Source organism: Zosterops lateralis (genome assembly GCF_965231275.1).
Source record: "Zosterops lateralis genome assembly, chromosome: 2".
NCBI classification, from domain to species: Eukaryota; Metazoa; Chordata; class Aves; order Passeriformes; family Zosteropidae; genus Zosterops; species Zosterops lateralis.
In genome coordinates, this window is record NC_139763.1 from 63276243 (window position 1) to 63387046 (window position 110804).

The 110804-nt window shown below is 39.5% G+C and overlaps 3 protein-coding genes and 1 long non-coding RNA gene across 5 annotated transcripts; 2 read left to right on the top strand and 2 right to left on the bottom strand.

Moving 5' to 3' along the window:
* Positions 1 to 4191: 4191 nt before the first annotated feature.
* On the top strand, positions 4192 to 31013 carry ITM2B (integral membrane protein 2B). 2 transcript variants are annotated; one of them, XM_083884844.1, is made up of 6 exons: positions 4192 to 4420; positions 21303 to 21431; positions 23469 to 23672; positions 25634 to 25744; positions 28837 to 28987; positions 30300 to 31013. In XM_083884844.1, exons 1-6 carry the CDS (start codon positions 4322 to 4324, stop codon positions 30386 to 30388), a joined length of 783 nt encoding a protein of 260 aa, XP_083740970.1. In that variant the 5' UTR covers positions 4192 to 4321; the 3' UTR covers positions 30389 to 31013. The 2 variants fall into 2 exon arrangements, with proteins under 2 accessions (XP_083740970.1, XP_083740969.1); XM_083884843.1 differs by having other exon boundaries at positions 4195 to 4420; positions 23466 to 23672.
* Positions 31014 to 33179: 2166 nt separating this feature from the next.
* On the bottom strand, positions 33180 to 38523 carry LOC310906540. Its single transcript, XR_014589421.1, has 3 exons — positions 37956 to 38523; positions 36551 to 36936; positions 33180 to 33458 (listed from the first exon to the last, which is right to left on the bottom strand). It is a non-coding gene; the product is annotated as an uncharacterized lncRNA (long non-coding RNA).
* Positions 38524 to 38644: 121 nt separating this feature from the next.
* On the top strand, positions 38645 to 108919 carry RB1 (RB transcriptional corepressor 1; the record flags this gene model as incomplete). The annotated part of the gene is made up of 27 exons (XM_083855877.1): positions 38645 to 38730; positions 38877 to 38994; positions 48662 to 48774; positions 50708 to 50842; positions 51753 to 51791; positions 52587 to 52654; positions 54151 to 54261; positions 56488 to 56636; positions 57367 to 57444; positions 60880 to 60989; positions 61938 to 62015; positions 63313 to 63400; positions 63854 to 63970; positions 64604 to 64660; positions 64749 to 64780; positions 64859 to 64935; positions 65160 to 65362; positions 100696 to 100817; positions 101210 to 101355; positions 102033 to 102178; positions 102731 to 102835; positions 103865 to 103978; positions 104063 to 104229; positions 105150 to 105180; positions 105491 to 105636; positions 105901 to 105950; positions 106936 to 108919. 27 exons carry the CDS (start codon positions 38645 to 38647, stop codon positions 107007 to 107009), a joined length of 2760 nt encoding a protein of 919 aa, XP_083712003.1. The 3' UTR covers positions 107010 to 108919.
* Positions 78798 to 81720, bottom strand: LPAR6 (lysophosphatidic acid receptor 6). Its single transcript, XM_083855878.1, has one exon. The coding sequence runs from the start codon at positions 81077 to 81079 to the stop codon at positions 80057 to 80059; it is 1023 nt and encodes a 340-aa protein (XP_083712004.1). The 5' UTR covers positions 81080 to 81720; the 3' UTR covers positions 78798 to 80056.
* Positions 108920 to 110804: the final 1885 nt, after the last annotated feature.

Below are 110804 nucleotides of genomic sequence, written 5' to 3' on the forward strand. Positions count from 1 at the left end.
ACACACAGGGACATTTCTGCATATTGCATATGGCAATTTCACACCAGACAAACTGCAGACACAGTCAGGCAAGCTGCTGCATCTTGGTGGACCCCAGGGCTCCACGTGGGTGAAGAAGCTGGCCATGCAAAGCAGCTTGCTGGATTAAGGCATAATTCATTGCTGTGGTACAGCTTACTCACTCTAAAGGGCTTTATTCACAGCAGGGATGATTGAGGTGCCGGGAGGCACAAGCCAAGTTGAAATAGATTTGTCAGACTTATTTCATGCTTTGTTGTGGTGACTGCATTTTAGATAGATTGTAAAATTATGTTATTTCTAAGATTCAGATTACAGTATTGCCTAGAGATTAATAAAAATTGGAGATTTGGTTGTAATGTCAGGTCCAAAATTCTGTGAAAACACCAACAGCCTGCAATCCCGATCATCTGCAATCTAAAGAATGGCAAAGATTTATGCACCATTTGGTTTGCCAACTTCAGCAGGCTCTGGCATATTTAGAAGAATATAGAGGCTGAGAAACAGACTTGCTCATGTGGCTTTTGGTATGTTCTCTTTCTCATCCTATTCCGTTTAAAATAGTAAGTTCCATCTTTTCCTTTCTGTTTTAGCCTTCAGGAATTTAGGTTGTTCTTTTTGTTTTGAGTTGTTAAAGAAAAGGTAGACTTGTGGGTGGTAGCAGATTTACCTCGTGACAAAGCTAAAAAAATGCTGTCATGGCCATATTCCCCCATCTAACAAAAAAAATCTGGAAAAGAATTCCCATATCAACACATTAGGAAATGCAAAAAAAAACCCACCCAACTCATTTTGCTGATAAAAACGGCATTCCCATTTTGTCTCTGGAATTATACAAATAAAACTGCTAGTCTTACCTGTGTTCTAATGTATTTAGGATTAAGTACAGGTCCTTGTGAATTAATTCAGGGATTGCACAAAAGGGACACTGTGACAGCATGTTTGTTGTGGGCCATTTGGGTAAGTATCTGGTAGATGAGATTTCTCTCAGATGAAGCTGAGGGGGCTGTGTAGAGAAGATGGGGAGGTGGAAGGGAGAATAAGGCAGACAGGAAGAGACAGCCACGGTGTGAAAAGCCTTGAAACAGTGCAAATGGATTTGAACTTCTGGCTAAGAAAGGAAACTGAATAAATGTCTGTCATAGGACCAATTTCTGCTTGTCTCCTCCCTCCCCCAAGAAATGATAATGATATGCATATTTAGACAGAGATAGATAGATAAATGGATATGTATATAGAGAGACATAAAATTGGGAAGAGTGGTTGAGGGAAAAGTAAGACACACCATATCACAATGTCATGCAGTTAACAAGAAACAAAGAGTAGCAGAAACAATTAAAAAATACTATAACACAATACAGTACTTTCACTTTCAGTTGCATTTAAATCTTTATAAAAGAAACTTTAAATTAAACAACTACATTCTCTTCACCTCGAAACAGCGTCCTTTGTTGGCAGGCAATATCAATATTTAGCACCCCATCCTCAGTTTTACATGTTTGAATCTATAGATGTCTAGTATAGGTATTAGAAATTAATAACCCTGGTGTAAGAGATAGCAAGTAGACTGATTTTGAATTGTAGATGGGTAAGCAGAGGTACCACTTGAAGCATTGTGACATTTGATGAGGGACATCAGAAATAGAAAGCAGCTTCCAGTCCTGATAGATGTAATAGCCATTTTCCACTCAGAGTAAACAAGGAATTGATGAGTTCCTCCTTTTTAGTATCAGCTGAAACAATGGAAAACATGTGCCCAAGGACACAGATCTAAACAGTGCAGGTCATCTGTTCCTGGGATGGGTCCTGATATCCAACACATGAATGAGGCAGGGGACTGAAGGAAGTGAAGATTTGTATGTGAAAGAAAAGGGACAGAAACATGAGAGAGAATGAGAAAGTCATCTGGATACAAACCTACTTGTCTGAGAAAAAACAATACTGTAGTTTTGAGAGATGTGATGGGCTGATTTACTACTTGGATCTATGCAGAAGTAGGGAGACCTTCCTTCCCACTTCCCCTTTCCTCCTCGTTCTTAGTCTCACAGGCCCACTGTTTGTGCTGGTCCTTATATCTCTCTGAACTGATGTAACTCACCAACCTAGCAGGAAACTAATGCAGAAAAATGTAGATATGCATGGGTCATACATCTAGCACAGGCACTGGGTGGAACTGCTGGCCAAAGGAGGGATGTATGAAGAGTGATATGAGGTGGATGATGAAGGACAAGTGAAGGAAGAGATGAAGCAAGATTTCTGTTTGGAGGAATGGAACCATGCTGCAGCTCAGCTGCCTACAAAACCACAGCCTGAAAGCACATAGAAGCAAAGCACAGTCAGGAAGTAAGTCGGGAGGTTCTCCTCATGCTTTATCCTCACTTTGGTCTCCAACAGAAATAATCCTAATATCCTAAATTCTTACTAATAAAAAGGTCAGAATTGGCAACACATAAGGGTGCTGCTCTAATCCACCTGCAGTCAGCTGCCATGGATTGTAAACATGATTCAAGAGGCAGACAGAGTATATTTGATCTGGAAAGATAAGAGTGTATGCTGCCTGGGGAAAGAGTTAGATGTACTTTGACACAGATAATAAGATGCCATGCCTTAGCCTTGACTGTCTTTTGCATAGCCATCTCCCTGTGAGGAATATCTGAAGATGTCATTAAGAAGAACAAAGCAAAGCAAAACTCTGAACTACAGTCTTTGCATACTAAATATTGTCCTGAATTCACAGTGCGCCTGCACAGATTCCCTTTGAAATGGGAGCAGAGGTGTCACCTGGTGCTTTTCTCAATCTGGGAGTGAGACAATAAAGTCCCACTTGTACAAAAAAAAAATTAAAAATCCATAGTAGTAGCCTGGGAAACTGTACCTTATGAAACTGTAGTTTTATCATTTTTATGAAGAATGCTCAAATAATTTTAATGAAAGTTCCTACTAAAGTAAAACCCCCAGGGTCATACCAAATATGGTCAGAAATTGCCTAGGGAAATCTCTGTATTTTGTCTTCCTTAGAGTCCATGATGTTTTCTACTTCAGTGAAATATCTGCAAATAATTCAGTCAGCTTCTGTTGAATTTCAAGGCAGTTAGATCGAATTCTTGGAAGATCTGGGCAATTTACAGACTTGGGTGCAAGCTGTGCCATCAGCTGTTTTATCTTGAGAGCATATCAAATCACTATGATTTGCTTTGTGAATTATATATCTTCGTTAGAAAAAGATCCTTAAATTATCTGTAGATCTTTAAATACTTCAGGATGAAACAGGTTAAGTTAGCTTTTCTCTTAGTCGTTTTGGGTCAACAATTTTAAAGGACCCTGATGATGAGGTACAAAGAATAAGAACAATTCACTCCCGGTGCCATCTAATGGTGTAGGGAGAAAGACCAGATTTTGACAGTCAGCAGCAGTGAATTGAAGGACTGCGTTTTGCTTGCCTGGTGGCTCACAGAGCGACAGCAGCACTACCTTGCCAAGCTCTCACCAGGAAATCAACTCTACCCAGATGAGTCACCAAAATTAACTTCTTGGAGCAGACTACAACCATATCCCCAGTGTAAATTCGAATATACGCATCACCCAGGTTTACTGGAGAGCGCCCTAGTCGGATGGTGTGCTGAGTTCACTGAGTTCTCACCCCACCGCACTGGAGAGAAAGGGGGAAGGTCACACCTCCCCGTATCCTTCCACAAGGGTTTAACAACAGGTGGATTTCACCTCCACGCTGCCTATATAGCATTTTGGGGACTCTCATCACGAACACAAGGCCCAAACTTTTTTTTTTTTTTTTTTTTCGCAAACCACCCCAAATTAAAATGGCAACGGGGGCGATGCGGGAACTGCACAGGGCGAACCGAGCCGCCGGTGCCAGCCGTGCCCTGGGGAGCGCCTCATCCCGGGGCTCCTCCGTGCACAGGAGCCCAGCCCGGGGCTGGGGAGGGCCCCCGGGGGTCTCTGCCCCCAGGTCAGCGCGATACCGCCCGGGCCTGGCCAGGCGCCGACTGAGCAGCAGCTCCTCGGCTACCGAGCCCAGAGCCGGGGCCCCCCCGCCCGGGGGAGCCGGGCCAGGCAGCGGGCGGAGGGCGAGGCCCGGCCGCCACCACCTCCCTCCTTCTGCCCGCCCTGTCAGGCACCGCCTCCTCCTCCTCCTCTCCTCCTCCTCAGCCGCCTGACAAGGGGCGGGGGGCGGCAGCAGCGGCGAGGCAGCAGCGGGGGGTGCCAAGGTAGAGGACAGCCGGCGAAGCTCCGCCGGCCCGGGCTGTTTCTCCTTCTCCCGTGTGCGGCGCGCTGAGGACCGACCATGGTGAAGGTGTCGTTCAACTCCGCGTTGGCGCAGAAGGAGGCGGCGAAGAAGGAGGAGGAGAACAGCCAGGTGCTGATCCTGCCGCCGGACGCCAAGGTGAGAGCGGCGGGGAGAGCGACGCTGTGGGGCTGGCCGGGGGCTCCGGGCACTCCGCTCTGCTCTGCTCCTCTCCGCTCCGCTCCGCTCCGCCCGGCGGGGCTGCCCTGAGGGGAGCGGCGGGCCCGGCCGTGCTCTGTGCCCCGTGCCCCGGCGATGGCCCGCGGGCGGGCGGGCCGGGGGAGGCCGCGCCGCGGAGCGCCCGCCGCCCCAGCGCCTCACGCTTCTAAAATGGCTGACAGGGAACCAGCCCCTCGGCCCCGCTTCTCCCGGCGCCGGGGATCTCTGCGGTGGTTCCGTTTTTCTCTTCGTTCGGGTTTTGTTGGGGTTTTGTTCATGGAGGGCTTTTTTGTTTTGTTTTGTTTCGTTAGCCGCCGCAGCGCGGTGGACCGCGGCCACCTCGGCTTTCGGGGCCGGCTGCGCTCCCGCAGCCCCCGGCTGTGCTGGGAGCCGGTTTGTGTGGAGAGGGCGGGTCGTGCCCGCTGTTCCCCGCTGCCATCCCGCCCCTGGGGCCCGGCTGTGCTGGGAGCCGGTTTGTGTGGAGAGGGCGGGTCGTGCCCGCTGTTCCCCGCTGCCATCCCGCCCCTGGGGCCCGGCTGTGCTGGGAGCCGGTTTGTGTGGAGAGGGCGGATCGTGCCCGCTGTTCCCCCGCTGCCATCCCGCCCCTGGGCCCGGCTGTGCTGGGGGCCGGTTTGTGTGGAGAGGGCGGGTCGTGCCCGCTGTTCCTCCGCTGCCATCCCGCCCCTGGGGCCCGGCCGGCGGTGCCGAGCTCCCGGATGCTGCAGGGCCAGGGAGCGCTTGGAGGGTGAACTTGGGGGTTCGGCCGCGCTCGTGTTCCCAGAGCCTGCTGGTGGTTGTGTGGAACGGAGAACTTCGCCTCGCAACTTGGGCTGGTTTAAATAAAGGAACAAAGAGCTGCCTTCCCCCCCGCCCCAAAACAGCACCCAAACTCCGGGCGCTGCTGTCGCCTCCCCTCTGCAAACAGCAACACCAGCGGCTTTTAAAGTTTTTCGAGTGCAAAACTGCCTGGAATATAAAGGAGTTTGGTTGTAATTTCTATGCTCCCGTAATCAAAACCAGTTTTTAATTCGGAGTATGGTCTAATTTGCTCTAAGCTCTTTCAGAAGGGGATGAAAACTTGAAATTCGGCCAGCTGCACATAAACAGTGTCTTGCTGTTTTCATTCGCTTTCACAGTCTCTTGTGGATCGGGCCTCTGAATTACCACAGCGGCCTTTCAAAAGTGATAGTGTTTATTAATTTCCTAAATCTTTGTCATGAATTTCTGCCTCGGAGGACAGTATCTGTTCGGTTTGTAGCGTGAAATTGTGCCCTGGTGCAGGTTTTGCTGTGATTTTGATGGGGCCAGGTTCTTCACCTGCAAAATCCACTGTCATTTCACAGCCGAGGGGAACCAGAAAGGTGCTTCTGGTGACATCTCCCTGATACAGCAAGTGATTAAATTTCACTCTTCTACTGATCGTGCTGCGCTTTCAGATAAAACTCTGACCAGAGTATTTAAGTCTCTAGAACTGTGTGCCACAACAGATGAGACAGTATTGTTACTCGGATTGCCCGCAATTATGGGAAATCCATTAAGTGCTCTGTGTTCCTAGAGGAGTGCTATTCTCTAGGAAGTAGTGGCTTTCCGGAGCCCAGATTAAGCTGTAGCATTCCTTCCTGACCCCAGGTTTGGTGGTCAGGTTGACACCAAGCACATAAGCAAGACACACGGTACATGTTCCAGAAAATGGATTTTTCTTATTACCTTAGAATCCAGAGCTGCCCTGGATGATGTTTGTTTCCAGATAGGCTACGAAATTGGACTTGTTTTTCTTCTGCTAAACAAACAAAATACATCTGGCTAATTGTACGCTGGGGAACAAATCCTCCTGACTCTGTCCAGATACTGACGGAAGCATGTCATTTGACTATGATTTCCTTAATGTGGAGCTGTAAATTCTAGCAGCTGAGGATGACATACAAAATCTGCCTTAACTTTGCTTTCCTTGCCTAGAAATGAGACTTGTAAACACTTATTAACCGGGTCAAAAGGCGGTCTAATCTCACAGTAGCTACTTAAAAGTTCTTGCACTGCTGTCAGGGGATGAACACGCCTAAACGAAGCTTGAAACACTCCTAAAATAGCTTGCTAGGAGGGAATGCTCAGTACAGATGAAAATTCCAAAACCAAATGAGTGTTCTTGAGGGAAGAGTCTTTGACATTCTCCTTGACACATTTCTGTCTTTCGTCTGCAGAACTGCAGACCTGCACCTAACAGTGTGCAAAATTCTCTTGAGTAAGCTTCTTTTGAGCTTTTGTGTTTTAGAGCATCAGTAAAAGCAGATCTGGTGCGGTAGCGTTGTCTGTAGTTTTTGTAGAACAGGCTATGCCATCCATGCAGGATTAACAGTTGTGAAACAAACAATGCCATGTAGCTCTAGGGGTATTGTGATTCTTTAAGTCTGGGAGCTTATTCTCAGATCTTGGGCTGGGGGGTGGGGGTTGGGTGAAAAGGAACTGAAGGTTCTTGTAAAACTTGATACCTTTAAGGCAAGTGCAGGATCCACTCTTTGAACTTTGCCTTCTCGAATACAACTGCATTAGAAACCGATCTTCCCCTGCCCGTCCACAACTTCAATTGCGTATGCAGCTCTTTGGAAGAAAGGGGACAAAATAAACCACATCTGACAAATGCATTATTCATATCACATCGTTGCTGGAAAACCCTTAGCTTCAAGTGAGATTTGAAGGCAGTGTGGGAATGTATATTGGAAGAAAGAATTCTGGTAGACTGAAAAAGGTCACATCTCCAAAACAGCATATATGAGACATTTCCCTTCTACATTGTTTCTGTAGGAAAATAAATAGATCTGGATCACAAGTGTAAACATGAAAAATATTACAACATTTTATGAAGTTTTCTTTTGTGAGCAAAGTCCTGGGAGGCATTCTTGACTGAAGTAAAGGGAAAACCCTAAGAAGAGGATCAACAGAATTGCACTATCATAATTTTATTACCAAGAACTTAAAAATATTTGAGCTAGACATATTAGTAAACCATTTGAGATAAATGAATAAAGCCAAATGCTCTGAAATGTCGAGAAAATAAAAATTCATGGAATGAGCTTTTGGGCTAATTCTCTTTGACAGTCTCGTTCTGCTGCTTTTCGCAGCACAGTGCCTTGAAGACTGCCACTCTGCCATTGCAGGATTACTCTCAAATACATAATCTTCCAAGGACTTAGCAAAGAGTATTTGCAGCTAAAATATGCTGATGATAGAAATACTCTGATCTTGCCAAAGTTTGCCCAGTAACCTCGGATGCACATGCTAATCAGAAATTAATCAGGGAAGGTAAGACAGGAAGAGGCAAGAAGAGTAGGGGATGTGTCATGGAAACAATGTCTTGAAAAAAAAAGGTTTTGCAGAAGGCAGTGGTCTTATGCTTTGGAGTATGTTACTTTAAAAGGAGTTGAAAAATCTAGAGTGCTAATCCTGTCTCTGCATAAATCACTGCTTGGTATTATGGCATGTAGTGAAAGTGTCTCCATAATTACTGTAGGCAGCCATTACAGCTCTGTTTCTGTTGTCGGGATGGTACTTCTGTGCCATAATTCTTGGCCAAAATACAGAGTACTCTTAGTGAAGGGTCTTAGGCCACATTTCATTTTCCATTTTGCTCATTGTCTTTACAATAGGGTATTTTATGAGCCAGTTCCCCAACAAACAAACAATGTGCGGTATTTTAACATTTCTCCCTACAATAGATCTTTGGAGAGCCAAAAATGGTTCTGAGCATAGCTGAAGTCTTCAGACATTTTATAAAGGATATTCAGTAGATTAAGCCCTCCCAAAAATCTTAGTGCCCTCATTGACTGGGGCTGTTGATCCTTTCTGCCAGGTTCGGTGGAAACCTTTTAAAACTATTTTTTCTTTTTGGGGTGCTCAACACAGCGCATCTTTACCACATCCAGTTTTGTGCATGGAAGCTGTGGATTCACACAGATGCATTGTGGCTGACCGTTGGATAACTGCATGTACAGAGAGTTCAATGTGAAAGTGTAAATGTTTAGAATTTTAAAATTTGTATTTATTCCTTGTAAGAACATTATTACTCTGACCTTTAAAATTAACCTTTATTTCACTTTAGTTTAAACTTGCCTAAAGCATACTAAAATAGACATTTTTAACACAGAGTGAAGGGATCCACCTAGGCAATACTGTTGAGCAACAACTAGTGAGCACTATTTTGCTGTGTAGAAAATCCCTCAGATTTTGTATAATTGGTGTTAAATGTTTCTGAAATAAAGGCATTAATTTTACATGTATCTATATATATAAAGTTACTATATCCACTAACAAATGGTCATTTGCTTATTATTTTGCTGTCGGGAAAGCAGGTTTTCCCACTTTATGGAATGTCTCTGTACCTGGGTGGTTTAGGATTGTTTTGTTTGTTTTTCATGTCGTTTTTTTTTTTCTTTCAGGAGTTTCCATATTCCCTTTATAGGTTTTCTCCAGCCAAGTTTCTATAGGCCTTACACCAGATGCCACTGGGGAAAGAGCAGTCTTTGTATTTTCCTCTGTTTTCTGTGATGCAACTAGGTCATTAAACCAACCAGCTTCTGCTATCTCTCAAAGCATTGTGGTGACTAAGACATGATTATTTAAAAGAGGACCAGAAGTAAAAAATCCCAACAAAGTGGGATTCTCTCCCCCTTCTCCCAGATGTTGCTAAAATTTTAATGAAAATCCACCAAACCATAGATAAAACCCTCCACTTTAAAGCACAACAGTACTCAGGGTTCATTCTGTTACTTTATTTGATTTTATGGGTACCCAAAAATATAAATTGGAGTAAATTGAGTTTTATTGAACAACATTTGTGTTGTTAATGAGGGACTTCTCCTAAGAAAAGAAGCCTTGTAGCTGTTATCTTCCCCTGCCTGCTTTTGCATTATGAATTTGTGCTACTGGTTAAGTAGTGCAGCTTCCTGAAAATAAGGTAACTGTAGTCTCAAGACTTCTGGCTCCTAAAGCTATTCCTTAAAACCTGCCAGCAACCGAGAGAATACTAAAAAACCAAGATCTCTGAAAGTTGGTGACGTTCCTCTGACAATCTCTTGCTATTTTTAAGGGATTTGAAATTACAAAGTTCAAAATGGGGTCTGGAAGAGCTTGTGACATCCCCCAGCAAGGGACACGAACCTGTGGGACAGAGGAGTTCTGTCAGTGCTCCATATCTCACTTCCCTTTCTGTCTCTCTCAGCTTCCTGACCTGAATAACAAATACAAAGGTTTGGTTGGAAATACATCCATTTCCCAGAAGAATGATATTTAATATTTCAGACAGGATGTATTCTGCCAGACCTTTGTGATAACTGCTTCGTCAGTTGTTTGCATCATTCACGTTTTTGGCTGACTGAGCAAGAGCTGATGGCTGTACCATACAGCTTGTGTGAACTCAGTGCAAGGATAACTAAAGAGACAGTGTGAATAATTTCTGCAGTTCTAAAAAGTTTCTCTTCAGTTTCCCAAACTTTCACTTGGCTGAGACCCCTTGCCCTAAAAATGTATTTGGTGAACTTTTTTTTCACCTTAATATCGTCATATGGAAAAGTCTGTAATTAGATGATGCTTTATTTAGTCTAGTATCTAGAAAAACTATCCTGCACTGTAATGTATCTTTTTAGTAAATGCCAGAAGTACTTCTCTTATGTTCACTCCTGTCTTTCTGAGCTGAAATACTCTTTTTGATTAGCTTCAAGAAACTAGTTTAGATATTAACATTGCATAGTAGTATGAAGAACACCACTTAAAGAGGGGCTGTCGAAATGAAAGTTCTGTTCAATGCGAAAGATCAAGTTAAATTAGTTAATTTCTGAAGATGTGGATCAAAATGAAATGCTTAGCTTTCCTGTGAAAATCATTTGAGAGAAAATTTTCTTGGAATCAGCAGTATTTTCAAGGGAAATGGTTTCGACTCATTCCATTATAATGAATATTTAATCCAACATGTGAACATCTATTTCAAAAAAAATTTAATTTCAAAATATAATGTGTATATACGTTTTTCTTCTGTTAAGTATTTTAATGAAATCTTTGCAGTTGCAAATAGAACCTAACAGTTGTATTTTTATGGACTATTTTCTATTTTCAAATCTATTTTCTTTGTTACTTGTGTAGTTTTTTTTCTCTTTTTTTTTTTTTCCCCATCAGCATTTCAGTAAATAATAATCTTTGGGAGGGTATGTAAGAATGGTAAGCATACTTACCTACAGTAATATTTTCAGTGAACTGTTCTGCAGCTGTGATTTTGGAGTATTTGTCAGCTTTGTGTATTTTCTATCCAGTAGCCAGTAGCTACAGGCATCAGATAGCTCTCCATAAAAAAAAAAAAAAATAGTCCTCTCTGTGACTCTCAGGAAATACCTTCAAAAGCAAATACTGCATTTTTAAGTCCTAGTAATTTTAAATGTTCTTTATTCTGTACTTTCAAAATCATTATGACATTTATAAAATGTAACTACAGCTGGAATAGCAAATTATGTATTTTATTACTTATTGTACATTCCTTTTTTTCCCCCTGTTTTTTTCTCCCCATCTTCCCCTTATTCTATGATTGACAAAGGTTAGCATTATCTGCTTTTAGTCTCCTGATCTGTATGAATAATACAACATTCATTTTCTTACTATTTATGTACTGCTTTTTATCCTCAGTGGAAATTACTTTGAATCTACAGATGAAAAGCATGCTAATTTATAAAATTCAGATATCTGTCCTAATTTTACAGATGTGGTAAACCAAAGAAATGAGATAATTAATAAGATTGAGCTCTGCAATGAAGTCAGAAATGGTTTTGTGGCAGGCATCATGTCACCTAGGTAGGTTTGGGCCACAACAGACATACAGAAAAGCACTAGGTCCTTCCTGAGTGATCCTGAGTGTCATCTGCAAACAAGGGTCCTTTGTGCAACAGCTGTACAAAATTCATCATGACAAAATGCCAAAGTCATATTTGCCCAACAGTTATTATAGAGATCCTGGAAAAAAATAAATTGGTATCTTGTTTGTCCTTTCCATGTCGTGTCAGTGTGTGTGCACACAAGTATTTTTCTAAATTTTTCTAAAGTTTATATATCATTAAGTATGCAATACATATAATTTATATATATATATATACACACATGCATAAAAATAAAACCCACAGGCATTTTAAGAGTAGAGTTCCTTGAATGCAAGTCCTTGGTTAGTTTGTGGTTGTCTTTGTCCTAGGGTTCAGCAAACTCCTGCTTTGATGGCAGCTTTCTGCTCTTTTGTGGGTAGAATGAGATGGTGGAATGACTGTGAAAGAAGAGCACACTGGGGAGATCATAACTGGGAGGGGTCGGTGATCTTGGGTGGATCTCACATAGTTGCTGAATCACTAAGGCCTGTTTGTTTATTTATTTATTTATTTATTTATTTATTTAAAAAGATAAAGCCTACACAGAAATAGAAACCCCTTGCATTTATACATTTGAAAATGCAGCAGCCTTTGCAGGGTGTGAGGCCAAACACGGCTCTCTGAGGCTGCTGCATGGTGCAGTGAGTTTTCTTGCCTAAGGTTTGCAGTTTTAGGAAGCTCTTGGTGAGGTGTTTGAACACGGGCCAGGTCTGTGATCCTGCAGGGTGTGATGCCACCAGGTGCTGGGCACTGGAGTATGTGCTCCACTTCAGACTTTGAATAGTCTATTTGCACTAAAACCCTTTAGTTTGTTACAACAGTTTTGTCTGTAAAGAGGGCATAATTAAACATCAGCCTTCCGGGGTCAGCTCTCCTGTGCTGATATTCATAACTGCTACAATTAAATGCTATTCTGTATTTGCATATAGAATGGTTTCCACTCAGAGAACAGTGCTCGCTCTACAGGTACTATGCATTCTGTTTCACTAGTACATGTATTAGCAGAGTGTATGTGTTTGAGGACAGGGCTGCCATTCACAAGAGCCTCAACAGGCTACAGTAATGGGCTGACCAAAATCTTAGGAGTTTCAGAAATAGCAAATGCCAAGTCTTACACAAGGAGCAGACTCATCCCAGCCATCAGGACACACAGGGCACCACTTGGCTGGGAAGCTGCTCTGCTTGAAAAAGACTTCTGGTGGACAGTCAGCTGGACACTGGTCACTGGCATCACTGAAGGCTGAGAGCAGTCTGATCCGAAAAAAGACAGCAATAAACTGGTGTGAGTCCAGCAGGGGCCACCACAACAGTCAGAGGCTGGAGGTTATGCCCCGTGAGGAGTGGCCAAGGGACTGGGCTTGTTCAACCCAGAGATGAAACTGCTGCAGGGAGGACTTCACAGCAGCCTCCCAGAGCCTGCTGTCATAAATTTAAAAAGGAGAGCTTCTAACTGATAGAAGCAAAATATTTTTCAGTCTTGAGGAGAACTGAATGCTGCTGAGGAAATTACCCAGAGAAGCTTTGAAGTGTCAGTCTTAGCGGTTTTCGAACCTTGACTGGGCAAGAGCCCTGAGCAACCTAGACGGGCTTCAGAGTCTACCCTCCTTTGAAGCAGGAGTACAGACCTCACAAGTGGGTTTTGTGATGCTGGATTCTACTTTTGAGAGAAACTGAGACACAGCCTTTGTAACTTGCTTGAGATGACATACCATCTGTGGCTGAACTGGGAATAGAGTTATTAAATTCCAAGGCTCAGTGGTGCATATGTGCATGCTAATGAGATCTCTTGGGTGAAAGAGCCAATGCCACTTGGGAAAATAGCCTTGAGAGAAATCTAGGTTAAATTCACACAGCGTTCCATCATACTGATGTCTGAGAATCAGGCAGTCGTAGGAAAGGAAAAAATTCAGATACAAGAAGTGAGCAGGGTAAGGGAGAAAAAATGACTGGAACAAGCAAGGTCAAAGAGATAATTTAGTATTGATCCATTTTAAGTGGAATAGAGACCTTCTAAGTTCCTGTTTTCAAACACTGATCTAATTCAGGATAAAGATGAAAGAAATACTTCATTAAAGTTATAGATTGATTTAGTGTAGTTTTTGTAAGTATGATAGAATGTAAGTCAGTTGTAAGTCAAACAATGCAGGTGGGTAAAGGGCTTATTTTGGCAATGTTTAAAAATGAAGCCTTTTTCAAAATTGGACAGTTTAATGAAATGCCATGTTTGGTATGCTGTATCTATAATGGGTGTGGTGATTTTGTCTTCTGAAAGCAAAATGCATTCTGAAGAATGTCCCATATGACTTCTTAGGTTTGAGGGGTTTTGTTTAAAAAATTAATCCCTCTTCCAGATATCTGTGCAAGCTTTTCATCTGCATGTTTTGGTCTATGACTTGCAAACTTGCACCAGAAAACTTCTCTTTTCTTTAACTATGTGAGAAAACTAAGTGTGGAATGCAGAATAAGTTTCCATCATTCCAGTATATGAAAATGTATAGATAAATTCAGCAACATTAATATATTTTCTAAATAAACATGATTTCCACCCCGAGCATCCAGACATTTAAAGGCAAGACATTTTCCAAATGTTGCAGGTTTTGTTGAAGTTTTCATGGCAGAGAGTGGAGAGAAGGTAGAATAATCCTAAAACTCCAAAGGAAGTAAAGAATATGTGGAGCTTTACTACTTGCCTAGCATAGACACAGCACTCCTCAAAGTTTGATTTTTTTTTTTTCCCTTTAATGAAGCAAGTGGTTAGAGTTGTTTGTTAATCCTCACTCTGTATAGTATTAGTGTGTAGATGTGTATCACAGAGTGGCTGGCATTGGAGGTCATCTGGGCCAACTCCCCTGCTCTAGCAGCACCACCTGCAGCTGCTGCTTGGGACCACCTCCAGTCAGCTTCAGAGTATCTCCAAGGATGGAAGACTCCACAACATCCCTGGGCAGGCTGTGCCAGTGTTTGGGGTCATGCAGTAAGAGAAGTGTTTCCTCGTGTTCAGTAGGAGCATAAGATGGTGTGAAGGTCCTGTGGTGCCAATATCTGTACAGAAAAAGACCCAGGAGGGCAGTCCTTCCCTGAATGTTTGCAGTGCAAATGCAGGCCAAGAGGCACAGGAGTGCCATGCTGATTGATGTGGCAGGCCAAAGTCCAGAGTAGTTCTGTGGTCATAGCCCAGCTCCTCTTCACCAGAGCATGGTGATGAATGGTTTATCTTGGGGCAATGGTGAAGGGAGGAAATGGAAATAAGGTGTGTCCAGTTACTCTGTGTGTGGCAGATACCAGAGAACTCTGCTTTGGGTGGGGAAAGATACAGGGGGCATAGACATAGGATAAGTGGCCAGAGAAGGAAGTTGGTAGATCTTGAAACTAGACAGAGATGAGGAGCAATCTAGGGAAGTCTGAAGTTTGAAGAAGACAGTCAACAGTGGTTAGTTGTACACTTGCTGTAGGCAGCCTGGGATGAGGATACAGCCAAAAGTGCAGGTGAATCACCTGAAACAAAAGTCTTTGCCTGGTCTAAAAAAACAACTTCTAGGCCATTTAAGTACCCTGTCACTTTCTAAGACCAAAGCTAACAATGACTCATCTTAGTGCTACTCCAAAATTTAACCAAAACAGCAATTTGAATAGTTACAGGCTTTTTTCTTCTTTATCCATCCTCTTTAATGTTTGACTGCCAGCAGGTTTTGCAGTCTCTTATCTCAGAAATGAAGGCAGTGTTTAGGTAAATTAGGATTAGTCATGTTGGTTAGTAGTTGCTGGATTACTCTACAGGACATGCATCTTTTGTTGTCCGTCTGTCACTTAGCTGTGGATGAACTGCTGATTCCTGTCCTTAACATTCACTTTACAGTTGTAATTTTCCTTTACTTCCTGCAGAAAATTTGAACTCTTCATATTCCAACATGTTTCTGAGTTTTATTTCCTGCTCCCCTACTCCTACCTGTTTTCCAATTTTTGTTCTGTCTTCACCTCTATTTTGCCGAATACATGCAGCTGCAGATACTGTTCTACCTACCATCATTCTCCTTTTAAGATGATCTTGAGCTGGCTGCTTATACTGATGGTTTTATTCTGTTATAGTTACAGTGTTTGAACAATGAAATGAGTCATTTGACAGACACTTACGTTTTAATAAAACTCCCCCATTATTTCGGCAAAGAAAACATTAACCAATTAAAACAACTTTGGACTTTGAACTTGTGAAGCTCTTGGAATTCAGTTTTGTCTTCCTTCTGATTAGTGCTGTCTAAAAGATTTTGTATTTACAATACTATTTCAAAGACCATATACAGATACGAGAAATATAAGAAGAGGTTAATAGTACCAACTGCCTAACAGATAATTCTTATTGATTAATCTCCTTTGTTATTCAGGCTACATGACTGCAGCAAACAGCAGCACAACTGAGGTCATGTTTTCATGTTGTTCTTTAGGCAGAGAGCCTTTGGTCAGATGGACAAGTCCCTGTCCGTCATGACAGAAGAACTGGCAGTGCTGGCACTGAAGGGTTGCAATGTTCAGATATCAACTGCATAGAAACAGCCATAGCTTGTTTTCTGGACAAGTGAGAAATCTCTGAAGCATCTATTGTATATAGAGTGGTTTTTTCCAACTAGCAAGTTAAAAGATTATTGTACTTAAAATTCAAATTTAATTTTATTAGTAGGCATAAAATTGCTGTTCTAGAGGCAGATCAGTATGATCACCTTCCAGATTCGCAGCATCTGCCAAGTGAGGAGTCTTGCAAAAGCCTGCCTTAATTTCCCATCTGCAACAAGTAATAAATAGAATACCAGGCTTGGAGCAGTCTTCAGGCAGGAATACCATTGGAGGAATGCAGAGCTCTTTCTAAATTAAGTTCATTTTAAATTGACTTTCTTTTGTGAGGATTTTCTACAGATGTCAGATTTACAAGTCAGAGCAGGCAAGCCTGACCAACAGGATTCAGTTTATACAGCCATTGGTCAGTATTTTATTTAAAGACTTTTTAGCCTCTCTCGTTAAAAAACACTTCTAGGGAGTCATTAAGTTCTCTTCTTCCCATTCCACTAATTAAAGCTGCAGTTGGTCAATATTTGCCTTGAGGAAACTCAGTCTGGCCCACTGTGTTCTGTCCATCCGTGTGAGCTAAGTGGCACACAGAGGACCTTGGAGGAAAAACTGTTCTAAACAGCTTCCAGCCAGTTCTACCCACATTAACTGTAAGCTTTTATATATGTGTTTGTGTATATGTGTATTCAATGTTATTCTCACATGCATAATTATGGACATTTTGTGTATTATGCTGCAGACATTTTTAGTAATGTTTGTAATACTCAGTAATGGTCTACATCTGGTTTCTCTGTGGATCAAAGACTGTTCATTCCAAAAGACATTTCCCCCTCCCAAAATTATTTTCATTGCTATTGTAGCTATTTTTAAATTTGGGACATTATCTTTTGTATAGCTGGCCAGCAGTCATACAGTATTCCAGACTTGTCACAGCAAGTCCTTTGTCATACCTGGTTTAGATAGATGAGTCCTTAATTTCTGCAAAGGAACAAGGTCTGATAATCTTCTCACTCATTTAAATGTGAGCTAGACATATGCCTTGTGAGTTTATATAGACTGCTTTACTTTATAATGTTAAAGCAATTATATTCCACTATGTACAAAAAGCCACAAGGGGAAAAATCTAAGTAATTATCAACTCTAATTATACACATTTGTGGCTCAGTATTGGAGCTTCTTAGAATACATTTGTGATATTACCCCAAACGTGAATTTGGCCATTCTAAAATTCAGATTTTTTTATTTTTTTTTTTTTTTTTTCAAAAAAAAGATAGCATTAAAATTGAGCTGAAAAGAGCAAAAGAATATATGGCCACTAGCCATTAATAACTGCTAGTGTTTGCAGGTTTATGGGGTTATTGACTTTTTTTTTTTTGTACTTTACTGCAGAACAGTTAAAGCTAATTGTCATAAAGATGTTATTGTGAAGATCTCTGTGTAGTTGAGAGGTGTTCTGGTAAACAGTTTGTGGTGTCACGTGTCTGTCTCAGAAGTGTTCCATGGTTTTAGCAAGAAGGCGGAGAGCAGCTTTACATTCACTGTTGTGGTCACCAATGAGGGGACCTATTCTGAAAACTGCAGTCATCTTGTCACTTCTTTGTGAAAAGACTCTAGATTTGAAAGTTGCTAGTCTCAAATAATAGAGAATTTAATGCTTGTTTTCTATCTGAAAGGAAAACTGTTACTGCAGAGCTTGAAGCTGTTCAGGTTAGGAAGTTCTGAACCATTTAATTTCAACACTGTAGGATTTCGTGTACAAGTGGCAGAGAGATGCTTCTGTTTCATGTCTTATCCGTGGGAAATAGGCTAATCAAATGTTTTCCAATTAGAACAATCAGCTCATCAAGGGAAACAAGCCAGTTTTGGGCCTGTGTCCAGTTCCTCCTAAGGCATTTTGCATCAGAGATGAATTTTGTGGTATCATCTTAGGGCCGAGGATTCGCAAGGGAGTTGGAAGTACATGGGGCAGGGATGAAGCAGAAGAGAGGAAAGAAATGGACCTGGACAGTAATGATTATTTATTACGGAAGTAGAGAGGCATATTTTTAGAGGTCCATCTTCACCTCAAGTACATGATGCTTTCTTTTGTGCGATACCTCTGGCAGTGGAAAGCTGGCCTAGAGAAAAATTAGTCATTGAGGCTGCAGTCTCATATCGTGCTCTGGCTTCAGAAGTCAGCACTGCTGCTGGGGAACAAAGTGCAGTTGTAACCATGAGGGGAGAAGTGCTAATTCAGCACAGTCCCTCTTAGTGGGGATCTGCTTTCACTTAATGGGGTTTTTTTCAGAACATGAGTCACCTGGAAGGACGGTGAGCATCCATTGCTCTTTCTTCTCTTGCAGTGCAGAGGGTCAGATTTATATAGCAAGGGACAAATTATTCTTTTGGGTCAATACAGCCCAAACCAAGCTGTCATGGCAACAATACAAAAGCTTAGAGACCTTAGCCATGGGTCAGCTACATATATAATTTGGCTTCAGTAAGTTGTTTAAAATATTTTAATTTAAGCTGGTTTTAAACTGGTTGATAATATACTTGGTTCTCAGGCTAGGAAGTTAATTCTTTGTTCTCTTTCAATAGCATAAAATCTTTTCAGCGTTGTCAGTTTCATGTTCTGCCTGTGCTAAGGTGCTGTGCTTTCATTCATTCTCCTAAGCAGGAGCCTCAACTGGGCTTGAGCCCTTGCTCTCAGTTTGGTGGGCTGTTTCTGGTAGGCTGGGGAGAAATCAATGATAGGCAACTACAAATACAAAACAGCTTGTGCCACCACAAGGGACACCTTCAGAGATAATAATGATAGCCTTTAGCTGGTGGTAAAAGATAAAAAAGTTGTATTAAACCTGTTGTTTACATCTGTCATCTCATATATCAAAGTAAAATTATTTAAGGTGGAATAGTGATGAACTTGTCCTTCAGGTTCCTCCTAGCATGGTAAAAGTTAGTACCTTTTTTGTGATTATTTTTGTGGCTTGTGGAAAGTTGATCTGACATTAACCCCCATTTCCAGGTAGGTGTTCATACTCTGTGTGCCTTCCTCACCATTTCCCAGATGCATGTTTACTTAGTCTTTCTGGACATGCAAAATAATGAAAAAAATGAAAGAGGCAGTTACTCCACTTGAGTAGTGGATAATTTTGGTTGAAGTTAAAAAGATGTGGGGGATGAATGCAGCACTAGGAAAGAATTAAGATACCCTTTATATTCTTCACTAGGGAATATTTTGATATTGTATCCCAAAGGCAGTTTGCTATCCCCTTTTCTGGCATTAACTTGAAACCATTTAAGTGACAACTATTATAAAAAATTTCAATCAGGTGTCCTGTATGCTTTGAAATATCTAGGGAAACAGTGATACAGGGCAACATAAAAATAAAAATCCTTGGTTTACCTGGTTTAGATTTATAATTGAGATGATTTATAGAAGAATCCACAGTGACTCTCAACCTGACCTGAGAGTTAATTAGATTAGCATTGGTATTATGTCCTATTCTCAGTCTTTGCAAAGAGCCAGGTTAAAAATCAGGCAGCTAGTAATCCTGTCATTTACACAGAATTCCTTAAGTAATTGGTGTTCCAAAAGCGTTTAAAAGTTGTTTCTTGTCTTTACATTGTGTCTTTTCAGTCCACAGCAAATGTTATTTTGCTGATTTCACTTTGCCTTGTAATGTATCTCAGAAATGTTGGTTTGAAGGGGCCTCTGGAAGTCATCTGCTGCGGGCTCCCTTTAGAAACAGGATGGTTGCCAAAGCAAGATGAGCCATGGCTTTCTCTAGTTGAGTCTTGAAAACCTCCAAAGATGGAGATTTCACCATCTGATTTACTGTGGTATTTAGCAAGGTAAAGTAAAATAAAATGTGTGAAATATCTTCCGTTTGACTCTAAATATTTCTGAATCAGATTTTGGCAGCTGTTGCCTGGCAAAGAAGCTGCATTGCCACTTTTGTATGAAAGGTAATTGCAGCGTACTGTAAAGGTGGGTTTCACATCACTTGATTTTAGCTGCATATGAATTAGGCACCTACTTTGTTAACCAAGGAATTTCCTTCTGTAATCAGTGAGAAGAAGTAAGTCCCTCCAAAATGGTCCTTATCCTTCTCTGGTATGGCTGAGTCATTCCCAGGAAGTGCCACTTTCTCCCACCATTTACAGGGAGGATCCCCTTTCCATTTGGTGTTAGACTTGATTCAGCTAGATAAGGGAAATTCCTCCCCGGCTGGGTACTATACCCACACCTTTGTTCAAGTGGAGTATCATCTTAATTAGCAAATGCAGCAAAAAGACCCAACACCTCAGGCAGAACACTGACTAACAACTATTCAGAACAACAGAAGGCTGTCAAAGCCTTCTCAAGGGCTTCAGTCCTGCTCTTCCTCAGTTTTCTGGTTTGGTGATTTTTTGTTCATTTGGTCATAATGATTTTGCCCTTGTCATCCTTCTATGTTATTGCTTTGTGGTTGCAAAGGGGTAATTAATTTCTTTGTATTTATTTAAATTCAGATGTTTCCCCGGGATTATCCTGTCTTGGAACAGGGTAGCTCAAAGTTGGATTTTATTTTTCTTTTAATTTTTAATTTTTTTTCTTTCTTTTTCACTTTGTATATGAGCTATGCAAACTTGAGAGAGGAAAGAGCATTGTAATGTGGCTGATAGAGGAAAGATTTTACAAGCAGCAGTTTATTGCTTAGGATGCCTGTGGGGACTGCATGGTTATGCAAACTAGTGCCCTAAAGGGGAAACATCCTGTCATTCCTTCAGTATTACAGGAACAGCAGATAGAGGCATGGCAAATGCTGTCTTAGAGTAGAAAGCTTAACAACAACTTACAAAGCGTCTTCATATTTTTTTCATTCCCACCCTCTCTATTCTGCCTGCTAAGTTGTGGTAAAGGCTGTTTTGTTCTGAGGGAGCAACACAGGAAAGGATGTATTTTGCTGCTCTTACTATCTTTGATTTTCTGTTGGTTCTTCAGGTTCTTATATTGCATATACTAAGGTAAAAAAGAATCTGACCTTTCTGAGTTGACTTCCTCGCTCTGCTGTTTGCATGGAGGTTGCCTGAGAATGCATATTTTTCTGTCTGCAACTTGGGAAGTGGCTCACTGTGTATTAGATATCTCAGGAGGTTTTGTTATATTTGTCTTTTAAGTCTGCTGTTTTAGTCAGTGGTGATGGCATCAAAAGTACAAGTTTTACTAAACCTTTAAATAGGCTTGTTTTAAATTTTGCCAAATAAGGGAAGTTTGTAAACACTTGTGCTAAAGCGGGCACAGCCTTTTCTGGTGGATGCAATGTTTCTTTTTGCGGGGTCTGAAGTATCTGCTCTCTTCACCTGCCCTGGGAGCAGCGTGTTGAAGGTCCCTCTCTGATGCCTTGCAGGACCCTGAGGATGCTGTGCCGGTTGGACAGAGAAGGGCCTGGTGCTGGTGCATGTGCTTTGGATTGGCCTTTATGCTGGCTGGTGTGTTCCTGGGTGGTGCCTATCTGTACAAATATTTTGCATTCCAGGTAAGTCACATACTAGTTATGAGAGGGCTGTTTTTCTCTGTGGGAAGAGGAGCAACAGACTGTTCTTTTTGTGTTACATTTAGAAGAGGAGGAACAAACTAAACCAAAGAAAGTAAACCATTTTTCCTTTCCAAAACCTCATGTTTTCTAAAGGCCAGAGTTTTGCCTTCTCTGGAGTTACCTATCAGCAGAGGAGAGCAGAAGTGAAGGTGGCAAATAAAAGAGAGCAACACTTTTGAAAACCTCACTTTGCAGAGAAAAGAGTGTATCTAAATAGGACTTGGGTTTAGGAACGCCAGTGGTGTCCCAGATTTTTATATGCTCTCTTTTCTCTTTTGCAGTGCCAAATACTGGAGGTGGATTAACCCCTTGAAAGCCTCCTTGTTTGATCCCAGGTTTCCTAACACTTGCTAATGTACAGGAAAGGGACTGCTTGTGAAACAATGCAGTGACTCTCCCCTTCCCTAGCCTCCACATGGATAAGAAATATGGGCCCTGCAGGGGACTTGGGAAAAGCACAGTCAATGTGGTTTAAACATGCTCTGTCAAGTCTAATCCACACTGACAAGATCAGACCTCTAACAAAATGTATTTTCAGTCTTTTAACAAATGGCACTGCTGCAAGAGGAGCTCTGTGAAGGCAGCAGTGCCAGGGAAATGGAGCATTTACCTAAAACATGGGAGATCTGAGTTAAATATTGTCTCCCTTGGGGAGAGTTGTCACTGGGCAGTGCTGGGTGTGCTGGGCTGTTGCCCAAGTGGTGCAAGCACACCCTCCCTGCTTCAGAAACAGCTGGGGTTGCAAGATCACAGAGGCAGAAAGGGAGAGAGTAATCAAAACATGAATCTCTCTAGCCCACTGGTTTGTGCACCTAAGTATAAGGTAAAAATTCATGTTCTTGTCCCTGGTTGCGGGACTGGTACTTTTGCCCCATTTTAGTAGCTGCTAATATGGAAAGCCAAGTGATTAAACTTGAGAAATTGTAGCTGAACTTGCAGTTTATAGTCTATTTGGCTATCACATTAACCGAATTTACAAGGGAGCAGTAGTGTTGCAAACGATGATGCTTAAACAGCAGAGTTTATCCCGGTGGGTAGATCAACGAGCTGAGGAGCTGAAGGCTGGTTGCATTTCTAATGCACATTTCACCCGTGCTTAGCTCCACCTTTCACCTGCCAGTGAGACGAAACTGAAAGTACCATTTAATTCAAACCTGTGCTACTCGTTTATGAGTCAGATTTGCCTTAAAGGACACATTCAGGAATTGGGCTGACATTGCACTGAAATTTTCAATGTAAAACTTTAAATTGGCATGTACATATGCAGAGTTCTATATTTCTAAAACTATCTGGAGTGTAAATTTGGTACATGACTTCCTCTGACTCAGAACTGTATTTTACACTTCACTTAAGTAGCCTGCCATGTGTACTATGGCAAAAGGACATTAGTTATTTCAATTTCTCTTTCTACTTTTTGTCTCTTAAAACTGTTCAAAAATTATTTTAGAAACTGACTTTCCAGGCTCTTGAAGTCTTGTGAAACTAGAAAACTTCACAGAATAATTGAGTTTGGAAGGAAAGTCTTGATGTAATCTAGTCCAACCCTCTGCTGCAAGCAGGACCAAATTTATAGAGTTAGACTTGCTTTTTAAAAGTGATTTGGATGACCAGTTTTAAATATTTTTTGACTACAGTTAGATCATAATTTTTTAATAATAATAATAATATGCATGCACATAGATGTAGGAATTTTTCTTTCTAAAAATATATGGAAGGCTGGATTTTAAGAACCTGCCTATGGGATCCTGTTTTCCTTGAATTCAAGGGAAGAACTCCCTCTGAGTTGGAGTGTAATTGAGGTTTTAGCCATGGTCCTGTTGTAGATAGCAACTGGCTCCTGCTTTGGTGTACAAATCAAAGGCAAAAGTTACATTTAGTCTGACAAATTTTTCTTCTCTTCAGTGCTCTGAGAATATTACTTTTAAACTTCTACATTACTGATCTTTGTGTTGCTGGGTTGTTTACTATTTTTAGCAGGGTGGCGTGTATTTCTGTGGAATAAAGTACATTGAAGATGGCCTAAGTTTACCTGAGCCTGGGGCAGAGGCTCAGAGTGCTCGTTACCACACAATTGAGGAAAACATTCAGATCCTGGAGGAGGAAGATGTTGAGTTTATCAGTGTGCCAGTCCCTGAATTTGCTGATAGCGATCCTGCTGATATCGTCCACGACTTCCACCGGGTAAGAAATACATCTGAAGAAGTTGAAAGCATTTAGAACTTGAAAAATGTTCCCCCTCGGTCATCCTGATAAATATACTCCGTATTTATTATGTTGGGGGAAAGCAGGGGGGTGGAGGAGGCAGCAGAAATGTTTTGATCAGCAGCAGGCTGCAAGCAGGTATTAACTGGGCATGAAGTACAGCACGATACAGTCATCATCAGGTAGTGTGTAAACCACCATTTGCAAATACAGTTCTGGTTTTAGAAAGGGAAAAATCTTGCATCTGTTTGCTCTCCTTAGTATGAGAAACTAACGAGAATATTGTTCTTGCTCTGCTGAGTCCACTGGGCCAGAATTTGACCAACTGCTGTGATGCTGAGGGAAATTTGGAAAGGGCTGAGGTAGCTTTGACATCAGCTTGGAGGGGCTGATTGCGTCCGATGTCACTGGGTGTGTTCGAGCACTCCCTGAAGTGCTCTCTTAGCATGGCTCAAACCCCCAAAGCAGCAGCAGAAGGGGAAGGACCATGGAAGACAGCTCATTTTCCAGATGCCACAGGAAGCCAAAGTTTAATTTCTTTGTGCACCACAGGCTGCTATGATTCCTTAGAGGCACTGAACTAGGGTTCCAAAGCTGTCTTCCTTTTTTTTTGAGAAATAACCTTGATTGATAGGAATCATGGTAATAAATTTCTATTAAGGCAGTTGACAGGCCTACAGCTCTCAGTGTTAAGAGTAGCTGTAAAACAATTAAAAGCCTTCCTTTTCTGTATCAGCATGGTTGGAGCTGTCTGTTGGTGATGAACTGTTGTACAGCTGGTTTTCAGGAAGCTAAATCTTTGTGAACATTTGAAGACTTCGCTGAACAGCTTTTTTTAAGCTAAGCTGAAAAAGAATAGGGAAGTGTCCTATTTTTTTATGCAAACTTCAGAGTTTAAAGTGCTATCTATCAAATATTCATAGCCAGATTTGGAGGAAAACATTGCTTGCTCAAGCTATGTAATTTAAATAATTTTTCAGAATATATTTAGGGAGCTTCTGTTAAGAGTTAGAATAAAGACTCTAAAGAGAGAAAACTAGAAAATGAAAAAAAAGTAGCATATAAGAAGCAAGTAAAAACAATAAAATATTCAAAATTAACTTTCTGATTTAAAAACTTAAAGGCTTTGCTCCAAAAGTCAGTGCAAGGGTCATTTGCCATAGGTACAGCACTTGCTCCATGTCATGAGATGAGCTGCACTGATGATTGCTGTCCTGGCATTATTTGGCTGCTGGGCTCCTGGTGCTCACTATTTTATATACATACACAGCCTCAGCTTTCAGCAGCAGAGATAATGTCTTCTTTAGCAAGAACAGGTGCAGTAAAACACAGCTCAGTGAACAGAGCTACAGGATTCATCAGGGTAATTCCCTGAGCTTTTTATCAAGTGATGGTAAATACCACAGTTCAGGTACTGTATAAAGATAATAATTCAGTTATGAATAATCATTAACCTTGCAAATCAGTAATATTTTTGAACCCAAAACTACTTTTGTTATCTGTAGGAATGTTTTTGCCTTCTGTATTTTGTTCTTATAGCAGCATTTCCTCTTTAGACTATAACAAAATATAAAAGCATGAAGATTAGAGCCAGGTTTTTGCCCTGTTGTTTCACAGTGAATGCACTAGGCATAAATGAATACTGTACTTGTTTCCATAACAGCTCAGGTACACCTTTGTCCTTTCCTTGCTTAGTGCATTTGAGCTCCTCAATGCCTGCTGCCTTGCCCAAATCCCTGTCAAAAATACAAACTCTCATCAAGGCTGCCCTTTGTTTGTGCATTTATTTGCTTTAAGATTGGGGTTTGTTGGATAGACTTTACAGTGAACAAAAGAATAATCTGAAGAACAGCACAAAGCAATAGCAGTTCAGAAGAAAAATGTCTGACAGTTTTCTGATCTTCTTGTTATTTTGATTAAAATAAATGTTTTCTCAACAGAGACTCACTGCCTATCTTGACCTTAGCCTGGATAAGTGTTATGTAATTCCTCTGAACACTTCAGTTGTTATGCCACCAAAAAATTTCCTGGAGCTGCTTATCAATATCAAGGTATGATTAAATCACAAGTAATTTGTTCTTAAGACAGGAAAAAGTAGAAGTTTTTTGTTTTATTTTTTTCCCTTCTGCAGAGCTCTGACATTCACACAAGGCACATGATCACTAGAGGTCTTTGCAAAGAGAAGTCTATAACCTACTCTGACAATGATCTAAAATCATGAAGGAATCATAAATTCAGAGGAAGGCAAAAAAAAAAAATCTGATTTTCTTGAGTGCTATAAATTTGGCTGACAAAACCATGTAAACGTGGTGTAGCTGGACTCTTTGACAGTAGTCTGTGTGCTTTTTAATTTATAATGCATTGTGACTAAAGTTTTTATGAAGTGTGTGTGCACTGGACTAAGACGGGTTAGCTGAGAGGCATGAAGTAGATAAGACTGGGAAATCCTTATAACAAGGGCATTATTTAAAGCATTGATCCCTAGGGTTGACCCCCACTTTGATCCAGTGGCATGAGATGTGTTGGGTCTGCTGTGCACTGTAGATAATATATGCTTTCAGTTGCAGATTTAAATAGTATTTACCTTGGGTTCTGGCCTTCTGGTTTCTTCACAGAACAGCAAAACAGTCCAGTGGGAAAGAGAGCTGATGAAATGTGTCTAAGATTTGAGGAGAATGTTTTAATATTTTACTGGGCATTTGTAACTTTAGAACAGTTACATCATCTTTGGGTTTGCATCTTTCAAAAAAGGCTTTGGAATTAGGACTCCAGGAACCATTTTAGCAATTTCTGAGTGTTTTGTATGCATAAATAAATTTCATGTGAAAAGTTACTGCAAATAAGTCCTTTGCTGCTTTTTTGCTTCCTATTTTGAGACTGACTATTTAACCACACTTTCATTTCCTGTACATAAGGACGATGTGGTGTCTGTAAAACTCTGTGACCCCATTTTTTTTTCACTTTGTCTGTGCTGTTTTCTTTCCATTTTTAGATCACACAAATTTCACTATTAAAATCTGTTAATTTCCTAGTTTGTCATTAGTACTGAATCAAATATGCTTGGTTTATAAGTAAGAGGATAACCAGGCATCACGCATTTAACTGAAAATCTGTGCAAAAGCAAACAGTTTGGATCATTGTCCCCAACAGTGGGTGCCCTAATTTTATGAGACATCTGTTTAATTTTCATTGTATTAACAAAAAGCTGTGGGCATTTGATGTCGCAGAAAATCAGGCTAAACATTTTTAACTGGAATTTGGAAAACTATGCTGCAGATACACAGGCTGAGTAAATATTGTCTTGCAGTCACACTGGTTGCACCAGAAAAAAAATGTATGAAATTGATGTGCTGGTTTCATTAAAATGAACTCTGAATACATGCAGAGGGTGTTTTATGAAAATGAAAGAGCTCTGGGCTGTTCTGGTATTTAGGAAACACTGTAATTTTAGGCTAAAGATCCACATTTCTATATATTGATAGTTTGCTTCAATGTGCAGACATGAAAGGCCTCCTTTGTTTCTTTGGGAAACAAAACTGAAACTGAGATATATTTGCTCATCCACCTTGTTCCTGCTGCTGAGCCAGCTGGCTAATTTTAACTGTACACAGGGCGCAGGATGTCTCAAAAATGGTACTTGTGGCTGTGCTGGATTCCAGCACTGGATAATTGCTCCTGCAGCAACTGAGCAGAGGAGATTTCTGCACTGAGTTTCCTCTCCTCCTGCCCCACCCAGGGAGGACTGAGAAGGCTGGGTCTGGGCTGGGAGATCCTGTGGTTTGGAGGGCATGAGCCCAGGAGTGTCCTTGTAGGCTGCCCACCCTGCTACTGCCCTGCACTGCTGCTGTGCTCTGGCACTCCCTCAGGGCTACCTCCTGAGATTCGAGAGACCAGGAGTTAAGATACAGTAGTTTACAGAGATTTAATTACAAAATAATGAGTGAGATAATTTGGTAGAATGATGTTTGCTAAGCTGCTACTTAAAGAAAAAAAGTTGCTGTTGTTTTCCTCATAGTGTATATAGAGAAGAAAATATTCATAGTTTATTCATTCATGCAAAATTTAAAGTGAATTTTATACAGTCCTTTCTTTGCTGAGAAGAATAGCATTTAATCAGCTTCTCAACATGTCCCTGGAGCTGAAAATATGATCTTGTTTCACAGTGGAAATTTCAAGTTGTTTATTGCCACTAAAAAATACAGAAATCTTTCACAACAGAAGCTGAATTTGTTTTCACAATAAGTGATCATTTTATTTTTAAAAGCAAGGAATGCCTTCTATACTGCTGTAAATTAGAACCACTCAACAGGATTTCTTAGTATTTTTTTAAATGAATGATTATTTAATAGTGGTGGTTTTAGAAAACTGGCTGGCAGCTAAGTCTGTGCATCTTCAGCCATGTACAGTGAGCTGTGCACAGAGCCAGATTCCTCCATCATTTCATCTGTGGCAGAGTAATACTGGAGGGTCTGGACTGGAGAGGGCTTGGGAAGCCTTTGCATGTAATCGTGGCTCTCCCATTTCAGTGTATTGCCTTGAAACCCCTGATGTCCCACTTTGGCTTTGTAATACCTTTCCACATAAATAATTGTGGGAGTCACCATAATGATTTACAGGATTGAATGGTCTCATCTTGGTTTTGGTTTGAGAGCAGTGACCCACGCTGTGAGTAAGTTCAAGGCTTCCCAACCTCATGGACTGCACCTGGACTATACTGCAGCTGGCCTGGTTCATCAGCAGGAGTATCTCCGTGTATATCATGTTTCTGCCAACTCCTGCTTGGGAGTTGTTCCCAGAGAGGTCTGGTGGGCTGTTATTAATTAAGTGAAAACTTTGGATGATAAGTGCAGAATTGACCCATGACAGTGGGTACCCCAAGAAAAAAAAACAACTTGCTGAAGGCTGATGTTACTGTAGCAGGAAGACAGTGAGTGTTAGCATCAGTGGAAGTTCTGTGACATTTTTGAATGTAATTGTTACATGTTTCTGTACTGTAGTGAAGTTTGCACATTTAGAATGAAAGTCTGTGGATAATACATATTTTGAAATAATTTGAATATATGTTGAAGAAAAACATTGCAAAGTGTTTCTTGTGTACTCAGACCATGAAGAGACGCCTTTTGACAGTTTTGTTGTTCAACAGGCTGGAACATACTTGCCTCAGTCCTATTTGATTCATGAGCAGATGATTGTTACTGATCGCATTGAAAACGTGGATCAGCTGGGATTCTTTATTTACCGCCTCTGCCGTGGCAAGGAAACCTACAAACTACAGCGCAAGGAGGCCATGAAAGGTAAACGCTCCTCCTGCAGTCTGGTCTGTTGGCAAAAGCTTCAGTGATGCCTGAGTGTGTTCAGAGAAAAGACTCTCATTGAAGCAAGGCTTGCTTCTTGCACTAACTGGCTCTGTCAGCCTTAGTGAGTCTGGTATTTTCTTGTGTAGGTGTAGAAATAAGTCACGTCATGGTGCAAAAGTGCTCAAGGCTCCAGTGACCTAGGAGTGGCAAAATGTCTGTGTGGGTGTGTGTGCATGGGTGTGCTTTCTAGAGCGCAGGCTTTCACTGATGTTCCTCTTCAATCCTGAGCCCTAAACCACCCACCCCACCCCAAGCCAAAGAAAAATCTTTAATACAGGAGGAGCTTTAGCCTTGTAGTCCAAGTACAGAATTGCAGGTTCTTCCTGTCATTAAAGCCATCTATACATTGTTACATGTCTTCCTATTTTTGTCAGTGAAATGTGAATAAGAGCTCTCTTCACAGGAAAATTGTAGTGCTTGGTACTTTTTTTATGGAAAAAAATGGTTGAAAAACATTATTTGGAAGATTCTTGAAAAGCTATTAAATACTGCCTTAAAATTTCCATTCAGATGTTACTCAGATTTGCTTTTTGGTAGTTTGGTCTTTTTTGCTTTTTGGTTGTTTGATTTCTTGTTGTTGCATTATATACATGTGGTGTGCAAGTGCACACCAAAGCAGTTTAATTGCTTCTGTCATATTGCAAGACCTGACTGCTTGGGAAAACAAAGAGAAGAAATAGATTTTGTAAAAGCAGTTTAGATTGATGTTTGAAAATGAAAAAGTTTTAATAGCAAAATCCAATTAAAAATTCAGTATGTTTATCCTGTAGTAATAAATGGTGAGCACAGGTTGGCAGTGAGCATGTTTGCCTACCATTTGGTTAAATTCTGTTTTTCTCTGATTCCAAGATAATGTTTAAATACTACAAATCTGCTCTTTTTTTGCATATCGCAGTTTTTTCTGTTTCTGTTCCCTCTCTCACATCCCCACAAGCGTATTTACAGATGCACACAGAGAGAGATTGGGAACTGGTCTGAGTTAAAAACTAGCCAGTAGGGGGTTTTGGCAGATTGATTTTCACAAAGCCAGTACTGGGATTTGGTTCACCACACTTTTAGGATTATTCCCTGCTAATTGATTTTCTACATCTGAATGTGTGCCTGTCTGTGTTTTGTTGGAGGGGAGGGTTGCAGAAGGGTAGTTCTGATTCCTGGTGATATCTTATCATAGCAAATATAAAACTTCTGTCTCTGATGTACCTCAGCCCTTCTTCTCTTGACACTCTGTTGTTCTTTACTATTACAACAGGAATCCAGAAACGTGAAGCCACCAACTGCCGAAAGATTCGACACTTTGAGAATAAGTTTGCTATGGAAACACTCATTTGTGAACAGTAATAAGGAATACAGGAGACTTTAAAAATACAGTATGACCCCCACCCTTTGTATTGTGTGCAGTGATTATTTTTTAAAATCTTCTTTTATGTAAGTAGTGGGCAGGGCTTTCTTGCTGAACACCTTCCATACTTCTCATCTCATGATACGTATCAAATCAATTCGTTTTAGTTTTCTCCTTATTTTCAGGTGTGATGTTCTTCTTATATTTGAATAGCAATTGTATAAAGACTTAGTTGCTAGTGCATTTCATGTGAATCTCAAATGCTAGACAGAAGAAGAAATCTTTGAAATATCCACCAGTTTTTAAATAAGTAAAATTGAAAACAATTAGTAATGTACAAATGGACTGCAAAAGCTAATTCTAACTATATGTTAACTGCTATATAGTTTGTTACAGCATATAGACAAACCTGTATTTGACTCTCCTAACCAAGTGCAATTTGTTTTGTTTTTAAAATATTGTCATATTTACCTTTTTGGGATTGATTTCTGAGTTGATGTTTTAAAATGGCAAGCATTTGCTGTAAGAGTCTTTAGGAAATTAAGAAGTAACTTGTGTTACTAACTTGTATATAATCCATGTATGTGCAATGAAAATAAAACTTATAAACCTGTTTGTCTAAAAGTCTTGTGTTTTCTTCTGCTACTTCTGGATTATTTTTAAGAAGAGGGGACTACAGTTAAAATTAATCCATTTTACTTGAAGTACTGTTTTTAAAGATAGAATAGATGGCTGAGAAATTTAATATTAACAGAGAAGCATGCTTTTCTCTCCCTTTTCAATTAGGGGCAATACTGTGCTGCTTGCTGAAATTCTGGGTGGGTATTTCCACAATACATATAATCAGAGTGGAGACCCAGAGCTGATCTAATATGTTGTTAATGTTTGAAATCCCTGTCCTCAGTATTTGTCAAATGGTGGGTATCATCCAATGTGTGCTGTGAGTCAGGCTGACCCAGCTGGGAGCCAGGAGTGTTCTCTACCTCCAGGACTTCGCTTTGCTAAATTCCCTTTATTCCCCATCATGATGTTCCTTCCAGCCTGTGCCACTGAGCTTTGCCAGGTAATCTGGGGCTTGCACAAATATCACCAATACCATTCTGTATCATGCCATTTACACTTAGAACTGCTATTCTTAAAGCAAGATTGATTATTTTTTTAATACAGTTTGGATCCTTGTAATGCTAACTTTTCTAGGGGAGAGTGCAGAATAAGATGAATAAGATGTACTTGGTGTTTTGAAGCTGTTTGCAAGAAAAAATACAGGACAGAAAAAAAAGGGAGTAACATTGAAAAAACAAAGCTGGAAAATCTCCCCCTAGATCCACTTGAGAGCTTCCATGACATGGGAACTGACTTGTCTTCTGCCAAATTTTGAGCATTGATTCATCAGAAAAGTAGGAATGTTTAGAGAATAATTACATATTTGAAATTAACCCAAAAAACTGTTTAAACCTGTTTTAAAATAATGTACACCATAGGTGTCCAAATCATTTGTCTTAGTTTAATTCAGTCAAGAGACTTTGTAGTAATCCTATTTTTCATCTTTTAAAGGATCTTTTCTTAATACAGTGGGAGGATGCTTTACTGTTTTTGGAGCTATTATACAATTGTAAACATGCTATGATCCAGCTTCCTGCTATTGTGAATGTTTGGACTGAGATAAAATAATTTGTTTTAAAGGAAGTTTCTTAAATACACAAAACTTTCCTTCATCTGCATGTGGCTTGATTTACAGATTGGTCCTGGTATAAGTCCATAATAATTAAAATGAAAATTATAACTGCTATATTCCAAAGCTGGATTTTTGATGGTGCATGGCAATCATGAACATCAAATAAGGCCTCACATGCATACTGGTGTTAATGTATAAATTATATTTACATAGCTGCTCTTCAGTAGATGTGCAAGCAAGCTGGAAAACCTGCTGGGAAAACTTTAGCTACGGACATTGAGGATGTTGCAATTGTGTGCTTGCAACAAAGGTCAAGTATATGTCAGCACAAGGTTGCTGGTGTGTTCTTTGCAGCCCTGTATGACGCAAGATTCATGCTGAATTACTTCTAAGGATGTTTCCTACCTTTTCAGGAGCATTCTGTTCCTATTTTCCCTAAGTTAAACATGAAACTTGTTAATTTGTAAGCAAGCTTTGTATGGTCTTTAACTTGTTTTCAAAATAAAACTGAGTAGCCAAACTTGGTGGTCTGTGGTGTGCCCTTTAACCACCAGCAAATGTGGCTGAAGGAGTGGTGGAGCAGGGGGAGAAATGGGAATTTTCTATGATCATGCTGTATGCCCCTCCCTAATAGCTTTTGAGCCTGTTCGAAGGAAATTTACTTCAATCACTAGTGTGAAAATAAGTGTGAGTAAGGAGGGAGAAACTCATGTGCACTGAGGAAAAGCTCCCAGCATGTGCTCATTTCTTATTAAATGCCAGGCAGTTTGTGTAGGAAGATAATCTAAAACACCCAGAGTGCAGTGAAAGCTCGTGTTGGAACTTCTGCCCTCTTAGACCAAGTCAATGAAGCACAGGACACAAATCCTTGGAAAGAAATAGCTCTTGGAGATGCTTGGGCTTTGTTCTTTTTTAAGTAATAAAAGTACAATAAATACAAGTATAATAATAGTTAAGAGTCTAATAAACAAAGATAGCTGTGCTGCACTGGAGAAACCACATTTCCAGCCCAGCAAATTCCAGAAAAGGGTTAGTATAAAAATGACCTCATTGGACAATTATCTTTGCAAATAGTTTTAAAACTCCTCATAAAAAAATCAGTCCTAATGCTGAGACATACTTTATTACTGAAGCAGCAAAATCAGTATCTTGTGCCACCACATTTAGTCGGTGGAAGGGGCTGTGTTGCTTTCATGGGTCCCAAAGAGACTGATGTTCAGCTGGTCTTTGCATGAGTAAAGTCGTTGTGACCAGTCAATGTGATTGATGTAATCAGGGTTTGCAAAGCACACTGAAAGCTCCAAGGCCTCTATGCTCCAGCTGAAGTTTTGCAGCTTTAGTAAAGGGGCACAGGGCAAGTTTTGGCATGAAGAAAATCCTTGGGGCCTGCAAGACTGAAAATGCAAGATTTTGATTACCTGATGCCTGTCAAGGTGCGTACGTGCATTTGTTCATACGGGTTGGGTGGGAGGATGGTGATCTGACACATCCGTGTTAGCAGAAGTTTGTGGTTTAGAGACATCAACAGAGCTGCACTCTCACTGACATTGCTTGTTCAAGGGTAGGAGGAGATTTTATTGCTACAGAGGAAGCACCAAAGAAGAGCCTATAGTGCTGTTGTCACACAAGGAGATTTTCTGGAATGCTATACACAAATGTTTTCACCTAGTTTAGGGTATTTCACTGCCAGGGATTTATAAAGAATGTCTTTCTCTTAAACCCACTTGAAGCAAAAAGTTCAGAGAAATGCCTCTGCTCACTCACTACAGGCTACGGTTGCTAATTTTCAATTGTTTTTCAGGTTGTTGGTTAAGATTAATTTGATTCCTAAGAACTACTTCCAGGAGAGTGCACTCTACTTCTTGTGGGCTTAGGAAATCCTGGAAGTGGAGGCATGGGAAACATCCTCGCTGGGGAGATGGCCAGCAGCAGGACAGTGTTGCCTGTTCCAGAGCGCACTTTCTCATGTGGTCAGAGGCAGAACGTGGGACTGAGAAGGATGGGAAGGGAGAGATTGCACCAGGGTCCTTAATGTGGCTGTGCAATTGCAAGCAGCAAGAGGGCTGTGGTTTGCTTGCTGATCTTTATTTCATTACCAGTTGGCAGTACCAGCTGAAATGAACTGCCCTGCAGAGGGGACACAGGATGCCATCCCTGCACCCTCCCAGGGCAGAATGTACCCAGGGTTTGAAGCGCTTTGCCTGCTGAGGACACAGGGTGGTACCTGTGTGACAAAGCACAAGGTGTGATGCAGCTGTGCATGCAAGGGCGTGATTTATACTGATATCCAGAAGCCTTTGTAAGCAAGGAAAGCCATACCAGGAATGATCATTTTTGTCTGATGCAATTGCACTGTCACCAGGGCTTAATCTGATAAATTGCATCAGTCAGGGATTTTATTTTTTATTAACGTGGTTCTCAGTACTAGGGCAAATCTGTTAAAACAGACACAACTCTGACAGCCATTTCCACAGAGAACAAAAAATGTGGAAGGTCTGTATAAGTAGTTATGATTCTTCTATAAACAGATAAATACAACTGAGTAGAAAGAAAAAAAAAGTGACGCTCGAGTCCAAAAGCTTTGATCAATGCAAAACCTCTCTGATGTCCAAGCAAAAATAACCAGAAGTATCTGTGAAGGGTTGAGGTTTTGCAAATAGGCATAATTTACATGCAGCCATTTCCCCATCCAGTAACAACAGTGGTGTCCCTTCAGATCCCACTGGCAGTTTGGTCAAATTCTTTATTGATAAGGGATTCCTGCCTTAAATTCATCACTGCAGTCCTGAGAGTCCAGCAGTGCCCTGTGTAGTGCTCTGAGAAGAGCAAGCCACAGATACACGTGTATAACTGGGGAGTGAAAAATATTCTTTTTATCAATAATGTCAGTGTATAGAGAGAGGCTTTGAACTGTTAGAAGTGGCAACATCTGACATATACCTCTCATCTTTAAGAGAAACACATAGATGTTTGTTATGGTCCCTATGGGTTTTACATGACTGTGGAAATACTTACAGAAATGGTTTTTATTCTTCATATTTCAAGCTCTGTATTTGTGTAGAAAACAAAGACATTGGGGTCAGGCTCACCACCACCAAGAGGCACAACCAGTCAGTTTCACCTCATCAGCCCAGTAAACCCTTTCCAGCTTTGAAGGCAGAGCTGATGCCAGTGCAATCACAGCATTACCAGGGGAGGTGATGCTGGGGAGTGCCAAGGGCCTGTTCAAGCCATGGCCTGAGTGTCCCTGAGGCTCTCCTGCAGCAGGGCTGTCACTTGGGACTCACTGCTGCACCAGGTGCTTCTCCAGGGAGGCTCCTCTTAAGGCCTGGGGCCTGTAGGACAGAGCTGGTGAAAAGCTGCCCTGCAGGTCTGTCACCTCCTTGCTCCTGTTGGCACTTGTGCTGGGGCTTGAGAGGGACATCTGGACCCCAGGTGACACTGATGGCAGAGGGCTGGGAGCTGCTACACAGTGCAAGGAATGTGAATGCACAGTAAAGGCTGGCCAGGAGAGGCTGTGTCCCCTCCCTGGTTTAATTCTGCCTGTTACATGCAGGAAAATGGGTGTGATACATGCAGACATCTTTATAATCCTTGAGTTTTACAGCCTATGGGCTTTGTTCAAGCAGAAATTCTGCCAATATTTAGTATTTGGACTAATATCCAGAAGCTCTCAATTTAGTAGGTTTTTAAATTCATATGTTTGTAAATTCAACTTCAGAAAACTGATTTTACTATAATTGAAATCATGGCTTTTATTCCCACTGGCAATTACCATGAAACTACAGCAACAGTTTTAAGAGAAAAAAATTAGGATAGTAGAATTACCTAAGGTTGTGTAGCAGATGGAAACAATGAGTCAGGACTGCCTGACTGGACCACGTTTCACACATGTCCATGACCTACACTCTAAAAGCAGTTGTAGCAAGATGTTTAGAATAAAGATTTTGTCAGGTCAGATGCAAAAAATTATCATTAATCCTGTATTTGACATTGCAGTGTTTCCTTCGCTTCTTTTTTTTTTTTTTTTCCCCAGTAGGAGCCTTTTTTTTTCTTTCCTTTGTAATTTTATTGAAAAGTCTAAAGGCTTAATTTAGAAGGTATTTTAGAATACAGGATTAAAACATTCAAATCAGTACATCTTAAAAGGAGAAGGGGAAAAAAGTGCAGCAACTTAAATATGGTTTCACAGAAGGATGCACCTTTCTTTGGAAGTACACACATGTTAACTCTTCCTACTGCAATTTAGATTTAGCTACCATATCCAAGGCTTTGGGATGGATTATTAAAGGTTATTGTTGCTTGATTCATCTGCTACCTCCCTTTGTCTCCCTCCAGCTGTAACTTGAAGCATTCTGAGATAAAATTTTGGTTTTACTTGTTTATGGAGGGGAGCCCTAAGAGCCTTGCTTGATGAAAAAGTGCATAAAACTTGACTTGAGAAGGTGCTTGGTGCACTAACAATTAAAAAAAAAATAGCACTTACACTGAGGCTGGTTTGTGAACTCTTCAAGAGGAGCAATGCACAGAGGGCCATGAGACAAATTCTTTGCCTGCCATCTGGACGGTGCAGGGCTGGCTCTAACAGCCTGTTACAGCAGCTGGGAGGGAAGCGACCCAGGAGGGTGTGTTTCCTTCTTTCTGACAGCTGGCATGGTCTCCACTGGCTGGGACCAAGTTTTCTGAGATGCTTTGCTCTCATTTTAAATTCTTTTGTGCTCCTAAAGCCAGTTGTGAGGAGAAGGCAATGGAGTCAGCTGTGCTTTAGGGGTTCAGCTTACTTTTCCAAGCTGGTCTGTCTACTTGTCTGCAGTTCAATGGTTGATGATAGACAGTCCTAAACCCCAAACCTTCCACAGCACCTGGTACCATCTGAATACAAAAAGAATTTAAATGTGCTTAGAAGCTGGGTAAAGTTACTGCCACAGTTTTACAAGAATCATAACCAAGAATGTCTAAATCCCACTGCAACTCAAATGTTTAATTTGGAGTTTATGTACTTTGATTTGTTCTGTATTCACTTTTCTGTAATTGGTTTAATTCTAATTATAAAGCAGAAAGCCAGACACTGTTCTCCTGTTCTAAGTTAATATACATATATGAACATAAAGGAAAAGCCTGAACAAATTACTAGAATGTATAGATGTAAAAATACTAGTGAATTTTAATTCTATAACATATTAATGCTCATGCTGATTTTTGTTTGGGTTTGTCTTAAATCCAGAGTTTTGACAGTAGTCTCACTAAAAGTAGTTGCTTTACATGTGAATGACAGATATGTGCAGGTAGTAAGAATCCTTACATACAAATATTTTTCCTTTTCTAAGAAGCTGTCATCATGTAAGTCTGAAAATAAATAAGCTTGTTTGCAGCAGAGAAATGGCCTTCTAAATGTGAGTATGGAATTGCAGACAACAAAGAGGATTTTTAAGATCTTTGAATCAGACCACTGTCGATTTGAATCTCAATGACTTAAATCCAGGAGATGCCCACAGCCTGAACTTTTTATATTAAGTGTAATCTTACTGCACAGTGTTAAAAGTAACATTTCAGTTAAGACTTGGATGAATGTCAGATTGAGAGGTCACTGCATCCTTAAATCATGGAGGTTGGAAAAGACCTCTGAAATCAAGTCCAACCTTTGACTGGTCACCCACCACTCTGTTAAGTGGCCTGTGGCACCAAATGCCATCATGTTTAGTTGTTTCTTGAACACCTCTTGGGATGGTGAGTTCACTGCTGCCCACGGGGCAACGCATTCCAATGTTTAACAACCCTTTCCATGATGAAATTCTCTTGATGACCAAAGTAAGCCTCCCCCGGTGCAGCCTGAGGCCATGTCCTCTTGTCCTGTCACTTATTACCTGGGAGAAGAGCCAACTCTCACTCACCTCTGCACAGCCTTTGCAGGGAGCAGTGGAGTCTCCCAGGGCTCCTTTCCCCAGGTTTGACACCCCCGGCTCCCTCAGCCGCTCCCCACAGGATTGTGCTCCAGGGCCTCCCCAGCTCCACTGGACTTTATTGTAGGAAGGAACCTGACACAGCTGAGCTGTAATTCACCAGAGCTGAGTACAGGGGACAATCCCTGCCCTGATCCAGCCGGCCACTATTGCTGATACAGGCCGGGGGGCCATTGGCCTTCTCGGCTGCCTGGGCACACTCTGGTTCAGGTTCAGCTGCTGTCGACCAGCTCCCCCGGGTCCTTTTCTGCTGGGCACTTTCCTGGTGCTTTTCCTCCTTTCCTGCCCCCAGCCTGTAGCGCTGCTGGGGCTGTGGCGGCACCCGGCGTGGCTGAACCAGCGGTCCCAAAGGCTCTGCAATTCCCGCCCTGCTCTGCCCCTGTACAGTTATTCCGTACAGTCATTCTTACACACAGCTCTGCGTTTCTCCCCCTCTCACCACAAAGCTGTACGGGCCGCCGGGCCCCACAGAGCACCAGCACCGCCTCAGCCGCTGGTCCCGCCCCGTGTGGGGCCGCGGGCGGGGCGGAAGTGACGGAGCGGCGGCGCCGGCGTTTTCCCGCGGTCGGGGCGGCGGGCGGGGGCCCTGGTCAGTGCCGCCCGCGGCGGGCGCTCCCGCCATGCCGCCCAAGCCCCCGCGCAGGGCGGGCCCCGCCCGGACACCGCGCCCCGGCCCCGAGGCCTCCGCGCCGCCCGCCGCCCCCCGGTAAGCGCAGCGGGAACGGGAACGGGGCGGGCGGGCCCCTCGGGGCTCCGGGCTGGGGGGCGGTGTCACCCCGAGCGGCTCCGGCGGCGCCCGGTGCGGGTCCCGCGGTCCGGTGTCCCCGCTGCGATGTGTGATGCTTTCCCTAGGCTGGAGGTCGGCGAGGCGGAGTTCACCGGGCTGTGCGATGCGCTGAAGGTGTCGGAGAGCGTGAGGGAGAACGCGTGGAAGAAGTACGAGAGCCTGTGGGCAGCGGACGGAGCTCTGGTGAGTGGCGGCTGCGGGGCCTGCCCTGAGCCCGAGGGTCCCAGGCCAAAGCTCACACGGTGACTTGGCCTTTTCCCAGTGACGGTGCACTGAAATGGGATGTTGCCCTGTCCACGTCTGTGTAAACCGGCTTCTGTAGATTTCCCCTTTTTTGTTAGCGTTTTGTGATAAAGGTACGTGCTCAGGAGTGCTTTTAGATCACTAACAAGTGACAGTAGGAAACAGCACCATGTGATCAGCTGATTCTTCGAACTGCAAGTTATTTCAAATATGCATTAATCAGCTTCACACAGGTAGTGTGGTTCTGTGTATCTTTATTGTGTGGTTCTGTGTATTTCCCCCTCCCTCTCCCCCCCCTGCATACTTTATGAGGCTGCAGAAAGGGTATGGAGATGATCATTGCAGAGACAGGAGTGTCTATATGTTAAATTTTTTTTTTTCTGTTGCATAATGTTAACCTGTGCTTATCATTGAGGCATTTCCGTTCAGAGTTAGTCACTGGGCATGTGTAAACAGATTAATAAAATGTTAAGCCCTTTCTTGATTTTTTTGCTTTTGCTTCTCCTCAGTATGACTGCTGTGTCAATGAGCTGTCTCAGGAACAGCTGTAATACAGCTTTGTTATAGAGTCTGGATGCAGTTTTGTAATATCTAGCTGGGCTATTATTCCCACTGTGTGGACTTGCACTGATGTACGTGTTCTGACTTCTGCTTACCCTTGCCACAGCTATGCTGTCACTACTAATAGTTTGTTATCTGTGTTTTTTAAAAAGCAGCGTGGATTTACCAGGTCTTGATGCATTCATGTCTCAGAGTAATAATAGCATGGAAGGGAGACTGTGCACAGCTCTTTCAGTAACAGATACAATTTCTGGTCATGGATGTTCATGGGAAGTAGTTACCTCAAAGCATAGTCGAGTTCCCCTATAAGAATGAAAACAGGAGTAGTCAGTTCCCTTGACTGAAAAAAAACCACAGCATGTTTCAGTATAATCCTGCAAATTTCATTTACAGGTAGTTTTGTTTTCACTGATCATTACTTAGCAGTGGCCAGATAAGATACATGATGTTTGAAACCTTCCAGCCTCTGAAGATTGTTTCCTTTACCTGTTCAGAACCAGACCTTCATTATGATATACAGCTAATATCTGTTGTCCTGCAATTAAAACTGGTTGTTGAGACCCTTTCGATGTACATGGAAAAAAAAATCTACCATTCCATTGTATTTCAATCCAAGGCCTTTTCCTCAAACTTACAGGTGTATCTGCAGGGTGTTGAAATGAGTAAGCTGTCAAGCCTGTGCCTCCGTGGGGACCTGGAAGGCACAGGAGTTGCTACTTCTAGCTGAGAGCAGGCTTCATCTCACTCTGAAGTCAAGCAAATTAACAGCCTGGCTAATTGCTGCTTCTTTTCCCAAGTCAAGCTGTTATGGTGAGCCTGGCTTCTCAGGATGACTCTCTAATTCAAGTTGCAGAGATTCAGGAGGAGGCTGCTCTTTTCTTCTCTCTGGTAAAGGTATTATGTTGGAGGGGCTGTCACAGGGTTTGTCCTGCAAGCACCAGCTGCATGTGTTTTAATCAGTGAGGTTCAGTAGTAACCTGTTCAATTCTGAACTGGAGCAGCTTTCTGTTCTGGAGCAAAAAGTTAAACAGCAAGCCACCAGCTGAGACAATACTTACCAGGACACTTCTGTTTAACAATGTAGTTGGTTTCATTTTGAGGAAGCTTAAATCATAAATCTGCTGATGGAAATAGAGGTGGCATCTAAGAATCCCCCTCTCAAGCCATTTACCAAGACCTGAAGCCTTGCCTTTCCTGGCTCACTGGCCTTGTTTTTGTGGTTGGTATTCGAATTGTGCCTGCCAAATCTCTGAGGATATGAAGAGCACTTGCAGTGGTAACTAGGAAGCAGCATGGCCCAGACTTTAGGTACCGTGGTAACTGGCAGATACTCAAAGTGCAGATGTGGGTTTGGATGTAGTCTGAACATCTGCTGTATCCTTGCTCAATGAATATTTAGTGACTTGAAATTAAAACTGTCCTTTTTGAGTCGCTTAGGGTGCATATGCAGAGACTCTGCAAACCAGGTACATGTGGCTTAAAAGTATAGAGCAATTATTTTTGGCAGGCACATACACAAAAAAATTGCTAGAATGTAGTGACCTACCAGCCTAAATGTGCCTGTGCTTCTGTGAGACACTTTACTGGCCAGGCAGGCATCAACCAGGAGGAGAGAACTTTGCTGCTCCCTAAATGAATTCCAATGCCTACTGGAGCCACTGCTTTTTCCTTCAGGATGTCACACCTTTCCATAATGATATTTTTTCTTTTGAGCATTTGGGCTACTAGTGATGATACTTTGAAATTTCAGCTTTCTTATCTTGCACTTTCTTTCTGTGCACTGCTCTCCAGTTATCTGTTTCTGCAGCATGTGAGTCAAGGATATACAGCTGCACCCTATTGCAAATGAGCTGTGAGTCCTTGAAGCAGCTGAACCTCTTTGAGAGGAGGAGAAAGGCGATGAGAGAGATGGTAACACAACTTTTATGGAAAATGTGGCTGGCCTGTGGTTGTAAAAACTAGATCTGCAGAGAGCAGTTGTTCAAAAGCTGTCTGTTAAATGTTTTCCTTCATAGTGGGAGAACATTAAAGCTTTCCTCTGTGACAGCCAAGTTTAATGACATTCTTCTACAATAAAATGGTAATTCAAAAATCTCTTACAACCCCAAATGCTGAATCAGCACTCTTGGTGTGTGGGGTGAAGGAAGGTGTCTGATGTGTAATCAGAAAAATGTTTCTTTTTAGATTATTTTGATGTCTGATGAACTCCCACACAAGCTTATTGTGAACATGGAAGTGCTTATCTAAACAAGAGCTTTTCATTGGTGTCATACCAATATTTTTGTTCTCTCTATAATTTCTTTATCAAACCAAGCTACCTAGATAAACAGAATCTTTTAGAGTTGTAGTTTTTGTAGTCTTACTTTCAAAACTTTTACACATTGATTGTTGTTGGCTTAACACTGGCTCTGATCCTTGCTTCTCTTATACTCTTTAATTTTTTGTAACTCTCCTGAAATCTGTATTATGAACTAATTGTGCTTGTAAATTCTAGATGGAATGAATAGATTTAGTGGAATCACTAATGTTCTTTGGTGAGCAGCATGTGATTGTTGGTGTAAGGGATATTAGAAGTAGTCCAGGAAGCCATAATAATACTGCTACGAAAAAGCTCAGGGCATTTGTTATGTTCTGCTGCTCTTTGTTTTGGTAGAGAACAACAAAATGAGAATCTGAAGTAGAATATGGGATGATATAAGCAGGAAAAAAAAAGCTTGAGTGAATTGTTGCTGAATATATTGGAAAGAACCCGTGTGAGGAACAGATGATATGGTGCCTGAATTGGAACCAAACTTCTTCAAAGAAAATTGAAGTGGTTTAGGAAATTGATAGAATTTGGAATGTGCCAAGGAGCTTAAGGCATAGGGTCTGGTATGCTTCGAGCTCATCAGCTTAGTTGGCTGAAATATGTGGTGCGTGGGTAGGAGCTCCATTTTTCTGTTGGCTGTTCATAGCACTGTTTGGGAAATGTGGCTCACTGTTCTCCTGCTGCAGCTCAGCTGTTCAGACTCAGGAATTCCTGAGCTGTTTTTATGAAGTATCTGTCTAACCTGCTGCTAAAAAATTGTTGTGTTGAAAGATCTGTAGTCTGCATAGTTAGGTTTTCCTAGTTTAGCTGTATTTGCCATGTATTTTTTTTCCCCAAGTGCTGTACTAATTTGTCTCTGTTTTATTCAAGCCACTGGTGTAAAGTTCTGTACCAGCCAATTCTGTGCCCCATGAGAAATGTATTACTGCTGCCTTTTCTTTTCCCTCAGGAAGTCTCTAGCATATGAAGATATTTTTGGCTTTTTTTTTTCTTGTCTCTAATTACTTGTCTTGCATCCTGAAATTCTCCCCAACTGGTGACTTACACTGGTATGTAGATGCTGCAGAGCACTTGGTGTGTGCAGGAATTGAACTACTTCCTTAGTGAAGAAAATACACAAGGTAAACTATAGCTTAAATTGAGGAATGAAATAAAGATGACTTAAATATGGAAGGTTGGTCTGTATAGACCAAAGAGTTCATGCTCAGCAGGCCAAGTGTCCCCAGTTCATAAAATTTCACATTTAAATTAAATCAGTTCCTTCCAGTTGTGGTTTCTTATTAAAAAGAGAATATTTTAGTTGGTAAGCCACCTCATCCTCATGTTAAAAGACAGAAGCCTCTGGCTTTTGGCAAAAGCATAAAACACATATGAGCTAATAAAGTATTTTCTGTCTAGACTTTGTTTCTAATTTATAGAACTGCAGCTGAACTGAACCTGAATCCATTGAAGCTCTGGATGGATTAGCAAAATTACAGGTATTTTAGGATCCTCTGTTATTAGAAAAAGAAGAGCTATTGAAAGTCCCCAAACAAACACATCATCACCATGGCCTCATGCTGATGATATTCAGTATCTTAGCAGCAGATGCACTACTTGTATGTGCCCTTGCACTTTAAAAGCTCAGGCAACTGGTATAGAGTTTCTTTTTTTACTTATCTTCTTCCTGTCCTGAGGAGAGATTGATGACCTCTCCAGTCTTGCTACATGCAAAAGTGTAATGGGAACTTTGCGTATCAGATGAACTATTTTTACTATTTCAATACTTTCCATTGACTTCATTACTTTTAGCTAGTATTATATTTGAATTTGATCTCATCTGTTGAGAGCTAATAATAATATTCCATCCCAGACGATGTTCAATAGAAAATTTAAAACTGGTATTGCTGAAAATGGAGGATCTGTCTTTACACAGAACTTCTTATAGGTAGATGGGGTTATAATGGTCATAGATTATTTTTTTCCCTGCAAGTTTTTGTTCTGAACAGTTTTCTATTGTGAGAGCTTCTTGAGTCTATTCTCCAGTCATCTTCCACCCACTGTAATCATAAACATGTAGACTCAGAATGGTTTGGGTTGGAAGGAACCTTTAAAAGTAATCTCATTCCAACCCCCCTGCCATGGGCAGGCACAACTTACACTAGACCAGGTTGCTCAGAGCCCCATCCAACTTGGCCTTGAGCACTCTCAGGGACAGGGCATCCACAGCTTTCCTGGTTAGCCTGTGCTGGTGTCTCAGCACCCTCACCGTAAAGAATTTCTTCCTAATATCTGATATAAACCTGCTCTCTTTCAGTTTGAAGCCATTCCCCCTTGTCCTATCACCACATGCCCTTGTAAAAAGTCCCTCCCCAGCTCTCTTATAGCTCCCTTTAGGTGCTGGAAGATGCTGTAAAGTCTCCCTGAAGCCTCTTCTTCTCTAGGCTGAACAACCCCAACTCTCTCCAGTCCCCTGATCATCTCTGTAGCCTCCTTTGGGCTCTCCCTAAAAAAAGTCTGTGTTCTTGTACCATCAGTCTAGTTCCCTATATTGATTGGAATGTAGTAACTGAGATTTTATTTTAGTAAGCCAAGTTCCACATCTTCCTCTTCAAAAATCAGGTGCTTGGTATTTACAGTGAGACATCCTATATCCCATTTGATTCAAGTATCCATCTGTGTTTGCATGTTTCTCATGTACATTTCCCTTGACCTTCTTTTACACAACATCATTTGAAGTTTCTATTCCTGGGTCACTTCTGTAGGCTGTCATCAAAATTGTTATCAGTGTTGGCAGAAGAGTAAACATCTCTAACTGCATACAAGAGCTGAGACTTCCTGGGACTGTCTCCTCCTTGGGACTGGTTTAGCATTGGAGAACCTCTGGAGGCAGAGAACAGAAGTTATTTCTGTTAGTGCCTTTAACACCTTTCAGCCACCTCTGAAAAGAAGAGAGGAGAGTATCCCATTTTATGGTAGTTAAGTGTTGGATAAGCATTTTAAGCCAATGACTCCTCTCAGGTTGTTTTCACTAGATTTAAGTAAACTAGTAATCTGGTAAAAATCAGATTGAATAAAAATAATGGTAACTCCAGAAGGAGAAATGTTTTGAAAGATTTTTTAAGAGTTTTAGATCTTTTCCTACAGAAAACTATATTGATTCAACAGAACTGACCAAAGTTAGAGCTTTGGTTTCTTGGAAACCTGAATAAAAGATGAGAAAGAGAAAGAAGTCTATATATACTATGTAGGTGTTAAATAATCATAGGGCTAGTGATTGGTAGGTAGGCTTTGGGTCATGATGGATTAAGGTCACTGGAAGTCATCTTACTGAAATTGAAGGACAGCCAAGGACAAATGTTGAGCTGTTGTCCTGCCCATTTTCTGTAGTGATTATGTATAAACAAAGATCTTGAGTCAGACTGGTGAAGAAGAAAACCCTCAGAAATTAATTTCTGGCTATGAATTTTTCTTCATTTCATTCCCATGCATTCAAGTCCATCTGAGATGAACCACCTGCTTTGGCTGTAAACAAAGTGAAGTTGGAAAGAGTGATGCTGCTGTGTTTTTTTGTTCAGCAGTCAACTTTAACTCATTTGTGTAGGAAAGAAGTGAACTTGGGGAGGGAAGGGGTGTGAAGGGGAAAGAACTTACTAGTGTGACTTGCTAGGAAGACATCCTCTTATCTCTTCTCCCCTTTTCCTACCCCATGATGTTTATATTTGTTCTTGTTTCAGCTGGAATAAAGCTGATTTTGGTCCCAGTAGTTGGTATAGTCCTGTATTTTGGATTTAGTATGAGAATGTTGACAGTGCTGGTGTTTTAGTTGTTGCTAAGTAGTATTTGCCCTAAGTCAAGGACTTTTCAGGTTCCCATGCTCTGCCGGTGGGCATGCACACAAAGATCTGGAGGGAGCATGGCCAGGACAGGTATCCTGAACTGGCCAAAGGGGTATTCCATACCACAGGACATCATGCCCACTTTATAAATTGCTGGAGTTTTTCTGAGAGTTGCTGATTGCTGCTCAGGGATGGGCCAGCCATTTTTCAGTGTGTGGTGAGCAGATCTATTGAGCATCACGTGTTTCTGTTGGGTTTTATGCCTCCCTCTGTCTTTCATTTCCATTGCAATTATTATTAATGATGTTGTAATTATTGCTGCATTTTATTTTGTTCCAGTTATTAAACTATTTTCTCAAGCTGTGGTGGTTGGTTTCTGATACTCCTCCCCACTGTGGGGATGGGCAGCGAGCAAAAAGCTATGTGGTACTTAGTTGCTAGATGGGGTTAAACCACAACAATATTTATGGATTGAAATCACTGGAATCTTCATGCATGGCTATGGCAAATCCTTATTTTCTGAGAAAACTGCAGTTTGCCTGCAGTCTTTGGTTGTTTGAACCAGCAGTAGCTGGTGGGGTAGTGCCAGTCTAGTGTTCTTTCATATTCTCCTCTACATCTCAGCTATATTATAAGGCAAGCATGCTCAGGTGCTGCTCACCTTTTCTTTGCTACTAGAAAAAAAAACCCAACCCATAATCTGTTTATCTTGGGCTGCGTGTGATTTTTACTGTTAGGCCAGCAGTCATCCAACATCTTGTGTTGAGGAGAAGGTGTCCAAAGCATCCTGTACCATCAGCAATGGGTGTGGGATATTGAAATCTGGCTCACTGTAATGGTTTGAATCTCATGGATTGCTAGGCTGCCTTTGAGATTGCCTTCTTGTTTAATGATAGAAACAAAAGAGTTGTTACCCCCAACCATACTGGACAAGGAGTTTAAAGGTCGTTCTTGCAAAACCAGACCTTGCTCCTATCAAATAAACCACTGGTCTTGAAGCATTCAGCCTGCCAGAGTTGAGCTAGGTTGCCCGGGAAAGCAAGTTTGGATAGGCAACAAATCAGGAAAAATGTCACCGCTTGGTAGCACTCAGTCCTCCTGCCCTACAAGATGTTGTATTTACAGGACAACATAATGGTCTGAGTTTACAGGAGCATGGAGTGAAAGGAACTCATTTATTAAACAAGGTCAGCTGACTCCAGGGGCAGGGGAGTGTGCTCAATGTGAGTAGTCATCCTTCGTGGTAGTTCACTAGCTAGCATTAGCCTTCACAATTTTTTATATCCCTTTATGTATCAACAAATGCATCTCAGTCTGTTAATAGCTTATTTCAAAATAATTTTCTCTTGTGCAAGGAGTCAGGATTTGTAGAAACACTCAAATAGGAATGCAGGAATAAAATAGTGACTTAAATAATTGTCAGTTACCACACTGTTGAGGGTGGCTGGTTAGTTTTGTGTTGAAGCCTCTTCTATAACTTTTAACAATTGCATAAGCTAGTGAAAGTTTTTTTTCTTTGCAGAAGGCCCCCAGCCAGTCTTCCCTGATGTATAAATACTGTTCCCAAGAAAGACACAGAACAATTGTTAAAAAAAAAAAAAAAAGTGCCAGCTAGTGAAATTGTATCATTTATGGGCACAGCAGGTAATTGGCCATGGTTACACTGCTGACTAAGCAAGGACTTGAGTGGATGCTGACGGTGCAGAGGGTTTCAGAGCAGGTTTTGAAGACCACATGAGATAGAGTGAGCTGGGTCTGGTGCTTACTCTTACTGCCTTGGGGCAATGTTTTCTAGAGTGAACAGGCCCCTGCAACTCAGGGAAATAATAAAAAAGCAGGCCAGGGAGTGGGCTAAAGCTAATCAATGTGGAAGAGCAGGAATACAGTGTTTCCATTCACTTGCTCCTGATGCTCCATTTCATCTCTGTCCCCCAGCAGATGTCATGTTCGACCTAGAGCTGTGGAGAATGTGTTCAGATCCTGCTCCTTTGCTGTGGGCCTGAGTAGTGTTGGAGTTTTATTTACAAGGATGCTGGATGTCTGAAAAGTATTTTACAAGTTTGCTGTTTCTGCAGTTTTGGCCTGCACCTATGCCTAATTCTATCTTCAAGATAGCTTTGTTTCTAAAACTTGGGATATACCTGCTTAAGGGTTTTTTGCCTTTGCTTCTACAAGTCATTGTTCTTCAAGGGTTTTCCACTGAGTTGTTTTGGTGGAAGGGTATTGAAATCTTAAGTGATGCCTGTCTGGCTCCAAGTGAGTGGCTTGTGAACCATCATCAGGAGCTCTGCTCTATCTGTGACTGTGGGTTGGCTTCTTTTGATGAAGGATGATTGGTTATAACTTGCACCTTCTGAATAGCAGAAGGTAAACCTTAAATGTAGATGTATAGTAGGAAAATGGTTGGAAGTGCTTGTTACTATCAGGCTTTACTAAGCAGAAATGGGTTTGTGGTTCAGCAGTGATGAGTGGTTGACACAGCTGTACTCACTTATGAGTGTTTATTGCCTGTCATTGCAGAGATTTCAATTATGTTTTTATGGCTTGGCTTTTTACTCCTTAACTTTCAGTGTTTTGTTAATGTCAAATATGGTAATTTGGGGGGGGGAAAGGAATCATGACTTCTGCTTTGCATAAACATTCCATGGAACCAAAGCTTGTATTTCGAAGCTTTGCTCAATTGTATGGGTAAAATTGATCTTGTACTGTGGAGTAAGAGTTAAAATGCTTGGTCTTTTACCTGTGTTGTAAAAACTGGAATGGTTTTCCATTATCAAATATTTGGGTATCACAGTCAAATGTTGTGTTGAGGATGTTTTGTTTAACCACTTCTAATAATGTTTGGACAAATTAATTGCCTTCTGTTTGCTACCCATTTTTATTGATTAATAAAAACTCTTTCCTCTCTTTTTTCAAAAAGGCTTGTAACAAAAAGAAAAAGGAAACATGGGGAGTATGTATCTTTATTGTAGCAATTGATCTGGATGAAGTGACATTTACTTTCACTGAGCTTTTGAAAAGTATGAACATGAGGTAAGTGAGTTTAAGTATGTAAATTTAGATTTCAGCAATTAACTTGTCAACATTTTTTTAAAGATAATGTTTTTAAAGCATAGTGAATCTTTGTGCATATCAGACTAGTTGATTTTACAATGAAGGTTACTTATGGAAGTTCTGATTATATTGATGAACTAGAAGTCTTGCTGTCATATTTTAGTTGAGGGAGCAGTGATACTTGTTTGATTCATCTGTGGTTGGCTTTGATTGTATCACTCATCTCATTCTTGTTCTTGCTCTCCCTGAACTATTATCAGTTTATATTGGTGCAAATTGCACTTGAAATATTTTCTTTCTTTCCCTCTATGATGATTTTTCACAAAACCTTTTTCCCAGCATTAGGTTTAGGCTAAATCAAGAAGTGGGAAAATTAATGTTACTCTTCAAACAGTTTACCAGCTTGCTGCTCTTTCTCAAACATTTTAATGCCAGGTTAAACTTTGCACTTTCATACACTCTTTTTGCTAGGGGAGCGTTACTGTTATATTGTATATTAATAAAGTTCATAATACAGAAATTAAGATTATAATCTCTGTTTTTAAGGTAAATTTAGGTGAGAACAGTAACCTTGTGTTAAATTCATCTAAAGAAAGAATTCCAGTGCCATCTGCCTAGGAACTGTGTGTGGAAAGCATGGACAGGAGCAGAGCCTCTTGATGCTGTAGGGCAGGAGGCTAAGTCCTGGCAATAACCTCAGGCTTGGGCCAGAATATGCTTTTCCTTGAAGTCATCTGTTATGATTAGACTTCTCCATGCCCTCTTCTACCTTGCATCATCTCCCAGAGCAGGGTCAGGTCCAATGTTTGGACTTAATGTCACCAGTGTTGACTTCCTTGGCACTGTGTGGCTGAAAGCCAATTGCATTTGTGCAGCGACATTCAGCATGTTCCACTCAAGTTCCACAGACCAATTTATGCTGGAAACTGAGACTTTTTCCCTTAGGGTTTCAAAGAGTCAGCTGTTACTCTGCTGATTGTGATGCAATACTCAATTGCTTGTTAGCCCAGGGCTTTTTCTCAGCTATAAGGTCAAACTGGCAGAGATTTCTACTAGTCATCTTACCCTATAGAGCCTGCAGATGTGTTGGAAAAATCTTTTAATTCATGGTAAGAGTTCTTAAATGAGCTTCTGACTGGTTTTGTATCTTGTATCTTTGATCTGAAAAAGATCAAAAAGTCTCTGAGAATATTATATTCTGATAAAGGATCAAAATATATTTGATACAGCGAAATAGTTGAAAATATTTGATAGCTTCCTCCTCTTTGATTTTTAGCAATCTGCTCATTTTAGTTATGAACATAACAAAATGCTTATATTACATGGATGAGTAGGGAGAACTTTGATGCCTTGTGTAATAGTATTGCCAAAGGGTGGAGATGTCCTGTTGAAAGAAATGAAATTCTATATAATTCAATGCATTCATCTCAGTTTTCATTCCTAGGTCTGTCTTTATTATGGATGGAGCTAAGGTTCACATTCTTAGAGTAGTAGGAGCATTTCCAAAGTAGAACAGGAGAGCTGAGAGGTGTGTGTTGGATATTTGTGGTATTACTGGCAGCTCAAGAACAAAGGTGTGTCTGGCTACGAAATTCTGACTTCCAGAGATAATACCTGTGCTAGGCAAGAAAATTTTCCTTCTGTAGTAGAGCCTGTATTGTGAGGTACTTCTGCTGCCAGGTTGAACACTATTCCTATGTCTGGAAAATGTAAAGGTGGGGCTCAAGGTAAACAAGTAACACTTCCCAAAGCAAGGGTTTGGTCACTGGTAATAGTAGTAAGAACGTGCTGGAAGTGAAGTAAGGCAATGGGTTTTCATGGAGATGTGTTTTTATTTTCTCTTTTTTAAGAACTATTTCAGAATACTTGTTTTCACAAGTTATGATAATGTGTCATCTTTTTCTTTTTTCAGTGTATGCACATTTTTTCAGTTTCTGAAAGAGGTGGATGTTAACATGGATACTGTAAGCACTAAAGTTGATAGCACTGTATCAAGGCTGAAAAAGAAATATGATGTATTATTTGCACTATACCACAAGTTTGAAAGGTAGTGTATGCTTTTTCATTTTGAAATTGATTTCTTTGGCAACATTTAAGTATGTAAATTTTTCAAACTTTGTGTTACAGGAGCCCATTTAAACTGTATGTGCTAATATTTGCAGAACAGTGAAATTGAGCTGTTTACATGCAATAAGTAAACACCTCTTACATTTTACTCCATAACTATGGCAGTGCTGTGTTAAACAACCCACTTGTTGCAGTACAAACAGTAGTAAGACTAGCATGACAAGTGACTTGAAGCTTTTTACAGATATAAAGAGGATTGATTTACCATCTAAATAATTTTTTATATAACATTTTGCCTTCCAAATCACAAAAGACTCTCAAATATCTCTTAAATAACCTTTGAAAAGGGTAGGAGATCACCCTTTGGTAGTTTATAGAGTGAAGGCATATATATCCTACTTTGTTTTGCATAAACTGTTTTTTTCTTGAAATGGTATGTACCTAGAATAATTGGGAAGCAACATTACACCACAAGGCTTGCAGTGACGCTGAAGAAATACTAAAGATTTTAAAGTGCCCTTTTATAGAGTGTTTTGTGCAGCTGCAGCACACTTTGCTGTGTTGTACAAAACACTGAGTAACAATGTATGTACAAATCTTGTCTTTCTGGAAGAATGCAATTTTATTATACCAAGTTAAAATTGTTTTGCTGTCTAAGCTTTGACATAAATATGCAAACAACATTATTTCAGGCTTGGCAGGGTTATGGTATATCTGTTGCTAATCTGTTCTTTGAGTCAGCTTTTTTTTTTTTTTTTTTTTTTTTTTTTTGTGAATTAGAAAAATGTTTTGTGAACTGGTGTATTTTTTAACTACATTGAAGTCAAAGGTATTGCATAGTTTGCTTGCAGAAGCATGTTCAAAACTAAGAATTTATTTTGATTTTCTAGGACTTGTGGCCTTATTTATCTGGAACAACCTAGTAGTGAGTAAGTTTGATTTTCCAAAATTGTGTTTGTCAAGATAAGATGTAAAACACAATGGCATGTTATCTTTTAACCCTTCAGGACTGACCTAAGTTGTAGTATGATGTGTGTGTACTTTAGATTTAGTGTGGGCTTTGAATTTCAATGAAATGATGGGAGATGCAGAAATTATATATATGTAACTATATATCTCTGTATATTTTATCTATACGTGTTATGTATATTATATAAATACATTCTTATAAAAATATATATAGTATGTATTATGTGTATGTATATATAAATAGATATCTATCGTATTATATTTATTTATTCTTTTATGTATCTGTGTCCTTCCTCCATGAAGTATTGCCACCCAATGGCATATGCTCAGCATGGTGGAAATGAACATTTGGATGGAGAGTGAGGTTCTTAATCACACCAGCAAATGAGTGTACTAAAAGTTGCCTTAACAACTCCCAAATGAGCTTGAGTTCATGCTGTGGCTGGAGAGTAGGGCATTAGTCAGAGGTATAAGGGAAGACAGCTCAGAGCTGTTCAGTGAATTGTCTCCATTCACTTTCTTTTCTGAGGGGCATACAGATATTTCCTGATTCTTGAGTGACTTTACAGGGACTGAAGTTTTTCAAATGTGTATTCATAATTACAGAGGGAATGGAATGAGATTTTTGGTAAACTTAACTCTATGGGAAATGTTGCATGTTATTAAATAATTCCATAGGCTGAAGCATGTTTTCAAACATTGTAGTTCAACTTATTACAGAGCTATCAATGCAAAGTATTTTTGTTTCCCTGCAGGATTTCTGCTGAACTCAGTTCTATATTAGTCCTAAAAAATTACTGGATTACTTTTTTGCTGGCAAAAGGTGAGTTTTGGTTAAAACACAGTAAATTTTGATGAGTATTTTTGAAGTGAGTTTGTTTGTTTTACATGTCCAACATGAGACTAGTATCCTTATTACAAACAAGTGGTGTACAGATCCAGAATGTTTTGATTGCCTAGCTTTTGTAACTATTTAATAATATTTCTATATGTACATTTGACTGTTCTTCTCACTGATATACTTTCTATATATAAACATAAGTATCTAAGCTTTCTAAAATTTCTATGATTTTTTTTCCTTCTACTTTAAAGGTTGCTATTATGTATTTAAGTCTATCCTGGCTTTGCAGTCTGCCAGCATTTTAATAATGGATAATTACCTTAATTTATTTTAAAATAAGCTTTTTAAAAATAAGTATATATATATTATAAATATATATAACTTAATAAAACAAAATTAATAATAAAGTATTGTATTTAATCCCTGAAAGTATGCCCTTTGAATGCTAGAAATCTTTCTTGAAAAGGTGTAAGTCACAGTTAATGTTGGGTGATGAACTGTTTATAGTAGTCCATGGAGTTCCTGTCTCATTGTACTCCTACTAAAAGGAATAAATCATATCTCTCAAGTGCTGCTTACTGCAGGTGTGTGTTATCAGTGAAGTATATGCATCTCTGATATCAAAATCAGACTTTTGATATCAGGGCTGAGTTTTGCGGAGCTTTGTCACTAGAATTCTCCAAGTGTAAGCATAAAGCAAAATGCACAATAGGTTTTTTTAGCCTGCCTTTTCTTGAGAATAAAGCTAAAATTTACTAGAAAATAGTTGGAGCTTCAGAAGAGCCTGGGTGATGCTTGCTACTTCTGAAAGAAAGTAAATACAAAAATTGCACGTGTAAGTAGAGCACAGGTAGACCTCTAGCTGTTCAAAATCACTATTGACTTCCTAAGTTTTTCATGGCAATGCATGCTGTCTTGAGATGTCCTGTAGATCTTCTCTGGTATATGAGCCATAATTTGGGAAAAACTGGAATAATGCAGCTCTAAAAGTGCTTTTCATGCTATTACTTGTGTGACTTTTAAGTAATGTCATAAAAATTTGACAGGCTGAGCCTACAGTGTGATAGAATGTTTTGAATTTCTCTTCACTGTGTACTAGCAGCTCCTGCTTTCTGAATGTTTAGCGGCTTTCAAAAAGCTTCCATAGGACCTCAAAAAAAGAAAGCAGGGAGGAATTACACAGAAATAAGAGGTTATTCCTTTACAGTAAAAAGAAAAAGAAATAAAGACTGAGCACTGAGGATTTTGTACAGAGTAATTTTATTTGTATTTATGCTATCTCTAAAGCCACAAACTGTAGCACCATGAGTTTTAAAATCAATCGCCTTTAAAGAACACTGGCATCCTGTATTATGCTTTCTGAATTCTAGTGGATGGTTTACTGTATGAACTTCCAAAGCTTTGTTTTTCAAAATTACTTCCAAAATTTAGTCAAACATTCTCAAAAAGATTTTCTTTACCCTTTTAAATGTTTGCAGGTAAAGTGTTGCAAGTGGAAGATGACCTGGTGATTTCTTTCCAGTTGTTGCTGTGTGTCTTAGATTATTTTATCAAACTGTCACCTCCTGCTATGCTCAAGGAACCATACAGTAAGAATTTTTTTGATTTTTGTTCAGTAAAGTAGAAAGTAAATGTATTAAATTTCTATTATTCATGCTAACATACATTATTAACATAACAAAACTCCTTAGCTTATAAATTTTTTTCTGTTTTAGTTCAATTTAGATGATAGTCAACTTGAATTCAATTGCCTGAATGTGGCAGTATATTTAATATAATTTTTACTATGTCCTCTGCCCTAAAGTTGTTTGAGGACTTGTTAAAACAGCACATTTAATTGGGTAGAAGAATTTAGGTTCTGGTTAGATCATAACTGAGAGCTATTATTTAGGTTTGTCTTGAGTTACAAAAGGGAAATGTGATGGTATGACTTATTTCATTGATGTGTAACAATATGACAACAGCAGAAACGTGCGAGATACTGGACTATACAGATATTTAAAACAAATATAGAGTAGATAGGAGCTCAAAATAAGAGTAGAGGTAAAATGTAGATAATTTTGCTTTTATTACATCCTGTTTGCTATTGAAAGTGTCACTGTTGTAAGTAAAAATATAATGAGTCTTCTTTATAAAAAAACTTCTATTCAGCAGTAAGTTTTTATCCATTAAGTTTTTATACCTAAAACTTGGAAAACCTTACTAAAAGGTAGAGAAAATAAATGTTTATAGCAACTTCCAAAGATAGAATTCTATTTGGGTTAACTTATTTTCTTTACCAAGCTACAGAATTAATATACTGAAATATTTGGAGCTACAGGATGTGATTCACATTTTTTTTACTAATTCATCATCTGTTAATATGCAACTGTAGTGTATTTAGCCTAAATCTATTTGCTTTATTTCTTTCTTTGGCAATTAAACATCCACCTAGGTTGTAATGTCATAGAATAGATAAGGTATTCACTACTATAGTCTTTAAATTTTATGTTTTGGGGAGGACCTAGTGGTTATTTGTTGCTGGTAGGAGCAAATCACCCTGCTCTTATTCTAATGTGAATGGGGTAAAGGGGACAAAAGGATGGACTTAGGACAAGGAGATCCCTGCTTTCCTCCAGTACTAATTTAAATTTAAATTTGTCCTTCCTAGTAGGACAGACCTTTATGCTACTGTTTATTTCAGGTGTTACAAAGCAGATCCTTTTCAAAAGTCACTAAATTGAAACTATCTGGTTTTGAATTTTGTGTTCATGCTGATTTATTTTTTCATAGTATGAGTGCAGAGTAGGAGCTCATTTTTAGAAACAGTTTGGTTCTGTGCATCACATCTTGAAAAAAAAAATAATGCCACTTGAGACTAAATTGCAAATATGGGTGCCACTGTCTTAAGTGCAAAGCACTGGGCTTCTAACATGAAGCTGTGTATGAACTGTCAAACAGCTCTGCATTCTTTGAGAAAATAACACAATGTATTGTTCAAACCCTCGTGACCAAGAGGTTTCGTGTTGAGATAAATGATGTCAAGCTTTATGATGTAAGGCTGAGGGGATTAAGATGAAGCCAGCCCTGCAGTGTAGTTTGTCAGAGTTTCTCAGAACAGTTGTCAAATGTGAATGATGTTACAGGTGAGAACAACATGCTGATTAGTGTCAGGTTTAAACCAGTAGTATTTAATCATGTTAATGTGTGTTATTAATATAATTCACACATTTCTACCATTGAAGCTGTCTACTTTGAGTTTAACAAAATGAAATATTTTTACCTTGTTGTATTAAGGTTTTTTGATACCTTTTTCAAGGTGGACTTGTTTGTTTCTGCTTGTGTATCTGGGGGTACTTGGGGAAAGGAGGAATTCCCTCCAGAACCATATTCCAGGTTCCCACCACCATTTAAGTCCTGCATTGATTTATTTCCTTCAGCTTCTTGTTTTAAACTTTCATAAAAATAGAAAAGACAGTTACTCGTCTGTTAAAAGATAAGGCTTTTCTAGCCTTGCAAAAGCTACTGGCAGGCTAGGAAAAAAAAAGGCTGCTTAAAGGCTACACACAGAGAAAGTGCTGTTACATATTGTGTAGAGTAGCTTTTTAAAAACAAAATGTCCAAATACTGATACAGTAATTTTAAAAATTAACTTTCTTTTTGTATAGATTTTCTGTAATGAAGTTTTCTTACCTAGCTGAACAGATGAAAAAGAAAATGTATTTGAAGGGAAACCCTGAAAAAGTATATAAGTGGAATCTTCTAGGTTTAATAACTTAAGTTTCTTCTTTCTTAAGATGGTTCTAACCTTGTGATGGTTCTGAATATCCTTCCAGAGTCTTCTGTGTCTGCAGTGACTGTGAATGGTTCAGCTCGCACTCCGAGAAGAGGTCAGAGCAGGAGTTCACGTACTGCAAAGCAGCTTGATACCGACACAAGAATTATCGAAATCCTTTGTAAAGAGCATGATTGTAATTTAGATGAGGTAATGCCTGCACTTGAAAGTCTGATAGATCTTGCTGCTAGACTCCATCTGGAATATGTATTTATTTGAATGGTCTTCTTTCAAATGTCATTGTTTGTGCCAGCTTAACTATTCTGTCAAGTAGTTACCTTCAGTATTGAAGGTACTTTACCATTCTATAATTTCTCTAGTCAGTACTTAAAAAAGCAAACAAAAACCACCCAAAACAAGCCCTTCAGTATGGATGATAATTTTGCCAGGGTGACTGAATTGTGAAGAGTACAATATGAAGTTACAGGCTGATCACAGCATGTAGCATATGGATGCAGGACTGCTCTGATGGGGTTTCACAGCTGCATCCCATGATGAGAAAATGTATGCAAAAAGCCCATTGCTTCTGTGGGAGATCTTAAAAGACACCATTTGCCTTTTCTTCTGCTGTTAAATCTATTTCTGGGTAAAAAGGACTGCTTTTTGAATATCCAGATGGATGATGGAAGCAGAAATGTCAGAGGGCTGGAAAAGTGCAGTTCTTTTCCAGTTTAAATACTTAGTATTCCAGCAAAGCATTTGCATGCTTACATATCACTGTGTTTTGGATATATAACAAGTTTTGTTCTTTCTTTATTGAAAACAAACCACAGTGCATTACAGAAATGTCTCAGTTTCCTGATTTAAAGATGTGAAAGCAGTGTATGCATGACTGACACTCTACCTTGCTAATTCTACATTTTTTCTTTTTTTTTTTTAGGTCAAAAATGTGTATTTCACAAGCTTCATTCCTTTTTTGAATTCTGCTGGTATTGTAGCTTCAAATGGACTGCCAGAGGTAAGTGGAAGTATTTTATTGTGGTGGGCAGACCCTGGCTGTGTGCCAGGCACCCACCAAAGCCGCTCTTTTACTGCTCTCTGCAGCTGGATGGGAAGAGAAAATGTAACAAAAGGTTCTTGAGTTTAGAAAAGGAATGGGAGAGAGGTTGCTCACCAAATACCATCACTGGCAAAACAGTGATTACAGACTCAACTTGGGGATGTTAATTGAATTTATTGCCAACAAAATAAGAGCAGGATACTGAGAAGTAAAATAAACGTTTAGAACACCTTCCCCCCACCCCTCCCTCCTTCCCAGGCTCTACCTCCTTCCCATCACCAGTGCCAGGAGATGGGGAGTCAGTTGATCACATGTTCCTGCCACTGCACAGGGAGTGGGAGTCCTTCCCCTGCTGCAGTGGGGGGGTTCCTTCCTACAGGAGAACATCTTCCATGAATTTCTCCAACATGAGTCCATTCCACACACAACAGTTCTTCATGAACTGCTGCAGCACAGGTCACTCTCCCATGGGGTGAAGTCCTTCAGGCACAGCCTGCTCCAGAGTGAGGCCCCCTGAGGGTCACAAGTCCTGTGGACCTCCATGGGCTGCAGGGGCACAGCTGCCTCACCATGGTCTGCAGCAGAGCTGTGGAATTTCAGCTCTGTTGCCTGGAGCACCTCCTGACCCTCCTTCTCTACTCACCTCAGTGGCTGCAGAGCTGATCCTGTCACGTACTCTCACACCTCTTTGCTTAGACAGCAGTTGCTTCTGTGTAAGAACTATTTTCCCTTCTTAAATGTGTTATCACAGAGAAGCTACTGTAATTCCTGCTGGGCTCGGACTGACCCAACAGAGAGAGTCAGTCCTGGAGCTGGCTGGCACTGGCTCTGCTGGACATGGGCAAAGCTTCTGGCAGATTCTCACAGAAGCCACCCCTGTTGCCCCCCTAGCTACCAAAACCTTCCTGGGCAAACCCAATACAGACAGTTCAACAACTGTGTTTTATTTCATGCCAAATTGCTTAAGATGCCCTTTACTCATTGATAGAGTTCTGGTAGGTTCTTCTAAAATCATCTAGCAAAATGCAGTGTTTTTCAGGAATGTGGGTTAGCAGGCATTCCAGTATTCATAAAACATATTTTGCTTATACATTTGAATCCAATAAATGAATCTCCTGGGACTAAACCAAGCTTTGCTCAAAGCAAAACGTTAGTAGTTGCATATCCATGACTTTGGTAAGGCCATTAATCTAAAATACAACTGTTACAATATTAGGTCTCTGAAGTCACTCTATAAATGCCTAAAGTCTTAAATTACACACCTAATTTAAATATAAATGAGACATGTTATTGTAATGTTGTTGGAAAGATATCCATAAGATTAGTCTCAGTTTCACAACTTGGCAGAGCTGTGTCTGTGCAGAATTACTTTCATCTTGATGAGCTGTTGCCTGGATGCAGCAGACTCTATCTCTATGCAATTGCATCCAGAGTGCATTTTAATAGGTGACTTCTTGCAGTGTGTTTACATTCATCATTCTTAAAAGTGTAAGTTTAGCTGTGTGTCACCAATAGATGTGGTAACCTGAAAATAAGCAGCTTTGAAGCTGTTCAGAGAAATGAGTCTGCAGGGTTCAACCAAGTATATCTTCTGTTCAGTGTCACAGTGTATTGGGTGGGGAACAAAGTACAGGACACACTGAAGATCTTAATCTCTTCCTAAATTAATTTCAGGGTATCAGTAGGCTGTTTAGACTTGTTAATTTATGTGTGTATGTATAGTTGGGAAACCCTATATTAACTTCCAAGCAAAGGTCATTATAAGCTTATTCTCAAATCAGAGGGTTTTCATCCATGACTGCTCAACTTAAGCACAATATCAAAACTATTAGTATAAGACTTGCTGGTGAAAATTTTACAAAATGATGAATTGGAAGAAAAATCCAATCACGCGATCTTTGCTCCTTAACCTTGAATGTCAGAGCAGAAGGTTAGAGCTGTATTTCAGAGGTAGTTGGTTCATACATGTAATCAACTAACCAATAATTATGGATGAGATCATCAGTACAAAAGCTAGTGATGTGGTACATTTAAGTTGACTTTCATAAAAAAACCACCAAACTTCTGAAAAATTTTAATGTTCCTTCCAAAGCAGGAAAGCTTTTGAGAGTAAATGTTGGTATTTTGTTTGTCTTTTACATGTGTCTGCTGGTCAGGCTTTATGCACTGATGAATAGATTGATACAGAACTCTTATTTTTGACTAAAGGTTTCTTCCAGGCTAGCCCAGTACAGCTATCTTGTCTGAGAGCTGCTGGATTTCTTAGAAATTTATGAAATATTGAAATATTCTAGAGGAAAAGAATGCATGAGCCATTAAGAAGATAATAAATAATGTAAATATCATTAAGTTTTTAAATTAAAAAAAATAGTGATAATGAGAATTGAAATAGTCTTTGGTTTAATAGACCTAATCTCAAAGTTTTAATTGTGAGATCAGTTTGGAGCAAATCCATTTGGCAAAGGTAAAGAAGAAGGTAAGGCGCAAAGCTGTGTAGGAGGTATTTGCAGCTTTCTCTCTCTTGAGACTGACAGGGGACTAATTTGGGTTCATATGCATTGTTGCCTGTTTCTCTGACAGGAATTTGCCAGAGCACAGCACCATTTAATAAGTTTAAGGGCACAGGGAGCAGAAAATTGAGGTGGCTGCCTCCTTCTGCATGAGCACAGCAGCAGATTTGGAGGGCTAGATAAATATTAGTTAATATTAGTCACTCAGAATAAAAATAAAAAGAAGTAATTAACAAAAATTCCAAAAAAATGTAATAACTTTTCCATGCAAAGCCATATCAATCTAGGATTTAGTCAAATAAGAAATTTTTAACAGTTACTAAAAAAAACCACAGTGTGGCTATGAAATAACAAGTCTATATTTGTAGCAATAGGCATGTCTCTTAAGAACTACTCCAGTGCAAATATATTAACATAAAATGAGGAAAACACCTACTGAGAAAAAAGAAGGTTTGAGTTTAGGCCTTGTTGTCCAAACCAGCAAAGGCAGGGACTGAGCCAATTGCCCAGCAGCTGTTCTAAGAATAAGCATTTTACATTTCTTGTTCTTGCAGACACCCCTTTTTCTGGGAGGAAAGATTTTAAAATGTGGAAATGGTAGTTTGGTTTGCAGGTCTGTTTCGTAATCTAGCTGGTTTTAGAGTGTCAAGACATACATTTCATCACAAAATTCTTATGATCATGGATTGTTTTCTCTTATAAACAGTAGTTTTCCTGTGGATGTGTTTCAGCTGTTGTATAAGAAGTAACTTTGTGAGCTCCAAGGTCATTCTTTTAGCATTTCAGCATTGTAATCCTGAAGTAGGAGTAACTTAGTTATTCAGTAGATTGTCAATCTTGTTCCTGTAAAATAAATCTCATTTTTTTTCAATGTCTTTTTGAGGTTGAAGTGATCTTGAAACAGTATGACGAGCTCTATTTCAAAAACAAAGACATAGACGCAAGGCTATTTCTGAACCACGACGAGACCCTGCAGCCTGCTGTCATAGCCTGGTAATATTTCCATTTACTGCTTTCATTCCATGGTGGAGAATGCAAACTTATGTTGCTCTCTGCCCCCTCGTGTTATAAGTGGAGATCTCTCTATGCTGTTGACCTACTAGCTTTGTAGTTCAGCCACAGTATTTCTGGCATTACCAGACTTTCTTTATATCATCACTTAAATAATTAGAGACGGTGACTGCCTAAAAGATGAGTAAAATGATTTGGAAGCTCTGTTCTAACTCTTACTCTGTGCAAGGCCCTGTCATCCAGGGAAGGCTGAGGAATTGTGAGGAGGAGCCATGTCATGCTAGCTGATTAGATGTGCCAGAGGTGGTGTTCTGGCTCTGAGCCAGCTGGCACTGAGTGGTTTGGGTGGCGGATGCCCCATCCCTGGAAACATTCAAGGTTAGGTTGGACAGTGATCTGAGGACGACCCCCATTTAGTTGAAAATGTCACCTGGTCATTGAAGGTGAATGGGACTAGATGGCCTTCAAAGGCCCCTTCCAACCCAAAACATTCTATGATTGTTTGATTTTATTTTTTTTCTCAATCCTACACTTTCTATGCTAGCGTTTTCTGACAATTCAACATCTCTATAAATAATTGTGAGCTTAGTTATGACCGTGTGAGTCTTAAGTTATCTATGCCATGAAAATACACCAATTTAAAATTGGATTAAAATGCAAGTAATACCATATCTTCACATATACATCAAGCTGTTTGAAAATAGAATTCTAGAAAAGAAAAAAGCTTGGAAGGAAATTTGAGAGGTTATCTAGTCCAACATCCTGCTCAAAGCAGATCTAGTTGGGAATTTAAACAACTGCAGTAATTTGGCATCTAGATCTTCTAAAAATCTGTTACACTTTTTTCTCTTCATCTTAATATGTCTTTATAGAAAACGTTGTCTTTTGAATTCCATTAGTCTTTCAGAAGTTTGTTTTCCATTTCTGTAGCTCGCAGTTGGAGAGGACACCACTAAAAAACAATCCAGATGAGGAAATCAATGTTATACTTCCACAGACTCCTGTTCGGTATGAATTCTTCTCTTGAATGTGTTCTTTTTTTTCAATATTGTAGCTAGAAATATTCATCTTTAGAGTAGTCTTTTTTTAATTTTTAAAGAACCCTGGCCTTGGTTTTGTTGTTGTTTTACATAAACTATGCTGTAGTTCTGATCACTGATTTTTTATTTATAGTATATATAATGCCCTCTAACAGTGGCAAAGATGCTTCCTTAAAGTTCCTGATATTAAGAAAGTCTAGGAATACAAAGATTCTGCATTGCTAAAAATTTGAAATGTGCTAAACCGACTTTGTTCTTGAGGGAAAGTTTAGTGATACTTAGATTCTCTCCATCTGCACTTTGGCTTTGCTTTGATTTTTCCAAAACGGGTGCCATTTAAGGCAATTCCTTTGAAGGACTATTCACCAGCACTGGTTTGAGGCTGTAGTAACTCTTTTTATGAAGCCACAGAAGTGTCAGTAGATGGCAGCAAAGGTTTGATCACCAGCTTAGAGTGGAAAGTGTATTCTTATCTCTCCCTGATTAAACAGAACCCTGTATAATATATGCTTAAAGCACTATGCTTATTCCTTTGAATTACCTTACTGTGTTGTATTTCTGAACCTAGATTCATAGATTCTGCTTTAAAGCCCCCTGAAACTGGAAAGAATCTAATAATTATCAGTGAATTTGTATCTGGTCATTTGTGTAGAAACTAGTATATAAAAAGTGTGTAAGTACTAGTTATGAGCATAATGAGAATGGTCTGTATGTTTTAATTTTAGATTTTTTCCAGTGTCCTTATGCTTTTCCTTATCATTAGGAGAGTTGTGGCAGAAGTGATTTTACCAATACTTTGTAAGAAAGTAGATTAAAGAAAAATGCATCTTACTGCTGTAGTTGCAATAATTCAATGCATTTTTGTTGGGTTTCCACTCACTTGACTGGTGATATGAGCCAAATTGAGCTTAAATGATAAAGAAATTTAAAAAGGACAAACAGACAAAATTCTACTTAAAACCAAGAACCACAATGAAGAATTCAGGAAGTAGCAATACCATAGAAGAATCAAACTGTTTCTTAGGTGTTAAGCCATTCTTTTGGTTATTAAAGTTATCACAATCCATGTGTAAATAATAAGATAAATTGCATTGTTAGAGTTCATAGTCATTAGCACAATGCAATAGATTTTCTCAAACTGTTTATTTGATAACTGGAGTGAGAACTGAAATCATAAATTTTTTTGTGTGTGTATTTGCTATTCAGTTTCTGGAAACTGTCAAGCCAACCTTAATGCTATTATGCATTTTATTGTGTTTCTCCAGAGCGGCAATGAATAACATTCAGCAATTGATTATGATTTTAAACTCAGCAACTGACAAACCATCAGATACTCTCATCATGTACTTCAATGTAAGTGACTGTGAAGATGATTTGTGCAGGATTCTTGGAGTTACCACTCAAGCAAAATATACACCTGTAGATCTGATGCACATGTTTTTGAAACAGTACATTTATATTGGGTTGGTTTAAATGTAATCATTCATTTTAGAAAGCACTTCTATCTAACTGTTGTGTACTGGAACCTTTTAAGGGCTTAAGTATTTTAGTTACTGAGCTACATATTAAAATTCTTTTATGCATGTATTGAATGGAAAAGAAAAGGTTTAAAAGGGAAACAAAAAAGAGAAAAATATGTACAGCACTCTTTTAAATACTCCATTTTTATTTATGCTCATGACTTCATTGAGAGGTATTACAAAGAGAAGCAGGACTTTTAATCATTTAAATGATTGAAATATTTTTGAAGTAAAACATCTTTTCTTTGTCTTTTCTTCCCCTAATTTGCTTCCTGTAATTTTTTAGAATTGCACAGTGAACCCTAAGGATAGTATCCTGAAAAGAGTGGAAAGTTTTGACCACATCTTCCAAAAGAAATTTGCTGAAGCAGTTGGGCAGGGATGGGCTGAAATTGGTTCACAGGTAAGTATTTGGGTTGACTGACTGTCCACATTCAATGTAGATCAGTAAAGGTAAAAAGTAACAGTATGCTTTTCAAATTGAGGAAGAGCTGTAAAGATAACATTTAAGAAATTCCTTTTAACATGCAAGGAGCAATAGGAATTGGGTGGAAATATGTTGGAAGTACTTTATGAAGAATAATTTTTTTTTTGGCAAAATATATTAAGTGAAACATACATTTGCATTCATTAGGCTAACTTGGCCTAAAACTGCCAAAGGTGACTCACTTCCTTATAGTCAGGAGAGCCGCTGTGCTTTCAACAAGGATTTTAGAAAATAAATCCAACCAAGTTTGTACTCGACAGTCTCCTTCCTGTCTGTCAGCCCTGCTTGTTATCCTGTTAGCTGTGAATCAATGTGAACACAATTCATGTTGTTACACTTGGTTAAATCTTCGCGTGGCTGGGGTAGTCACACACCTTAGCAGCCCTTGAGGCCTCTCCAGTGTTATTAACCAGTGGGACTAGGGACAGTAACTTGTTTATAGTGGCTCTGTCTAAAACTGGAATGTTGTGGATTGTTAAAACACAAAAGTCTGCCTGTTGTATTCTGTCAAAACTTCTTGTAATATTCCTGAATTTCTCATTCTAACAGAGGTACAAGCTTGGGGTGCGTCTCTATTACAGAGTAATGGAGTCCATGCTAAAGTCGGTAAGTTTAGTATTGCTGTCTTAGTACTGGCAGTACCTCTAGAAATACTAAGAATATTCACAAGTTTGGTCTGGTTTATTTATTTCAGGAGGAAGAGCGCCTGTCAGTGCAGAATTTCAGGTACTTGCCCCTAACTTGTTATTGAAGTCTGCCATTTTCAGTCCTGGGACAAGTACTAATAACTTACTTTCTTTTCAGCAAACTTCTGAATGATAACACCTTCCACACGTCTCTTCTGGCATGTGCTGTTGAAGTTGTCATGGCTACATATGGCAGTAAGTTAAATCTAAAGTCCTTAATAGCATTGCTACTTATTGATAATTATTAACATCTCTTCTAATATATGAAATAGAGTAAATAGCAGAAAAACTGCCCAAAACACAAAAAGCAACTCACTAAAATGTCTGAGATAGCAATGATTTAATAAACACAAAAAGGAAAAACATCAAAAGTGAATGAATGAAGAATTTGTGATAATTTTAGTCTGTTTTCCCTTCAGGAAGTGCTTCACAGAGTGACAGTACCAATACTGAAACAGACTTGGCTTTCCCATGGATTCTCAATGTATTTGATTTAAAAGCTTTTGACTTCTACAAGGTGATCGAGAGCTTTATTAGGGCAGAACCCAGCCTAACACGGGAAATGATAAAGCATCTAGAACACTGTGAGCATCGAATTATGGAGTCTCTCGCCTGGCAATCTGTAAGTAACACTTCAAAGTAGAATTTGCCCTGGTATAATGTGCTTACCTAGAAACAAGGTCACACCCAGCTCTATAGAATAAGTTGTGGTCTTGCTGACATTTGGTTCTAGAAAAATAAATTAAAAGACCAAAACAGGATTAGTTTCAGCATGTCTTCTGGTTTTAGAAAAAGGAAGCATATTAGAGGAAGAAGTCAACATAGGTCTGCTGATTTACATGATTGTAACCCAGCATCATTTTACTAGTCTGGCACAAATCATAAGGGTAATACCCTTAACTGTGTTTTGGTACCAAAGTTGGCAATAAGCTCTATGCTTTTATTTGAAAGTTAATTTTTGCCCAGTTGCTACTCCCACTTTGGCAATAGGGCCTCATTTCTGAGCATCTGAATGTCTTATGTTTGTTAATAGTACTTAAAATACTGTTTTGCATTGTCCTTTGCACTTCAGTCACTTTGGTATTTTTGGATGCAGTTAAAATAAAATGCCGGAAGGTTGGGTTTGTTTTTTAGGCTGTACTTCAGTAAATCAAACATTTGTTTCTTTTCATTGTTTCTTACTTATAAACCAGAAAAAGCTATTTATGCTACAAAGCAGGAGACAGGTAATTTTGACCAGAGAGACATAAAGCAACCATTTTAGAACTGATCCCATATCTTTTAGTTCTGGAGAGGAAGGGATATTTTAAGAGGCAGACACTATTTTAAGAAATGTGCAAAAGATGTTTGGGAATTGTAACCTTAAGAGGACAAAAGATAGAGGTACAGATACCTGGGTTTGGCTCTCTAAAAGCAAGAAGTGGCTCCCGCTACCTTTTACAAACCAGCTTGAAGGCAGCATACTGGTCAGCAGTACACCATATCCACCAGTTTCTACCCAATAACTCAAAGAAGGCATGCACAATAGTCTAATTTAGACCTGGACTTTCAGACTAGAAAATCCAGAGAGTCGTGTTTTCAAAAATTATGGGCGTTGCAGGCTTTTGTGAAACAAACGATAATGGAATAATCCTGTGCTTGTCGATGACATTTGGGTGCTCTGCCTAAATGTATTTAATGTTTTGACTCTCTCTTCTTGAGTTTCTAGATGGACGTGTTTGGTACCATTTTGGGGTGGCTGATTTGAGTGTTGATAGCATAGAATAGTTCAGTTGGAAGGGGCCTGCAAAGATTACCTAGTGCCAGAGAAGGGTGTGGAGTGGAGCCCAGTGGAGGGGATTAAAAGAAACATACATGACACGTATCCAGGGGCCCTGCTGCTTCACTGACCTGTACATCACCTGGTCTGGATCTCCCCAGGCTCCAGATAGTGAGTGTCTCCTATTGCTGGAAGCTTGGCACCAGAGGGCACAGCAGGTTTCCCTTAAAAGCTGAGGGCAGCTGTGGCAGCCAGGACAGGCACCCTAAGATTCTGTGTTGGCCTCCATTGCCTCCTCTGGCTACCCACAAGGGGAGGAAGGGCTGTGGGCTGTAAATGGCAGAGTGCTCAGGAGAGGAGGAGTAGTGAAGCATTAACTGTGCTAAAATGTCTTGCTGAATCTTTGGGTCACTGTAGCAAAGGACCTGAAGCCCCACACAGAAATGTAAAGCCGTGAGTCCTCTAGTGCAGAAAAATCTATCCCTTCCTCACATCTGAATATTGGCTGGCTTTGCCTGAAAAGTTTAACTTATTAGAAACGGGAGAAAATACAGGATGACGCAAGAGGCTGTTGAGGAATCCCAGAAAGGCTTAGTTGGTGAACAAAAGAATGGTTTATTATATTTTGCAGTTCCTTATCTGGGTATTGCCTCTATGCAATGGTGTACAAGGTTTGCAAGTGTCTGCTTAATTAGCAATTCCCTCAAGAATGGGCAGGCAATTAGGGAAGTGTAGTTCATATCAGGAAATACCTCTGAACCTCCAAACACTTTGATAAAGGAGTAGAGAAAAGCCAGATGCCTTCTTACTCCTAAAGAATGTCTCACCATAAGTGGTTTATTTGGGTTAATTGTAAACAGTCCAAGAAAGATGGAATCTTAAGAAAGTTCAAGTGTCCTCATATGGTTAGAGACTGGTTTTGGTTTTTTTGGTATTTTTTTATTGGTTTTTCTTCCCTGCCCGTCCTCCTCCCCCCCAGAAAAAGAAGTGTTAAAATGAAGAAGAAAAGCATGGAATGAGTAAAACTTAGGCAAAAAAAACCCCAAAAGCACATCTAGCTTAGTAAATAAGACTATAAACTTCTGAAAAACATTTATTTAAGAATATTTGCTTAATGCAACTTTGATTTCCCCACTTACTTGCTATTTTTGTTTATTTTTGTTTAGTTCTTGTGTCCTGCACCCTCCCAGATAATGTTTCATTACAAGGCTTGTCTGCTTCAGTTTTTGCTCATTCTCCTGACTGCTTTAAAAAGTCTCAATGAGTTTAAAAATCTCAATGAGAGATTTAAAAGGTTTGAGCATTTTAATACCAAATAGCTTGAATTTATTGCAGTTTTACTTGTCACAGAGCTTTTGTGAGGAAAAATGCCTTGTATAATTTTTTTTTAAAAAAGTCTCAAATGCATCTGACTTTTACCTGGCTTGGGAAGATGCATCAAGTGAATGTAAAAGATTCTGGTTTTTACTGTTTTCTGAAAATAATATATTGCTCCTTAGCTGCTCATTGTGAATATGTTTATTGCTTTTGCATAGCTAGCTGATTTAGTCATCTGTGCTTTAGGAAGGAAATGAAACTTTTCTAGGTCATCCTTTCTTTTAACAACAACAACAAAAAAAGCATAGCTAGACAAAATAAAGGGTGGAAACCAGTTGAAGGTTCTTCTCAATAATTCTTCATTTTAAAAAGGAGCAAGTACATACTGACTAAATCATGTGAAAAGTACTTCCTTTTTCTTAAATCCTTATCAAACCCTGAATGTCCTATTTAACTATTCAAATATGCATCCATAAGATTATGATGCTTCCAGATGAAGATTATGTGGAGATCATCTTAGAATATATTAATAATGCTGCATAATTTTTATTTGCAAAATAGAAATACACTGTACAGTATTCTTTCTTTACTTCGAATCTGTGCTCACTTACAATATTTTGAGCACTATTTTGATTTCGTAACTTTAAAGGGAACTGAAATTACTTTAGACTCAAAGATGCTGAATAGCCTTTGCTTCGTTTTTGTAGTACTTACAGAAATATGATTTCATTTAGACCCTTCCATAGTTAAAAAATGTTTCCTATGAAAGGGCTAGCTTGTTACCTGCCAGCCTGGAAGTTCATTCACAGCCATTTCCATAATTCTATCAATTTGACCTCCCTTGTGGCCACCCAAAAAAGTAACTGTTTTGAATATCTCAAATGAAGGTTATGTGAACAAATTCCAGAATATCTGAATTTCTCTTAGAGAAAGCCCTGTCAACTGCCATGTCTCATCTTTGACTTGTTACTCTTTGCTGCAGTTTGGTAGGAATAAACAAGGAAGAACAGGTTTTCAGGCAAATAAATCAAACACAAAGTCTGTCAGTTTTCAATCTATTTTGAGTGAAATACGTGTAGGGTGTCTTTGGTTTTGTTGTGCCAGTAAATGCCTGTGGAGTATCTCTGTTGTACCTGAAAAGCAATCCAGCTGTATTCCCCTGCCTCTCAGCCTCCATTCTGCTCACAAGCTCTGAATGGGGAGGTACAAGCAAGGTGTTATGTTTTTCATGCTGCTGCTTAGAGAACGTGCTCCTTGCAAATGCCCTTCCACATGTGCAGTGTTGGCATAGAGAAAGGGTCTTGTTCTTCTGCCCTGGAGCTGCAGGCCAACCACAGCCTTGTCTGAAGGTAAAGCCAAGTTAGGGACAGAAGCACTCCCCACTTTCCTGGTTAGCTCTACAGACCACAGTGTTCTGTTGACTTGTTAGCTCATCCATGTGAGCACTAGGAGTATTCCAAGGGGTATTTCTCTTTGGACTGGAGTTTTAAAAGGTTGTGCGGTAGCTTTTGCTGTTAACAGGGATGAAGGTCAGCTGCATCACCACCTGCAACCATCCAACAGCTCAGAACATAATGTGAAGGTTCATTGTGGCAGGCTAAAGGGAATTCATTCACAGCCTGCTTTGGTCTGGTAACTTCTGCTGTGGTTTTCACATTTGTTTTTGTGTGAATAACTAACAGATGTGAAACTAAAGTGCAATGCATTGCACTGCAGCTGTTGACACTTTGCAGTCCTCTTTGGCTGTATTACTCTTTAATATGTGCTGTCCTAATTAGTGTTTTTATTTTTCTAAGGAGGGAAGAACACCAGTATTGATATATGTTGTGATTTGGAGTTGCAGTATGTTTTCAAGTTTTAATGACTGATGCAAGATAAAAATGGCTTCCTGAAGTTACTCCTCTTAATGGTTAAAATATGTGTAGAAGTAGACAAGTGTGCTTTGCTTTATTTATAAATTCTTTCATGTAGCATTGTCTAAACTGTGTTCCATAATGTTTCTCCTTTTTTTAGCTTCTTCTTTTCTGTGGTTTTTATTGTCCATTCAACATTTGCAATGAAATCTACAGTATCATTCTATCACACAGCATTGATTTAACATAACTCAATGTTTGCAATACATATTTGTCAACTAACTGTGTAGTCAGTGTTTATACTCATACCTCATCCCACACCAAAGACTTCTGTTGGTTTAAATTATGCAGCTCACTGCAACGGAAGTGCCTTCGTGCTCAAAACCACATATTCCCAAAGAATATATTATTGCATTAATATGACGAACTTGCTGAGCTGGAATAACAGCAGACCTACTTTGATCATGCATTAAGGAAAAAAAATTAAATAATATGCTTAAGATTTGCATAAAAAGCATTAGACAAATGCAGAGTAAAGCTATGAGCAGTTACAGATCAGCAAGTGCTCCTTAGTACTTCGGAATAGTACAGGCTGAGCTCTGCAGCCTCCTGGTCTTTGATTGTACAAGGACACAGTTATTGTGGAGTTCACTGTTCTCAAGTGCTTAGTGCCTGTTTCCTTGGATGTACAATTTCAAATTAGGTTACTGTGCTCCTTGTGAGGAGGAATTGAGCATCTAGAAAAGGGAGTTAATATATTTTCTTGTGGATTGTATCCTTCTCAGTAGGGATTTCTCTTAGATATGTCTGAAGTCCTACGGCTCCCCTGAAGGTAGGTGTCTACATGCAGTTTAAAATCCTCTTTGGTTTTGACATCTTAAGTGTTCCTTTTAAGAAGGTGAAATGGTTACACTGTTAACATTTGATACATTAGATTACTGGATAAGTGGTTTAGTGTTGTGTTAAAAGAATGAATCTAAAATCTTTTTGATAGGCAGCCAAGTAAGGCCAGGCAGCAAGGGCTGGGTATTTGGGGCTGAGTTTGTACTACTGGCCTTAAAGGGACAATGGTTTGGCCTTAAGTATTTCCCCACAGTCATTGGAGTGTTTCCTTGGTAACGTGTTCCCTGGCCTGTTCTGGCGTTTGTCAGCTCTCCTCTGGACAATGCCTAGGCAAGATTTGGGGATGATGCAGCTCAGGGGCTATTTTCAGCTGCTGGTACGGATTAGCAGTAGAGAATGTGTAGTTATGTGGGTGCAAGCTGTGCTTTGCCACTTGCCCTTGAGGCCTCAGGACAGGCTGAGGCTCGCTGTGTTACCAGCCTCAGATGCAGTCATGGGTTCAACCATGAGTGACTCCAGCGCTGGCAAATGAGTCACGCGTTCTGTGCTCTCTTCCCTCTGGGCTGCAGGACTTGTGCACTTTTCTGCATCTGGCTCCTCTTGGGAAAGCTAGTCTTATGTCTGGCATACTCCTTTCATGCCTGCTAAATTTTGCCTTGCCTCAGATATAGGAATACCTAATTTGTGAATGGGGGACAGCCTTAGGCACAAAAAAAGCGCTGAGCATGTCCAGAATGACAACATCTGCAAGCATGCTCACTGGCAGGATGCAATCTACTGAGGGAGCTTCACTGGTCTAAAGACAGGCACCTAAGGAGTTGCAGGCCTCAGATTGCTCATGCAGACATCACTCATGTCTTGTGGGTTTCTGGATTTTAGGCACCTAGTATCTTGTCTCAGCTTGGAAGTTGCAATGGGCAACTTATATTTGTAATATGGAGTTTTCTAGGGATTTTTTTGCAGGGGACAAAATATACTAAGGGTCACCAAAGAATGGCTTGAAATGTGCTCACCACCCTCCTTTTGACGAAGTTACATTAGGAGTATGCAGCTTTAACCTTCAACAAGGAACTGAGAACATATTTGAGGTTTTCTGTCTGTACATACTAAATATATTTCTGCTTGCATCATGAGTGTGTTCCAGAAACACACAGTTGTGGGGTAGGAGAGGTCACGACCACCACTGCTCCTTGGCGTGATTGTGCCAAGGGCTCATATGATTCTGTTGCATGTGCTTTAAGTTTTTAAGGTTATGACATTTCAGTTGTCACAGCTGTGGCTGGAAAACCTTCTGTGATTTTTGCCTTTATCATACAGGGCACGTTTTTAGGAGTATGTAAGATGATTGCTTTTTGGGTATTTGTGAAAATACCACATAGTGTAATAGAAATATATGACTTTATTTATGTTTATATGCTTTTTTATTTTAGCTATATATATACACACACACACTCTTTAATAAATGCTTAAATAAAATATGTAAGAGTGTTTATTCCATGCCTTTCTAGTACTCCTGAAGAGTTTCCTTTAATGAAAACCATGCTGTGCTTTTTGAGGGTTGGAACTTTTATCTGCCTTAACAGCTGAAGGCAAATTGAAAAACCAGGAAGAATAGTGAATTATAGTCTTCACTGTCTCTCCCATCACTTTGAACATCTTCCCTGCCACTCCTATTTATCGTGAAGATGACTCAAGCTGTTATTCATGCTTGGGTGTTACCATTTGAGCGAATCCTCCAGGCTACTGGAATAGAAGCCAGAACATTTAAAGCCGAGGTCCTGTGTTTCCTGCTTTTGTCTGTGTTGACAGTGTGTTCACTTCTTGGTAGGCACTCACAAAATGTACAAAGCACTCACTAGGACTGGAGGATTTTGGTTTTGTTTGCAGTGTTAACAGGTTTATCTGTTGCAGGTATACCAAGTCAGCCCAACCCTTAAGATGCTCTTGCTTCAAGTACAAACACGACCAAAGGGATTACCTAAGACACAGCAACTATGCAGAGTTTTCATTCTGTGACATTTAGATGCTGTTCTTGATTAAGAATTTTAAGCTTTTTCGTACTGTATCTACTACTTTAAGGTATAGAGTTTCTCTAATTAGGGGGATATAAATCCTACTTCTATAACTTAGATGTTTAGGTATCCGCTGTACTTGAGACAGAGGTGTACTTCCAGGAAGCAGTTCATTCTATTTATTTTAAATAGGTATTTTACAATGGGATTGTTCCCTTTCCACTGTCATCTGTCTCAATGACAAACCTAAACTAGATCCATAGTGTTTGTTAATGTTAGTAGGATCAAATCATATGATTAATTCTACTTTTCAAAACTGTGCTTCCCCCTTCCTTAAGCATGAAAGGGAGATTAGCAAAAGGTAGTTGTGTAATTATGCCTGGGTTTGCTTTAGGTGGCTGCTTGTGCTGTATATCTTGCTGTAGTCGCTGGTGTGTTTTCATATGGGGTCATGTACCCAGGCTGTGTCAGGATCTCTAGTTATAGATTTACAGCTGTGACAGGGAGCTGGGATTTATAGGTGCTCAATGGACCTGCCAGCTCTGTTAGTGCATCATAAAGACATCTTTCTTGTCTGTACACTAGTACCAAGTCCAGATTTAGTCACACAAATAAGTCTGCATTAACGTGATAGACTTTAGTCTGTTTTTCTCTAAGGTCGTCTGATTATAAATAACAAGGAATGGTGAAATAGTTTTCTAGGAATCTTTGCTTTTCAAGTTGATGAGGTTTTAAAAAAATTTTAAGTTTTTAAAATGTTTCTAGGTAGTTTGAACTTCAGCCTTTCATCCTGCAATGCTGCTATATCTGCATTGTAAATAATTTGTAGGAATGTTTAAAGATTGTCTTTGAGGAAAAAGTATATTAGAATTCAAGGAGGTATCCTGGCAGTTCTTCAGTTTTGTAAAATCTTGCTGAATTGTGGCAATTTTGGTGTGACTGTCTCCTTAAATACAAAAGTAAATAAAGCTTGGGTTAAGTTCTGTGGCTGTATCCCTGCTGCTCCTTCCTTGGATGGAACTGTGCTCTCCAACTCCATAGTTTTATGGATCTCTGTAGTGAAGCTGGTGAAATGAATAGAATGAAGTTTTGTTTTGGATTTTGGGGTTTTGTCGTTGGTTGGCTGGTTTTGTTTTTGTTTTGGTCTGGCTTATTTTATCTGAGCCAAGTCCTGAGTAACTGCCACAACCTTTTATTACTCTTTGTTTCCTTATTGCTCTGTCATTTGATTCACTCTCTCAGTAACCTTTCTATGGAAGATAAAATTAGTTTGTTAAGAAGCAAAGTGGGTGCCAAGCAAACAGTTTAATGGGGACGTTTGGAGCTTTTTTCCCAGCTGTGTGTTCAATTTTCAAGCTCTTAAGATGATACTAGTATACTAGTATTGTCAAACTGTCTAATTATATATTATTGGAAGATGTTTTTGTTTTTTTTCTTGTTGCACTTTCTTTAAGTTACTGCATGCGTAAAAGCTTGGGGTTTGACTTTCTTTTTTGAAAGCCAAATAAGTGTTTTCATGCCTGCTTTTATACAGTGTAAATATACAGCATTTCAGTTATGTGTTTTTATCACTATCTTACAGTACCTTTCCAGTAATAAAAAGCTCTTGTGGGGGATGTGGATGCCTCTGTTCACAGTAGTAGGGCAGGCATAGTGTTCATCATCCTCCAGAAAGGTAATCCCTCTAGGTTTGGTGGAAGCTTTTCCTTTGGGTTGGGTTTGCCTGTCAGAATGGGGTAGGTGCAGGCTGGTAAGTGCCTGTAGCACAGCTGAGTGTGGAGCCTCTGCAGCTGCATCCCTGGTGTTCTCTTGAGCCCCTGAGCAGAGGCTGGAGGCTCACCCAGGTAGACTCTGCCTGCTCTGAACTTGGCTGGGGCACGTCCCTGGGCTGCCAGCACCCTGTGCTTTCCCTCTGGGAGTCACCCTGCCCACAACAGAGCCTGTGCTTGGCACGCTCTCTGTGTGCCTGTTGCACCTTCCAGCAGCTGCAAGGAACTCACAGATCTTATCTGGACAGCAGTCTGTACTGATTTTTTTTATTATTATTATTTTTATTTTGCATTTGCTATCCAGGGGAGTGTGTGAAATACAATGACATGCAGTATATGTGGTAAACTTTCATTCACGTGTAAGAAGTGTGAAATAACTTCAGTAGACCTGCAATTTTCGGATCTGATTTCATTGATGAAACATATTTTTGTTAGGTTAAAAAGGTAGATATTTCGGTACCTGCTTCACAATTAGTATTCTCAGTTTTGTCTATGTTTTACTGTGTACATAATAAACTTTTCCAGTTGACTTCCTTTCATAAAGCAGGGGTATTTGCAGAATTAATCTGAAATGCAGAGTTAACCTAGCCACAGTTGTTTCCACGTGAGGTAGACTTAATATTATTCCCAAGATGGCTACGTTAATTTTGGGTGCCTCCTGTTGCTAGCATTGTTATTTAAGAATTTTGTTCTTTAAGGCAGGAACTCACTGTTTAAAAAAGATAGAGTATGGGGAAATATTAAACGTATATGTGTGCAAAAATATTCTTTTTATCTTATCATAAAAGGGTTAGAACATCTTTCTAGAGGCCTTCCTTTGTCATTGCTTGTGGTTTGATGCCCAGGTTTAAACTATAGAAATTTTGCCTCTTCTTATTGCTGGGCAGCTTTTAGTTCTGATAGAGCTAGAGTGGGCAGACTTCTTAAGTATGAAAAAAGAATTATTTAAAATCTAAATTCTCAGCTCTGGAACTTTTAGTTTTCCAACAATGCAGTAGGTTTTATAAAAGACCAGAAAATGTGTGAAGGGTTCTTTTTGTTTGTTTTAATGGTTTTGTGGTAAGTTCAGTCTTCTTACGGGAAGAGCTGGGCTTGCATTATAAGCAGCTGTATAACAGGAACTGGCAGGGAGTGAGGTGATAAATATGAAAGGCTTCAGTATCAAACCAGAATTGTCAAAGTAAACCTTCTCCATTCAGCTTCTTGCAGAAGTATTAGACTGTGCAAGTGTGGCTTTCTGAATTTGGTTCATCTTAAGTGAACCCTGTTGAGTATGTTCTGTAAATGTGCTAATGCAGTGAGAGTTGCATTTGTACAATGTTTTCAATATTCTGGTAAGTGGATAACAAATGCAGCCCACGCATTTCTGTCTTCTAGATTTAGAATAATTCTGATTTACATTTTGCCTTAGCTTTTGAAATGTATCCTCTTTCATTTTGTCAGTGGTGCTCAAATGCCAGAAACCCTGCAGTCTAAATTATAATAGTGTAGCAAAAAAGGGAACTTGTTAGGATTCACAGGTCTGCATAGATGCAAGAACCTTGTAATATTACAGCTGGAAAAGTATGAACAAGTTGCTTTTCATTGATAAAACTCTCAGAAAATAACTTTAAAGAATAAAAAAGGCTAGAGAATACTGTGCTCAGATGGGATTTTCAAAATTACCTGTCTCAAAGTGAACTTCACTGGGTTCTCTGATTTTAGCTGAGTTCTTTGTGTAATTCTAGAAGTCTCATCTTTGGTTATGATGGTGCTTGAAATTACAAGTGAAAATCACTTTCTCATTTGCAAGAGATGGTGGAAGACTGTCTGATCAGGAGTGATATGGAAAGATTGAATGACAATCTACTGCTCCCTGCCTCTTTCCGAAGAAATTAGAGGGGCACTAATAAGAATGTTTGGGTTTCTTAGTTTTGTTCCCCCTGTGCACACACAAAGTGAAAGCTTTCTGAAATGAAAACATGAACGTTAAAAACGTTACACACATTTACAGGAAGACAGAACAAGCTCAGAGAAGAAAAATTTTTGCTGAACACACTATTATATCTGACCCAGAAAGTCGTCCTGAGATGTGACTGATGAAGTGGGACAGTACTTGAGAAAGTCTTGTGTGCTTCTCCTACTGTTATCTTGTTCCCCAGGCATCCAGCCTTGTCTGCCGTTGGAGTCCGGATTGTAGATTAGCTGCATGTTTGGGGTCTGATCAGTACAGCCATTCTTATCTCTTACCTGGTCTCAAGAGCTATTTTTCAATTTTTGCATTTCTGTGACTGAAGTTACTTTCTTAAGAAATAAAAGCTTGGAGGTTGATTTCAGTTAAGGATTCCTTACCTGCCTGAAGTAATTTCTATAGGGATTTTTTACACACTTTTAGATGAAAAATATGAAGACATATTTGACTAGGTATTGGTATTTCTTTGAATGTAAAAGACTTGTATATTGAAGCGAAAAAAATTTCCTGGAATTCTTGCAAAATGCCATGAGTTAAACCTTCAAGCTGAATACTAAAAGTATAAAAACAGGACGTCTTTTGAAGTAATGATATGTTCAGGTAAATCTGAGGTGTTTATAGTAAATTTTTATTTCTTGTCTTGTAAAACTGCTGGTTAATTAACTAGTTATCAGTATCTACCTGCCTTGATTTACATGAAAAACATGCTTGGAAGCAATTAAATTTGCCCTGCTTTTATTTTTATAGGAAGTGTGTATTTTCTGCACTCTTGTAGTTGAAGAAGCCACACTACAAAGAACAATTTTTAAAGTTTTGATCCTACAGCTGAACTCCTAGCTATCCCTGGGTCGGTATATGAGTAAAAATAATGCACTTTTAGGAAGTACTGGTTGCAACGCATTCAGATCCTCAGAAGCTCTGACAATGTAAGCCTTTTTTTATTTGGAATGTCTTGGCATGACTTAAGGGAATGTAACTTCTCATCTAGATTTTACATTTAAATTTTGTCATAAGACCTTAACCAGAGAGACAGAAGAATTGGTATCAAAGTCAAGAGCAGAGAGAGGGAGTGCATCTGTTGAGGAATCGACCTGAAAGCATTGCTCCATCCACAGCTCTCCAGGGTGATCTTGTTGCAGAACCAGAAAAGGCAGAGAGAACCTCATCCAGTCCTGAATAGCTGGTACCCTGTCTTTATATCAGCTCATTGTGGGAGGTACAGTTTTACTCCCTCTCTTCTGAATCAATCAGATCAGGAATTTTTCAAGTAATGGTCTGATGCTCAGCATTACAGATTATGCTTTTTGACTGTGTTGGGTTTTTTCATTAGGGTATCTGTTGTGGGGGTTTTATTTATTTTTTTCCCCTGTGGAAGAGTGAAAATGTTTAATAATAAAGCCCAGGAAGTTTCCTCAGATGGCTTCTGGATACTGAGCTATTAACTGATGAGAAAGCTATTGTACTGTTGTACTGTGCTCTTTCAAAAAATAGAAGCTGCTGCCCTGGAGAGTGAGTGCAAAGCAGAGAGAGCTACTGTCTGTGCTTCTCCAGGCTACTTGAGATAATACACCAAGGAAAGTTTGGTTTAAAGAGGAGCATTCATATATGGGGCTTTTTCTGCTTGTTCTGCTTTTAAGTCAGTGATGGGTTTCTGGTTTTCCCCTGCAGTTTTGTAATCTCAGAAAAAGCAGGTTCTGTTTAGCAGGGTGAGGCTCTGGGTGCCGACTGCTGTAGGGCAGAGTGGTGTTGCTGAAGAAGTTGTCACTCAATTGAGGAAGGGCCTTGACAAGCTCGGGGGAGTAGGACCCTGGAAACAAAGCCCAGCAGTGACATTAGGGGCTTCTGGCTCAGCTTGCTTGGAGGGAGGCTGATATTAAACGCACCCTTAGAGACCTAGAGAGAGGCATTGAGACTTTAGAGATGTGTATCTGGTTTTTGGAGTTTGGATTTGTCGGTGGCATGTGGAAAACAGAGAATTTCTACTCATGCCAAGGGTTTTGTGCATTTCTTTGAAGTTGGATACGATTCAGAAGAGTTTAGGATTCCCAACAAAGATCATTGCTTATTTCAGGTGTTATGAAGACATTTTTATCTATGCTATCTTTGTAGCTTAAGCCTATACTATTTGAATTTTCCTTTCATAAATTATGTGGATAGAGATTGAAAATGTTTTTAATTTTCAATTTTTGAAATTGAAATCTAAATTAAAAATTCCACCAACACTAGTTCCTACCAGTCATTGGGTAACTCAGTTTCCCAATAGTAGGAGGCAATGTATGGTTGATTTATAATAATTAAACAGAAGCTTTGCATAGGGAAGTAAATTCATCCAGATAACAACGTATCATATAGTTTGATGGCTCAATATGCATTTTTAACAACAAATTGATTCACTCCTCTGTATACAGCCCTGGTGTAAAAATGTCTCAGTGTTGTATGTGTGTTGCAGCTGACTGCCCTAAATCTTAAGTGCAGATTTGTTTAGACTCAGTTCCTATTCTTGACTCCATTGTTTTTGGGGAGGAAAAAACAACACTTATTTTACCTTTTAAATTTTATTTTATTTTACAGTGATGTTAAATTAATTCTGAGGAAAATGTACACAGTGTTCTTGTAGCTGGGAAACATATATAGCAGGATGTTTTAAAGCAATTTCGTCCATGTATTCCTGTTTGTAACAGTGATATAATGTAGATTCCTCCTTTTACATGGTGCTGACTTTTCAAAGTGTCTTTTGCCAGCACTAGACCCAAGTACTTTATTTTTATACTTTTTAAAGTTTGAAAGAAAATAGCATTTGAATTTTTAAATGCTCATGTTAAAATTATTTCTAGGACACAAAAATTGAGAGGAAGTTGCACTCCAAAATTAGTGCATCTTGAATTTCTTTATGGGACACCAAATAGTTTCCTGGAAGAAATAATCAACTTGATGCACATGTTTATTTCTAGTTAGAAAAGGTCTTGTTTTTCTAAGAAACTGTGCTTTGAGATCAAATTAACTTACTCAGAGGATGTTACTTTCCTCGAAAGTCATTCTGAGTTTAAGAACTCCTCACAAGACTTTATTAAAGTGTTACTGTACCTAAAGCATTAACTTCAGTCATCACAAGTTACTTTGTTTTAATCACACAGGCTTCTGAGAGAGAGGTGAGAAGAAAAACCAGTTTGTCTGACATTTCCAAATGCTCTAAACTACCAGGAGACTTAATTGCTTTATGGGGGCCAGGCTTGTAGAGAGAGCATGTATTTTTATCAGATAAACCTGGGAGGAACAAAGTTTTTGTAACCCACTGATTGAAGCCTCCTGTGAACATAATGGTCCCTAAGAAGGAAGGTGCTGGGGAAAAAGGCGGTAGGGGACGAGTAAGAGAGACAAGAGGAAGCTGGAGAAGACGGTAGCTGAAGTGATCTGACAGTATGGGGCAATTTTCCTGCAATGTAGAGCAGGTAGCTTCACCCCCATCCTCAGTAACTTGGAAACTGATACCATTATTGAACTGAGCAACTGTTCTAACTTCAGGAAGGAAAAACAATCTACTGTGTTTGACTTGACAAACAGACTTTGGACTTTGGTTAACCTCTAAACCCCAGAGTTCATTTCTAACATACAGTGTCTCAGAACAGACCTTTGACATAGATTTTTAAAATACTTTCTATGTGTGCTATTATTCTTAGCACTTTTACAGCCTTGTAATAAACTTTTCAGATGTGAAGGAAGCACAGCCTTTACATTTAAGAATATATGTCCACAGCTGAAGAAATGTGCAGGCTTCTAATTCCAGTTTAGTCCCAATAGTCTTTTAATATAGTTTATATTGTAGAGTCACTATCAAATATTTTCATTTTTATGGTCTGAAGGCTGTGTTGAATGAAGCTTTCTGAAACTGGCCTTTCAGAGAATCTGACATCCCGTGGTCTGGTGGACCGGTTCTTTTTTATGGAATTTTGAATGGTATCTGATGTGAAGTAATAGACTATGGGGTCAAAACAGCAGTTTGAAACAGCGATGCACAGAGTGATGGGGTACATAGTCCTGACTGCAGCCACCATCGAGCAATTGACCCAGGTCTGTGTTCTCATAAGGGAGTAAAGTATTAAGGTAATGTTGTAAGGCACAAAGCAGAAGCAGAATATCACCAAATGGACAAATATCATTTTGAGTACCTTTTTCTTGCTTACTTTATTCCGGCTTAACGTGAGTGGTTTATTCAAAGTCCGTAGGACCATGGTGGAGCAGGTCACATTCAGGATGAGCGGGATAAAGAACCCAACGGTTTCAATGAAGATAACAATCCGGGATAGGTAGGTTTTCCACGTGTCCTCCGAAAAGTTTTCAAAGCACGTCCTTTGCTCCGTGTTGTTCCGGCGGTTTGTGGACTGGAAAAAGCTTGCTGGTGTGCTGCCTGCTAGCACGGTTATCCACACTGCAACACAGACGATCTTTGCGTTCCTTTTGGTCCGGAGAGTCTTGGATCGGAAGGGGTGTACTATAGCTAAAAAGCGATCCACACTGATGCAAGTCAGAAACAAAATGCTCCCATACATATTTGTGTAAAAGAGAGTGACAGAAATCTTGCAGAGAATGTCTCCAAATGGCCAGTTTCTGGTTACAAAGTAATAAATCCTGAAGGGTAATGTAAACACGAAAAGCAGATCCGATATGGCCAAGTTAAGCATGTAAGTTGTAGTCTCGTTTCGCACTTTTAAAGTACAAGTGAAAATGTAGATCGCTACACAGTTCGCTATGAGGCCAAGAACAAACACCATGCTAAAGATACACCCATACAAAGTATATTTAAAGGAGTCCTCAGTGGAACAATTAGAGCTTACCATTATAATGATATGTTAGAAATTCCTGTGATTTGGAGTTTTCTCTGGTATCTTTATTGCAACTTTTTTGAAATTCCAGAAGAATTGCAGGTCAGATGTATTTGAATGGTGTGCTTGGGCAAGTTTGTTATGCTGTGGAGCTTCGGGGAAGGAAGGGGAGCTCTGTGGCAGGGGAGTACATCTCCAGCAGAAATCACCAGGAAATCTCTCTTCTCTGCTGAGTGCTATTTGTAATCACATAGCCAGTCTGCAAAAGTCAGAAAATGCATCATTTCTGGCAGCTGAGGTCACTCCAAAGCTTGCTTACTTCCATTTCCCACCTCGATTCAATGAAGCCATTGTAGGACTTTCTGCCTTACTCTTGGCTGCAGACTGTGATGGCGAAGCCTTGTCCATCTGAATGTACTGGGAGCGAGTGCCTTAGGGAACGATTTCTTGGACGCTGCGGAGTGTCGGCGCTTGCATTTCCCCCTCTCCCTTTCTGTACAAGTCTGTCGGCTCGCTGGCTGGCCCCATGGGGCGGGAAGCAGAAGGGAGCTGCTTGCCAGGGCAGAAACCGAATTCCAGAGCGTGTTTGTTCCTGCAGCCCACAGCCCTCGGCAGCTCTTGCCAGCCCAGCTCCTTCTGGAGAGCAGAGCAGAGCTCCCAGGCAATTTTGTAGTGTGACATCACAGGAAGAAGAGGCCGGGCGCGGAAGAATGATTTCAGTTTGTTTGCCTTCCCCTGTCTCTGCTGTACCTTGCAGATGTAACAGCTGCCTCTTAACTCTTTCCGTGCTCCCTGAGAGGTCCTTTGTCAATGTTGCTGGGGTCTGGAAACCTTTCTCTTCAGTTATGACCAGACTTGGCAGTGTCTAAATAACTCTCATGTCCTTAAGTTCCTGTTTTTCTTTGGAGATAGTAATTGTGTGCTTTTATATAGGATTGAAGTAACATTGTGCCTTTTGTTAATAGCTTTGCTTGTAATAGAGAACACATTAATCACCAGAAATCAGCTGAGTAGTTCTGTTTAAATTCCCCCAATACACCAGCAAAAACCTCAAGAGATAAAAAGTAACACTGATAGATAATTAAATAATTGCACCAAATAATCACTGAAAAAGAGAGGGCTGCTCCTGCATATTCATAGGACTGAGATGTGTTGCAGGGAGAAGAATTTTTTTAAAACTTGTTCCGTATTAGAAGGCATACCCCAAGTTTTATTTTTAATCAGAAAGGTGGTTCTTTTTTTTTTTTTTTTTAAATACTCTGGTGGTTTTTTTGAAATGTTGTGAGGCAGAAAGCATTTTCTTGAATATATAAGCAGAGAATTAATACAACAAAATGCATTTAGTGTACTGTGCAGTTGGTTCTGGTAATTTCAACAGGGACAGTTACCACATATGCACAAAATACTCCCATTAGTCACTGATAATTGAAACAAAAACATGTTGTAACTAATTACATTGTTAAGTAAATATTAAAAAAAAAGCAGCTCTTACTGCCTTTAGGGGCAAATATGAGATAAATCTCAGTTTAGACAGGCTCATTTATTAAATAACAACTTGGATAGACTCACTTCTGGCATGAAATCCAGTCTATTTCTAAGTCTTAGAATAACAAATCTCTTCATATCTGGCTGGGTGGCATGGTTCTTTTGAGCTGTATTTTAATCACTTACACCTAAGCAAGGCTCTGGGCAAAACCTTTCTAGTCTGCTGTGAAGGAGAGCACTTCACAGGCTTTTGGCACAGTTTCTTAACGTAGGGTATGTCAGACGAAATTCAGAAACATGCAAAAGTGGGTCTTGCTTATTTTATTTCAAGTTTTCTTTATAGTCTTCTGTGAAACATTTTCACCTTGATTTTGAGGTGAAATCAAGCAGCTTAACTTCAACAGGCTATAACCACAAGAAACGTTTTTGGCTATTGAAATTCGTGCTTAAATGTAAAGCATAGTGTATCTTGGACTTCTGAGTCAGTCGGAAATGAAAATGTGAGCTTGGCAGAGTCTGTTGTGTCCAACTTCACTGTACCTCAGCATAAAGGTTTTCCTGGCTTTTCTCACAAAAGCAGTCATCACACGCTAAATTTTGTTTAGTTTCTGTTTTGAACAGTTTCTGTTCCTGGCAACCTTGCATGGTAAAAGAACGGTTTTCCTGCAAATGTTCTGCATCAGGTCACAGGAGCTCTGCTCTCAGTTTTACTGCCTCAACTTTGTTTGCACAGGAAAACTCTGTGGGGCAGGCTCAGTTAATGGAACAAAAATCCCTGCAGTGTAGAAATTTGGTGTCACAGGTCAAAGCCTCAAGCAATAATTCACGTTTACAGAGAGAAATTAATGGCAATGAGTGTGTATCTCACTGATTAGAACTTGATTTGGCATTTGGACAAAGGTGTGGGTGCACAGAGGCAGGGTGGGATGTCTGCTCCATTTTACCACTTTGTAAATGTTCTTTAGAGCAGTGATGAAGGTGATTCCTCAGCCTTTGCTCTATCTGTCAGAGCTCCTGCCTTGCTGTGGCTCCTTGTTGCTCCTGTTATAAGCATGGATACTACTCAGAGCTGTATTTTAGGGCTTTATTTGTATGGTTGTGTTTTCATTAGGACTCTATTGCCTCTGAACCCTTCTGGTGCAGTACAGTACATGCACTTTGCAGTAATTGATGACCTAAGTGATATTTGTGTGTGTCCAGAAACAGCATTCAGCTGCAGGGTTTTTCCACCTGCAGATGAAAATGTGAAACCCCCAAATTGACAGGTTTTTCTGTTACTTCGTGTTTCAGTGAGGAGAATTATGACTGAGCAGACAGCCTGAGTCATTTTAGTGTAAAAGTGTGAACGACAGAGGCGAATTGTATACGCACTTTCTTAATTTAGATGTAGCTGATTGTTACCAAGCAGCTTCTTAATTTGTGTGAGCTGAGGAACCTGCTGAAGAACCTTGGGAGTCAGGAGTGGCCTCCCTTCTGGCCAGGCTCCAGCATGAAATGGGGGGAAGCCTCATTTTGTGTTCTCCTTCTGTTGGATCATGTTTTAAGATGTTGGGCTTTGTGCTGACAGGTTCAGAAAAGACTTTAGTAGCCCTCAACACCTTAAATTTTAAGAAGTTTAGCGGTTACAGAGGAAGAATTGGCAGGGTAATGTCCTTGCTTCTACTGCTTCACCACAGGCCATTTTCCTTTAGGAGGTGGAGGGGGTAGGCAGGAGGAAGCAGCTGCAGGGCGGGCCTTGTGCACTGAGGGGTTTTTTGTCTCCAAAGGAAACAATGCTGTTGCTGCAGGGAAATACATATGTGAGTCTGTCTGCCTTTCTGCATCTGAGACGGGAATGAGTTAGGACCTGTCATTTGTTGCTAGTGCTATATGAGCAAAGCCTGCATTTCCATCAACAGGCTTCCTGTGGCTCTTCAAAAGGCAGCAAAGGCAGAGTAAGAATGGGCTCCTTAAAGTCAGGAGCTGATGAGAAGCTTGAAATGATCTCTCACTTCAGCAGCGAGCAAGTTTTTTGCACTGCTTCAGACAGTTACTACATAACTCTGCTTTTCTGAGTTTAAATACCTATTAAGGCAATTTTGGATTTGTGTAGCAAACTTGATCCACCACAGGGGTTCAGAAGGAAAAGTGCTTACACCCTTAGCAGTGTGCTAGGAGAGTGGCTGTAGGACGCTGCTCTTTCCTCCCCAAAACACCACGGAGTTGATTGCTTGCTGTCATCTAGGACACAGGGGTCAGGATCCCTTAAATTCAGAAGTCCAAGTCAAGTGGCAACAAACATTTCACTGAAAAAAGGCAAATACTTGAAGGCTTTCCAGACTTTTGGAGTTGAGCTGACCAGTGTTGTATTTTCCTCTGGTGATACCCTCACCTTCAGAGCTGGAATTAAACCAAAGTTGTGGTCAAAGGTGAAATGCATTTGAGCTTGTCTAATATACTGCATTCAGTCTGTGCTGATGCTAAAACTGGAAGCTCTTTGGAGGAAAAAAAACAACTTCAACATTAATAGCATTGTAATAAATTCTTACAGTGTTTCCAAGGCACTGTTAAATGAGGGTTGTCAGGTGGACAAAATGCTCTGTGTGAGACCATTATGCAGTAACTACTGTCACTGCTTTTAGAGGCACACCTGTGTCATGGTGCAGGCATTTGTTCTCATATGGATTAAGCAGTCTTAGGCAGAAGAACTTGTGCTGTTTGGTGCAGGGAAGACAAACCCTGGCAGGACAAGCAGGACGATATTTTCTTTGACCTAAGTATTGTTATTTATCTAGTTATTTTGATGGGTTTTGGCTTTTTTTTTTTTTTTTTTTTTTTTTTTTTTTTTGTCTGTTTACTGGAGTTTTTTCTTTAAACATGTGTATGTACTGGAAGGAATTTATTATGCTTGAAAGGTAGGGCTGAGAGCCAGGAAATCTTTTTGGCTGTGCCACAGATTTTCTGTTCCAATCCTGGCAAAGTTTTCTATGACTTGGTCCTCAAGCTTCCCTCCACATAAGAGCTCATTCACCTCCACACTGGGATGTGAGGCTGTCTTGATTGTTAAATATGGTTTGGAGCCCTTGGATGGAGAACCCTCTATTAAATACCATCTTGAGATAATTACAGTGGCTACTGAATGTGACAAAAAATATAGACAGATTAAAATTTGGTATTACTAGATTAGATTCCAGCCAAGCAAAAGGATCAATTAAGAGACTTGATTGGTTTCACCTCTATAAATCTCTGGAAAAATAGATATAGAGGAAGCAGGGCTGTGTCTTTTGGGGCTGCCTGCTCAGCCACCCCAAAGTCACTCTAAGACTGTTTCTGAGAAGTGGCGTCTTAAAATGCGGTGATGGTCTCCACCTACGGAGATAGAGTGAAGCTGTTATGGCACTGAACATTCCCTTTTTTCCCTGTGTTGGTGTGGCAGGCAAGTCTTCAAATGAGCATTTATAAGAGTTAGGATGAGCAGAGTATTTTTATCTAGCCAGCCTAATCCCTTGTGACTCTTCCAGAGGCAGTTAAAGGTTCCTCCATGTCAGGAAACTTGTTAGCCTAAACGCATATGAAATCACCCATACAAATTACAAGTAAAAGTTGGTTGTGTAATTGCTTAAAAAGAGAAAAGGAGGCTCAGAATAAAATTCCAGACTTCTTCTTTCTTGTGTGTTTGAAGTACTTCTCTTTCCTCTTCAGAATTGTTTCGGGTTCCTTAACAAGAGACACAACTGCTCCTCTCCTGCTTTTAGATGGAGGAAACAATTTCTCTCCTTCTGTATGAGTTTTTAGTCTGCTAGAGTACTTTTTTTTTCCTCCCCTCTATTCTTGTGTTGATGGTGTAAGTCTAGTTGATCTCGTGGTAGGCTAGTAGAGCTTAGATAACATGAAATCTTTTCAAGCTTTAATCTGTGGATTTATTGGTTTAAAAGGGATGGCCTAAACAGCAAAGTAAAGGATCATAGAACTTCAAAAGTGGATGTTGACGTTCTTCAGAGGGAAGGAAAAAGGAAAAAAGACAATAAGCAATCTTAACAGCATGATTTTCAGTGGATAGGAATAGAATGAAAGGAATCTCTAAAATGTCAGGTAGGAAGAGAAAATGCCTTAACTAGAACAAAATACCTGAGTTCCTAAACTCTCATTTGCATTTTTTTCTAATTTTAAAAAAGTGTTATTCAGTTACTCTGCAAGCGTGATTGAAATAGCATCAATACTTGAAATTTCTGTCTGCTGTAGATGCAGGAAATAAGTTAAATGCCTTTCCCAAACACTGTGGCAAGTTCTGGCTCTACTCATTCTTAAACTTTCTAAGTCCCAGGATTAAAAATTCAAAATGTGAGTTGGCAGAAATTTGCCAGATGTTCCATTGCTAAATTTTTTTACTCAAAATGCTTTTTAAGTGCAGAACATGACTGTTATAAGAAAACCTAAAATAAATATAAAAATCATTTGCTATAGTAAGTAAATATTATAAATTATAGGAAAGAAGAAGCTGAATGAATTTTTTTTAAAACTTTTGAAGCATGGGGGTGAAATGGTTGGGGTAACAGAACTTGTAGAAGAACATATGTAATTTGTGTAGTTCTAAAGCAATTGCTTATTATTTTTTGTGTCTTTAGTTCTTGCCCAACATATGTTCTCTGGGCAGGATTAAAGTATTCTGGTTCTGTGTCAGGATTACTGGTGTTAACTCAACTGGTTCTTGAGGATATGTTTTATTTTCATGCCAAATTACTTGCAAATACTGCATCCAGTGTTTACAGCCTTTTTCTGTTTTGGCCAAATGGAGGCCTCTGACTTTATATACGGAGGATTTTAACCTCTACTTGTCAGAGACAGCACAAAGCCCACACTCGCATTCCTAAGCTGCTTTTTATAAAGTATAACATTATGAAGTTATTGGAAAAATTTGCCATAGTCATTCAGTAAGATTTGTGTGAGTTCATATTGTTTAAAAAAACCAAAACCTCATGATATTAATTTGGTTTATTTCACAAAACCAGAATGTAAGAAGTTAAGGGGGGGAGAAAAGTTTCATAAGAATTATTCAAGCTGATAAGCTAATTAGTTTAGATAAATACTGACATGAAAATGCTTGTCAAGGGAAAACTGCTGCCAAAAAGCAGAACTTGGGCTTGATTAATGTGAAGAACTATTACTTTCTAAATGTGTAAGTCAGCAAATAACCTCTTTAAATTCTGCATGATAAGATCACTTAAATGATTATTTAGCATATCATTAGTACTGGCAAACAGCAATTACAAATACTTCAGCTGACTTCCCTTACAGCTGCTCTTTCCTTCCAGTCCATATCCTGAAGTTTTATGGAGCCAGTTTTGTACTTTATGAACCATTTTACTACACTGTTGACCACATTTAGTAGTTGCTTTTTCAATATGACAATCAGCTAATACCTAGAACATAAGAAAGGAAATGTCAAAACTTTGGAGGATGGACAAAGGTCATGCTTCTCATGTGATAATTAAGGTTTTTTTCTGCTGCAGTCTTGGAGAAATGGAGTGATGCTCTCAAATGGTAGTTTTGGAACTAGATGATCTTTCAAGTCCTTTTCAACCCAAGCCATTCTGTGATAATGAATTTAGCCTCAGAAAAAGGCACTGTACTGAGAACAGAAGCTTTGTGCTGCAGTTCCCACTCAGATATCCATGCAATAGTATTTTGCATGGATAAATGGAAGTGGTAGAGGAAGTTCCCAGTAGTGCTGTGCAGCCTATAATGTCCTGCACACCCCTTATTTGGGTCTCTCGGTTTTGCCAAACCTCCTCAGCTGTTGTCTGTGGTGTTTTAGTAGGTATGAGGTACTTGTTGTTGTGGAGGGATCACAAAAGTCCTACTTCTGCTCACAAATATTCCCTTAACTTTCTCTGTACTTGTTGAATTCCTTGGGTTCTGATACCGTTTTTATGGTTGATTTAAACAGTTTAAATGTGGGCTGTTGCTCAAAGTCATCCTACTGCTGTCCATTTAAGCCTCTCTGCTTCTTCACTTGTGCTGTGTGTACATATGCAGTCAGCAAATGAGGACAAGTATTTGGATTAAAACTAATCCTAACAGATACATAATTTGCAGTCGTAGCTGTGCTAATGCCTAAAGCGAGGGATGAGGCAAGAAGTGCAGATGTGTAACTTGGAGAAGTGCTTGAACTGATTTAAGCTAATGGTGAAACTGTGCTGGAAGTGCTGTGGCAATGTTCAGCTTTGAGGCTTCCCAATCTGTATTGTTTTGACTCTTAGCCAGACATTAGCCTAGTGTTTGGCAGTGTGAGTTTTAAAAGCCTCAGCTACACTCAAGAGTGAGATCTATGGTCCTGGTCTACTACCCTATAATTTATTTTCATGTAAATGGAAATAATGGTATAATGGAATTTATAATGTAATAAAAGAGAGCCTAATTGATTTTCCCACAAAGGAGGATAAAGTGATAGAGACACAGTATGCATAGTCATGCTTTCTTATATAAGGTTCACAAGGGTGATAAAGGATGACAGCTTTCTAGGCAGATATCTGATCCAGAGTGCGTTGAAGGTGCTGTAAGTTTTCTTACTGACTTCAGGGTATTGGATGCTTTGGACCAAATGTCTTCACTCTTCCATATTGGTTTTCATTTTCATTGTCTCAGGCCAAAGAGTCAAGAGAGTTAGAAAAACACAGACCAATAAAGATACTACAGGTACCTCATATCACCCACAGTTAAAACAGACAAAATAGTCAGGTAGCGGGGAGATGGATTCAGGTTGAGGTTGTCATTTGTGAGTCTAACTTCAGAAATGCATTAATTTGCAGCCTCTTACTTCCTTGGAAGTAAATGATAAAAGCTGTTTTGTTTTTGCTGTAGATCACTCATTGGTTTCTATGCTTCAGAGTAGCTATAGAAAATGCCCACTGAATGACAAATAAAGAGCCTGTTTAGATACCTAAGGGAAAAAAAAAATAGAGAAGTCTACATAGCAGAATTCCTACTGGATTGAAGTGTCTTAGTTGAGGTGCCTTGTATGAGCTTTTCTTAACAAGTCATTTATTTGTAAGGCTTCTGGCTGTTGTTCTGCTGTGCTTGTGGGCACACTTTGGGTTTTGGTTTCTCCGTGAGTTTGACACCAGTATGTTTGTGTAAAGGCAGTGCAGCTGCCCAGATCCCACACTAACCAAAAATGTTTTCCTTGCAGTGCAAGTTAAGATAGCAGAGTAAAAGTGCATTCAAATCAAAGTAACTCCTTTAAATTTGACAACTGTTTCCATGTGTCCTTTGTCCATCTTTCTCTGAAATATCAGGGATGTATATATAGATGCATAGAAAAACTTAAGTGTATATACCTAAGTCAGTGTGAAAATGGTCTGTTTCTTTATCAGAAGCAATGTGGTGAAATTTCAAGGTCAGCTTGTGTTTTTAAGTCTTCCTTTTATTCTTTATACTTCCTGAGGCAGGCAGGTTATCCTGATTAAAATGCAACCTAAATCTATCAGAGTTATGAGTTAATCTCATGTGAAAGTATGTGAGAGGCAAGTTTAGGAGAAATGGCTGATCTCAGTTCTGTTGTTTTTTCTAGAGCAAATATGAGAAGCTGTAAAATTCAACAGAACTTGGAATTACATTATTGTCTATGTAATGTGAGACCTTTACACACTCTGGAACTTGAGAGCTAAAGGGAGAAATTTGGCAGGGGGTTATAAGCTCAGCACTTGAAAATCCCTTGTCAGGAGGGGAAATCTTCCCAGTCATCCCAACCTTCCTGCATTTGCTTACCCTACAGGAAGTAAACACTAAAAAGTTCAACATGGTCATTTGTAACTTCAGTAAAACAGAGGTGAAATATTTCGATTAAGTCATGCGCAATGACAGTTCATGAGGTTATCAAGATTTAAAATGAGTATATGATGCCTTTTCAAACACTGCTTGGTGAGTTTCTGTTTTGAAATTGCTAAGGGAGATGCTACAACCAGATTGGTAGTACTAACAGAGAGTTTGAAATGCTTTTGTTGGAAAACACTGGCAAAATGTTGGGTTTCTGCAAGAATACATTTAAATGAAAGTTCTTCCAAAAAGGGCCAACTGAAGTAAAAGAGAAGTTTTAAGAAGCTAATTAAGCTTTCCTTAAATTTCAAAGAGAAAAACTAGGATCAAAAGACTTGAATTTTCTCAAATTAGGATGCAGAGCATAGTGGTTCCCACAGAAATATTGAACTTGAGTTTTGCTTTGTTTACAAATGACCAAGAGTTTTTCACGATAAAAACATGGACCTTTGGCAGAAAAGCACATTGTTATTGAAGGATTTCACATTTTTCATTTGTGCTTTCTAGGAGGATATTTGTAATTTAATGAGATCAGGGAAACATGTTTTGATCACTTTGTAAGTGAATGCACTTTATCACCTAAGTCAGTTTTACTGCTTTATTGAGATGTACTCTCTATGTATTGCCTAATGTCATTAATTTATTACTTCAGGGAGAGTCTCCTAAATTCTTTCTGGGTACATGGTGCAGTTTTTAATTATGTGCTAAGGTCATGTAATTAAAAGGAGCAAGGGTTGCACAGAGGAAGGAGAGAGCAGAGGCCATGAAATTTTCTTGATTTTAAATCCACTTCCTTCTCAGGAGAAACTGAGCACCAAAAAAAAAAAAAGGGCTATCAAAAGTCTTGAGAGTCTTTCAAATCCTTTCTTTTGCAATGTTGTCATTTTAAAAGGAGACTTGGCTTCCTCATTATCTTCATGAAGGCCCAAGACCCACATGCCTGTGCCGTGGCTGGGCAAGATTCGGCTTTTTAGTCCTCAGCTGGGTGTGTGCTTCTGAGCACGGCTTTTGTAGAGCCTCTCTGAGGCATCTGGTTGCCCTCATGGGTCTTGCACAAAGCCTCCAACCCAAGTTCTGGCTTCAGGTTCTGCAGTGGGTGGGCAGAGGGGCTGCAGGGGGGATGCTGAGTATGGGTCCTTCACTGCACAGATGTGTAGCACCAAGGTTTCCTGTGGGGAGGGAGGTTTCTGCATTGGTGCTGCTCAGATGTGAAGGGGGACTGGATCTGGTTTGTGGTGTTTTGGAAAAAACCTAACCAAACATGATCTTTATCTTTTCATAGCTGTAGATTTTAAACCTTGAAGAAGATAAATGTTTTCCTAGATCCTTGTGAGTTCATCCAAATAGAAATGTGCTGTGTTTTAAACACCCTGCTGGAGCAGGGAGGTTGGACCACATGCCCCACTATGTTCCTTTCAAACCTTAACCATTCTGTGGTTCTCTAATACCTAAAAAACGTGATTTTGCTCTAAATATCCAAGGGGGAATTTTTATACTTCCCAGTGTGTTTTTCCAGAGCCTGAGCTGCCCATCAGTGATCAGTCTTCATAAAAGATTCTTGTGTGGCCATAAGAAAAGGCACTGAGTATCATGTCTTACATTATTTTCTGAAAAATAGTACTGGCCTAGTTTGCAGAAATGTGAGCTCAGACTTCTTGCAGATGTTGATGTGGTCCAAGCGTGGTCTGCATTTACTACATCCACAAACTTGCTTACATCTTAGATAAATTATTTAGATTTTTTTGCACCTTTTTATTGGTTTTGCCCTTCTTTGCTAGTTCAGCTACATTTTTTTGGTTTTACAAAAACAAAATAAAGCAGGTATATTGCATTGTTTTAAGGTTTATTTAGTCTTTTTTTTAAGGAACCTAGAATAACTTCATGGATATTCCACTTTTTGGTGTAAGATACTTCTGACTCCCATCATTTGCTAAGGGATACTCTTACATTTGATAATAATAGTTACAATTGTTTCTCTGCTTCAGATCTACGCAAAGCTAGTAATTCTGTTAACATAGTAATTCTTGCGTTGTTTCTCATATGATCATAGAAATTTACAGTTTGTAGTTATGGAGGCTAGCTAATGCTGTAGATCTGTGAAATTACCCTTGAGAGGAGTGGTGGGAAGTGAAGGTATAACCAGAAAAAAAGCTGAGGTGGTAAGGAGATCAGCACTTTTTTTAAGTGGAAAGCTCTGTAGTATCTTTTACCCGTTTTAACAAGGGCATGTAGTGACAGGAACAGGGGAACAGCTTAAACTGAAAGAGGTTGGGTTTAGATTAGACATTAGTAGGAAATTCTTTATTTTGAGGGTGGGAGGCACTGGCACAGGTTGCTCAGAGAAGCTGTGAATGTCCCATCCCTGGAAATGTTCCAGGCCAGGCTGAATAGGGCTCTGAGAAACTTGGTCTAGTGGAAGGTGTCCCTGCCCATGGCAGGGGGTTGGACCAAATGACCTTTAAGGTCCCTCCCAACCCCAACTAATTCTGTGATCTGCCTCAGAATTCACTGCAACACTTTGAGAGAAAACAGAGTGGAACAACACTTAGTAATTGATGAAATAATGGGTGTACAGGATTGCTAGGAAGGGAGTATGAAACAGGTATAACATAAAATATATATATATATAGGTACCAGTCCAGTGCTTTCCAAGATTTTGTTTCAAGTCTGATAAGTTATTGAAAATTTTGGAGTAGTTTTTAGTCATTTTTACACTATTTTATATCACACTGTCAAAATTCAATTATTTATCTTCAGTTTGGGAAGAATGTTTTGGGTTTTATTTTTTTAATGAGCTCTGAATAATAGCCCAAGACTTTTTTGACATTCTCTTGTTAATTTGATTTCCAGTGCAGTCTTCCTTACCTCTATTACGCTGCATTTTATGATTGTTATATTACTGCTTCTAAGGCAGAAATGCTTAATTGGAAATATCTTCTTAAATTCTGCCAACTGAGCACTCAGAAGCTCTGCATATGCTTCTGCTTCAAAAGCCAAGCACAGCAGAGTTGCTGCCAGGTCTTGTCTGCCTCAAGCTCATACCAAAGTATAGACCAGCTGAGCTTGAGATGTCCCATAATGATATTCATACAAGTGTTGGCTTAAATTGAGATCAAGACCCTTCTCAAAGGCTGGGTTTCTGCCCAAAATGTTGTGACATGGATAGTTTTGTTATAGCTTCAGGTTTTTCTTCCTTGTCATGTCTTAATTTTCTTTATGTTGAAATGTTTTCCAGAATTGATTGATAAATCTATCACATAAAAGGGTTTTCATGCTCATGTTGTCATCTTCTGTTACAAAACATGGCATATTGTTTTTGGAACTCAAATTTGTGCCATTTTTCTCTTCTAGATTATATAAAGTACAATGCAAAATATTTATAGTCCTTTTTTTCTTCTAAATACTACAAGCAGTCTGCTCTTAATGGCTTGAAGACATGTAACAACCCCTACCTATTATTAACTTTTCTGGGGAATTGCTCTTTCTGTGCATGCAGCTTAGTCACATCCTCTGCAGATTATCTGTTATATCTTCTTCTGCTCGATCCATAATTGGTTGACTCTTTGGTTACATTGCTAAAAGATACTCTCCTGCTCTTTCAAAAAGTGCTGTCTACAAAGTTTCCTGGCACGTACTGCTTTTAGGTTGATAAGAGAATTGTTTATGGTACATTGTACCTAAATTTGTCCAGCTAATGAGAAATTGAAAAGAACACAAAACTTGCAACTGAATCACAGGCTTTAACCCAAAGTCTCAGAGGCACTTCATTGTCATGTTTCCATTTGTACTTGTGAAAATATTTCCCAGAACCACTCTTAATTGTCGTTCTGGGGACTGGGACTGTGTAAATGAAACTGATAGAAAATGTTGTGCGATACTATGACAATTTCATTGTTACAATAGTAATTACATAAATAAATTGTCTTTACCAAGATGAGCATTTTGTGACCTAAAAGTTCCTCAGGAGAAAGGAAGTGCTTGAGTGCTGTTTTGCTCCTCAGTGTAAGAATTTGTCCTGCATGGAAATAACTATAGAACTATGTGATGTTAGTTAACATAATGGTCCCTTAAAGCATTTCTCCTCTACTTCCTGTACTGAAAATCTTTACACCCTGTAGTTTTTTCACAGCTTAAAGCTGTTGCAAAAATTTTCAACCTCAAAGGTTTTTTTTGTTGATATATTGTCATTTCCAACAGTCAAGTGGTTCACATCAGGTGTGTTTTGGTTTATTTGACACATTTTCCTGCGTGGAGAGTGGTGGGAAAGTGGTATTGATTCAGTTGTCCTTGAGACCTTTGGCTCTTGCCTAAAGTTTTTGAGATTTGTCCAATAATTAGTCATACTGAAGCCTGGCTGCCCTGGGAGTTAGGTATTAAACTTGCTAATTTCTTCAGATACAGATTCTTTCTGCAGCAGCACTGCCAGTGCAGAACACAGATCCCTCTGGAAGATGCTCATAGCAATTGTTTTGGGGGGAAAAAATGTGTGGCAAATGGGCCTGAAATTATATTTTCATGGATAATGTTCAGCAAAAAAGGAGCAAAGGTTATTTTATGGTATTTTGTGTAATGCTTTGTGTACCTGCACGTGCAGTTGTGAGTTGAGCAGAAAAACTGGAGGAAGTGGTGCAAGAGCTGCAAACCATGTAGTAGCAGCCTGCCCAGAGTCATCCTGAGCAGTTTAAACAAAACAGTTGTATAAAAGCGTAGTTCTGCTTGTAGACTGTCTTTCAAAATTCCTTTCAAAGTGATTTTTAAAAGTTAGTCTCACAGGCTTGGCAAACGGGAGCAGTCCTAATGACCAGGGTTTGTTTTTTCCCTTCAGTATTCAACTGGTGATTGGTTGCAGAGCCACAGAACAGTAACTGTGTCAGAAGTTCTCTATTTGCCAGGCATTATCACTGGTCTGTGTAATATTTTTGAACATTGCCAATAGTTTTAGTCATTATGTTGACACAGAGGGTCTGTCATCTTTATGTTAAAAAGTATTTTCACAGAATTCCTTCTGCATTGCTAGGAAGGGTGTTTTCATAATACTCTTGTACAGTGAGGTGGGTCCCATGGACCTTTGCTAAGAGATGCTCTAAATCATGGAGAATTGGTTAACTGGTCTTCATTGGGTGAAAAGTGATTTCAGGGGGGGAGGGCTGAAAAGTATGGTATTGATTATTCTGAAATAATGTCTGATTTCAAACAAGATTTGTCAGGTCTTTCCAGAGACTTCTGAGGAAGAGTAGATTATCGCAAAGTTGTTAGGAGAATGAGTTGCAACATCATTTGAAGCAACAAAGTGTGAGATGTATATTCAGGCTGTGGTAACCTGGCTTTCCTTCTCTGGAGAGATTTGAACTCTTTTATCACTAGATGAAAGGAGATCCTCACAAAGCTGGATGACTCTTAAATGCTTGAGATGAGTGGGATAGGTATAGGACTTGTATTAAACATACACACACTGTAAGGAGTTAACAGCAGATCTGTCAGTATTCTTAAATGAATTAAACTATTAACCCTGTAGTTTTTAATATTTTTCTTTATAAATTTTGTAAGAACAAACTCCAGTATGAACATAATTTATATAACACAACTCATGTGAAATTAGGACACAATCCTTGATTTTTTTGGGTTTTTTTTCATGATCAATACTATTTCAATTTAGATTGTGAAGTCTACTTTGTTTTAGCAGGTCTGAATTATTTCAGAATTCTGGTAACTAATTGTCACATGAAACTTCTGAAAACACAGTTGCAAGCAAAAGCCAATTTTCTGGGCATGTAATTCTCTCTTGGGAAAGAGGGTTGGAAATAGCTTGTGCTGGCTGATCCAGTCCTTGCGCTTCCATTCCAAAGCTGTCGGTTCTAAACTGGCTTTGTTTTGCCTTGCAAAATCACTGCCATTTTTTATGACGTTATGAAGAACAACATGTCTTAACATTATGTGTTGTATTGACTGGTTTAATAATTTGAAAACAAGCAAAAGAAAAAAGAAAGCCCGAGGCAAAAAAACCCCAGCCAAACAAACAACATCTGAGGGACCTTGTCATTGAAATAGATACATAGTAAAGTGCTAAACACTGCATTAAAATTTAATGTGAACGGATAACTAAAACCTGAAAATGTATTAGGAAGAATATATTATATTGCCAAGAACAAAAAGCATAAATAAAACAAAGACGAAAGCAGGTTTTTTTATTAGTGAACTACTAATAGCACTGTTTAGAGTAAAGCTGCTCAGGGCTTTTCCTCTGTGGTCAGTGGAGTACACCCAAACCCCAGGGTGGCTCTTCCTCATATATAAAGGATTTAAGGGTTTTTTTAATCTTTTCATGGAAACCAAAGTCCAATTAAACATGTATTTGGGATAGAGCCAATACACAGATTGGGAAGCACCTGTGTGTCCTGTAGTTTGACTGTAGCCAAATAAAGAGTTGACTGTAGCCAAATAAAGAGTAGCAAATAAGAAATTCTGCCTGTTTTTTTCCATAAAAGGAGCTTTCAGATGGGCAAAAATGACTGCAGATGCTTGTGATGGAGGCGTTGCTGCAGGGAAACATCCTGCAAAGCCACTCTTAACAAAGCCCCACTTAATTCACAGAGTTTAGCCTTGGACAGTTAGTTAGCCCTGGGTATTTTGAGAGGGAACTGAGTTGAATTTTAGTCTTATTCTTCATTCTGATGCCAGTGGCCTTTTGACCCTGAGAAATTTTAAGTCTCCATTGCTTTGTCACTTCTAGAACTAATAAAATGGGGTTTCTGTAGCCATCACAGGGGAGTTTCAAATGGAAAGCAACATTTTGCTTAATTAGTGAAATTTATTCTGTGGCTGCATCTAGTAACATTAATCACTTACTGTGCATTAAATTAAAGTAAAAACTGCAAACCTCCTTCCATGATAAAGGAATACATTGAAGGTGACCTGTTCACCTTAAGTGCTGCTTAAAAGCTTTAAAAAGCAATATGAAATTTGTAAAAGGTAGCATGAATAACATTGCTTTAGAAATTAGTTCCTGATAAACATTCCTGTTCAATTAAGCTGGACCTGGGGGTTAAAGTTCTTTTGTTATTATTACATAGAGGACTGGTAATTACCTGGCTAATGATGTTGTATTTCTCTCATTAGAATGTTGAATATTAAATTGTGGGACTGAAGCTGAAGTTTTCCCTGATAAGCTTGCAAACACCCTGCAAGCTGCAGAATGCACTCTTGAGTTCACAGAATAGAAGTGTTTTTCGTGTTTAAGTATAAAGAAAGGAGACAGGGCTGTAATTAAACCCATCAGTTTTCGTGTGGGGGTGTGGGGTGGTTGCACTTGACAAAATCCATCTCTTTGTGTTTCTGCATTGTGGCATACAGGTTTTTTGTGAGGCATCAGTCTTGTCAGGGCAGCATTTACTTCTCCAACTATGTGTCCATGCACTTGGTAGGGGTCCCTGGGGAAAGAGCAGAGGGGGCTGCACCTAAATGCTGAGAGGAAGGTGGAAATGGTGATCAACAAAACACCCATGTTAAATGTCACCAGGTGTGAAAGTTAAATAACTTCTTTCTGCTCATGCAGCCACAGGGCACACAAGTTTGTGCAGCCAGCATAGGTGACAAGGCTGTGGTTTGTCCAGGGACATACACTGAATGGGGCTTTCTTTCACCCTGCCATTGCTGGTGCTGGCAGCTCTGCACTGCTGGGGCCAGCTGAGTTGCAACACCCTCTTTGTCTTGCCACCTTTTTAACCACAGCATCAATTAATATTTGTGGGAACCAAAAGGGATGTATTGGACTCACTGCATCTTGCTGTTTGGGCTCTATGGGTACATGTTTCTACTCAGAATATCCTCTTGCTGAATGTAGCCCATCTAACTGATGGAAAGCAGCAGTCAGTTCTGTACATTCCTGTCAGATGAAATTCCATGTGCCAATCAGGTTATGGAATTTGTTGTCAGTAAATGCATGGTATCTTGTACTTTGTGTTCTGCTCCCAGCCTTTGTGATGTGGCTGCCCTGTCTGTTCTTACTGCTTGTTCTGGCTCTGTGATGCTCTGCAGAGCTGACTTAAATCTGGGTTTTCTTTCTCTGTTAGCTTTCTGATGGTTTAGTTGACTTATGTGAAGGTTGACTGATTGTTGAGACTGACAGGTCAAAGTGGAGTGGAAACGATGCAGAAATAGGCAGATCCCTTCCATGTGTAGCAAGCTGCTCTGTCCCCATAGCTTATCTAATGGAATCACACTTGGAATAATGCGAGCAAAATTGGAGCAGGAGTGAGAGAGGACCTGGATGCTGCTGGTCTCAAGTGCTAATTCAAGAATAGTAACTTTGCTTCTCTTTCTAGATCTCATTCCCTTTTATTAACCCCTTTTCCTCCTTCATTAAAAACAATATTTTTCCAGTCATTAATTACTAAAACGTGACATGAATGAAGCAGGGTTCACTCTTAGTCAAGATATCTCAGCAATGATTGCTCTGGGAAGGAAATTTGGATTCCTCAGAGCAAAGTGAAGTGATGGTGACAATAATAAAAGAGGAAGAGGCGAAGTTGCCAAAAGAATGAGAAATGGAGGTCATGTGCCTGTGTTTCCAGCAAGGGCAGTGCTGAGAGACACAAGTGAGAAGTGCATGCACTCCTAAATGGAGGGAAAAATTATGCAAACCAGGCCAAGAGCTGAACTGGTTGAGAAATGATGGAGAATCAACTATGTGGTTATGAATCAGTAACTGACATTTTTTCTGCTATGGATGAAACAGCGCCGGTATTGCCAAAATCATAATTTAAAAATTGCAGTGTGAAAAATTGTAAATCTCATCACTCTCATCTTGTTACTCTGAGTTTTTATTTGATGCACTTAAAAGATAAAGTGTTCTTCTTTTTAGGAATGAGCCTAAATAAGGAATATCTTAATGCTAGTTTTAATTCTAGTAAATGTAGTCTAGTTTTACTAGGCTAATTCTTACTGCCTTAGCCAGGTGACACTGCATGTTTTACATGCATGGTGTGCTCCTGTTCATAGATATAGATTTGTCATCTGTGCCAGTGCATTTTAATATTAAAAATGTGCATTTAGAAGATCAAACAGACCAGGAACCATCAGACAGTGCATTGTGTACAGAGAAATGAGATGACAAATTTTACTGCTGTCTTTTGGGACAATCATTTGAGGCAAATGCTGCATGTCTGGTTTTGCCCTCTTCCTCCTGAGTCTTATGGGCACTGCTTCCCCTGCCTCCCACTCTCAAGAAGGCACATATTTGCTACTTAAATGTACCTCTGTTGCTTCAGGAGTTTTGATGCTTTACTGCTGAGAGGCAACATTGTACTCAAGGATGAGTCTCCTGTTTAAAGAAAATAAAACAAACAAAAGCTATCAACCCTGTGCTTTCAAATTTATTTATAAATATGGTGTAAAAATATTTTCCCATGTAGTCTTGCTGCCTCAGCATAATTCTACTCTATGTGTGACACGCAAGCAGGCTGAGATTTTCTTTCTGCAGGACTGCTCTTTATTACTAACATCAGCAGAAGGGCTGATGTGGTTTCAGCCAGAACCTCCTCCATTCCACTTACAATCTCTGAGTCACCTCCTACTTCAAGCTCTTAGTTTCAGATGTATTCCAGAGGACGTGGTTAAAGTACTGATAGTTATTTATCAAAAGAGGATTTGCTTTGGGCCATGAGGGCAGAGACTTAATGTATCCAGAGTCGCTCTAACTCTTTCCAGAGGTGGCTCTGGAACATGATACTGCATGAGACAAAATAGTCCCTGGTGCAATTAAGTGACTGTGGTTTATATATTATCAAATGTAAAATACTAGGTAGATGTTGTAGCAGAAATGGATTGACAGTAGGTACAGTAGTAACTTTTCAGTCACCAGTAGGTTAAGGTTTCCTTTAGCTGTTTTTTGGTGGGTTTTTTTGGGTTTTGCCTGGTTGGTTTGGTTTTGGATTTTCTTGGGGGATTAGGAGGACGTTTTGTTTGTATTGTTCTGTGTTTTTTGAAATGTGACCTTTTATGTGTTTTCTTGTATTGATTACTCTTCTTTTCAGAAATGGCTTTAGTAGGAAGTAGTAAGGGGCTCTAGAATACAACTAATACAACTGTCTCAAGTCTGCAGTTAACCTATATTTAATGAACTGCTGTTGAAACAGGAAAAAAAGCGTTTGATTTTTTAAAAGCTCAAAGTTAAATGGCAAAATTTTATCTGGCAAAGTATGAGTGTTTTGAAGTACTTTAAAGCTTTCATCTTCCATCAAGGTTCACATTTTGGTGTTTGGTTTTAGAGAAGGAACAAAATTAATTCAGAGTGGATGTCTATTGTTAGTGTAACGTAGGATGACATTACACTAAGAATCCTGTAATTTTTCCAGGGGTCACCTCTGTTTGATCTTATCAAGCAGTCGAAAGAGCGGGAAGGCCAAACTGATCAGCCTGAACCCAATACGTCTTCTCTCAATACGCCTCTCCAGCATAACCACACTGCTGCAGACCTGTAAGTGAATGCCTGAGGTCTAGCAAAATGTGAAGTTGATATCACCCTTATTATTCAAATCCACCTGTATTCTGTTTTCCTACTTCTTAGGCTTGGTACTTAAGTTTTGTCAAACCATTGCATTTGCAAATATTTAGTATACATAAAAATTTAAATCAAATGCTGAAATATTTTTCCCTAGACCTATCAAACTTGTAACTGTAAACTGTTACATTACTTGTCTAGGAATAAACAAGTTCCTGTATCAGGTGTTGGGGATAACAGGTCACAATAGCAGTTTATTTTTTCTAATGGGGAAGGGTGAAAAGGGAAGAGTTACTGCAAGTATTATTGATACAGAGTTGTTCCTTTATCCTGTGATGTTAAATGGATAATATATGTTGAACCTCCAGCTATCTTTCTCCTGTGAAATCTCCTAAGAAGAAGGTATCTGGAACTCCTCTAAGTGCTCCTTCCACTCCAGATGCTCAACCTGCTGTGATCCCCCAAACCCAGAAACCGCAGAAATCTACCTCCCTCTCTCTGTTCTACAAGAAAGGTTTGTTCCTACTGCATGTGCTGACATTGCAAAGTTATCTCTTACTTTTTACCCTTTTTGGGTTTTGGCACTTAGCATTTCTGAAAAGTTTGTTGTAGAATCTGTAGTAAACACTGGACAAACCTCTGGAAGAAAGGGCAAAATGGTGCCAGCAGGTGTTTACTGTGTGCACTCTGCAAGTTAGAAGTGAAAACTTCCCTATCTTGGCTGTAAGAATGTCCATATGGGCTCAGATGGAGGGTTCTTCTGTTGTAGCATCCTTTTCCCAGCAGTGACCAGAAAGAGATGTCATGGGAAGCTGAACAGCTGGACTGGTGTGACTGGTGCTTTTCCAGGCTTGATCTTTATCCCTCTTGAGGGGTTTTGTGAACTTTTTGTACTGTGTCTACTTAGTAACTCCCAGCAGATTCATGTTCCAGGTGCTTCTTTGAATTGACATAGACACACGTGTGCAGCATTGTTTGGTGTGGCCTTACATGTGTCTGCTGTCTCTTGTGTGGAAAAAACCTTTTCCACTTATTTTGAGCCAGGCTTCTACTGCCTTCACTTGATGTCTGGTATTTTTTTTTTTCTTGGCAGCAGTGAACAGTACAATGCTGTCCCTTCTCCATTGCATTCCTTTAATTTTGTATATTCCTGTTACAACCATTTCAGTTTATTTTTCTTTGTTTCTGAAGTGTATCTACTGGCCTATCGTCGACTCCATACACTGTTCCTTCACCTTCTCTCTGAACATCCTGACCTGGAACCCTTGATCTGGACCCTCTTCCAGCACACACTGCAAAATGAGTATGAGCTAATGAGAGACAGGCACCTGGACCAGGTAACATGGACAAAAAGGGTTTTAGGAAGTTAAAAAGACTCTCCTGAACAAAATGTTCTTTGTGCATTCTTAGCCATTAGAAATTGTACTCTGAGGTTTTTATTAATCTATTGATCACTGAAAGGAGGACTTACTTTAGACTGAAGTCTGTCATCTCAGTTTTTTCAGTACTGTCAATTACTTAATATGGCATCTTCAATTACCATTTTGAGCTATTTTCAAAATAACAAAGACAGACCACAATTTCTGATAATTTGCATAAAAAATATAGTGTTTTTCTTTGGGAAGGCAACATGTGTGCTGATAATTTTTTTGTTATTCTACCCTAAAACTGCAGCATGTGGTAGAAGTTTGAGAAGGTCCTATCAGCTCCAATTAGTTGTTTGTCACATAGGAATGTGTAGCATTATGTTGACTTATATTCTGGAAGTTCTTTCTAACTTGAGTTGTCTGCTAGTTTATAGAGCACAATCAGTGATAGAAAGTTATTTCTTAACGTGTAATGAAGAAGCTGAATTGATTTTCAGTGGTCTTGTCTTGTTTCTTTAATAGATCATGATGTGTTCCATGTATGGCATATGCAAAGTAAAGAATGTAGATCTTCGATTTAAAATAATAGTTTCAGCATACAAGGAGCTTTGCAACACAAATCAAGAGGTATGGAAGTTCTTAAATGTTATTCCTCCATAAAAATCTTAAAAACTAATTATTTTCCCCTGAAATCAAAATAAACTACACTTAAACATACAAAAGAAATCTTCTGCTTCACTGCATCTCCATTTTGTGGAGGAGAAAACTGACTCTAATACTAAATATCTCTTTTAAACATCTTGCATAAATAGTTTGGTAACTCTCCTCAGAAAACAAATTTCATTCCATCTTTTGAAAGATACATAATAATGGTTTATGACTGTATTTGGAGTCTAGATGAAAAATTTATGTCCTCAGCTAATAGGATTTTCAAAAACAACACAAGTTTCTTTATGAGTTGTCTAACTTCCATGGAGCATTAAGGGAAGAGAAGTAGATGACTTTCTACAGAAGCTTTCAAGAGAAACACAGTTTGATAGCAAATAGAGATGGATGGCTCTATATCAAACAGCTGTGTATGTATTAAAGTTGCAGGCTTAACTTTAACATGAAGAAGTTCCTTCCGTCATAGGACCTTTAATGTACTGAAATTTTGGCACAGCATAGTGATGAAATCAATAGAAAAACTCTCACCAGTTAATGGAACTGTAGCATCCTCTCAGTACCAGAATTTCTCATAGAGTATTTGTGGATCTTGGCTAAACTCCAGATTTTTGCCTCCAAGCCTATTTTATCCCCATTCGATCTCAGTAATGAGGTTTTTTTGCCTTCCAAAGCATGCACAGTAGTCCAGAGTGTTTGATGTGTGTGTGAAAGCAAATAGTTTATAAATTTGGAAAATGTTAGAACTGTGTTCACACCAAGGGGCTGTGCCAGTTAATGAAGTAGGTGCTCGTACTGGTGTTCAAACACATTTGGAAAAATCCCCAACAGTTTAGAGAAGCTACAGTGGCTTGCATACAACCCATGGGCCATCCTAGCTCTTAATCTAACACAGACTTTGAGTGACTTTATGAGTTTTTAAAATGTAAAATTTTCATTCCTTTTATTTATTTATTTTTTTAAATCTGTGTATGATTTTCTCACCCTATGTAGACTTTCAAACGTGTTCTTATCCGGGAAGAACAATATGACTCCATCATAGTCTTCTACAACTTAGTGTTTATGCAGAAGCTGAAAACAAACATTTTGCAGTATGCATCCAGCAGGGTAAGCCATTAGCTCTGTTTATTATTCAATAGACTATAAATGTATAGGCAATAAAACCTTATGATTGTTTTATTATTTTAATAGCCTCCCACTCTGTCACCTATCCCACACATTCCTCGCAGTCCTTACCAGTTTTCCAACTCTCCTCGTCGTGTCCCTGCTGGCAATAACATCTACATCTCACCTCTGAAAAGCCCATACAAATTCTCTGATGGGTTTCAGTCACCCACAAAGATGACTCCAAGGTCTAGGTATGTTGTTGACAAGCATTTCTTTGACTAAATTTAAGATATTTGGGGGGTTTGAGTAACAGCGAATTGGAAAACTGCAGAGTTTGTCAGTAGCCTGTGGCTATCATATAATTTCTGTTTAATAGTGTTTGTCCTGTATTTCGAATCTTTATTCATCATTCAATGCTTTTCTGTTGTGCTCAAGGAGGTTTTTTGCTGGGTTGTTTTTTTTTTATTTTTGTTGTTGTTGTTGTTGGGTTTTGTTGTTTTGTTTTTGGGTTTTTTTTTAATCCCCCACCAAAGAGGAGTTTCCTGACCTGGTTGCTTAAATGTTGTTGGCTTTCACCCTGCATCTCACTCCTGAAAAACACAGTTGAGCTTTGTAAGCTTCTTTAAAGGGAAAATACTTCTTTTGCAACAAAATGTTTGTTTAGATGTCCAAACAGAACATTTCAAACTCTTGGTTACTAGTTCTCAGCATATGAGGATGACAGTAAATGTACCAGTTTCCAGTGACTTTTCAGACTAGGATCAAGTGAGTGCCACTGTGCATGAAAGTTTAAATGTTACTGTGTATTTTAGGTTTAAGTCCTGTGTGATTTTAATTAGCAAACACCTAAAGGTAAAGATGAGAGGATGATTATCTGGGTATCCAGCACTGCAGGGTCTCCCTGCTGATACAGGGTAGACTTATGTGAGCTTCTGATCCTTTCAAGCCACAATTTCATTTCTATCTGTGTGATTTAGTTCATCTGGTGTTTTAGCATTCACTGGCTCAAAGAGAAATGTCTCAACACAGTAAAGCACAGTATGGATTTGCACTGTTAGCACAGAGAGAGAGAGGAAGAGACGTCATTAATGCCTTGTGCTAACCTGTGCAAATTAGTCAATGTTTCTGTTGTTGTTAAATGTAGCTTAAACTTCTTTTCTTCATTTGGCAGATTTTTGGTGTCAATTGGAGAATCATTTGGGGTGAGTTTTAACATCTTTGATGTCTGGTCTTAAATGCATGTAACTTTTGGAGGAATGGGAAAGCCTGCTCACATCTCTAGAGTGTATGTGATTTAATATAGTAATTGTAGGGAAGTTCTTTTAACTCCTTTCAAATATCCAGACTTCACGTTCAAAATGTGTTGCATTTTATTTTAATTGCTTTGGCACAAGATACGGGTTCTTAAAACTCCAGAGTTTTAGAACTCCTAATTTTTTGTGGATAATCTGGAAAGTTGGAGTGGTTTCAGGATTTATTGGCAATTCTTTCCCTATTTTCTTGTCACTTCAGACTTCTGAAAAGTTTCAAAAAATAAACCAGATGTTGTGCAACAGTGAGAGCCAGCTGAAACGCAGTGCAGAGGTGGGTGCCGCTGCTCCGAAGCCACTGAAGAGGCTGCGCTTCGATATAGAGGGGCAAGACGAGGCAGATGGAAGGTGAGAGATCGTCCTGGGATTTTCAGAGATCTTGCATATATTGGGTTCTCAGGGCCTTCTTTTTTCAGGAAAAAAACTTTTTCCTGATATCCTATCTTGTGTTAATTTGGGAGCTTTAGCAGCTGTGTCAAATGAGAGATGGAAGCATGGAGCTCCTCAGTTACATGCTTTGATGTCAAAAAGCAGCTCCCCTTGATTCGAAGTTTAGGTTATGAAGGTAAAAAGTTATTTTTATTAACTTAACCTTATGCTTTCTTTCTGTAGCAAACACCTACCCCAGGAGTCCAAGTTCCAGCAAAAGCTTGCAGAAATGAGTGAGTATTACTTTTCTCATAATCTGCAGAGCACCGAGTGCCTTGGATAAAAGAGTTTGGGCCCACTCAGATGAAAAACCATAGTTCAACACTGATGTGATTTGGGTAATTTGCTTAGCTTTTGTACTTGCTGCATCTAATCTTGAAAATGCAGATTACAAAATGGAAATTTATGTAAACAGGAAAACCATATGTAGGTTTTCTGTTGCTTTGCATTTATAGGGAAATGTCTGAGACTGCTTTTTCTTCTACTGTGGGTCAGCATTTCTGTCAGATCTTGTAGGACCTTTTCTGTTTTGAAATGAAATTCAACTCTAGCTCATGAAAAGCAGAACATACCCAACCCCACATCCGAGTTGTATTTTCCACTTGAGAAGGAGCACACTTGGCCTGACCAGGCATTCCCACTTTCTGAGAATCTGAGCTCTGCAGCTGAGCAGATTTGCCCATTAAAAACTCTTACATTGCTCATCAAGATAGGTATGAGTGTGGATCCAGGCACCTCTCCTTTATTTTAAGCTAGGGAAAATATGTCAGTTTTTACTTATGGCAGAGATTAAGAAGGAGAGCTCTGTCTCGTGCAGTGGTGTTGGTGTGTGCCACTGAGGGGAAAAGACATTCCTGGGCAGGCTGTCTCTGGGATGTGGGCACTGCTCAGCCCACAGCCTCTGCCTGGCTGCGAGATTCCTGATGTGACACAGACCATCTGCCCACCTGGAGGATGGAAATGGACACAGTGAGGGGACAGAGACAATGAGAACTGGAGTGAACAGGTGGAAGGAATTTCATAAGATCTGTAAGATTGAGCAAGAATGGCTGAAACAGTGCAAAATTAGGTATTCATCCTATAATGAGAGATTTGGTTTGTTTACAATAGAATAATGTACTTCAATTCATTGTGTTATTACAAATTTTTCCAATAATCAGTCCAACATAATTATGAAGAAAATATTTCATTCTTTTTGCTTGTTGGGTTTTCTTGTAGCATCTACTCGAACAAGAATGCAAAAGCAGAAGCTGAATGATGGAAATGATACCTCAGCCAGTGAAGAAAAGTGAGATTCTTCTCAGGACCAGGGGCTGCACTGCTAGCCCTCTAAAGATTGTTTTTGTTTTACAGCCTTCATTAATAGAGTTGCTTTTTTAGTTGCTTTTTATTCCAAACTGCTAGTTGAAAGCATTTGTACTTTTAAAATTGTTAAATGTTTTCCATGATACTTTGCCTTATGATGTAGCATATATACAATGTAAGCCACTGAATTTAATTTATATATTTTTTGAGGATTTTTGAAAAGTCTTGGAAAGTGTCTGAATTTCCTGTTTCAGCATTACTGATTTAAGCCAGTTCAGTCTTGTTGGCTTGAATTTTTTATGTCTAAAGATGAAATGTTAGCTAGAATGATTTGAAATGCACTAATTTTGTTTCTTAGATTTGTTTTTTTAGATTTTCATTACTTGCAAATTTTGAAGATGGTGGGCCAATTACTGCAAAGATTTCTGTCTGTGTTCATAATTAGCACATCAAATTCCCATCAGATTGAACTGGACAGCAGCTGGGGACCTTGCAGAGAAGGGGCCTCACTTCAGGAGTACAACCTGAATACACAGTGAGCTCATTTCATAGCCTTACTACTGAAACCAACACTTGGCATTTTGTAGTGTTGCTTCCCCAGCTCTCACCCCAGTGTCATTTCAGAGGGCAGTTACACTGTCCTTCAGTTTGAATTTCATGGAGTGTGAATCCCATAGAGATTCATCCCAGAATCCCACACTGAATCTTCCCCAGAAGCTGAAACTTCTTCCCCTATGGAGAGTAACTGATGTGCCCTTTCTTATCTTGGGAAATCTCAAGTATTAAAAAGAAAAAACAAAACAAACCACAAACCTAAACCATACCTGGTATACACAAGATTTCAAAATTCTAATGATGTAGAATTTTCTTGATTTCTTCAAATTTTTCACCTAATTGTAACCAAGCCAAACAGCTTGAGAAACCAGCAGGAAGCTGAGTGTCTCCAGCTGGGTTCCAGGTTAGAGCAGCCTGGTCTCTAAAAGCACAGGGCATCTCCCATTGGCCTTTACTGCAGCCTCTGCAGAAACCTGAACGTGGTGAACCCGCGTTGGGAAAATCCATCTGCCTTTACTGAAAAGGCAGTTAATTGGGCAACTTGTGAATGGTTGCAACTAGCCAAAAACCCAAACAAAACCATCCTTTTTTCATCTTTTGTATTTGTAAGTTACTCATTCAGATACTGGAACTTTTCTTGCAACAGCAAAGTTTTGTTAAAATAGCCAATTAACAAAAGCACATGTTTTATTTCCATTGGATTAAAATATAAGCAAATAAATTGTCTTGCTTTAAAATTACCCATTTTTATGAAATTTAGCCTTTGCAGCTACTTAAATTAAGAACAGGTACAATAGAAAAGCATGCTATTCATGACACAAACATTTTAAACTAATGTCTTCCAGGGAGCTTATTTACAGGTTGTTTAGCTGATCCTAGAGTACTTTTAAAGTAGGAAGGAATGGATTTTTAAAGATCCATTCTTGTGTTGATTCAAAGCTAACCTTAGAACTACTAAAAATTCTACAAGCAGCAAAAACTGTAAATTAATTTTAAAGTAATATTGAGGGGCGTTTTAGACTCAGTATGGCTTCAACTTTCTTACTGAAAAATGTACAGACCTTTCCAGAGTACCTTATGTTTATTTTCTCACTTTTTGCAGTTTTACAGACAGGATATATGCTAACATTGAGGTGCACTGACTGTAAGCTCTGTTACAGCAGTCCTTTGGCTAGAGGGATGATACAGAGTCCAGTATCCAAACAGATTCATTCTTTCTTTACTGGGACAATGTATTTTTTTGTTCAGATTCAGAAGGCTTCACATCAAATGTACAATATTATTTTATACAACTAATCAGTTTCTTGCCTTTCAAGATAAATAAAATAACTTTTAAAAGATTTATAGTCAGTGATTTTCTTTTATTAGTGATTTCATATGGTACCTATCCAAATAAATACGTATTGAAACTAATGGCTTTTTATTAGATATGGAAATCTTACTGGTTTTGACAGCACTTTCTTAGAGTGAGACTTTGCTGTACTAAAAATGGCCTGGAATATTGAAACCGTTCCAGGAAAAAAAGAAAACTTGGAATCACAGCAAAACTTGGGCACAAAATGTGATGGCCATTTTAGGTGCTTAAAACCAAGCATTAATTTCTGTAGAAAGCTGAAGCCCTGGGTGTAAGATGAGGTCAGGTAAATCGTGTCCTTTAAAGGTCCATTTCTGTCCATTGGTGCTTAGGAGAATGGAATCTATTGGCTTGGCTGTGTAGCAATCTGAAGGTGGATGAGCTGACTCCCAGCCTCTTCATTTGGTGTTTTATACCTTAATCTCTTACTGCTGTTTTTTCTTGTATGTCATAGGAGCTTTTTTTCTTCCTCCCTGCCTTTGGACTTGCAAATGAAGAATTTTGAGGCAGTGCTTGTGCAGAGGGGCTGTACTAAAAGCAAGTTGCTCACAGGTGCCAGAACAGCCACAGGAGATGTGTAAGTGCACATTTTCAGGCACAGGAGTGGCTGCAGGAAGACACCTGTATCAAATGTGAAGCAGCTGGAGAAGAAGATTATGGCTGTGTGATACCAGTGCATAGTAACAAGCTGGTCATAATACAAATTTGCTTAAGAAACAATGATTGGTGTTCTGAGGACCATTTTATTAATCACAGTTTATTACGTCACCAGAGCATTAATTTCTTTGAAAGGTGGAAATACACTTGAAGAAATTCTCCAGCTTACAAATGTATTATATGGTGATTTCCTGAAGAACACAAATAGCATGCAAGGTCCCTCTGTGAAATATTATCTGATTTACTTTTTTTCCCCCACCTACAGTCAATTCAGTCTACAGACATCAAATTTATTCATTTTTGCTGAAAAGAAAAAATCCCACTCAAACTGATTTAAATATTATGGCATTTTTATTAATGGTCCAGGTAAGTTTGTATAGAAACAAAAAAGTCATTTATGTTCAGGCTGTAAACTGTCTACATCATTGGGTGGTGGCCAATGAATCCTGTCTCTATGGGGCAAATAAATGCTTTGTTTTACAAGGAAAGCCCAGAGAAGGTGTTCCAGTCATATAAAAACAGCAGTTTACATAGTTACCAAGCATTGTAACAAAACTCTACAGCTGGGTACTAGATGATAATGCAGTGCTGGCTTTTAGCTTCAGTAACTTAAAAGAACCTTCAGCTGACCCTACCCATGTAATTTCTTTTTCTTTCCAGATTCCTTTCTGGAGAGTGAAACATTGCTCCTTATTTAAACCCCACACGCTGCTCCTGTTTGACCAAATTTTCACTTTTTAATAAATACCTTTTGTCTGTGGTATCCTAAAAGAGAACAATACAATTATTCAGTATTTAACCTGCAAGTTCCATAAACACAAGGATTTTGCATACTATCTCACAACAGTGAAATGCATCCTTAATTTCTTCTGAAATGTTCCATGGTTGGGTTTCAAGCACATATTTACATCCATGCACCCACATTTAACCACCTAAGCCAGTAAGGGTGGGGTTTTTTTGAACACATGCAACAAAAATTTAAAAAATTAAATAAATAAATGTTTCTGTGAATGTAATACTATCACATCCAGGTCAGATGATACAGAATAAAAGCCAACGCTGACATGTCAGACCTTTAGAATCACCCTCATTCAGTCCAGAGATGCTTTTTCTCAAAATTACAGGCTTTGTCAATTATTCTGAAATTGCAAGTAGGCTTTAATGTGTATGTTGGTTGGAAATAATAAGCAGGAAGGAAGTAAATTGGAAAAAAATG

Coding starts and splice junctions, on each gene's coding strand:
- ITM2B (XM_083884843.1), top strand. CDS start 4,322: ATGGTGAAGGTGTCGTTCAACTCCGCGTTGGCGCAGAAGGAGGCGGCG. Junction 21,432..23,465: donor ACAAATATTTTGCATTCCAG/GTAAGTCACATA, acceptor TACTATTTTTAG/CAGGGTGGCGTGTATTTCTG. Junction 23,673..25,633: donor TCGTCCACGACTTCCACCGG/GTAAGAAATACA, acceptor TTTTCTCAACAG/AGACTCACTGCCTATCTTGA.
- LPAR6 (XM_083855878.1), bottom strand. CDS start 81,079: ATGGTAAGCTCTAATTGTTCCACTGAGGACTCCTTTAAATATACTTTG.